This window comes from Ranitomeya imitator, chromosome 6, assembly GCF_032444005.1.
Source record: "Ranitomeya imitator isolate aRanImi1 chromosome 6, aRanImi1.pri, whole genome shotgun sequence".
Classification (NCBI taxonomy): domain Eukaryota; kingdom Metazoa; phylum Chordata; class Amphibia; order Anura; family Dendrobatidae; genus Ranitomeya; species Ranitomeya imitator.
In genome coordinates this window covers 240,818,383-240,962,561 of record NC_091287.1, presented here as the reverse complement: position 1 = coordinate 240,962,561, position 144,179 = coordinate 240,818,383, and the positions used below count along the sequence as shown (strand labels likewise).

General features: G+C 44.0%; 1 protein-coding gene across 2 annotated transcripts; it reads left to right on the top strand.

Moving 5' to 3' along the window:
• The first annotated feature begins 27,962 nt into the window (after positions 1–27,962).
• Positions 27,963–137,141, top strand: GALNT4 (polypeptide N-acetylgalactosaminyltransferase 4). 2 transcript variants are annotated; one of them, XM_069730518.1, is made up of 11 exons: positions 27,963–28,123; positions 38,865–39,296; positions 57,209–57,378; positions 60,172–60,361; positions 62,478–62,663; positions 102,516–102,633; positions 105,889–106,065; positions 113,614–113,745; positions 125,228–125,338; positions 129,826–129,978; positions 133,319–137,141. In XM_069730518.1, exons 2-11 carry the CDS (start codon positions 38,917–38,919, stop codon positions 133,448–133,450), a joined length of 1,749 nt encoding a protein of 582 aa, XP_069586619.1. In that variant the 5' UTR covers positions 27,963–28,123; positions 38,865–38,916; the 3' UTR covers positions 133,451–137,141. The 2 variants fall into 2 exon arrangements, with proteins under 2 accessions (XP_069586619.1, XP_069586620.1); XM_069730519.1 differs by having other exon boundaries at positions 28,008–28,151.
• The last annotated feature ends 7,038 nt before the right edge of the window (positions 137,142–144,179 follow it).

Here is a 144,179-nt window from a genome sequence, read left to right as displayed (position 1 = left end):
TAAAAATGGGTTCAGCCCGTGTAAGTGATTTAAGGGCTTCCTGCAGGTTTAAGGCAAAGTCTCTCACGCCCTCATTAACTTTTTGTTTGCAATTAAAGAATCGTACTTTAGCTTTGCTGCTGGCAGTGGTTTCAAATGTAGCTTTTAATCCAGCAAATATGCGTTCAACAGTGCCTTTTAGATCAGCTGCCCATGCTGTGACTTCTCGCTTAGCATGGCCACTTAACTGCATCATCAGGAGACTAACACGCTGAACTTCACCCACAGGGAACATGTCAAAATGGGCCAGCATCTTTTCTCTGAAATCGTCAAGGGTAATAATAATAATAATAATAATTTTATTTATATAGCGCCAACATATTCCGCAGCGCTTTACAAATTATAGAGGGGACTTGTACAGACAATAAACATTACAGCATAACAGAAATACAGTTCAAAACAGATACCAGGAGGAGTGAGGGCCCTGCTCGCAAGCTTACAAACTATGGGGAAAAGGGGAGACACGAGAGGTGGATGGTAACAATTGCTTTAGTTATTCGGACCAGCTATAGTGTAAGGCTCAGGTGTTCATGTAAAGCTGCATGAACCAGTTACCTGCCTAAGTATGTAGCAGTACAGACACAGAGGGCTAATACTGCATAAAGTGTATGAGAACATGATGCGAGGAACCTTTTTTTTTTTTTTTTTTTTTTATTATAAATAGGCCACACAGGGATCGTTAGGTTAATGCATTGAGGCGGTAGGCCAGTCTGAACAAATGAGTTTTTAGGGCACGCTTAAAACTGTGGGGATTGGGGATTAATCGTATTAACCTAGGTAGTGCATTCCAAAGAATCGGCGCAGCACGTGTAAAGTCTTGGAGACGGGAGTGGGAGGTTCTGACACCACCTTCATACATTGGAAGCCATGGGCCACCCGGGGTATATGGCATCAGCACCGGCATGATGGGCGCCACTCCTTGCACCGCTGCGCTACCAGACTCTCTATCGACACTCTGTCTTTCAGCTGCATTAGCGTCGCCGGGTGCTGCGGCGTCTCCGTGCTGCGACATACTGTGCCCCCTTAGTTAATCCGGACCCTTCCGGTCCTCCGCTTCCGTCGGGATAGTGTAGATTCGTTCCGCTGTGCAGCAGGATCGATTTTCCCCTTGCTCTGATGTCAGAGCGCTCAGCTTGGTGCCGCCCACAATGACACGCCCCCTGCTGCTCCCACCCACCGCGCTCTGTAATGGCGGATTCTGAAGTTTTTCAGTTAGACTGGGGCTCAGGTGATGGCGTAGCTCAATTAACAGTCTCGTGCCTAACGGTTATGAAGTGATTACCTCAGGGGATGGCGGCCATCTTTACTCCATTATAACCAATGGGGAAAAGTCACTTTCAATAGTTTTCAATGGGGAATGGATTTTTCTTTAATAAAGTCAATTTTCAAGATTTTTCATCCAAGTTTTCACAGTTTTGGGCTCCAATCACGGCACACAATACCCGGTATACGGGCTGGCTAGATCCTGTTCGTGACGCCAATTGTGACGCCCAAGAGACCGGGATACCCAGCACCGGACCAATGGGGTCTGTCTCTTGAGGGGGATGTCATGGGTGACTTGACCCGGTGCTGTGGCCTCAGGCAATGCACAGTGTAAGGGGTATTGTGAGGGGACAGGCACTTACTTGATCAGCAGCAGGTTCTCCCAGCGGCGATGATCCCGATCCTGGATAGATGGCTATTGTCCAAATGAAAGACTGAGGCACTGAAACGTTTAACCAGTTTACTTTAACATAAAAGGATTTACAACCAGTCCTGTCACCGGAGTCTGTATGGGAACTCTGAGTTACTTTGACCCTGCCGGGGTCTTCGCCTCTTATTGTGCGCAATTTCTGTGTGGCTCTGCTGCTGTATGTGAACTGGCTGCCGGCCCAATCTGCCCCCTCCGGGTCCTGGTTCGACGGGCAACCCGAGTCCTTTTATCGGCTTACCCCCTCCGGGAGTACCGCTGAACTCTGTGTCTGTTGCTGCGTCCGGCCCTAGTGAAGCTGATATCACCTCACGTTTTTCCGGTTGCTGTATTATATATAATGAATACAGCCACGGATCCGGTATCCGTTTTTGCGCCTGTTCTGGGTAGTGATTAATGCTACCCGGTTCTCACAATGTCCCTTTTCTCTGTCCCTCTTCTCCTCAGGCCGGTGATTTGGGCCTGGAAACCATCATAGGGCTGTTAGAAATTCAGCTGTATGACCTCTCACTATCAGCTCCTTAGCCCAACTGCCATTTTTTCTCTCAGACCAGAATGGATTAAGGGGAGTCTCTGGAGCTCCCCCTTCTGGCCGGAGGTGGTAGTGCAGTTTTGCTATTTTAGTATTTGTGTCTAGTGTCAGTAACTATTTTTGTGGCAAATACCCCTAGGGGTGCCACATTAGCATGGTCCCCACATCCCCATCCTGGAATGCATGGTCCCCTCATTCCCATCCTGGTGTGCATGGTCCCTCATCCCTATCCTGGTGTGCATGGTCCCCTCATCCCCATCCTGGTGTGCTTGGTCCCCTCATCCCCATCCTGGTATGAATGGTCCCCTAATTCCCATCCTGGTATGCATGATTTCTTCACCCCCATCCAGGAATGCATGGTCCCCTCATTCCCATTCTGGTATGCATGGTCCCCTCATCCCCATTCTGGTATGCATGGTCCTTTCATCCCCATCCTGGTATGCATGGCCCCCTCATCCCCATCCTGGTATGCATGATCCCCTCATCCCTATCCGGGTATGCATTGTCCCCTCATCCCTGTCCTGGCCCGCATGGTCCCCTCATCTCTATTCTGGTATGCATGGCCGCATCAGAAAAACATAAGATATTCTACTTACTTTCCTGTGCTCTCTCACAGCGTTCTGTGTTGTGAGTTCTGTTTTTGGGCTCCCTCTGGTGGTTACTGATGGTACTGGGTGACTTGTGTTCTCTGCGGTCTCTGGTGTCCACCTGTTCCATCAGGTTATGGGAGTTTCCTATTTAACCTGGCTTTTTTGTCATTTCCTCGCCGGCTATCAATGTAATCAGCGTGTCTTTTTACCTCTGCTCCCTGCGTCTGTTATCTTCAGGACAAGCTAAGTTTTGATTTTCCTGTTCCACGTTTTGCTTAATTTTTGTCTTAGTCCAGCTTGCAGATATGTGATTCCTTGCTGCTGGTTGCTCTAGTGGGCTGAAATTACTCCTCATGTTCCATGAGTTGGCACATGAGTTCAAGTAATTTCAGGATGGTTTTTTGAAGGGTTTTTCGCTGACCGCGCAGTTCACTTTTGTATCCTCTGCTATCTAGCTTTAGCGGGCCTCATTTTTGCTGATTCTTTTTTCATAACTACGTATGTGCTTTCCTCTCATTTCACCGTTATTACATGTGGGGGGCTGCTATTTCTGTGGGGTGTTTCTCTGGAGGCAAGTGAGGTCTGTGTTTCTTCTTATAGGGGAAGTTAATCCTTCGGCTGGCGCGAGACGTCTAGGAATCATCATAGGCACGTTCCCCGGCTACTGCTAGTTGTGTGTTTAGGTTCAGGATCGCGGTCAGCTCAGGTTCCATCACCCTAGAGCTTGTTTTGTTTTTGTACTTGTCCTTTTGTGATCCCCTGCCATTGGGATCATGACAGTATAGCCGGCCCGAAAAAATTGGTCTTCGTTTTGGCTGAAGTAGGAGGAAAAGTAGTCTGAGGAAGTTTTTTTTTTTTTTTTCCCCTCCTCAGTGTTTGCTGCCTAGCCTTAATTGCAGCTTGACTGCTTCTTTCCTCCTCTTAATCCTTGAATGGCTCTGACCTCAGCTGTTTATCATGGACGTCCAGAGTTTGGCTTCCAGCCTGAATAATCTTGCTGCTAAGGTTCAAAATATACAAGATTTTGTTGTACATACGCCTATGTCTGAACCTAGAATTCCTGTCCCAGAATTTTTTTCTGGAGATAGATCTAGTTTTCTGAATTTTAGGAACAATTGCAAGTTGTTTCTTTCCTTGAAATCTCGCTCCTCTGGAGACCCTGCTCAGCAGGTCAAGATTGTTATATCTTTCCTGCGGGGTGACCCTCAGAATTGGGCATTTGCATTGGCACCAGGGGATCCTGCGTTGCTCAATGTGGATGCGTTTTTTCTGGCATTGGGTTTGCTCTATGAGGAACCTAACCTAGAGATTCAGGCTGAAAAAGCTTTATTGGCTCTCTCTCAGGGGCAAGATGAAGCAGAAATATATTGTCAGAAATTTCGGAAATGGTCGGTGCTTACTCAGTGGAATGAGTGCGCTCTGGCTGCAAAATTCAGAGATAGCCTTTCTGAGGCCATTAAAGATGTTATGGTGGGGTTCCCGGCGCCTACAGGTCTGAATGAGTCCATGACTATAGCTATTCAGATTGATCGGCGTTTACGGGAGCGCAAACCTGTGCACCATTTGGCGGTGTCTTCTGAACAGGCACCTGAGATAATGCAATGTGATAGAATTCAGTCCAGAAGTGAACGGCAAAATTATAGGCGGAAAAATGGATTGTGTTTTTATTGTGGTGATTCAACTCATGTTATATCAGCATGCTCTAAACGCACAAAAAAGGTTGATAAGTCTGTTGCCATTGGTACTTTACAGTCTAAGTTCATTCTGTCTGTGACGCTGATTTGTTCATTATCATCCATTTCCGTCGATGCCTATGTGGATTCAGGCGCTGCCCTGAGTCTTATGGATTGGTCATTTGCCAATCGCTGTGGGTTTAGTCTGGAACCTCTGGAAGTTCCTATTCCTTTGAAGGGAATTGACTCCACACCTTTGGCTATGAATAAACCTCAGTACTGGACACAAGTGACCATGCGTATGACTCCCGTTCATCAGGAGGTGATTCGCTTCCTGGTACTGTATAATTTACATGATGTCTTAGTGCTTGGTCTGCCATGGTTACAAACTCATAACCCAGTCCTGGACTGGAAAACAATGTCTGTGTTAAGCTGGGGATGTCAGGGGGTTCATGATGATGCATCTCCGATTTCTATCGCTTCATCTACTCCTTCTGAGGTTCCGGTATTTTTGTCTGATTATCGGGAGGTTTTTGAGGAGCCTAAGCTCAGTTCGCTTCCTCCTCACAGGGATTGCGATTGTGCTATAGATTTGATTCCTGGCAGTAAATTCCCTAAAGGTCGTTTGTTCAATCTGTCAGTGCCAGAGCATACTGCTATGCGGAATTATGTTAAGGAGTCCTTGGAAAAGGGACATATCCGTCCATCTTCGTCCCCTTTGGGAGCAGGTTTTTTTTTTGTGGCCAAAAAAGATGGTTCCTTGAGGCCTTGCATAGATTATCGTCTTTTGAATAAGATTACAGTCAAATATCAGTATCCTTTGCCATTGTTGACTGATTTGTTCGCTCGCATTAAGGGGGCTAAATGGTTCACTAAGATTGATCTTCGGGGTGCGTATAATCTTGTGCGGATAAGGCAGGGTGATGAGTGGAAAACCGCATTTAATACGCCTGAAGGCCATTTCGAGTATTTGGTGATGCCTTTTGGACTTTCTAATGCTCCTTCTGTCTTCCAGTCTTTTATGCACGATATTTTCCGTGAATATCTGGATAAATTTATTATCGTGTATTTGGATGATGTTTTGGTTTTTTCTGATGACTGGGAGTCTCATGTTCAGCAGGTCAGGAAGGTGTTTCAGGTCCTGCGGGCCAATTCTTTGTTTGTAAAGGGTTCTAAATGTCTGTTTGGAGTCCAGAAGATATCTTTTTTGGGGTATATTTTTTCCCCTTCTACTATTGAGATGGATTCCGTCAAGGTTCAGGCTATTTGTGACTGGACGCAGCCTACATCTCTTAAGAGTCTACAGAAGTTCTTGGGCTTTGCTAATTTTTATCGTCGCTTCATAACTAATTTTTCTAGTGTTGTTAAGCCTTTGACGGATTTGACTAAAAAGGGTGCTGATGTTACTGATTGGTCTCCTGCGGCTGTGGAGGCCTTTCAGGAACTTAAGCGCCGGTTTTCTTCTGCTCCTGTGTTGCGTCAGCCAGATACGTCGCTTCCTTTTCAGGTTGAGGTTGATGCTTCCGAGATCGGAGCGGTGGCGGTTTTGTCACAGAGAAGCTCCGATGGCTCAGTGATGAAGCCATGTGCGTTCTTTTCTAGAAAATTTTCGCCCGCTGAACGGAATGATGATGTTGGTAATCGGGAGCTTTTGGCCATGAAGTGGGCATTTGAGGAGTGGCGTCATTGGCTTGAGGGTGCTAGACATCGTGTGGTGGTCTTGACTGATCCCAAAAATCTGATGTACCTTGAGTCTGCCAAGCGTCTGAATCCTAGACAGGCTCGTTGGTCACTGTTTTTCTCCCGTTTCAATTTTGTGGTTTCATACCTGCCAGGTTCAAAGAATGTGAAGGCGGATGCTCTTTCTAGGAGTTTTGTGCCTGACTCCCCTGGAAATTCTGAGCCCACTGGTATCCTTAGGGATGGGGTGATTTTGTCGGCTGTCTCCCCAGACTTGCGACGTGCTTTGCAGGAGTTTCAGGCGGATAAACCTGATCGTTGTCCGCCGGAAAGACTGTTTGTTCCGGATAATTGGACCAGTAGAGTCATCTCCGAGGTCCATTCTTCTGTGTTGGCAGGTCATCCTGGAATATTTGGTACTAGAGACTTGGTGGCCAGGTCTTTTTGGTGGCCTTCCTTGTCGAGGGATGTGCGTTCTTTCGTGCAGTCTTGTGGAGTTTGCGCTCGGACTGAGCCTTGCTGTTCTCGGGCCAGTGGATTGTTGTTACCTTTGCCTATCCCGAAGAGGCCTTGGACGCACATTTCCATGGACTTTATTTCGGATCTCCCTGTCTCTCAAAAAATGTCCGTCATATGGGTTGTGTGTGACCGCTTTTCTAAGATGGTTCATCTGGTACCCTTGCCTAAGTTACCTTCCTCCTCTGAGTTGGTTCCTCTGTTTTTTCAAAACGTGGTCCGTTTGCATGGCATTCCGGAGAACATCGTTTCTGACAGGGGATCCCAGTTTGTGTCTAGATTTTGGCGGACGTTCTGTGCTAAGATGGGCATTGATTTGTCCTTTTCGTCTGCATTCCATCCCCAGACGAATGGCCAGACGGAACGAACTAATCAGACTTTAGAAACTTATTGAAGGTGTTTTGTTTCTGCTGATCAAGATGACTGGGTTTCCTTTTTGCCGCTTGCCGAGTTTGCCCTTAATAATCGGGCTAGTTCTGCTACCTTGGTTTCTCCTTTCTTTTGTAATTCGGGGTTTCATCCTCGTTTTTCCTCTGGTCAGGTGGAGCCTTCTGATTGTCCTGGAGTGGACATGGTGGTGGATAGGTTGCATCGGATTTGGAGTCATGTGGTGGACAATTTGAAGTTGTCCCAGGAGGGCTCAGCAGTTTGCTAATCGCCGTCGCCGCGTGGGTCCTCGACTTCTTGTTGGGGACTTGGTGTGGTTGTCTTCTCGTTTTGTTCCTATGAAGGTCTCTTCTCCTAAGTTCAAGCCTCGGTTCATCGGTCCCTATAGGATCTTGGAAATTCTTAACCCTGTGTCGTTTCGTTTGGATCTCCCGGCATCGTTTGCTATTCATAATGTGTTCCATCGGTCGTTGTTGCGGAAGTATGAGGTACCTGTCGTTCCTTCGCTTGAGCCTCCTGCTCCGGTGCTGGTGGAGGGTGAATTGGAGTATGTTGTGGAGAAGATCTTGGATTCTCGTGTTTCCAGACGGAAACTCCAGTATTTGGTCAAGTGGAAGGGTTATGGTCAGGAGGATAATTCTTGGGTGATTGCCTCTGATGTTCATGCTGCCGATTTGGTCCGTGCTTTTCATAGGGCTCATCCTGGTCGCCCTGGTGGTTCTCGTGAGGGTTCGGTGACCCTTCCTCAAGGGGGGGGGGTACTGTTGTGAGTTCTGTTTTTGGGCTCCCTCTGGTGGTTACTGATGGTACTGGGTGACTTGTGTTCTCTGCGGTCTCTGGTGTCCACCTGTTCCATCAGGTTATGGGAGTTTCCTATTTAACCTGGCTTTTTTGTCATTTCCTTGCCGGCTATCAATGTAATCAGCGTGTCTTTTTACCTCTGCTCCCTGCGTCTGTTATCTTCAGGACAAGCTAAGTTTTGATTTTCCTGTTCCACGTTTTGCTTAATTTTTGTCTTAGTCCAGCTTGCAGATATGTGATTCCTTGCTGCTGGTTGCTCTAGTGGGCTGAAATTACTCCTCATGTTCCATGAGTTGGCACATGAGTTCAAGTAATTTCAGGATGGTTTTTTGAAGGGTTTTTCGCTGACCGCGCAGTTCACTTTTGTATCCTCTGCTATCTAGCTTTAGCGGGCCTCATTTTTGCTGATTCTTTTTTCATAACTACGTATGTGCTTTCCTCTCATTTCACCGTTGTTACATGTGGGGGGCTGCTATTTCTGTGGGGTGTTTCTCTGGAGGCAAGTGAGGTCTGTGTTTCTTCTTATAGGGGAAGTTAATCCTTCGGCTGGCGCGAGACGTCTAGGAATCATCGTAGGCACGTTCCCTGGCTACTGCTAGTTGTGTGTTTAGGTTCAGGATCGCGGTCAGCTCAGGTTCCATCACCCTAGAGCTTGTTTTGTTTTTGTGCTTGTCCTTTTGTGATCCCCTGCCATTGGGATCATGACAGTTCTGTTCTGATGACAGCAGCTGATTTCTGCTTGTAAGCACCACATGGCAGTGACGTCATGCGCTGATTATAGGCATAGGACAGGTGCTGGAATACTCACTGCTCCCCATGCACGGGACTATGGGCGTGTGTAGCAGTGAATATTCATCTTCTTTAATAGCAGGCACACTGTTAGCCGCAGCCGCTGAGCGAACACATGTGCCTGCTACTAAAGAGAATAAATATTCACTGATCTCCACTCCCATGGGTGTGGGGAGCAGTGAATATTGATTTTCTTTAAAGCAGGCACAGTGATAGCCCAGCCGCTGTACGGAAAACGGGAAAAAAATTCCAAGTGCGCTGAAATTGCAAAAAAAGTGCAATTCCACAGTTGTTGTTTTTTACCATGTTCACTAAATGCTAAAACTGAGCTGCCATTATGATTTTCCAGGTCATTACGAGTTCATAGACACCAAACATGTCTAGGTTCTTTTTTATTTAAGTGGTGAAAAAAATTCCAAGCTTTGGTAAAAAAAAAAAAAAATGCGCCATTTTCCGAGACCTGTAGCTCCTCCATTTTTCATGATCTGGAACTGGGTGAAAGCACATTTTTTGCGAGCAGAGCTGACATTTTTATTGATACCATTTTGGTGTAGATACAATCTTTTGATCACCCGTTATTGTATTTTATTGCAATGTGGTGGTGACCCAAAAAAAGTAATTCTGACGTTTTGAATTTTTTTCTCATTACGCCGTTTACCATCGGGCTAATTATTATTTTTTTATACTGATAGATTGGGCGATTCTGAAAGCGGCGATACCAAATATGTGTACCGTATGTTGGATTTTTTTATTGTTTTACATTGAATGGGGCAAAAGGGGGTGATTTGAACTATGCATTTTTTTAAAATTTTTAAATATTTTTTAAAACTTATTTTTTTACTTTTTTGTATGCTTCAATAGTCTTTATGGGAGACTAGAAGCTGCACTTGTCCGATCGGTTCTGCTACATACAGGCGACGATCAGATCGCTTGTGTGTAGCAGGACTGCTCACTTGCTATGAGCACCGACCACCGGATGGCACTCAGAGAAATCCAGCTATGACAACCAGAGAGGTGTGCTGTAGACCTCTGGTTGTCATGCCAACCCATCGGTGACCCGCAATCACGTCACGCGGGCAACGATGGGCGGGATTTCCAGCAAGCTTCCGGTAAGCACGAGTTAAATGCCACTGTCAGAGATTGACAGTGACATTTAACTGGTTAACAGCTGCGTGTGGATCGCAATTCCACCTGTGGCTGTTAGAGGCACATGTCAGCTATTCAAAACAGCTGACATGTGCTGGGAAAGATGTGGGCTCACTGCCTGTATTATTATGCCCAATATCGGAAAGGGGATAACCCTGCTGTTCTGTTCGGGTCAACTATACTTGTACTGTTACGGTCATTTTTAACCGGACCTATTAAAGTTGTTTTTAGCTACTTTATGTGTATTATTTGAATACCTGTAGCATTATTAAACTGTAATGTGAACATGGTTGGTCATTGTCAAATAAAAAACTTAATTTTTTTTATTTTGTTTTGAGTAAGGTTGCACCGCCTTATTGCATTCTGCACTGAAATTACAAACTTGTGCTTTGATAACTATAACAACATATGCAGTCCATAAAAAAACAAGAAAAAAGCTGAATGGCACTAAGAAACAGGTGAGTACTCACTGTTTGAGCAGTCTTAGCAGAGTTCAGTAGGATGAGCTGAGTCGACAACCCCACCAAACGCTTGAAAAAACATGAGTGGAAATCCAAACAGGAAGAAAATAGCAGCACCACAAAAGTCTTCCAGTAAAAAAAACCATTGTCCTTTATTTTAACAATGTGCTGTGGACATGGTTAGGCTACGTTCACATTTGCGTTGTGCGATGTTGCGTCGGAGACACAACGCACAACGCAAACAAAAATGCACCAAAACGCATGCTAAAACGAATAGTTTTGCGACGCATGCATCCTTTTTGCCGAATTTTGGACTAAAAAAAATGCAACTTGCTGCGTCCTCTGCGCCCTAATGCTTGCGGCAAAAAAAACGCATGCGTCACAAAACGCAGCACAACGCATGTCCATGCGCCCCCATGTTAAATATAGGGGCGCATGACGCATGCGTCGCCGCGGTTGCGCCCGACGCAACGCAAATGTGAACGTAGCCTTACAGAGGGCAGGATAATTGCAAGACGAACTGGTTAAGTTAATGGTTTGTCCATTAACCTAACCAGTTCGTCTTGCAATTATCCTGCCCTCTGTAACCATGTCCACAGCACGTTGTTAAAATAAAGGACAAAGGTTTTTTTTTACTGGAAGACTTGTGTGGTGCTGCTATTTTCTTCCTGTTTGGATAACTATAACAACTACAACTATAACTACAACAACTATAACAAATATAGCTAACTATAACTACGTATAACTAACCATAACTATAATATGAAATTCAACTGTACGCCCTGCGTTTTACCTGTGGATTCACCGCGGATTTTGTGCGGATTTCGTCTGCGTTTTTACACCTGCGGATTACAATTATGGAACAGGTGTGAAACACTGCGGAATCCGCACAAAGAATTGACATGCTGCGGAAAATAACATGGTACTGTACAACGCATGGAAAACTGCTGCGGATCCGCAGGGCCAAATCCATTGTGGATCCGCAGCCAAATCCGCAACTTGTGCACATACCCTAAAGGTTCACACTATTCTATTCATTCAGCTCAACAATAATGCACATGTCTTTTACATACATATTTTGCACAACTGAAACAATATTCAACTAATCCCACACCAATACACATGGGAAGAACGAAGAGATCCCAAGAATTAAAAACCAAATATTTATTGATACAATAATTAAAAACATACAATAAAAAAGCAAAATAACCGTAGGGGACCCCACAGAACAAGGTACAGAATCAAAACACCATACTCAGAAGTATAAAGATATAGGCGGTAACTGTAGGATAACCAATAAACATAAGGGCATGTATACTGAGTGTGTCAGATATATATTGGTTACGAGAAATCCCAATAATTACTAAGATGGCATAATGCTGATAACTGGCACAGTGGCCACATATAAACTAACTAGCCATAGTAATATTTGTGAATATTTAACCATATAAAAGTATCGCTAAATAGTGATGGTGGATACCAATAAGAATCCGGATCCTTAACCTCAAACTCCCACTCAGCGCCCACCAACAGACCGCAGCTAGAAATAAGAAATAATAAAGGGATGGTGTTTACCTTTCATACAGTGGCGTCCCCTCACCCCGACGCGCGTTTCGCCTCCTGCTTCTTCCGGGGGTGTCCCCGGAAGAAGCAGGAGGCGAAATGCGCGTATGGGTGAGGGGACGCCACTGCATGAAAGGTAAACACCATCCTTTTATTATTTCTTATTTCTAGCTGCGGTCTGTTGGTGGGCGCTGAGTGGGCGTTTGAGGTTAAGGATCCGGATTCTTATTCCCCGGAAGAAGCAGGAGGCGAAACGCGCGTCGGGGTGAGGGGACGCCACTGTATGAAAGGTAAACACCATCCCTTTATTATTTATTTCTAGCTGCGGTCTGTTGGTGGGCGCTGAGTGGGCGTTTGAGGTTAAGGATCCGGATTCTTATTGGTATCCACCATCACTATTTAGCGATACTTTTATATGGTTAAATATTCACAAATATTACTATGGCTAGTTAGTTTATATGTGGCCACTGTGCCAGTTATCAGCATTATGCCATCTTAGTAATTATTGGGATTTCTCGTAACCAATATATATCTGACACACTCAGTATACATGCCCTTATGTTTATTGGTTATCCTACAGTTACCGCCTATATCTTTATACTTCTGAGTATGGTGTTTTGATTCTGTACCTTGTTCTGTGGGGTCCCCTACGGTTATTTTGCTTTTTTATTGTATGTTTTTAATTATTGTATCAATAAATATTTGGTTTTTAATTCTTGGGATCTCTTCGTTCTTCCCATGTGTATTGGTGTGGGATTAGTTGAATATAGTATCTTGAAGTGCCCTACTAGATGGTATCTCAGACATTAGTTGTACTAACAACTGAAACAAGTCATATTTGATTTATGGTCACTTGATGGAGGACAAAAACAGCATCTTTTTCTTTCTAGGCTGGCATCAGTACTGGTGGAGGCTGTGGTTTCGCTTGCTTGAGCACGCTGCAGGATACTTTCAACAATGGCTGCTGCTCCTTCACTTCTGGGATTAAATTTTCTCCCTTTAATATATGGCCTAATAAGGGATTTTCCTAATTAATCCAGAAACAATCTTCTTTTATGTAGTTTATTTCTGTTCCAATTTGGGTCTATTTCACACCATAAGGCATCTTTTACCGTTGCCGTGATTTTTGACGCCCATTTTTGTGGGCCGTATTGCCATAATTTTCATGGTCTGCCGCAAAAACTCAGTTTTTCTGGTTTCAAATACTAGGGAAAAAGTATTGAAAAAAAAAGGCGTTCCGTAAATACGGTTTTCACGGTGCACCGCAAAAACAAGCTTCCATTGTTTTTGCGGCCCCATTGATTTTCAATGGGGGCCATGTCCGTAAGCCGTGAAAAATATTGAGCAGGCTCGATATTTTTTCATGTCCGTAAATACAGCCCTCACGGCCATACAACATACGGCGCTCTGAGTTTTTGTGGCCAGTTTTTGCAGCCCCATAGAAATGTATTGGGGCCGCAAAAACACGGCAAGAGTAAAAGAAGCCTAAGACAAATGCAGGTGTGTAGCTACCACAGTCGCAGCGGTCGCCAGTGCGACCGGCCCGTCAGGTCAAGGGCCCGGCAAGTCAAATGCACGTCGGCACCAGAAAAAGTTCAAATCTGGTGCCGTGCAGGAAATTCCTCCCGCACGGCAACAGACAGACCTGACCTCCAGCACATGAAGAGTCCAGGCTTACAGTGACTTCTCTTATAAGGTTTCTGTTCCTGTCCAGTGAACATAACAAACACATGGAGCAGGAAGAGCAGGCACCTGGCCAGGAGTGAGTGATGGCCTCTCCTCTCCCTGCCCCGGACACCTTGAGGAAAGTTTCACAAGTTGCCCCCACAGCTGTCGTTACAGCAGAGCAAGGGGGGTCAGGGCTGAGCTGATGACAAAGCTGCGGCACCAGGAAGTAAAGTGAGAGGGTGCCATCTACTGCTCACACAGTGCAGCCCCTGGGTCAAGTGCCTAGTGCCCTCATGCCATGTTTATGAAGCCCCAGTGTGCCACACTCTGGTGGTCCTGGAGCATGCTGTCCCTATTGCTCTATGTCTTGTGGTAGGTGATGAGTTCTAGGTTCCCTTTTCCACCATCACTACCTTTCTCACTTGGGCTGGGGATGACTTATTGTAACTCATTCTCTTTTGGATGTTTCAATAAGGTGGGCCCATGGTAACCTGTATTTCCCCTCCACACAGTGACAAATGCGGGATTGCAAGGTTCCCCCTGCTCTGAACTAGGGGTCCTCATACATAAGGTAGCCCATAGAGAAGAGTGATTGGTTATCTCCTTCAGTCTCAAAGACATTGGTATAGTGGTAGCACCCGAGAGACCACCGCTCCATTCAATAACCGACGCTCCATTCCAATCAACATCGGACTGGTCATCTGGAAATACTCGCAAATGCCAGGTAGGTGGTATGGTGGTGGGCCGCATCGGCCCACAACACTCATAATATTATATGGAGGACTGTGGGGGTGCATTATACTTATATGGATCCCCATTACTTCTATGTAAGCCCCTGATGAGTATAATGGTTTATTTTCTTTTATACATTACAGAGTAACAGCAGACAAAGATATATCAGGATGGGGCACCGGATAGTTACGCCATCGTTTCGGACATAGGTTTCCAGTTTGTCTCGAGGTTTTGGCGATCCTTTTGTGCTAGGATGGGCATTGATTTGTCTTTTTCCTCGGCTTTCCATCCTCAGACAAATGGCCAAACCGAACGAACTAATCAGACTTTGGAAACATATCTGAGATGCTTTGTTTCTGCTGATCAGGATGATTGGGTGTCCTTCTTGCCATTGGCTGAGTTCGCCCTTAATAATCGGGCCAGCTCGGCTACTTTGGTTTAGCCGTTTTTCTGCAATTCTGGTTTCCATCCTCGTTTCTCTGCAGGGCAGGTTGAGTCTTTGGACTGTCCTGGTGTAGATACTGTGGTGGATAGGTTGCAGCAGATTTGGACTCATGTGGTGGACAATTTGACATTGTCCCAGGAGAAGGCTCAACGTTTCGCTAACCGCCGGCACTGTGTGGGTCCCCGACTTCGTGTTGGGGATTTGGTTTGGTTGTCGTCTCGTTATGTTCCTATGAAGGTTTCCTCTCCTAAGTTTAAGCCTCGTTTCATTGGTCCGTATAAGATTTCTGAGGTTCTCAATCCTGTGTCATTTCGTTTGATCCTTCCAGCTTCTTTTGCCATCCATAATGTGTTCCATAGGTCGTTGTTGCGGAGATACGTGGCGCCTGTGGTTCCATCCGTTGATCCTCCTGCCCCGGTGTTGGTTGAGGGGGAGTTGGAGTATGTGGTGAAGATTTTGGATTCTCGTATTTCGAGACGGAAACTCCAGTACCTGGTCAAGTGGAAGGGTTATGGTCAGGAAGATAATTCCTGGGTCTTTGCCTCTGATGTTCATGCTGCCGATCTGGTTCGTGCCTTTCATTTGGCTTGTCCTGGGGGCTCTGGTGAGGGTTCGGTGACCCCTCCTCAAGGGGGGGTACTGTTGTGAATTCTGTTGTCAAGCTCCCTCCTGTGGTCATGAATGGTACTTCGGCTGGTTCTGTCCATGGGCTTCCTCTGGTGGTTGTGAGTGGGGCTGCGGCTTCTGAGTTTCCTTCCACAGGTGACGAGGTTAATTCGTTAGCTGGCTGCTCTATTTAACTCCACTTAGGTCATTGCTCCATGCCACCTGTCAATGTTCTAGTATTGGTCTAGTTCGCTCCTGGATCGTTCTGGTGACCTGTTTTCTCCAGCAGAAGCTAAGTTTCCTGCTTGTTTTTTTCTTGTTTGCTATTTTTCTGTCCAGCTTGCCATTTTGATATTTTGTCTTGCCTGCTGGAAGCTCTGGGAGGCAGAGGGGGCGCCTCCGCACCGTGAGTCGGTGCGGAGGGTCTTTGCGCACTCTGCGTGGTTTTTTGTAGTTTTTGTGCTGACCGCAAAGTTACCTTTCCTATCCTCTGTCTGTTCAGTAAGTCGGGCCTCTCTTTGCTATAATCTATTTCATCTCTGTGTTTGTGATTTTCATCTTAACTCACAGTCATTATATGTGTGGGGCTGCCTTTTCCTTTGGGGAATTTCTCTGAGGCAAGGTAGGCTTTATATTTCTATCTTTAGGGCTAGCTAGTTCTTAGGCTGTGACGAGTTGCATAGGGAGCGTTAGGAGCAATCCACGGCTATTTCTAGTGTGTGTGATAGGATTAGGGATTGCGGTCAGCAGAGTTCCCACGTCCCAGAGCTTGTCCTGTATTATGGTAACTATCAGGTCTTTCCGTGTGCTCTTAACCACCAGGTCCATTATTGTCCTAACCACCAGGTCATAACACCTGTGCCCGTCTGAGTGATATGTCCGGAAACCGGAAATGACGTAGGCGGAAACAGTATGGCCGTGCGTGTCACCTAGTACCGGGATGTTTGCGGACCACAGCGTTATGGAGATTGCAAGTCATGTGATCGCATAGTTAATGGTAGGGGAGATCCTAACATATTGGTGGACGTTTGGAAGATGGGAGGGTAAGTGGACGGAAAATATAGCAGATACGGTGATCGGGTCCAGTGGTGTGGTTCCAATGTGAAGTGCCCATGATCTGTCAGAGAGACACTGATGCATCAATATAAACGACTCTGAAAAAAAGAGAGAGACGTATTAGGGTATGTGTCCACGTTCAGGATTGCGACAGGATTTGGTCAGGATTTTATGCAGGTAAAATCCTGACCAAATCTGCACCTGAGGTCACTGGCAGGTCACCTGCGGTGTTCTTGTGTGTTTTGCTCATTGAAAGGACATGCTGCGTTCTTAAAAGACGCGCCGCATGTCCATTTTTGCGGGTATGTCAAAAACGCAGCGTTTCCTGAACATGGAAACATATCCTTAGAATCAAGCAGGTACAATATGGAATGGATGCACATTGCAGGGACACAGTTTAAATTTATAATATCAGGTAGAGACTAGTACAAATACATATGCAGTACCGAGTAACCAATCGAGAGTGCCGGAACATAATGCTGAAACATGAAAAATATGGAAAATAAGGCAATAGGCCTTTTCGATGGAGGGTTTCCAACTTGTAGATCCAAAAAGCTTCACGACATTTAAGAAGTGTTATCCTGTCGCCCCCATGTCTCAGGGGAGGCACATTTTCAATGACCTGAAATTTTAGGTGGGTGATGTTGTGACACCTAGTGACAAAGTGAAATGGAATGGGTACTTATTCTGTGATTGTCCTGTGACTCCACACATAAGACCTCAGTTCTTATAAGACCAAGTATTTAGTCAGTCAGCAATAGTGCAAGTTCCACCACTTAAAAAAATGAGAGGCGTCTGTAATTTACATCATAGGTAGACCTCAACTATGGGAGACAAACTGAGAAAAAAAAATCCAGAAAATCACATTGTCTGTTTTTTTTAACAATTTATTTGCATATTATGGTGGAAAATAAGTATTTGGTCAGAAACAAACAATCAAGATTTCTGGCTCTCACAGACCTGTTAAGTTTCCTCTTTCCTCCACTCATTACCTGTAGTAATGGCACCTGTTTAAACTTGTTATCAGTATAAAAAGACACCTGTGCACACCCTCAAACAGTCTGACTCCAAACTCCACTATGGTGAAGACCAAAGAGCTGTCAAAGGACACCAGAAACAAAATTGTAGCCCTGCACCAGGCTGGGAAGACTGAATCTGCAATAGCCAACCAGCTTGGAGTGAAAAAATCAACAGTGGGAGCAATAATTAGAAAATGGAAGACATACAAGACCACTGATAATCTCCTTCGATCTGGGGCTCCACGCAAAATCCCACCCCGTGGGGTCAGAATGATCACAAGAACGGTGAGCAAAAATCCCAGAACCACGCGGGGGGACCTAGTGAATGAACTGCAGAGAGCTGGGACCAATGTAACAAGGCCTACCATAAGTAACACACTACGCCACCATGGACTCAGATCCTGCAGTGCCAGACGTGTCCCACTGCTTAAGCCAGTACATGTCCGGGCCCGTCTGAAGTTTGCTAGAGAGCATTTGGATGATCCAGAGGAGTTTTGGGAGAATGTCCTATGGTCTGATGAAACCAAACTGGATCTGTTTGGTAGAAACACAACTTGTCGTGTTTGGAGGAAAAAGAATACTGAGTTGCATCCATCAAACACCATACCTACTGTAAAGCATGGTGGTGGAAACATCATGCTTTGGGGCTGTTTCTCTGCAAAGGGGCCAGGACGACTGATCCTGGTACATGAAAGAATGAATGGGGCCATGTATCGTGAGATTTTGAGTGCAAACCTCCTTCCATCAGCAAGGGCATTGAAGATGAAACGTGGCTGGGTCTTTCAACATGACAATGATCCAAAGCACACCGCCAGGGCAACGAAGGAGTGGCTTCGTAAGAAGCATTTCAAGGTCCTGGAGTGGCCTAGCCAGTCTCCAGATCTCAACCCTATAGAAAACCTTTGGAGGGAGTTGAAAGTCCGTGTTGCCAAGCGAAAAGCCAAAAACATCACTGCTCTAGAGGAGATCTGCATGGAGGAATGGACCAACATACCAACAACAGTGTGCGGCAACCTTGTGAAGACTTACAGAAAACGTTTGACCTCTGTCATTGCCAACAAAGGATATATTACAAAGTATTGAGATGAAATTTTGTTTCTGACCAAATACTTATTTTCCACCATAATATGCAAATAAAATGTTAAAAAAAAGACAATGTGATTTTCTGGATTTTTTTTTCTCAGTTTGTCTCCCATAGTTGAGGTCTACCTATGATGTAAATTACAGACGCCTCTCATCTTTTTAAGTGGTTGAACTTGCACTATTGCTGACCGACTAAATACTTTTTTGCCCCACTGTATGTAACATCCTCCAAAACTTTGAGGACTGCACCAAGATGGTGAGTGGCGATGATGCCATAATTAGCGTCTCCATCCCACTTATTAGTGTTAAATATGCTTATTTTGCACATTTATTTAATCAGGACTATTCACCAGGTGCTTACTCTTAAAGAAAAATGTCATGATATTCTCATAAAAAGTAGTGGTTTATTGAATTGTCGACAGAAAAACCACATTGCAGCAAAAAAAAAAAAAGTAGATGAAATAGTTACGAAGATTGTCTATTTGTACTGTATATATCAGCGCTTGTTACTCATCTTTCCCAAAGTCCTGAATGGTAAAACCGTCTGTCTGGGTGAACTCTGAAGTACTTATGGCTACCGGCTATTCCTTCCTTGTGTCTTGTCTGATGTCCTTGGAGAATGATGGTGAAGGCAGGAGGTGGCAGCCCCCACGTGACAAAAAGCCCCCCACCCTCCTAAGAGACGTTATTTATATGTCCCAAAGACCACGTGTTACTCTTTATATAGTGTTGAGCTACACACACAGAAATAGCTTTTTGTAATGTCAGCAAGAAGCAATGGGCTCAGTACAGAATAAGAATAATTCAATTAATAATTAATATTTAACAATTAGCATTCTGAAAACCTCTCTGCTCACAATTAAAAAGGATGCATTGCCGGCAGAGCACGAGGACATGGAACAAGGAAACATACAGGGGGATTACACTCCGCCCAGCCTCATGTCTTCTCAACGTGGATTGGTAGGCAATGAGGATGAAGAACAGGAGCTACTTTCATTCGCTATAGGCGGTAGTACAAACACATCTGTATTAGCGTCTGTTCATCGGGGATGGCATGAGGACAGGGAGGAGGAAGAGGATGAGGAGAACAGCTTGGTCAGTCGTCCTGTTGGTGAGGACACAGAAGTCTTGCCTGTTAGCAATCTGGAACGCATGGCTGACTTTATGTTGCGCTGCATTTCCTGTGACCCTCGCATTATCAAAATTTTGGGTGACACTCATTACTGGTTGGTGACACTTCTCGACCCACTCTACAAGGAGAACTTTCAATCTCTTCTGCCTGAGGCAGAGAGGTGTACTAAAATATTGCAGTACCAGAGGGCCCTTGTAGCGGAACTACTAAGAAAATTCCCATGTGAGAACGCTGGCAGCAGACGTCAGTTTGTTGTACAGCCAAGGAGTCCAAGCAAGAGAGACAGAAGTGCAATCCAGCTCAGGCAGCGGAACTATGGCCAAGTTCTGGGACAGTTTTCTCAGACCTTCCAATCGTGGCGGCCCAGAGGCAAGGAGTGCTGTCACAAGAAGTGCAATGTTTATGAAGATGGTGAGGGAGTACCTTGCAGATCGTACAAATGTCCTCCGTGATTCCTCTGTGCCTTTTAATTATTGGGTATCCAAGCTGGACACGTGGCATGAACTGGTTCTCTACGCCTTGGAGGTCCTGGCCTGCCCTGCTGCTAGCGTTCTGTCAGAGAGGGTTTTTAGTGCCGCTGGTGGAATTATAACAGATAAGCGAATCCGCCTGTCAACTGAAAATGCGGACAGGCTGACTATTATAAAAATGAACAAGGGCTGGATTGGGAAAGACTTCTGTACACCACCAAATGAAAACAGAGAAACATAACCTCAAATACATTCTCTCTTTTGGGAGGTGTATTCTCATGCACCTCTTCACAACCACACATGGGTATGCGCTTCCAGATTTGGTCTGTTTGTTTTTATCCTCCTCCCTATCCTCATCATCCAGAACCACTATATCACCAGGGTGAACGTGGTCTGTACGGTGCATGTTGGCCAAGGGGGTTGTGATGGCACTCTTATTTTTTTAAAAAAAGGACAACACCTTGGGGAATTGGGCATGACATTACATTGGGGCTACTTCTTAACTCGGTCTCCTGCAATCTGTCCTGTACCTGCCAGTAGATCACCAGGGTGAACGTGCTCTGTACGGTGCATTTTAGCCAAGGGGGCTGTGATGGCATTCTTATTTTTTTTAAAGAAAGGATACCACATTGGGAAATTGGGCATGACATTACTTTGGGCCTACTTCTTAACTCAGTCTCCTGCAATCTGTCCTGTACCTGCCAGTAGATCACCAGGGTGAACGTGCTTTGTACTGTTATAGTGAAGTTTGGCCAAGGGGCCTGCGATGGCATTAGTCTATTTTTAAAAAAGGTACCCCCATTGGGGAATTGTTTGGCAGATCATGCACTGCATTACAAGTCTCAGAGACACACAACACTACACTGGGCCTAATTCTTAAGTCTGTCTCCTGCAATGTCTCTTGAATAACTGCCACTAGATCACCAAGGTGAACGTGCTTTGTACTGTTATAGGCTGGTGAAGTTTGAGCAAGGGAGGCTGTGATGGCACTAGAATATTTTTAAAAAAGGTACCCCACATTGGTGAAACCACATCCTTGTTGGCAAACACTTCATAACATTTGTGTACCTTAAAGAGCTCACTTGAAAAGCTCCTTTTTGTGCCTGGTTCCACAATACACTTCATATAAATTTGATAAAGCAATGCTGATTGTTTGGCTCAGTAGTTCATTAAAATTAATTCTTTGTCCTCTATATTAGTTTCTCTCCTTGAGAGCCTTAACTTTGGCTGCCTCAAATGTACAAATGGCGAATATACAAATGGCGATTTGTAACCAAGATTAAAATACTGTGTACCCAATGCACTCAGATAATCACATAGCTGCATTTCTTCCAAAACACTTACAGATGTGACAGACAATGCTCATAGTGACACAATCTTGATAAATGTTTGTTAATTCACTTCACAGACAGTTCTAAGCCTCTATATATTTGCTGTTTGTCATTGTAAAACATTAAGGTTTACTGAAACTATGCCGGTCGTGGTTTGTTCTAAATCCTTGTGGCTTTTATTTTCTAGGGGTTCTCTGTCTTGGTGTTACATCTCTACTATTCCAGATGGATGATGTTTAAAAGCCTCTTGGTGATGATCTACGTATACTGTATGTAGTTAATCTTCATATATATATGTAATCACTATATTTATTTAATCCATATATGTACTTATTAACCTGTGTATGTTAACACATACAAAAGTGTACGCACTCACACTATTCAATCATACTATTCCTTGAATTTTGTAGTTTGCAATAAAATTGCCTTGTGTTGCAAGTATTAGCATTTTTTAAAGCCGTGTCTGAACCTTAGTGTTAAAAACATGTCAAATAAAATTGCCAAATTCTCCTGTAAATAATTGTGCAAAGAGGGAACCATCATACCATTAAAACATACGAGTGAATTTTCATGGGCCCATCCAGTATGTGGGTTCAAAGGCCTAATGGGATGCATATGACTGACTATGCAGAAGGGCACGCCTTCCTGCCAATGTGTAACACAAAGGAGTTCGTGAGTACAAAATGCATATTGTGAAGTGGATTTTCATGGGCCCTTCCAGTATGTGGGTTCTAAGGCTTATTTGGGTGCATATGAATTGGTAGCAGGGCAGGCCTTGAATTCAATGCAACACTTTTTCAGGAGTCCCTTCTGGACATCTTATGAAAGGGGTATTATGGTGCGTCGTAAGTCTTGGCAGCAAATCCACTCACAGCATAGGCTACAACAGCTTAGGAGACCCACTGTTTCATAATGGCCCTTTAAGAAAATTAATGCCGCCTTATGCAGCAGTAAATGGTTTCATAAATGAAACAAGATGGGTCTGCTTATGTATCACATGCCACATGGCCAGCTAGGGGTGTTAAATGTTACAATAACATTTCCCAGTGAATGCATTTGTAGTGGTTGAAAGCAATGTTAAAGTTGAAAAACGCTTAAAAAATACTGCGTCTGAACTAAGCCTAAGTGACGGAGGAAATTTTCGGTCTGGGGTTAAATATTTGGCATTACAGGCAAGTCATTAACCTGCAAAGGATGTACCTTGACATATTTCCCAGCAAAATCTGTTTTGGTTTCGTTTTAATGTGTTTTTTGTGGCATCGGGAAAAATGGCATGAATCTCAGAAAAAATTGATTAAAGCTGTGAACTAGGAGTCAGGAATGCTTCCAGGGGTGATCCCCATGAGGTCCCTGTGTCATTTGAGCAGTGTTTCCATCATGTTAAGATGTTTTTAGACCTTTAAAGGACCCCTGGGGGGATCGCGGTAAAAATACTCGGGTCTACCATAGACTTACATTGGGCTCGTTGTTCTGGCTGAGTAGCCGAGTATTCCAATCTGCTCGACCCGAGCAACGAGCACCCGAGCATTTTAGTGCTCGCTCATGACTAAGGACAACCCATCGGCGCCATGCCAACAAGTCATGGGCACGCCAATCAGCAATGGAAATAACATGCCCCCCTGCTGGTGCATGGTAAATGCTGGTGTTGGAGATTGACAGCGGCATTAACCAGGTTAAAAGCCATGGAAAAAAAAAAGCTTCATGTGACGCTCCCACAAGCTTTCCCGTCCTTTGCGGCCGCATCGGGGCACACACCAACTACTGGCATTACGGCCATGGTTATTTCTACACCGTAAACTGTCCTAAACAGATTTGGCTTGAAAAAGGCATTATGCTGCCGAAACGTAGCAGCTGAAGTAAATCTGTGCATACCAACACTCTGTCTTTGGTTTCCTTTGTATTTGGTGGATGTTTTTGCCTCTTTTTTCATTTTGAACACTGAACAATAAATTGTTCTTATTGAGTGCCGAAGGCTCTTGCTTTTTATATTTATGTTATTTTTCCTTCAGAGCACCATTTTGCATTTGTACAGTGAGCACCTCTTATATATTACATACTCCTGACTGTATACTTGTATATTTGCTCTTGTATATACAGTACATACCTGTATCTTTCTAGTGCGCCTTTCGGTGATTAAATAAAAAATTAATCTTGGGCTGCTCTTTTATCTCGATTCACGAATCCCCAGGTCCGCATGCTTGGTTGGTCATATTATACACTACCCCGGTGTTGGTTTCTGACCAGATATAAACCTATTGTCAGACGTGGCTTATATCTAGCAAGGAACTGGTGGCAGCATATCATACTGTGTTAGGGAGGAACTCTGACAGTGAAGGCCGTGAGGTTTACATATATTCATCCTCAGCCTGGACTGGTGATACATATCCCCCCTCACTGGGAGCTCCTCAATAACTCGTACCTATAAGGGTATGTTTCCACATTCAGGAAACGCTGCGTTGAGTCGCAGCGTCAAACACGCAGCGTCCAGATGTTACAGCATAGTGGAGGGGATTTTATGAAATCCCGTCTCCACTATGTGTGGTAACACGCAACCGGTGGCCCTGCGACTCCACACATGCGGCGCGTCTTTTTAGATCGCAGCATGTCCGTTTACCTTGCGGTGACGCTGCACCGCCGCAAGGTAAAACACAGGGCCCTATGTGTGGGGTGCAATGAACACATCCGGCATCATCGCGTCTACGAAGGGGGCGGAGTGAGTTTTCCGCTATGTCCAAAGCGTCGGCCATCCTGAACGTGGACACGTACCCTAAGGGAAGCCTCTCAGGCATCTATTTTCCCTCAGTGCTGTACCCTGACTGACCTGGGGTAAGTGGTAGCGCCAGAGAGCCGATCCCTGCTGGGTCATTGTCTCCCCTCCCCAGAGGTGAGTGAAGTCGACACACCCCTTCCCCTGTACAATCAGTTACAAATGACATACCCTATCCTATCAATATGTCATCACTTCAGAAGATGGGAATAACCCTATAAACCTGTCCTGTGTATGTATCAGTGAGGACTTCAGGTTCACTGAACTCAATGCTTACTTGTAACTAAGGTCTGTAATGTCAAGAACAAATGTATCCTATAGTTCAGTGACCAGTAGTTTATGTGAGAGGGGTGATGGTCTTCACCAGGGGTGTCAAACTGCATTCCTTGAGGGCTGCAAACAGGTCATGTTTTCAGGATTACTGTACTGGAAGGCTGTGCAGTGATCAGTGTCAACCCCTGGAGTTCAGCAGTGATCATCAGCGGAAGATGTGTTCAGACTTTATACTGCATATGTATACTGAGATTTCCCAGACTTCTTAGCCTAAAAGTACCGTCACACATAACGATATCGTTAACGATATTGTTGCTTTTTGTGACGTAGCAACGATATTGTTAAGGAAATCGTTATGTGTGACAGCGACCAACGATCAGGCCCCTGCTGGGAGATCGTTGGTCGCTGAGGAAAGTCCAGGACTTTATTTCGTCGCTGGATCTCCCGCTGACATTGCTGGATCGGCGTGTGTGACGCCGATCCAGCGATGTCTTCACTGGTAACCAGGGTAAACATCGGGTTACTAAGCGCAGGGCCGCGCTTAGTAACCCGATGTTTACCCTGGTTACCAGCGTAAACGTTAAAAAAACAAACACTACATACTTACCTTCCGCTGTCTGTCCCCGGCGCTGTGCTTCTCTGCACTCCTCCTGCATCCTGTGACGTCACCGCTCTGCTTTCCGGCTGACCGGCGCTGACAGTGCAGAGGAAAGCAGAGCGCTGGAGGACAGACAGGTGAAGGTAAGTATGTAGTGTTTGTTTTTTTAACGTTTACGCTGGTAACCATGGTAAACATCGGGTTACTAAGCGCGGCCCTGCGCTTAGTAACCGGATGTTTACCCTGGTTACCGGGGACCTCGGGATCGTTGGTCGCTGGAGAGCTGTCTGTGTGACAGCTCTCCAGCGACCAAACAGCGACGCTGCAGCGATTGACAACGTTGTCGGTATCGCTGCAGCGTCACTCAGTGTGAAGGTACCTTTAGTTACTGTAACACTGCAGATTCAATTTATAATGAAAAGTCCTGATGCTCTGTCAGATCCATCGTACTACAAGCACCCAATGTACCCCAAAAGACCTACAATGGGTTCCATCAAGTTTGGTTTCTGTCTCTTTGACGTGGAGAATAGCTCTGCTTAATCGTATATTCATAGGCTGCTAATTATGATCAATAATATCTTACCGCATATATAAACACTGGTTTGTCATAACAAATGCTGAGAATGATAGAAAATATGGTCCCATAGGCAGATGCAAATTATATGTCTAAAGCCACGTTCAATATTTGGAAGTCAAAACCAGGAGTGGGTGAGAAATACAAAAGTGGTGACGTGTTTCTATTATACTGTTCCTCTGATTAAGCCAAAACCAGGAGTGGAACAATGAGAGGAAAAGTATAATAGAAACATGTCACCACTTCTGTATTTATCACCCACTCCTAGTTTTTGCTTACAAATATTTAGTGGCCTAAATACCATTAGAATAAAGTGCCAAGTACAGGTGAAACAAATAGGCTATAAATACATAGTGTCTCATTACGGGAGGTGACGTCGCACCAATGGAGATGTCTTTTGGGTGCACTTGAATGACACAATGGTGTCAAAGATATCAGCGATGCGCTACGGCGCTCGGCCACTTGAATATTGATGACACCTGAAGGCGCAAGGTTGCGAAGGTAGTGATAAGGCCTCTTTCACACTTCTGTCTTTCAGCTCCCGTCACAATCCATCGATTTTTGAGAATGCAGGATCCTGCATTTTCCCACAGACTTGTATTAGCGACAGATTGTGACGGATGGCCATCCGTTTCATCCGTCGTGCACTGGATCCGTCGTAAAATAACGGTCTGTCGTGCGGAGGTACGTTTTTTCTGCACCTCGGAAAATCGGTCAGCGACGCATCCTGCGCTGCCCATCGTCGGCTATAATGGAAGCCTATGGACGTTTTCCCCTCTGAGCATGCCCGGACGGATTTTCAAATCTGGGAAAAAGTCTCTCTCTCTCTCCCAGACAATTGATTTCCTGAAATTTCTCCATTGAAATTGTGACAACACAAACGACGCATCCGTCATTACACCGGATGCGTCACACACGTTTTTCACTATTTTCATATCGTCCGTCGACACGTCATTTTACTGCACAACGACGCACAGCAGAAGACGGAAGTGTGAAAGAAGCCTAAAATGTCAGCTTACTGTGCACTATGTGCAATACAAGTGGAAGGCTCTCCGCACTGCCTGCCGAGGCTGAAATGGTATGATAAACGGAGACCATTGTTGCTGACCAGTATCGAGCCCTCAAAGGTCCCTGATGAACCCCTCCGAAAAGATTTAGAAGAAAGAAAGGCGTGACCCAAATTACTATTAATACACATGATAGTTCTCTTTTGGAGATTTTGCATTAGAGACCATGAGCTCTGAGTTCCCCTCTGGTCTTTGCTGCCAATGCCAATGGTGGCAAGGTGCGTACTGTCTATTTCTTCAAGTCAGAGTGGTTGGAGTGAACAAAGGCCCAGAGTCCCTCTCTCTGGTGATCGGAGGGGTCTCTTGGCTTTCAACACAATTATAAATTGTGGTATGCCCCCCTAAAGGGAACTTGTCCTGTCATAAATCGCTATGGTCTATTTCTGTGGCCACTGCCCAGAGGAAATTAACTGTATTTCTCTCTGCAGCCTCCGGGTATGGGCAGACGATCAGTAAATGCTGCTGTTGGACGCTGCAGACTTGTGCAATGAAGGTGCGCTGTGTCCAAAGCGCTGCCAGATCGTGTGCGGCCGGCCTCAGGCTTTCAGTCATAGGCTTCAGTCACGGCTCAGTACACAGTAAGCGGCGCCGGTAACCGTGCCGGCGCTGCCTAGCCACGGGCGGTGCTTGCACAGATTGAACTAATGGTGGGCGCCAGTAAAATGGTGTCGGTGGCACGGAGCAGCCTACGCATCAGCAGCCGGCGCCATTTTCCTGAAGACTTCTACGAGCAGCTGGGACAGCGCCGACACGACATTTTACATGAAGATAATACATCTAGATACAGCGCAGGGGACGGAACAAAGCTGAAGACCCCACAAAAGGCCCACCCAATGCACCCAGATATGAATACAAGGAAACTTCACATAACGATTATAGACGATGTACACAATGGATTTCTTCACCTGAGGTGTCATTATTATCAGTATAACAGCGCTAACATGGCCATGGCTGTACTTTCCGTGGTAAAATCCCGCAGACAGGTTCTCTTTAAGTATTGACGGCATAGTAATAAAGTGAGAAACGACGTGTATGTGGGCTCTGGGAGCACAGCACTGGCCTACCGCATCATACACACGCCATTATGGAGCCCATACATGACCCGACACAGGACGGGAGGCTGGGGCTCTGTCCTCCCGCCATGTCTTGTGAGGGAGAGCAGAGAGCGGGGGTTCCCCGGGCTCACAGCACCGCCTGCTACCAGTCCGGAGATGTGCGCTCGCAATGACCGCCCTGTCCTCATTCTGTGGAGGGGTCAGCCAGACACATGATCCGGAGGAGGCGGAAGGCTGGAGAGGAGGGGCGGCCATAGACACGTCAGGAGGCTCCGAGAAAGTGAAAGGAGGCGACGGCGCAGGGACAAGCAGTGCACTTCCCTGAAGCGGCCGGAGAGCCTCGTACGGCGGGGATGAGTCCCTGGTGCGCAGCCTACACTGTGAGTACGAGTGACGGGAGCCTACACTGTGAGTACGAGTGGCGGGAGCCTACACTGAGTACGAGTGGCGGGTGCCTACACTGTGAGTACGAGTGACGGGAGCCTACACTGTATGAGTGGCGGGTGCCTACACTGTGAGTATGAGTGGCGGGTGCCTACACTGTGAGTATGAGTGGCGGGAGCCTACACTGTGAGTATGAGTGGCGGGAGCCTACACTGTGAGTATGAGTGGCGGGAGCCTACACTGTGAGTATGAGTGGCGGGAGCCTACACTGTGAGTATGAGTGGCGGGTGCCTGCCTACACTGTATGAGTGACAGGAGCCTACACTGAGTACGAGTGACGGGAGCCTACACTGTGAGTACGAGTGGCGGGTGCCTGCCTACACTGTATGAGTGACAGGAGCCTACACTGAGTACGAGTGACGGGAGCCTACACTGTGAGTACGAGTGGCGGGTGCCTACACTGTGAGTACGAGTGACGGGAGCCTACACTGAGTACGAGTGACGGGAGCCTACACTGTGAGTACGAGTGGCGGGTGCCTACACTGTGAGTATGAGTGGCGGGTGCCTGCCTACACTGTATGAGTGACAGGAGCCTACACTGTGAGTATGAGTGGCGGGAGCCTACACTGTATGAGTGGCGGGTGCCTACACTGTGAGTATGAGTGACGGGAGCTTACACTGTGAGTATGAGTGACGGGAGCTTACACTGTGAGTATGAGTGGCGGGAGCCTACACTGTGAGTATGAGTGGCGGGAGCCTACACTGTGAGTATGAGTGGCGGGAGCCTACACTGTGAGTATGAGTGGCGGGAGCCTACACTGTGAGTATGAGTGGCGGGAGCCTACACTGTGAGTATGAGTGGCGGGAGCCTACACTGTGAGTATGAGTGGCGGGAGCCTACACTGAGTATGAGTGGCGGGTGCCTGCCTACACTGTGAATATGAGTGGCGGGTGCCTACACTGTGAGTATGAGTGGTGGGAGCCTACACTATGAGTGGCGGGTGCCTACACTGTGAGTATGAGTGACGGGAGCCTACACTGTGAGTATAAGTGGCGGGTGCCTACACTGTGAGTATGAGTGGTGGGAGCCTACACTGTGAGTATGAGTGGCGGGTGCCTACACTGTATGAGTGTTGGGTGCCTACACTGTGAGTATGAGTGGCGGGTGCCTACACTGTGAGTATGAGTGGCGGGTGCCTACACTGTATGAGTGGCGGGTGCCTACACTGAGTATGAGTGGCGGGTGCCTGCCTACACTGAATATGAGTGGCGGGAGCCTACACTGTATGAGTGGCGGGTGCCTACACTGTGAGTATGAGTGGCGGGAGCCTACACTGTATGAGTGGCGGGTGCCTGCACTGTGAGTATGAGTGGTCGGGAGCCTACACTGTGAGTATGAGTGACGAGAGCCTACACTGTGAGTATGAGTGGCGGGTGCCTGCACTGTGAGTATGAGTGGTCGGGAGCCTACACTGTGAGTATGAGTGACGAGAGCCTACACTGTGAGTATGAGTGGCGGGTGCCTACACTGTGAGTATGAGTGGCGGGTGCCTACACTGTATTAGTGGCAGGTGCCTACACTGTATGAGTGTTGGGTGCCTACACTGTGAGTATGAGTGGCGGGTGCCTACACTGTGAGTATGAGTGGCGGGTGCCTACACTGTGCCAAAATCGGGGGCTAAAAAATAATTTTTGTGGAAAAAAAAAAAGATTTTTTATTTTCACGGCTCTGTTATAAACTGTAGTGAAACACTTGGGGGTTCAAAGTTCTCAAGTTCTGTGAGTATGAGTGACGGGAGCCTACACTGTGAGTATGAGTGGCGGGTGCCTACACTGTGAGTATGAGTGGCGGGAGCCTACACTGAGTATGAGTGGCGGGTGCCTGCCTACACTGTGAATATGAGTGGCGGGTGCCTACACTGTGAGTATGAGTGGCGGGAGCCTACACTGTGAGTATGAGTGGCGGGTGCCTACACTGTGCCAAAATCGGAGGCTAAAAGATAATTTTTGTGGAAAAAAAAAAAAAAAGATTTTTTATTTTCACGGCTCTGTGTTATAAACTGTAGTGGAACACTTGGGGGTTCAAAGTTCTCACAACACATCTAGATAAGTCCCTTCGGGGGTCTAGTTTCCAATATGGGGTCACTTGTGGGGGGTTTCTACTGTTTAGGTACATCTGGGGCTCTGCAAATGCAACCTGACGCCTGCAGACCATTCCATCTAAGTCTGCATTCCAAACGGCGCTCCTTCCATTCCAAGCTCTGCCATGCGCCCAAACAGTGGTTTACCCCCACATATGGGGTATCAGCGTACTCCGGACCAATTGGACAACAACTTTTGGGGTCCAATTTCTCCTGTTACCCTTGGGAAAATAAAAAATTGCAGGCTAAAAGGTCATTTTGGGGAAAAAAAAAATCATTTTTTAATTTTCACGGCTCTACATTCTAAACTTTAGTGAAACAATTGGGGGTTCAAGGTGCTCAACACACATCTAGATAAGTTCCTTAGGGGGTCTTCTTTCCAAAATGGGGTCACTTGTGGGGGGGGGGGTTCCACTGTTAGGCACATCAGGGGCTCTCCAAACGTGACATGGCATCCTATCTCAATTCCAGCAAATTTTGCATTGAAATGTCAAATGGCGCTCCTTCCCGTCCGAGCTCTGCCATGTGCCCAAACAGTGGTTTATCCCCACATATGGGGTATTGACGTGCTCAGAACAAATTGTACAACGACTTTTGTGGTTCAGTTTCTCCTGTTACCCTTGGTAAAATAAAACAAATTGGATCTGAAGTAAAAATTTTGTGAAAAAAAGTTAAATGTTCAATTTTTTTTAAACATACCAAAAATTCCTGTGAAGCACCTGAAGGGTTAATAAACGTTTTGAATGTGGTTTTGAGTACCATGAGGGCTGCAGTTTTTGGAATGGTGTCAGTTTTGGGCATTTTCTGTCATATAGACCGAAATTTTACCACTATCATAAAGTACAATATGTCACGAGAAGACAGTCTCAGAATCACGAGGATTCGTTGAAGCGTTTCAGAGTTATGACCTCATAAAGTGACAGTGGTCAGAATTGAAAAAAATGGCCTGGTCAGGAAGTTGAAAACAGGCTTCGGGGTGAAGGGGTTAATGTTTATGATTATGGCTTACAGCCAATGAAAACCCAAAAGTCATTATCTCAGTAAATTTTTCAGTTTCAGTATCCAAGAAATATCGTATCTCCTTGCGGAGAGTGACATGTTAAGCATGTCGAGGTGAGGAGACTTAAAGCTGCAATGCTCCTCTGGGAAATAGCAAATTGTTTCTTCAGAGAGGAAGAGGACTAGAACTCTAGTGCCACCTATTGGAAGTAGCAATCCTAACAGTCAATGTCGACTCTTTAACGAGCCTTGTCACGTGACTTAGGATAAAAGACGCCTCTCAATCAGCCAAACCAGATCTCTACTTTGCACTGAAGAGTGGCAGTACCCTGAAACATTGTGTCTGCAAATTGAGATTCTGGTTTGGCTATTATCCTAAGTCATGTGACAAGGCTCGTTAAAGAGTCGAAATTGAGTGTTAGGATTGCTACTTCCAATAGTTGGCACTAGAGTTCTAATGAGGTTCAGTAGGCTCCACTATCATGGGGAAGACTGCTGACTAGACAGATGTCCAGAAGGCGGTCATATACACCCAGAATTGAGCATTGAATATACGGTAATTTGTTTTGTGCCCAAGATTAGCACTTCATCAGGTTTAAAAGAATATAGATTAATTTATTTTTAGACCTGCATTTTTTTTACATTGCTTAAGTATACCAATGAATAATATTTAAAGACCCATCACTTAGTCAAAAGTGGCAACGTTTTTCTTATTCCTGCGGCACCTGAGTATGACGTGTGTGTGCATTTTTTGTTTTGTATTATAAATCCGCCATACAGTTCCAGAGATATAGGCCTTTTTATCCAGCATTAATTATTTAGGGCTTTACCAAGGGAGCGTTGCTCACAGGATTCTCTGGTGACGTGTCTTTAGACTGCTCTGCATTAATATCCTGGATGTAACGCCCTCTTGGTAAAGACCATACAATTTAGCCCTAAATAAGAAGGCCTGTACCTCTGGAACCATATGGTGGAATTAAAAAAGAAAAAGGCATACTCCGGTATCAGTGGTAACTGTCCGCTTTTGAGCTGGTGACAGGCCCTCTGTAAGGGGTGCCTGAAGTCACTCCGTTGTATTTTACACTATGGCGGCAAGACTAACCATATTACTACTTTATGCCACCTCATAGTTTCTTAATCTTGAGAAGTTAAAAGAAGTAGAAAGATGCTGAATGTGTGCACAGCAACGTCACTTTCACTTTGCTGTGCATTATGTTCATTCTTTGCAGCAGTTTCGCAGCGCTACTGTGTGTGTACATATCCTAAGGCCAGTCTCACACGTCAGTGTCTCCGGTACATGAGGTGACAGTTTCCTCACGTACCAGAGACACTGACACACGTAGACACATAAAAATCAATGCATCTTTTCAGATGTCATTGATTTTTTGCGGACCGTGTATCCGTGTGCCAAACACGGAGACATGTCAATGTTCGTGGGAGCGCACGGATCACACGGACCCATTAAAGTCAATGGGTCCGTGTAAAACACGTACCGCACACGTACATTGTCCGTGTGCAGTCCGTGTGCCATGCAGGAGACAGCGCTACATTAAGCGCTGTCCCCCCCACTGGTGCTGAAGCCGCGATTCATATGTTCCTTGCAGCAGCGTTTGCTGCAGGGAACATATGAATATTAGTGTTTAAAATGCAGATCCAGGTGCCATCCCCCTCCCACCCCCTGTGCGCCCCCCCCCCCCCCTTCTTCCCCGCTGTGATTAAAATACTCACCTAGCTTCCGGATCCCTCGCTGTAGCGTCCTCTCCTGGCCGCAGCGTCTCCTGTATGCAGTCACGTGGGGCCGCCGATTACAATCATGAATATGCGGCTCCGCCTCCCAAAGGGGCAGAGCCGCATAGTCAGTACTGTAATCGGCGGCCCCACGTGACCGCATACAGGAGAAGCTGCGGCCAGGAGAGGACGCTACAGCGAGGGATCCGGAAGCTAGGTGAGTATTTTAATCACACTAAGAGTGTGTTCATTTTAAGGTTTCTATTGTCACTGAGTGTTTGGAGCAGAAACTCTCCAAAAACCACAAGGAGTTCAAAAAATGTGACTCTTGGTTGAGGTGTTTCTACTTCAAACGTCATGAACACACCCTAAGGTTAGGTGTAGACAACCGGTTTCTCTCCGAGAAAATTAGTCCAGTTGCGCTAATCAAAGTGGGATACAATTTTCTCGGGGGTGGAGAGAGAAAATTTTTTTTCCTCAACCTTTTCCATTATGTAAGTCCGTGAAAACTGGATCGCAGTTAGATGTTGACCAAGTGTGGTTGATTCCATTTCACAGACGTCAATGGGCAAGTGCCTTCGGATTCTCAGAGGCAAACACCGTGCATGCTGTGAATCCCCCCCCCCCCCCCATTCCATCCTCTGACCACGCCGTGTCCATCCCCATAGAATAACATGGGTAGCAGTGCTATCTGTTAAAATCATGGCTAGCACTCATCCAATTTACACGGTCGTCATGACGAGCCCTAACTCTGTTTCCATGAGTATCTGGTGCGTTTTTGATGTTGCAGCATTTCTGCACCAATTAAGTTACTTTTCAGGCGTTTTATTGTGTGTCTTCACCTGTGTATTTTTGGAATGTCATTTTTTTAAAATAAAACTTTGTGCTGTCAACAAGTGTCATCAAGGTTTTTCACGAATGGATAAATAAATTACAAAGCTTCTCCCATCCTGTGAAATGGTGAACACAGACAGCACAGAGATGCCATCCTTGTGTTTGTACTTGTTTTTCACAAACCCATAGACTCGTTTTGGACCTTTTCATCTCTGCTGCCGGGAAAAAAATGGACATGTCTGTGTGTTTTACACGGACTTATGAGCAGCAGCATAGATTCTAATGGGTACGTGTAGTATCCGTGTAAAAAAGTGGGTACAACACGGACGGCTGAATGAGGCCCCAGTGACGAGACTGAGAGTTGTCAGTGTGGTCAAGTGAGACCCATCACGTCTGTCTCACCAGATCACAGTAAAAATGCTTGGTCTAACCATCTCTTTGGGCATCTGCTTTCCCCCCCCCCTATAACTGCCTTCTTATGATTGGGCAGCATCATAAATAAGAAAAAGTTAACACCCCCAGAGAAGAATCTTGGTGAAGTGGAATCTTGCAAATTAGATACTCTAAATGTCTAAAGCCTATAATCTCCGAACTCCAGTGTAGAAAAAACATTGCAACCAGGTCCTTGAGCCATTTTTCGTAATATACAATTTAATGTTAAAGAAAACCTTACACAATACATTTTTTAACTATAATAACTTGTTTTGAGAGGTAATGCAACTAAAAATGCCAGTGTTTTCTGCATTCCTTTTTTATGCTGTTTGCCAAACCCCACCAGTAATCAGTCCCCAATTATTGTACCGGTTATGGGTCACTCCATTTCAAGTGATCTGAATATATATATTTTTTTTACCTGACCTCTTAGTATATTTTCTTTGTTTTTTTGAGTGCTACTTTAGTGAATTAAGTTTTGAAAGCCTCAATTTGACTTTATATTGTTTATCGTATCTCGGAGTAAAATTAAGATCGAGATGTGGGGAAGGCACCATTTTGATCAGAGTTCATTTGATATGACTCAAGTATGTTTCTTGATATTTTGTTTTTGAGAAGTTAAATTCTAAATTTTGATGGTCGATTTTTGGAAAAACTATATGTTTATAAATTTTTCAAAAAATGCATAAAATAATCAAGCAATAAAATATGAACCACTCCACATCTTTCTTGTGACGGCAGACATTTATAAAGTTTTTCCTGTTTACCGTACATCCTGTGCAGAAGAGCCATCCAAGAAGTAGTAGACCTTGCCCAAACTTCGTAGGAAGTCAGTTTTTATCACTGAAATATATATTTCTTAAATTAATGAACATCTATCGAATAATGAAGCAGGCACTCCGATATCATGGCCACACTTTTTTTTTGTATTTTATTTCTGACTGTGCTTCATCCTGAACGACAAAGTCTAAGCTTGTTACTGCCTTACTTTGATGTGTTCTTTTAGGAGATTACTGTAGTAGTCTCATTGTTGGTGTGCTATAAATAAGTGTTTGTTTTTTTTTTATTAAAGGGTTAGGGTAAGTTCACACTGGGTGTTTTTGCTGCTTTTTTTTCTTGATTTCTTTGCAGGAAACAAGCTGCTGCAAAAATGCAGGTTTTGGTACTGTTTTTGGGCTAACTTGTGTCTTTTTGTGCATAGTGCTCCCATGACTTTTCTGCAGCAAAAGCGCTGCAAATAATGATACCTGAATGTTTGCAGCGTTTTTTCAACACCCATTCAAGCCAATGGGTGAAAAACGCTGCAAAAACGCCGAAAGAAGTGACCTGCTCTATGTCCAAAAAAAAAAAGCAGCAAAGCGCAAAATCCTGAGTGATGACACAAAAAACCAATGTGTGTGCATGAGATTTCTGAAATCTCATAGACTTTGGTACTGTAAAAAGCAGCTGAAAATTAGCATTAAAAAAAGCAAAAAAAAGTAGATATTTAGGTAACAGTTTAAACTCTTCTGGTTATGGCATACAGATACTGATCAAAAATACTGTCATGTGAATGAGGCCTAAGGTTAAAGGGACACTGTCACCTGAATTTGGAGGGAACAATCTTCAGCCATGGAGGCGGGGTTTTGGGGTTTTTGATTCACCCTTTCCTTACCCGCTGGCTGCATGCTGGCTGCAATATTGGATTGAAGCTTATTCTCTGTCTTCCGTAGTACATACCTGCACAAGACAATCTTGCCTTGTGCAGGCGTGTACTATGGAGGACAGAGAATGAACTTCAATCCAATATTGCAGCCAGCATGCAGCCAGCGGGTAAGGAAAGGGTGAATCAAAAACCCCAAAATCCCGCCTCCATGGCTGAAGATTGTTCCCTCCAAATTCAGGTGACAGTGTCCCTTTAAGTTCCTACAATGGCTGTTTTTTTTTTTATTTTTTTTTTATGATGTGTAAATGGAGTTGGGTTGCATGTGTTTCAAATCTGCAATATGTCAATTTCTTTTGTGGGTAAACTGAGTGTTATATGCAGATTTTCCCCATAGAATTGCATTAGATGTGATAAATCCGAAGGTTACAAAACTCAGGTAATCCGCACATAACTGTATCAATAAAGTTTTTTTTTATTAAAGCCAAATACCGGGAAGGATCAAAAATTAACAAGGTTCATGAGTAAAAACACAAATAACCGAATTTACTTAAGAGGTGTAGAATGCTGCAGAAAATCTGCAACATCAAAAACTTAAGAGAGGCTACATTCCCACAATGAGCATAAGGTTATGTTCACAAGACGGAATCTGCCTGAAAAAGCTCCACAAAAAGCGAACATAATGCACAATCTAATAATAATAACTATAATGCGCAATCTAAAAGACATTGCTGTGCACACGTTCAGTCTGTCACATCTTTTAATCTCCGTGTTATGGAAACTGTGACGCCGTTAAAGAAGTAGCCTATTCATTATTTGCTAGTTAGAATAAATAATAGCAAAAAACACCAGCCGCTGAGCTGCCATAAAAAAGCTATGGCATAACCGCCAGCTAAACCGCTTACAGGACCAGATTGCCAGCTTCCCCAAGGAAAACCTTGGTGGTTGTGCCAGTGTCTTAAAGAGCACACACTAGGGTATAACACGGCCATGTGCTATGTGATGTTTTATAGGCTAGCCCTCGGACCATACTAGGGCAGCATGCTGTGAGTGCATCCGATATTCGTCAAGTCTACAGGTGCTTGTGAAACATCGCCTGCAATCGGATGTCATCAGTCTGATGTCCGCTCATAGAGACAATGGAGAAGATGTAGAAATTAAGTTCTCCTTCTTCAAACCTGAGTTGCGATAATAAAATCGGATCACAGTAAGATGACACTCGGATCTAACTCTGACAAAGTTGGAGCCGAGTGTCATTTACATAACCTGCCCAACGCTATCGCATGAGCGAATATACCGCAGTGTGGGCGAACTCTAAATGTGAGATAATTATTGTGAAACACTGGCAGTACAATTTAGAGAAAAAATAGACCAAACTCAATTAACAATTATATGAATTTTACTCAACGCCCAACTGCTGAAAACAAGATCAGTCCATTTTGGGGGGGTCTGAAGTGATGAAATTAACGATCCATCTTTGCACATACATAACCTTACATACTTTGGGAGATTGTCCCCAACATAGCCATGTATCCGTAATACTGGATATACTGAGTGGCTGATTTCAAGGAAGGACGGATGCTTTAGAAGTTCCCTCAGAAGTACGGATCCAGTACTGATCACATACTAATGCCCACTAAAGCCTATCTGAGGTGTGTAACATTTAAAAATAAAATCAACGACTTTCTATTTAAAACAAAGGACCATGCACCCCTGTTTTCAGAATGTGCGCAAACCGCTACCAGATAAAAACTTATGGCAGTTCTAGATGATGAGCCATTAAGATGTGTAGTGAGAAAAAAACGTTGTAGACAAAAAATAGGCGCTCTGTTCTTGGTGCAAAGCTTTCTCGTATAGTTACATAAATTAAGCAGATGGTGACAGGCGGCACACAGTGCTGATACGGTGTAAGAAAGCTAACGGATGGGACATTTGATCAAAGTGTTTGAAGCATCCGATTTGTCAAATCTCTCTGACCTTGCTTTATAACCTTCTATTTGTTTCTCTTGTGAGTCACCGTGACCTTACATTTGTATCAACCTGACCTATGGGCCGAGCTTTCTCTGATCATGGAGCATTAAAACGCTCTTACATGGGGCAATGATGGGTCAGACACTTGTTCCTTGGTGTAAGCAAGTTATTTTCTGAGGAAGGACAATAGATTGTCCATAATAGACTTGCTGCAATCCACTTGTTGCAGTCAGGTTGCCACAAAGTGTGAACTCAGTCTAAGACCAGTTATTAAGATTAGTTTCACAAGAAGTTATAGTAAATCTCCATGTATCTCACCAACCCTCTATGACGAGCTGCTACGGAATATGTGATTTTTAAGGGAGATTTCCCTTTGGTAATAATAGGTTAATTAAATGTTAAAAGTACTAAAATGATCATTTAGGACCCTGATATGTAATCTTGGGGGCCACTACTATATGTGTAGACCTTTAGTGCAGCAGGATCATGTTTATCATTACATTTTCTCATGGCTCTGCACTACTTGAGACGAAGGTCCTGGACACCTAAGGCATCATGTAAAGGTCCTGCTATCTGCTCTTAGGAACAAGTTGCGATGTGGTTTACCACAATTGCTGGGGAAAAAAAAGCACAACGTAGCAATGTGTAGATTTTTAGACTTTTCATGACCTAGATATGGCGGCAGGTTCTGGATTATTGCTTTTTACGCTGCTGACCAAAGTCATGTAAGAACCTGCTGCCTTGACATGAATCCACAGACGTGTTTATTTATATTTATTTCTAGTTCCTTTAATATGTTATTCCAAGGTAAACATTGCTGCACTAATTAGAATCGGTTCTAAGATAAATATTGACTTGTGTAGCTTGCTTTATGCCACGTATGGATGTTTCCTATGAGATGCTGCAATATATTAAGCACTATGACCAGCTCTCTGCCAATAACATTTTGCCCAAATTTCCCGATGTGATCTAATGTCTGTCTTCTTTCAGACTTGCAGTGTCAGTTGAGCTGGTACTTGGGCCAGATCACAAGTCTCATGCCATGAGGATCCGCCTGAGGAGATGCTCACTCATTGTGAAGACTGTTGTATTGGTCGGACTGTTTATGGTCACCTATATGGTAGTAGAACTTTCTGTTTCTTCTTTCTCTTCCTTGGAAAAAGAGGACCATGCTACAAATAAAAGATTGGACAGAGATTTACCTGCCACTGAAGAGAAAGAGGAGGACTTAGCCCGTCCTGTGTATAATAAACCTTCCCCAAATCCAAATGCACTCGGAGAGTGGGGAAAAGCGGCTCACCTGCAGCTTAATTCTGCCGAAAAGAAGATGCAGGAGGAAAGCATTGAAAAGTATGCAATTAATATCTATCTGAGTGACCAGCTTTCATTGCATCGTCACATCCAGGATAACAGGATGTATGAGTAAGTAATCAAGATGTAATGGTACGAAGTGTTATAACCATTTTACTATGCCTAAATTTCTCCATAACCAGGATAGTCACTTGTTCCACTGAATAAGAAATGAACGAATGTACATATGTGTCCCTGGGTGCTGTGTTGGATGTCATCTAATTAGGCCAATTGGTTTTTGATAATTTTTGCCAGAGCTGTATATAAGAGGCCACTGCAAAATGTTCAGTTTGTCTGATTTTTCTCTTTCTAGGTATATTTTTGAATAAAATGTAAATTGTTCTTTTAGTCTATAAACTTCTGACAACATGTCTCCGAATTTCCAAGCAATAATTGTTTTTTTCGGACAAAGAAAAATGGTCAAAATTAAGAAAAAAAAAACCCAGTGCTTTCAAACCTCAAATAATGCAAATAAACAAGTTCATATTCATTTAGAAACAACAGTACTAATGTTTTAACTCAGGAAGAGTTCAGAAATCAATATTTTGTGGAATAACCATGATTTTTAACCACAGCTTTCATACGTCTTGGCATGCTTTCCACCAGTCTTTCACAATGCTCCTGGTGCAAAAATGTAAGCAGTCCTTCTTTGTTTGATGGCTTGTGACTATCCATCATCCTCTTGATTACATTCCAGAGGTTTTCAATGTGGTTCAGGGCTGGAGATTGGGCTCTCATGGCAGGGTGTTCATGTGGTGGTCTCTTAATTTTTGCCAGAGCTGTATATAATCACAAGTTGGAGGATGGTCACACATTTAGGATTTCACACGGATGTTTTCTGAATGACGTGTCGATCAAATTGGTCTGTGAATGTCTTTTTGCCCAGTGACAATTGACGACAGCCTTGACGATCTTCTTGGGGAAGGGAAGAATTGGGCATGTTGGATTTCCGCATGTCCTATATGTTGTTCTCACTGGAGTTAAGCTTAGTCAGAGCTGTCTAGCTTCACGTTATTCCCCTTTCCCTATTGAGAACACATACATGCACTGCCTTGCCGTTGGTACATAATTATATAGTTGTCAAGGGTCCGGAGGAACGGTTTTTGGACAAACTTATTTGGCTATTGTTATCTACCATAAGACTAGTAAGCTCTTCAATCCTGTAAACTACCAGGGATGATACTAGTAAGCCCTTCACTACTGTAAACCATCAGGGACGATACTAGTAAGCCTTTAAATACTGTAAACCACCAGGGATGATGCTTGTAAGCCCTTGACTACTGTAAACCAAAAGGGATAATACAAGTAAGCCCTTGACTACTGTAAACCACCAGGGACGATACTAGTAAGCCCTTGACTACTGTAAACTACCAGGGATGATACTAGTAAGCCCTTCACTACTGTAAACCACCAGGGACGATACTAGTAAGCCCTTCACTACTGTAAACTACCAGGGATGATACTAGTAAGCCCTTCACTACTGTAAACCACCAGGGACGATACTAGTAAGCCCTTCACTACTGTAAACTACCAGGGATGATACTAGTAAGCCCTTCACTACTGTAAACCACCAGGGACGATACTAGTAAGCCCTTCACTACTGTAAACTACCAGGGATGATACTAGTAAGCCCTTGACTACTGTAAACCAAAAGGGATAATACAAGTAAGCCCTTGACTACTGTAAACCACCAGGGACGATACTAGTAAGCCCTTCACTACTGTAAAGCACCAGGGACGATACTAGTAAGCCCTTGACTACTGTAAACCACCAGGAATGATACTAGTAAGCCCTTCACTACTGTAAAGCACCAGGGACGATACTAGTAAGCCCTTCACTACTGTTAACCACCAGGGACGATACTAGTAAGCCCTTCACTACTGTAAACCACCAGGGACGATACTAGTAAGCCCTTCACTACTGTAAACCACCAGGGACGATACTAGTAAGCCCTTCACTACTGTAAACTACCAGGGATGATACTAGTAAGCCCTTGACTACTGTAAACCAAAAGGGATAATACAAGTAAGCCCTTGACTACTGTAAACCACCAGGGACGATACTAGTAAGCCCTTCACTACTGTAAACTACCAGGGATGATACTAGTAAGCCCTTCACTACTGTAAAGCACCAGGGACGATACTAGTAAGCCCTTGACTACTGTAAACCACCAGGAATGATACTAGTAAGCCCTTCACTACTGTAAAGCACCAGGGACGATACTAGTAAGCCCTTCACTACTGTTAACCACCAGGGACGATACTAGTAAGCCCTTCACTACTGTAAACCACCAGGGACGATACTAGTAAGCCCTTCACTACTGTAAACCACCAGGGACGATACTAGTAAGCCCTTCACTACTGTAAACCAGGGGTCCCCAACTCCAGTCCTCAAGGCCCACCAACAGGTCATGTTTTCAGGATTTCCTTTGCATTGCACAGGTGATGCAATTATTACCTGGGCAAGACTAAGGAAATCCTGAAAACATGACATGTTGGTGGGCCTTGAGGACTGGAGTTGGGGACCCCTGCTGTAAACCACCAGGGATGATACTAGTAAGCCCTTGACTACTGTAAACCACCAGGGACGATACTAGTAAGCCCTTCACTACTGACAACCACCAGGGACGATACTAGTAAGCCCTTCACTACTGTAAACCACCAGGGACGATACTAGTAAGCCCTTCACTACTGTAAACCACCAGAGACGATACTAGTAAGCCCTTCACTACTGTAAAGCACCAGGGACGATACTAGTAAGCCCTTGACTACTGTAAACCACCAGGAATGATACTAGTAAGCCCTTCACTACTGTAAAGCACCAGGGACGATACTAGTAAGCCCTTGACTACTGTAAACCACCAGGAATGATACTAGTAAGCCCTTCACTACTGTAAAGCACCAGGGACGATACTAGTAAGCCCTTCACTACTGACAACCACCAGGGACGATACTAGTAAGCCCTTCACTACTGTTAACCACCAGGGACGATACTAGTAAGCCCTTCACTACTGTAAACCACCAGGGACGATACTAGTAAGCCCTTCACTACTGTAGTGTAAACCACCAGGGATGATACTAGTAAGCCCTTGTCTACTAAAAAGCACCAGGGATGATACTAGTAAGCCCTTCACTACTGTAAACCACCAGGGACGATACTAGTAAGCCCTTCACTACTGTAAACCACCAGGGATAATACTAGTAAGCCCTTGTCTACTAAAAAGCACCAGGGATGATACTAGTAAGCCCTTGTCTACTAAAAAGCACCAGGGATGATACTAGTAAGCCCTTTCATATGCTAAACCATCAGGGATATCACTTTTACGCATTGACTACTCTAAACTGTCAACCACCAGTGAAAATATTGATCTGCGCTTCCCTACTATACAACTGTAACCAGGTTGTTGCAATTTAATCTGAGACCAGCATGATCTAGAGGCTGAGACCCTGATTCCAGCAATGTGTCTGACACATGAGACTGCAGTAGTGGCCAGAAACCTAGGCAATCAGCAGTAGACAAAAAATAAGAAAAAAAAAAAAAATGCAAGGTCTTGAGATATGCTTCATTGTAAGAATGGTTAAAGGGAATCTGTCACCTGGATTTTGCTATATGATTTGAGAGCATATTTATGTAGGGGCTGAGACCCTGATTCCAGCATTGTCACTTTCTGGTTTGCATGCTGTCATTTTGAAACAATCCCTGTTTTATCTGCTGCTGCAGATTGGTACTGTGTACACTGTACATTAACAAAAAGCTGCGGCGGCGCATGGTTGCACAGAGCAATTGACTAGAGGGCACAATGATAATCTCATGCTGATAAAGTATTGATTGTTTTGAAAAAAGCAAAACCTAGCTTAAGGTACCTTCACACTCAGCGACGCTGCAGCGATACCGACAACGATTTCGATCGCTGCAGCGTCGCTGTTTGGTCGCTGGAGAGCTGTCACACAGACAGCTCTCCAGCGACCAACGATGCCGGTAACCAGGGTAAACATCGGGTTACTAAGCGCAGGGCCGCGCTTAGTAACCCGATGTTTACCCTGGTTACCAGCGTAAAAGTAAAAAAAAAAAACTACATACTTACCTTCCGCTGTCTGTCCCCGGCGCTCTGCTTCCTGCACTGACTGTGAGCACAGCGGCCTGAAAGCAGAGCGGTGACATCATCGCTGTGCTTTCCGGCTGGCCGGCGCTCACAGCCAGTGCAGAGAAGCACAGCGCCGAGGACAGACAGCGGAAGGTAAGTATGTAGTGTTTTTTTTTTTTTACTTTTACGCTGGTAACCAGGGTAAACATCGGGTTACTAAGCGCGGCCCTACGCTTAGTAACCCGATGTTTACCCTGGTTACCAGTGAAGACATCACTGAATCGGCGTCACACACGCCGATTCAGCGATGTCTGCAGGGAGTCCAGCGACGAAATAAAGTGCTGGACTTTCTGCAGCGACCAACGACATCACAGCAGGATCCTGGTCGCTGCTGCGTGTCAAACTGAACGATATCGCTAGCCAGGACGCTGCAACGTCACGGATCGCTAGCGATATCGTTCAGTGTGAAGGTACCTTTAGTAAGGGACATATCACTGTAATCAGCCTCTACAAAATGCTGCTCTCAGATTGCATAGCAAATACCTTAGGATCATATGGGGGTTGTCTTATTTTGTATACTGCTAATTGCCTAGTTTCCTTTCCATTGCTGCAGTGTGGCAGTGATGGCCAAACATGCACAGTTCTTGTTAGCTCTCTTCTATAAGGGCTCGCTCCCATTTGCGATGTAGTCGGACGAGTGTCATCCGACAATCAAATTGCCCTCGGCCAAATGTTAACCTATGTGGCAGCTCACATCCGTGATTATTTTCTCATGCCCATTCGGAATGCGAGAACAGTTGCAGCATGCTGCGATGGCATCCATGAATCAGACCGCACTTGCCCATATAAGTCTATGGGTGCGTGGGTAACATCACATCGGAAATCACCCGAGGGCAGTGCAGTTCCCGCAGTCACCGGTAATGGAGGAGATGGAGAAATTACTTTCTCCGTCTCCTCTGCAGCTGTGCTCCGATTATATGATGCAAGAGGCTCGGAGCACTGACACTCTTCTACCGCTCACAGCAGATGGTCACTGCTCTAAAGGGGTCCTGATCGCTGGAGTATAGGTGTAACCCCCAAATCGGCCAGCTTTAGTACCACTGTGCTCCTCCAATGCTGAGGCAAAGCTTCAGAGCGTGTACAGTTCGGTGTTCCCCTGGGGAGAAAAGGATGTTTCTGACATAATCTTTTGATTTTGCAGGGGAAGAGTTGTTGCCTTGTAAAATCACATGATTGTGTGATAAGCAGGTGTAATAGCTTTTTGCTAAATTAAGGGAGCCTGGAAAAGATCACAGTAGCACAGGGCTGCCATCAAAATTAATTGGTGGGAAAGCCTTGTTTCACATTTACTCCATGTAAGCACAATGTTTGTCGACATGATTCAGTGCAATCGTTAATTAGTTAGTATTTGGTTAAACCTGGAAAGTTACCTTTGTTTGTTCTATGCGGCTTTCTTTACATGCTGCACCCACATGTGCGGTGTGTAAATGAGCCCTAGGGAATTCATCACAAAACCAGGAGTGACGATAGTAAAAGAATGTTTTTAGATTGTTCTAATTCATTTCTCCACTGTAGTGTGGGGAGTTGAGGATTTGGTCAAATGCGACAGGGAAAGTAAGACTGTAACATGCAATTACTGGTACAGTTGTGGCCAAAAGTATTGACACCCCTGCAATTCTGTCAGATAATACTCCTTTTCTTCCTGAAAATGATTGCAAAACACAAATTCTTTGTTATTATTATCTTCATTTAATTTGTCTTAAATGAAAAAACACAAAAAGAATTGTCCTAAAGCCAAACTGGATATAATTCCACACCAAACCTAAAAAAGGGGATGGACAAAAGTATTGACACTGTTCGAAAAATCATGTGATGCTTCTCTAATTTGTGTAATTAACAGCACCTTTAACTTACATGTGGCACCAAACAGGTGTTGGCAATAACTAAATCACACTTGCAGCCAGTTGACATGGATTAAAGTTGACTCAACCTCTGTCCTGTGTCCTTGTGTGTACCACATTGATCATGGAGAAAAGAAAGAAGACCAAAGAACTGTCTGAGGACTTGAGAAACCAAATTGTGAGGAAGCACGAGCAATCTCAAGGCTACAAGTTCATCTCCAAAGACCTGAATGTTCCTGTGTCTACCGTGCGCAGTGTCATCAAGAAGTTTAAAGCCCATGGTGCTGTGGCTAACCTCCCTAGATGTGGACGGAAAAGAAAAATTGACAAGAGATTTCAACGCAAGATTGTTCGGATGTTGGATAAAGAACCTCGACTAACATCCAAACAAGTTCAAGCTGCCCTGCAGGCCGAGGGTACAACAGTGTCAACCCGTACTATCCGTCGGCGTCTGAATGAAAAGGGACTGTATGGTAGGAGACCCAGGAAGACCCCACTTCTTACCCGAGACATAAAAAAGCCAGGCTGGAGTTTGCCAAAACTTACCTGAAAAAGCCTAAAACGTTTTGGAAGAATGTTCTCTGGTCAGATGAGACAAAAGTAGAGCTTGTTGGGCGAAGGCTTCAACATAGAGTTTACAGGAGAAAAAAAAGAGGCATTCAAGAAAAGAACACGGTCCCTACAGTCAAACATGGCAGAGGTTCCCTGATGTTTTGGGGTTGCTTTGCTGCCTCTGGCACTGGACTACTTGACCGTGTACATGGCATTATGAAGTCTGAAGACTACCAACAAATTTTGCAAAACAAAAAAGGAAAGGAAACAGGCAGCCATATGGTTCCATAAAAGATAACTCTGAACTCTTATTGAAATACATTAAAAACACCACCAGGAGCCTGATGAAGGAGCTGTTCGCTCCGAAACGCACGTCGGGGTCTGGCCTGCTTGTCTGTTCCCTGGATCCGTGGTGCCTGCTGTGGGTATGTTGATTTATTGATACTATATGCTATACTTCCCATGCGAGGGCACTTGCCCTGTATTGATCTGATTATTTATTATGTGGTATGGGGAAGTGTCTTGTAACATTACGCCACTATTGCAGCACGGTCTGTGGATTGGCTCTCAGACCTGCTTTTCATTGCCATTAGGAGCGTACTTCCATCCCCTCTTGTACCCCTGTTTTTTGTCTGGTGTTTTTAATGTATTTCAATAAAGAGTTATCTTTTATGGGACTATATGGCTGTCTGTTTCCTTTTCTTTTTTGTTTAGCACATGTTTTTTGGTAGCTGGTCCCCATTTATCCATACAGCATATTCCATTTCCCTGAGGTCCACCCTACTCTATTTAAATTATTTGTTTAATATGCTGGCTTCAATATTGTTTTGTTTCAAAAAAATTTTCAGCATAATGTAGTGCCCAGTGTGAGAAAGCTGGGTCTCCCTCAGAGGTCATGGGTCTTCCAGCAGGACAATGACCCAAAACACACTTCAAAAAGCACTAGAAAATGGTTTGAGAGAAAGCACTGGAGACTTCTAAGGTGGCCAGCAATGAGTCCAGACCTGAATCCCATAGAACATCTGTGGAGAGATCTAAAAATGGCAGTTTGGAGAAGGCACCCTTCAAATATCAGGGACCTGGAGCAGTTTGCCAAAGAAGAATGGTCTAAAATTCCAGCAGAGCATTGTAAGGAACTCATTGATGGTTACTGGAAGTGGTCGGTCGCAGTTATTTTGGCTAAAGGTTGTACAACCAAGTATTAGGCTGAGGGTGCCAATACTTTTGTCTGGCCCATTTTTGGAGTTTTGTGTGAAATGATCAATGTTTTGCTTTTTGCTTCATTCTCTTTTGTGTTTTTTCATTTAAGACAAATTAAATGAAGATAATAATACCAAATAATTTGTGTTTGCAATCATTTTCAGGAAGAAACTGAGTATTATCTGACAGAATTGCAGGGGTGTCAATACTTTTGGCCACAACTGTAGTTCCTTTGTAGTGCATACAGGGTTCTGTATCGGTTTGGAAGGGTTTTTTTTTTGTGAAGTACTAAAGGTACCGACACACTAAGCGACGCTGCAGCGATACCGACAACGATCCGGATCGCTGCAGCGTCGCTGTTTGGTCGCTGGAGAGCTGTCACACAGACAGCTCTCCAGCGACCAACGATCCCGAGGTCCCCGGTAACCAGGGTAAACATCGGGTTACTAAGCGCAGGGCCGCGCTTAGTAACCCGATGTTTACCCTGGTTACCATCCTAAAAAGTAAAAAAACAAACTCTACATACTTACCTACCGCTGTCTGTCCTCGGCGCTCTGCTTCTCTGGTCTGGCTGTGAGCGCCGGGCAGCCGGAAAGCAGAGCGGTGACGTCACCGCTCTGCTTTCCGGCTGACCGACGCTCACAGCCAGAGCAGGAGGAGTGCAGAGCGCCGGGGACAGACAGCGGTAGGTAAGTATGTAGTGTTTGTTTTTTTACTTTTAGGATGGTAACCAGGGTAAACATCGGGTTACTAAGCGCGGCCCTGCGCTTAGTTACCCGATGTTTACCCTGGTTACCAGCGAAGACATCGCTGAATCGGTGTCACACACGCCGATTCAGCGATGTCTACGGGGAGTCCAGTGACCAAATAAAGTTCTGGACTTTCTTCCCCGACCAGCGACAGCACAGCAGGGGCCTGATCGCTGCTGCCTGTCACACTGGATGATATCGCTAGCGAGGACGCTGCAACGTCACGGATCGCTAGCGATATCGTCTAGTGTGACAGTACCTTAAGACTACACCTTTTCTCAAGGGGAAAACTGGTGGAAGTTAACAGGATTATGTTCAAGGTGGGAGAGGTTTCTAACAACCTTTCTAAATTATAACACAAATAATTGTTTTTGCTATCTGAGATTATGGTTATGTGCACACGTTGCGGATTTACTGCGAATCTGCAGCGTTTTTTTCCGTGCAGAAACGCTGTAGATCCACAAGTGATTTACAGTACAATGTAAATCAATGGAAAAAAAAAATTGCTGTGCTAATGCTGCGGAAAAGTCCGCATGGAAAACGCTGCGGATGAAAAGAAGGAGCATGTCATTTATTTGTGCGGATCTGAAGCATTTTTGTACCCATTCCATTATAGAAATCCGCAGGGGTAAAAACGCATAAAATCCAAAGTAAATCCTCACAAAAAACGCATCAAATCCGCACCTGCGTTTTCTGCCAAGAGATGCAGAATCTGCACAAAAAATTCCATTTTCGGCACGTGCTAGCGATGTGCCGGTGTTTTGTGGCGCGCCGCGGACGCTGCTTGCAAAATTGAGTATATTTAGGGATCTTGCTTGCATGACCCAAATTGTTGCAGATTTACAATTATACAAAAATTTAGGCTAGTACATGTAGCAACAATTTATTCACAAAGTGTGACTTTAAACTAGCAGGTTTCTATAACTAGTGACTCTGGCCTCGTTGTTTTATTGTATAGTTCACCGGTTATTACATAGTGATCACAGGTATCTTGTGTAAAATCTTACTTGTCCTTATGTAAAAAAAAAACAAACAAACTGATCCGTGTCCTATTCACAGCTCAGCATTGCCTACATGAGTCTATTGGTCTGTAAAAAGTCACTCACAGCACACACAGTCATCCATCTGCTGTCAGTTTTTAATACTCTTGAGCAGGGGTGGGGAAAGGGCCATTTAGGAATTTATACCATTGTTCGGGGACCATACAAAGTACGACCTGGCACTGGTGTTAGGACATAATCTTTCATTGCACGCACCTCTGTGTTATGATTAGGTAATTCAGTACCACAATGGACATAGTAGTCAGAGCACATACAGTGATCTGACAATAACCCAGAAAACATAGAACGAGCTCTGAGACGTGGGAACTCTGCTGACCGCAATCCCTAATCCTCTCCAACCACACTAGAGGCAGCCGTGGATTGCGCCTAACGCTCCCTATGCAACTCGGCACAGCCTGAGAAACTAGCTAGCCTGAAGATAGAAAAACAGCCTACCTTGCCTCAGAGAAATACCCCAAAGGAAAAGGCAGCCCCCCACATATAATGACTGTGAGTAAGATGAAGAGACAAACGTAGAGATGAAATAGATTTAGCAAAGTGAGGCCCGACTTTCTGAACAGAGCGAGGATAGGAAAGGTAACTTTGCGGTCAACACAAAACCCTACAAACAACCACGCAAAGGGGGCAAAAAGACCCTCCGTACCGTCTAACGGCACGGAGGTACACCCTCTGCGTCCCAGAGCTACCAGCAAGCAAGAAAAACCAAATGCAAGCTGGACAGAAAAAACAGCAAACAAAATAACAAAAGCGGAACTTAGCTATGCAGAGCAGCAGGCCACAGGAACGATCCAGGAGGAAACAAGTCCAATACTAGAACATTGACTGGAAGCCAGGATCAGAGCACCAGGTAGAGTTAAATAGAGCAGCACCTAACGACTTCACCACATCACCTGAGGAAGGAAACTCAGAAGCCGCAGTACCACTCTCCTCCACCAACGGAAGCTCACAGACAGAATCAGCCGAAGTACCACTTGTGACCACAGGAGGGAGCTCTGCCACAGAATTCACAACAGTTCTGTATTGAACACTGTGTGGAGCAGAAAGAAATTAAAGGGACACTGTCACCTGAATTTGGAGGGAACAATCTTCAGCCATGGAGGCGGGGTTTTTGGGTGTTTGATTCACCCTATCCTTACCCGCTGGCTGCAATATTGAAGTTCATTCTCTGTCCTCCGTAGTACATGCCTGCACAAGGCAATCTTGCCTTGCACAGGCGTGTCCTATGGAGGACAGAGAATGAACTTCAATCCAATATTGCAGCCAGCATGCAGCCAGCGGGTAAGGAAAGGGTGAATCAAACACCCAAAAACCCCCACCTCCATGGCTGAAGATTGTTCCCTCCAAATTCAGGTGACAGTGTCCCTTTAAAGGGCTGCTGGCCCTAGCACAGCAGTGCCCGGGAAAGCTGCTTGGGGGCCGGATGAAAGGTCATCAAGGGTTGTAAATGGCCCACGGGCCTGAGGTTCTCCACCCCTGCTGTAGAGGATACGAGAAGCTTTGTAGTTAGGTTTTTTTTTTCATGCAAGAAAAGTCACTGATGATAAAAACTGAAAATTTGTTTGTTTGCTTTTTTTTTTTTTTGCGTACTAGGAAATTCACCGATGTCTGAATGAGGCCTAAATACCAAGGTTCAGACAGAAGTCTAAGGGTATGTTTCCACGTTCAGGAAATGCTGCGTGTTTGACGCTGCGTGGGGCCGCAGCGTCAAACACGCAGCGTCCAGATGTTCCAGCATTGTGGAGGGGATTTTATGAAATCCCATCTCCACTATGTGTGGTAACACGCATCCGGCGGTCCTGCAACTCCAGACATGTGGCGCATCTTTTAAGATTGCAGCATGTCCGTGTACCTTGCAGCGACGCTGCGTCGCCGCAAGGTATAACACAGGGCCCTATGTGTGGGGTGCGATGATCCCGGATGTGTGCTATGAACACATCCGGCATCATCGCGTCTTCAGAAGGGGGCGGAGCTTAGCACGGATCGGGTTTCCGTCCAAACCGCCGGCCATCCTGAAGGTGGACACATACCCTAAAACAAGCCTCTCTCAATCTTGTGTGATTTGATGCAGCTAATGATTGTGTATGTGTGTGTGTACGTTGGTGGGGGATGTCTCTACAGACCATCAATATCAGTCAACTGATTAAAGGGGCAGCACGGTGGCTCAGGGGTTAGTGCTGAGGTCCTGGGTTCAAATCTCGCCAAAGGACAACATCTGCAAGGAGCCTGTATGCTCTCCCCATGTTTGCTTGGGTTTCCTCCCACACTCCAAAGACATACTGACAGATTATATATAAATTTTCCGCTAAACAGCTGTTCCGAGCCGCAGCTGCATGTGGTGTGACAGTCACACAGCCGTGACACATGCAGCTGCGGCTCAGAACAGCTGATTAGCGGGAGCGCTCCTTGTATCCAGGTTACCGATGCAGCTCTTCGGTAAGTGCTATAGCTATTAGAATTGCTTCAGATAAGAGCTTATCCGATCAACCCTAATAATGATTAAAGGGACGTTGGCGCTCTGTCCAGCAATGCTGATTAGTCGCATTCACTTCCATGACACTGAGCTACAAAAAGCTACATTACCAGGCATGGTCAATACTAAAAGTAGATGGATGTGCCCGGAGGACTTCGCACTTCTCAGAACTTCGCCATATCTGCATGTAGCTGATCAGTCAGGGGTGTCAGTATAGGCCATCAATATAAAAGTCCTGAAAAAATTATCTAAGCAGCCCTATGCCTCACCTTCATGACCTACCCTCAAGAAATCAAATGCCTTTGCTATCCCCTCAACTAACAGTTATTAACTTTCATGTTCCAGTTTCTTTGGGAGACAGTAGAAGGGGTTCTCTCTAATTAAACACCAGCAGGACCACATTATTTGTTAGTAAAGTTATTGGTGATTTATATCAGGGTGAGCCTTTCTTCCAAGGAGCATCGTGGGGACAGCAGTGGTCTCTTACAACGGCGTTGCGTTAGCCGGTCAAATTAACATTATAGATTGTGCTACAAGTAGCAATGATTTCATGGGATTAATAAAGATAAAAATATAGTTTTAACGTCTTATCTAACATTGTCTAAGCCTTTAAAATATCATATCTGGCCATCTTTGCCTAAAGCCGGTGAAACAGGGATCGTTTTTGTCCCATTCCAATCACAGTGCTTGGAGAAAATGACAGGGAATACAATGTCTCATGAAGACAACCCCTGATAGGGCATATGGATGTGGCTGAGATCATCTCTGCTCTGGCGGACTCCAACCTTTGTATTAAATGAACGTCATGTAATACTACATTTCCTCTACAACAGCTGTTAAAACATCTGCCCTAGGCCTGGATCTAAGCAGCAGAGCTGTTTTCTTACTGTTCTTGCAGGGTTAGTTGTGATATTTCTATGGATGTGAAAAAATGCCCAAATAGTTAGAAGTTTTTATATAACCACAGACAATACAGATCTGGATTACATTATTCTTTAATGTGGAGCTGGAACTGTACATGATCCCTCAGGGATCAGGAGGTCTTCTGCAATCGCCTAAGCTTTCAACTGCTACATTTCAGCGTGACTGGCGCACACAGAGACCTCATTATCCAAGCACTCGGTGCTCAGCGAGGTCTCATATGTTCCATTGAAGATGGCATGCACATCTACGCTGTGTCATAGAAAAACATGGCCTGAAGCTTTATGCTGAAGGTGGCATATTTCCAGTACTAAGTGCAAGTGCTTGAAGGAATGTCATATTTGTCCCATGCTCTGCCTTCTGTCTTTTGTTTGCTTTTAGCTTTCCATATCCAAGGGTTGTTTTACCATTTTCCATTTACTAGTAGGTTTGCATTTCATTTTCCAACAGCACAATTCTTCTTTACAAAGTTTTTGTTCTCTACTATTTCAGATTTGGCAGCATGATTGCTTTTAGTGCTCTGCATTTCTTGTTTCTAATAGACAGTAGGGAAAAAAAGGAGAAAAAAGATGTATTTGGTAAATTCCATTGCTATGCAATTGTCACGACCCAACTGTCGGGTGACCCGAGACCAGGGTCTCCTTCCTGTACCTAACACTAGGGGGCACCCTAGCTTTCCCTATTCCGCCTTGATACTTCTGAAGGTGAAGATGCCAGGGCTGCCACCCTTTCCTTATCTCCTGAATCAGCCCCCTCTGTCTGTTCTTTTCCCCCACCTAGGGAAGAGGGGTGCTACTGTGCACTGCAGTACATCAACCCTTACGAGCAAGGCAACACAAACAAGGGTAAACTGAAAATACCAGGCATACAAATATTCATTCACATATAGCAGAGAAATGCACCAGGGAGTGTAGGACGGGGGAATAAGCAAAGTTACAGGAGGGAAGGGAGTTATCACACTTACAAACCACGCAACTGTCACAGATAACGCCTCCAAAATTCCTTCTCATTAGTGATGAGCGAGTGTACTCGTTGCTCGGGTTTTCCAGAGCACGCTCGGGTGGTCTCCGAGTATTTGTTAGTGTTGGGAGATTAAGTTTTCATCGCCTCAGCAGCATGATTTGCGGCTACTAGACAGCTTGATTACATGTGGGGATTCCCTAGCAAGTAGGCAACCCCTACATGTACTCAGGCTGGGTAGTAGTGCACTAAGGCGCTAAGGGGATCCGGTGGTCAGCACATAGTGGAGCTCCAGCGCTGGTGGCGTTCTGTGTCGCCGGGGGAAGCGCGCTGTGGTGCACTACTTACCTCAGGTCTACACACTGCATTTAGTGTTGGTGATAGCTCAAACATTATCAGAGTGACTCCCCCACTGGTTATACATATTATCCTCACATTCCAGATAAATTGAACTGTTCTGAAGAAGGTCCATCTGGGACCAAAAACATTCAACAACAAACTGGTTCTGTGTCTGGATAAGAATAAGCTGTATTTTCTGTTTTTCACAAACCTTTTGAGTGCCGGGTTATTCTTAGACATTTGCTATTGGGGCCTACAAGAGAAAAAAGTAAACGAAAACCCTGATGTAACTAAGTAAACATCTCCCTGTTTCTGAGCTAGAGACTATATTAAGGTACCGTCACACTTAGCGACGCTGCAGCGATACCCACAACGATCCGGATCGCTGCAGCGTCGCTGTTTGGTCGCTGGAGAGCTGTCACACAGACAGCTCTCCAGCGACCAACGATCCCGAGGTCCCCGGTAACCAGGGTAAACATCGGGTAACTAAGCGCAGGGCCGCGCTTAGTAACCCGATGTTTACCCTGGTTACCAGCGTAAAAAAACAAACAGTACATACTTACATTCAGCTGTCTGTCCCTTGCCGTCTGGTTCCTGCACTGACTGCTGGCCGTAAAGTGAAAGTGAAAGCACAGCACAGCGGTGAGTCACACAGCGGTGACTCACCGCTGTGGCTGTTCTCTGCTTTCACTTTACGGCCAGCAGTCAGTGCAGGAACCAGACGGCAAGGGACAGACAGCTGAATGTAAGTATGTACTGTTTGTTTTTTTACGCTGGTAACCAGGGTAAACATCGGGTTACTAAGCGCGGCCCTGCGCTTAGTTACCCGATGTTTACCCTGGTTACCAGTGAAGACATCGCTGAATCGGTGTCACACACGCCGATTCAGCGATGTCTACGGGGAGTCCAGCGACGAAATAAAGTTCTGGACTTTCTTCCCCGACCAGCGATCTCCCAGCAGGGGCCTGATCGCTGCTGCCTGTCACACTGGACGATATCGCTAGTGAGGACGCTGCAACGTCACGGATCGCTAGCGATATCGTCTAGTGTGACAGTACCTTAAGGCTTCCCCAGTCTAGTGTTTCACTGGTTGGGCCCAGTCTTTTTGTCTGCCCTTATTCACACTGAGGTCAACATTGACACAATGTAAGGTTTTAATATTAGACATTGTAGGACTGTCCCGATCAGAGTTACCGTGACGAGGTGGGATGGCTTTTGTGCTATTTTTTGATCAAAAAACAGTATTACTAAAAACTCTGTGTTTTTCAAAAGCACTTTTGCTTTTTTTTACTAAGGCTAGGTTCACATTGCGTTAGTGGGTGTCCACTAACGGAATCCGTTACATGGCAAAATTGGCACAATTAACGCTATGTAACGGATCCGTTAGCGCACCAATTGACCGCAATGTGCTAACGGATCGCTAACGCATCGCTAACGTATGCCATTTTTGGCATGGTTCAGCGATGTCCCGTTATTTTCGGATGGACCTCGACCGCTGCTTGCAGCGTTCAAGGTCCGTTCTTTGCTAGCGCAGATCGGGCATCTGCGCTAGCGGGATCGCCAAACGCGATCCCTTTTTGGACATTGCGTTAGTGCAATCCGTTCAGCGCATACGCTAACGCAATGTGAACCTAGCCTTAGTTACATCAGGGTTTTCGTTTACTTTTTTCTTTTGTAGGTTTCAATGTTTTGTGGCCAATGTGAACATGCGTTTAACTTCTGCATGTGCACCAACTCAATTTAAGCTCAATTTTGTTTTTTTTTATTTGCTATTGGGGTTGGATACCCTACTCGAGCACCAAAACTCATATCCCACAGAGTGCCGCGTTTATTTACTACACTATTCGAGCATGGCGTCTTAACTCCATTGGAACTTAGCGATTGGTCATCCTGTACACTGTGTGCAGAATTATTATGCAAGTTGTATTTTGATCACATGATACTTATTATACATGTTGTCCTACTCCAAGCTGTTCAGGCTTGAGAGCCAACTACCAGTTAAGTAAATCAGGTGATGTGCATCTCTGTAATGAGGAGGGGTGTTGTCTAATGACATCAAAACCCTATATAAGGTAAGCTTAATATTAGGCAACTTCCTTTCCTTTGGCAAAATGGGTCAGAAAACAGATTTGACGGGCTCTGAAAAGTCCAAAATTGTGAGATGTCTTGCAGAGGGATGCAGCAGTGTTGAAATTGCCAAACTCTTGAAGCGTGATCACCGAACAATCAAGCGTTTCATGGCAAATAGCCAACAGGGTCGCAAGAAGCGTGTTGGGCAAAAAAGGCGCAAAATAACTGCCCATGAATTGAGGAAAATCAAGCGTGAAGCTGCTATTTGCCATCAGTTTTGCCATATTTCAGAGCTGCAACTTTACTGGAGTAACAAAAAGCACAAGTTGTGCAATACTCAGGGACATGGCCAAGGAAAGGAAGGCTGAAAAACGACTACCTTTGAATAAGAAACATAAGATAAAAAGTCAAGACTGGGCCAAGAAATATCTTAAGACTGACTTTTCAAAGGTTTTATGGACTGATGAAATGAGTGTCTCTTGATGGGCCAGAGGCTTGATCAGTAAAGGGCAGAGAGCTCCACTCCGACGCCAGCAAGGTGGAGGTGGGGTACTGGTATGGGCTGGTATCATCTAAGATGAACTTGTGGGACCTTTTCGGGTTGAGGATGGAGTGAAGCTCAACTCCCAGACCTACTGCCAGTTTCTGGAAGACAACTTCTTCAAGCAGTGGTACAGGAAGAAGTCGGTATCGTTCAAGAAAAACATGATTTTCATGCAGGACAATGCTCCATCACATGCCTCCAACTACTCCACAGCGTGGCTGGCCAGTAAAGGTCTCAAAGAAGAAAAAATAATGACATGGCCCCCTTGTTCACCTGATCTGTAACCCCATAGAGAACCTGTGGTCCCTCATAAAATGTGAAATCTACAGGAAGGGAAAACAGTCCACCTCTCAGAACAGTGTCTGGGAGGCTGTGGTGGCTGCTGCACGCAATGTTGATCGTAAACAGATCAAGCAACTGACAGAATATATGGATGGAGGCTGCTGAGTGTCATCATAAAGAAAGGTGGCTATATTGGTCACTAATTTTTTGGGGTTTGGTTTTTGCATGTCAGAAATGTTTATTTCTAAATTTTGTGCAGTTATATTGGTTTACCTGGTGAAAATAAACAAGTGAGATGGGAATACATTTGGTTTTTATTAAGTTGCCTAATAATTCTGCACAGTAATAGTTATCCGCACAAACAGATATCCTCCTAAGATAGCCAAATCTAAAAAAAACCCCACTCCAACTTCCAAAAATATTAAGCTTTGATATTTATGAGTCTTTTGGGTTGTTTGAGAACGTAGTTGATCAATAATAAAAATAATCCTCTAAAATACAACTTGCCTAATAATTCTGCACACAGTGTATATCTCCTCATACACCTTAGCCGTCAGCCAGTACCACTGACATTAATGCTTTTGCACCGATGAGCAGCACGGTGGCTCAGTGGTTAGCATTTGCTTTGCAGCACTAGAGACTTAGGTTTGATTCTGACCAAGGACAACTGCATGGAGTTTGTATGTTCTCCCCGCGTTTGCATCTGTTTTCCCTGGGTACTTTGTTTAGTTTCTGCATTCCAGTAAGGGATAGGGAAATAAAGAGCTTACTAAATGTCCAGTCACATTTTTCATTTAGTTGTGTCAAACTATTAGTCAGTGTATATATATTTTTTTTATTTTATTTTTTAGGTGTAAGTCCAAAGGGTACAACTACAGGAAACTTCCAACCACATCTGTTATAATTGCGTTTTACAATGAGGCAATGTCCACTTTACTCCGCACGATTCACAGTGTCTTAGAAATGTCCCCGGCAGTACTATTAAGAGAAATCATACTAGTTGATGACTTCAGTGATAAAGGTAATCAAGACATTGTAAAGTGTGTTGTTCTAGTGTGTAACAATTACCATTTCATCATCCTTGTACATAATATAATTGCCTCTTTCTACATGCGCGGAAGAGTCATTTGGATAATAAACTTTGCAAGCTACAGATAAAGGTTGTACAGGCTAATTCATAGGTTATATTAATGACACATGTATTCCATATCTGTAATGGAGGCATATGGAACTAACCATAACCCCCTTCTTACAGCTGCAATGTGCCGTAATAAGCTGTAAGGTAAAATATGTAACTATCACTCATACATGGGGCAGTTTTCTGGGAAGGTGAGGGACAACGTACCTCCGAATGTTAGAATTGCACAAATTATGGTGCAAAGATGATCCATAAAATACCGTATATACTCGAGTATAAGCCGACCCGAGTATAAGCCGACCCCCCCCTAATTTTGCAACAAAAAACTGGGGAAACTTATTGACTCGAGTATAAGCCTAGGGTGGAATATGCAGCAGCTACGGGTAAATGTTAAAAATTAAAATAGATACCAATAAAAGTAAAATTAATTGAGACATCACTAGGTTAAGTGTTTTTGAATATCCATATTGAATCAAGAGCCCCATATAATGCTCCATACAGTTCATTATTGCCCCATAAGATGCTCCATACAAAATAGGCCCCATATAATGCTCCATGCAGTTCTTTATGGCCCCATAGATGCCCCATATAATGTTTCATGTAGTTATTTATGGCCCCATAGATGCCCCATATAATGCTCCATGCAGTTCTTTATGGCCCCATAGATGCCCCATATAATGCTCCATGCAGTTCTTTATGGCCCCATATAATGCTCCATGCAGTTCTCTATGGCCCCATAGATGCCCCATATAATGTTTCATGCAGTTAGTTATGGCCCCATAGATGCCCCATATAATGCTCCATGCAGTTCTTTATGGCCCCATAGATGCCCCATATAATGCTCCATGCAGTTCTTTATGGCCCCATATAATGCTCCATGCAGTTCTCTATGGCCCCATAGATGCCCCATATAATGTTTCATGCAGTTAGTTATGGCCCCATACATGCCCCATATAATGTTCCATGCAGTTCTTTATGACCCCATAGATGCCCCATATAATGCTCCATGCAGTTCTTTATGGCCCCATAGATGCCCCATATAATGCTCCATGCAGTTCTTTATGGCCCCATAGATGCTCCATATAATGCTCCATGCAGTTCCTTATGGCCCCATAGATGCCCCATATAATGCTCCATGCAGTTCTTTATGGCCCCATAGATGCCCCATATAATGCTCCATGCAGTTCTTTATGGCCCCATAGATGCTCCATATAATGCTCCATGCAGTTCCTTATGGCCCCATAGATGCCCCATATAATGCTCCATGCGGTTCTTTATGGCCCCATAAGATGCTCCATATACAAATATGCCCTATATAATGCTCCATGCAGTTCTTTATGGCCCCATAGATGCCCCATATAATGCTCTATGCAGTTCTTTATGGCCCTATAGATGCCCCATATAATGCTCTATTCAGTTCTTTATGGCCCCATAGATGCCCCATATAATGCTCTATGCAGTTCTTTATGGCCCCATAGATGCCCCATATAATGCTCTATGCAGTTCTTTATGGCCCCATAGATGCCCCATATAATGCTCCATGCAGTTATGGCCCCATAGATGCCCCATATAATGCTCCATGCAGTTCTTTATGCATTGTGCCACATATAATGTTGCTGCTGCACTAAAAAAGTTGTAGTAAACAGCACAGAGAAAAAATAATAAAATATAACTTTTAATAATATATTTCTTAAAACTACCCCAACAAACAAAAATAATGTGATATAGTGCACATTAAAATTACACTCAATCAATTACAACGTCCATCCGGACAGACATATCATAGGGATGTAATAACTCTCATAAACCAGAGTCCCTAAAAATACATATGACAAACCAATTCTGATTAGATAGAATGCCCAATCAAAAAAAAAAGGTTAGTAGGTAGACCGTGTGCTCATAAATCCCGGCATCATACCCGATGCTCTTGTTAAAGGGATATCAACACAGTCTATATGTGGATTCCTTAGCCTGGTTGCATATGTGCTGTTGTGCTGTTTACTGTTTAAGGAGAGAGAAATTGGGCTTTGACTCAACTTTGCTGGTATTGCTGCACTAAAAAAAAAAAATGACATACTCCCCTCTCGTCGCTGCTCCTCAGCGTCCCTTCTCTCCGCACTGACTGTTCAGGCAGATGGCGGCGCGCACACTAATACGTCATCGCGCCCTCTCACCTGAACAGTCACAGCAAGAAGACGGGGCAGCAATGGAACGCGGAAAAGGTGAATATGATATACTCACCTGCTCCCAGTGCTCCTGACGCGGTCCCTGCATGTCCCACGGTCTTCGGGAGCGGCAGCTTCATCATGTAGTGAGCGCTCATGTGGTACCGCTCATTACAGTAATGAATATGCGGCTCCACCCCTATGGGAGTGGAATCCATATTCATAACTTTAATGAGCGGTACCAGTGACCGCTGAACAGGGGAAGAAGCTGCCGTGCTCGAAGACTGTGGGACATGCAGGGACTGCGTCAGGAGCGCCGGGAGCAGGTGAGTATTTGACAGGCGTCGCTCCCCCTCACCCGACGACCCCCACCCCGCCTTCCATGACTCGAGTATAAGCAGAGAGGGGCAGTTTCAGCCCATTTTTTTGGGCCGAAAATCTTGGCTTATACTCGAGTATATACGGTATATGTATTGTTAACATTGAATTTCACTGACTTTTTTTTTTGTAGTTTTTTTAAAGTCCCAGCTTGAAAACTACATCAGCTCACTGGAGAGGGTGCGCTTAATCAGGACAACAAAACGCGAAGGACTTGTACGAGCGAGGCTAATTGGTGCAACCTACGCAATTGGTGATGTGCTGACATTCCTGGATTGCCATTGTGAATGCGTCCCTGGCTGGCTGGAGCCAGTGCTTGAGAGGTGTGTGAGTATAAGGCCTCATTTACTCGAGCGTTTCCTGAGATGTTTAGCAGTACATATTCTGAATCTACCATCTGATCCCTCTCATTCTGGAGGGATGGATGGTATTGTGACTTGGGTTCATTAGAACGTATATAGTATTTCAGCTGCCATTTTTAGATTGTTCATCATTGTTCATATATTTGTCTGAAGGAAGCCTTAGAGTCAGTTTACACAGGCGGAGCGGTGACACTACATAACTGCCTATTGGTAACCTTTAGGGTATCTTCACACGGTGCCTTTTTTTCCACAGTCAAAACCTGCTCTCTTGGCAGTAAGAAACTTGCTTCAAAAAAGTTTAAAGTTTAGTGCATAAAAAATCTGATTCTTCTTCATCAGATTTTGGCACAAAAACACAGCAAAACCTGATACCTGCATTTTTGCAGCATTTTTTGGCACCAGCCATTCCTTTCAATAGGTGAAAAACGCTGAAAACCAAGATATTGCACAAAATACCGTGGATAAAAAAACCAAGCTGTGGTCATGAGATTTCTGGAATCTCAGACTTTGCTGGTACTCTGAACCACAGCTGAAAATGTTCATTAAAAAAACGCCGACAAACGCAACTTGTGAACATGGCCTTACCGATCGGCAGCCGTTTAGTAACCTGTTTACACAGCCAGATGGAAGTAAATGATGTGCTAGAAGTGATCTATAATAGACCACTCTGTGCTCATTGACTGCCATGGTTCTATTTATACATGACAATGAGTTGTCAAGAACATTGGTCTCTTGCTCTGCGCAAAAGATAATTTCACCCAATAAACGAGTGTTTGCTTAGGTCATCAGCAGCCTATTTTGAGTGAAAGATTATCGTAAAATGAGCCTTCCTAGGAATTCTCGTTCTCCATAATCTATGTGTAAATGCAGTTTAAAGGGAACCTGTCACCCCGGTTTTTCAGTACGAGATAAAAATACTGTTAAATAGGGCCTGAGCTGTGCGTTACTATAGTGTATTTTGTGTACCCTGATTCCACCCCTAAGCTGCCGAAATAACTTACCAAAGTCGCCGTTTTCGCCTGTCAATCAGGCTGGTCAGGTCAGATGGGCGCGGCGACATCGCTGTATCTTCCCCCAGATCTTGCATATATTTCCGTTGGTGGCGTAGTGGTTCGCGCATGCCCATCTTCTGAATCCACTGGGCAGGAGAAGAAAAAACGCGCGATCGGCGCTATTTCCCTGGTGATCTGTGCGGGCGGCCATCTTCCTGAGGCCGCGCGTGCGCATATGTAGTCCTCTGCTGCCCGGGGCTTCAGGAAAATGGCCGCGGGATGCCGCGCTTGCGCAGATGGAGATCGCGGCGGCCATTTTCCTGAAGTTGAGATGTGAACTCGGCCTCAGGAAAATGGCCGCCGCGATCTCCATCTGCGCACGCGCGGCATCCCGCGGCCATTTTCCTGAAGCTCCGGGCAGCAGAGGACTCCATATGCGCATGCGCGGCCTCAGGAAGATGGCCGCCCGCACAGATCACCAGGGAAATAGCGCCGATCGCGCGTTTTTTCTTCTCCTGCCCAGTGGATTCAGAAGATGGGCATGCGCAAACCACTACGCCACCAACGGAAATATATGCAAGATCTGGGGGAAGATACAGCGATGTCGCCACGCCCATCTGACCTGACCAGGCGAAAACGGCGACTTTGGTAAGTTATTTCGGCAGCTTAGGGGTAGAATCAGGGTACACAAAATACACTATAGTAACGCACAGCTCAGGCCCTATTTAACAGTATTTTTATCTCGTACTGAAAAACCGGGGTGACAGGTTCCCTTTAATATTTCTGGTACAAGTAGCAGCAATCTTCTTTGCTGTAGTGTAGCTTGGTGTGGAATTACACTATTATAAATAACTGATTATGATTTTTTTCCTACCGTATATCATTAATGAAAGGAGCCATCTTTTCCATTCATGTAACCACATATTGACATGGTTGGATTTGTAGGATAAGTCTTTTACTGTAGATTTGCGTTTCTTAGATTGACTTCATTATCTACAGCCGAGTAATCGCTGATAACTATGAAATCCTGTGCTGCATAATCCATCAGTGGATGTTTCACTGCTATTTCTGATATTTTCTTGCAGGATTGGAGAAAATGAAACTGCCGTAGTCTGTCCGGTTATTGACACAATTGACTGGAACACTTTCGAGTTTTATATGCAGACTGGTGAACCTATGATTGGTGGATTTGACTGGCGCTTGACTTTTCAATGGCATGCGGTACCAGAAAAGGAACGTCAAAGAAGAAAGTCTAGGATAGATCCTATAAGGTAATCTGTGTGTTGCCTGATGGTTAAAGGGGTTGTGTCTCATATCTAAAAAGAGTAAATGTAAAAACAAGTAACTTTGCAAATCATCTCATATTAGAAATTATCTCCATTCTCAAGAACAGAGAGATTTTTAGTTCTGTAGTTTACTGTTGGTTGCCTAGATTACCACTTACCTGTGCAGTCAGTGGTAGCCAGCTTCTAAGACCTGCAGGGCAGCACTCACAAGCTCTTTGCTACTGAGCTTGGAAGCGCTGCACTGTAGCTCGATGGAGTGCTAGCTTCAGTGCCCCCACACTCCTGATGCTGCAAAGACAAATCTGCTGCTTCTAGCAGCATGGGAGGATGCACATCGGGAGGCAGGGGAGTGAGCGCTCCTGAAGAAGCAGCATGGGAGGATGCACATCCAGAAGCAGAGGAGGGTGCGCTCCTGAAGCAGCATGGGAGGATGCACATCCGGAAGCAGAGGAGTGAGCGCTCCTGAAGAAGCCGCATGGGAGGATGCACATCAGGAGGCAGGGGAGTGAGCACTCCTGAAGAAGCAGCATGGGAGGATGCACATCGGGAGGCAGGGGAGTGAACGCTGCTGAAGAAGCAGCATGGGAGGATGCACATCGGGAGGCAGGGGAGTGAGCGCTCCTGAAGAAGCAGCATGGGAGGATGCACATCGGGAGGCAGGGGAGTGAGCGCTCCTGAAGAAGCAGCATGGGAGGATGCGCAGTGGAGTGAGCGCTCCTGAAGAAGCAGCATGGGAGGATGCACATCGGGAGGCAGGGGAGTGAGCGCACCTGAAGAAGCAGCATGGGAGGATGCACATCAGGAGGCAGGGGAGTGAGCCCTCCTGAAGAAGCAGCATGAGACAACCCTTTTAATACTGCAATAATGTGTGACTGATCTAATTAAATGGCTTCTTGGAGATTACTGAATTGCTAATGTACAGGGTGGGCCATTTATATGGATACACCTACATAAAATTTGAATGGCTAGTGATATCAACTTCCTGTTTGTGGCACATTAGTATATGGGAGGGGGAAAACTTTTCAAGATGGGTGGTGACCATTTCGGCCATTTTGAAGTCGGACATTTTGGACCCAATTTTATTTTTTCCAATGGGAAGAGGGTCATGTGACACATCAAACTTATTGAGAATTTCTCAAAAAAAACCAATGATGTGCTTGGTTTTAACGTAACTTTAGTCTTTCATGATTTTTTTTACAAGTTTATGACCACTTATAAAATGTGTTCAAAGCGCTGCCCATTGTGTTGTATTGTCAATGCACCACCACATTATGGGTGTCAGGTCGGAGCATTCCTACATGAACAGTTTCCTGGAAAGTGGATTGGTCATTGTGGGCCAGTTGAATGGTATACTACATTTCTAATTGGAGGTCTTATTATTCCTACTACATATTGGGATAGGATCTTGGAGATAGGATTAACCTGTTAAGAAGGATGAAAGATGTTTGGCCATAAGCTCCTCCATCAGCAGTTATCTTGTGGACGGGAATAGAGTTGGTGCAGATCGATTTGCAGGAGTTGGTCTATTTCCCAGGTTTGCAACCTGTGGCTGCAGATGAGAGACGTGGAGATTGCCTATTATTTGACTGCATCCATGCCTGTACCAATGTCACGTGCATCAGGCTGCAACAATGACATTGCGCCAGGCGGGCAAATCAAATAAAAGCCATGGATGGCGTCAGGTAGCAGGTGGTTTTCGGGGCTCCCACCCAGCAGCCACTAATTTCAGACGTGACCGATGGACCAGGTCTTGTGAATCCATCCCATGATATGCAGATGGATCTGATGATTCACAATTAAAGGAAGAGTTCTTGGCGCAATCACAGAGAGCCTCCATCAATTCCTCAAGACTGAAACGCCTATTCACTTTGCTGGAGAGTTTCTGTCCTCTGGAATATATACATTTCAGATATTGGCCAGCTCACCCTACATCCTAAGTCAGAGGTCCCCAACCTTTCTGACCTTGAGAGCCACATCCAGCTATGAAAGAGGGTCGCAAGCCACATTCAGCTCTGAGAGAGGGTCGCGAGCCACAACCAGCTCCTTCCCCACTCACAGTAGTGATACCGAGAGCCTCCATTACCGGTATAATGATAACCAAAACTTTTCCACTGAAATCACACAAAGGCAGTATGCCAAGCTCCACGGTTTCCTATCTCACCCCCATTCAGATCTGTTCTTCCATACAGGGCTACACAAAAAATTCACCATTTAGACATCTGCTCTTAGTAGTTCTTTACACCTGGTGCTATTGGACGAAGCTGGCAGGCAGCCGCGAGCCACACATCATGGGCCCGCGAGCCACATGTGGCTCCCGAGCTACAGGTTGGGGACCCCTGTCCTAAGTGATGAGCCATGCTTACAATCCCGCATTAAGGAATCCATTACTGATTACTATTTTTAAGGCGAGGGAAAATAGAGTTTCCTTTTAAATATATTCAGAACATTCAAAACTGTAGTTTGCAGAGCAGAAGCACAGAATCACGTACATTAATCTAGTCTAAAAAAAAGGAAGTGTCTGATTTGATATTATACTCCTGGAATGACAAGTGTCTGCTTGTCCTCTTTGGTTTCTGATTCAGCCTGATATTACCTTCTGGTATCGGAAAGCTAACCACCAGATGGAATGACTAGTCAGTACCCTGCTGTCTGTGTTGTCTCCATAGACTATGAATGGAGCAGTGCATGCTTGATGATTAGCCATATTAATGGGGGACTTCACAGACAGAGCTCTTTTGATCCGTGGGGATCTGCACTGCTGAACTCCACATACACAAACTCTAATGATCTGCCAGATAAGTGGTAATTTGTTTTAATACTCTGGCTTAAGGGCATAAAAATTTAATGTTGGAAAATTGCAGAAAGTTTGTCATTTTTTATATTTTCATAAATAAATGCAAATCCTATTGACCTAAATACTACTAATATGGAGTACAATGTGTCACTAAAAAAAAAACAATCTCAGAATCACTGGGATCCGTTGAAGCGTTCCAGAGTTATTACCACATAGTGACACTGGTCATGAAGGTGCAAACAGCCTTGGGGATGAAGGGTTAAAGGGCTTCCGCTACTGCCTGTCCTAGCAGGAGCTTTCCATAATGCCGTGTACAGTGCTTTTATCTGACTTCGGTATCCCCTAATAAAGCGACATTCTCCCAGCTCACTGTCGGATGCTTCAGAACGTTTTGTTTTTGATAACGGGGTTTGTCTGTCAGTACTGAGTGCCGGTTGGTAGACGGTGCCCGAGGACGTGCACAGGAAAGCCTCTGGGGGGGAAATAAGATAGTGTTTAATTGTCTTGTGTTTGAAAGCCCAGAGTTGGATTGCATTTCTTCCTTACACTGATGTATTTCATCCTTGTATGTCTTTTTTCAAAGAGGTTGGGTGAGCCCTTTTTTTTCTTTTTTCTGGTGAAGATTATGCCATTCTGACCATTTTGCTACTTATAGATCTTGACACACAGGCATGTACCTTGGGGTACGTGGACACAATAAAGGGACACTGTCACCTGAATTTGGAGGGAACAATCTTCAGCCATGGAGGCGGGGTTTTTGGGTGTTTGATTCACCCTATCCTTACCCGCTGGCTGCATGCTGGCTGCAATATTGGATTGAAGTTCATTCTCTGTCCGCCGTAGTACATGCCTGCACAAGGCAATCTTGCCTTGCGCAGGCATGTACTATGGGGGACAGAGAATGAACTTCAATCCAATATTGCAGCCAGCATGCAGCCAGCGGGTAAGGAAAGGGTGAATCAAAAACCCCAAAACTCCGCCTCCATGGCTGAAGATTGTTCCCTCCAAATTCAGGTGACAGTGTCCCTTTAAGTATTTGGTGCAGACATTCCCGCACCATTTCTGTATCTCGGCAGTAAAAACACAGCAGAAAAAACAGATTTTATTTTTTTGCTTGAGTTTTTGGTGCATATTTTTCCTGACTCATTAGTATGAGTGAAAGCAGTATTTGAAATGACATACTCCAGATCTAACCCTTTAGTGACTGTGACAATTTTGACCTTAATGACCGGGCCAATTTTTACAATTCTCACCACTGTCACTTTATGAGGTTATAGCTCTGGAACCTTTTTGAAATATCTTGTATTAAAATATGTTGAAATATAAATGAATGTACAGATTTATGTCTATACTTACAGTACATAAATATCATACAGCAACTATGAATGAAAAAATATACAATTTTAACCCCTTCACCCGAAGCCTGTTTTCACCTTCTTGACCAGGCCAATTTTTTAATTCTGACCACTGTCATTTTATGAAGTCATAACTCTGGAACACTTCAATGGATCCCACTGATTCTGAGAATGTTTACCGTATTCGTGACATATTGTACTTCATGTTAGTGGTAAAATTTCTTCGATATGACTTGCGTTTATTTATGAAAAAAATACACATTTGGCAAAAAATGCAATTTGCAAGTTTCAAAATTAAAATTTTTGTGCCCTTTATATCAGAGAGTCATATTGCACAAAATAGTTAATACATAACATTTCCCACACGTCTACTTTACATCAGCACGATTTTGGAAACATAATTTTTTTTTTTTTGTTAGGAAGTTATAAAGATAAAAGGTTGACCAGCAATTTCTAATTTTTCAAACAAAATTTACAAAACCATTTTTTTAGGGACCACAACCACATTTGAAGGTGACGGAGGGGTCAATATCACAGAAAGTACCCAAAAGTGACACCATTCTAAAAACTGCACCCCTCAAGGTGCTCAAAACCATATTCAAGAAGTTTATCAACACTTCAGGTGCTTCACGAGAACTAAAGCAATGTGGAAGAAAAAAATGTAACTTTTTTCACAAAAAATTTACTTTAGCCTCAAACTTTTTTATTTTTACAAGGGTATCAGGAGATAATGGACCACAAAATTTGTTGTGCAGTTTCTCCTGAGTACACAGATACCCCATATATGGGGAAAATCCACTGTTGGGGCTCATGGCAGGGCTCAGAGGGGAGGGAGCACCATTTGACTTTTTGAACGCAAAATTGTCTGGAATCGATGGCGTGCACCATGTCAAGTGCTCGCTACTCCAGTTTGCATCGGCGAGCACTTGCGCGCAACAATAGCCGTCATCGTCATTTTTTTTTTTTTTTATAACTTTTGAAAAGTCCCCCAAATCTAACTAACACAGCCCTAACGACAACCCTAACCCCAAAACAACCCCAACCTCAACCCTAACCGAAGTCCTAACCCCACCCTAACCCTAACTGCAAAGAATGGGGGGAAAAAAAATCAATTTTTTTAATTTTATCTGAGGAATGCAAAGGGAGGGGGGGGGGGTTTGATTGACTATTTATTTTTATTTTGCTCACTGTGATACACTCAATCACGGTGATCAAAATGAACCAATAGGAAAAATCCCCTGTTGTTGCTGGGTACCGGCTGGGAGATCTTGGCAGGTGCACAGCATATGCGCCTGCTGTTTTCTTCCAGGAAGATGATGGGGAGGGCTGGGGGATGGAGTAGGAGGGCCCAGGGATGGTGGAGGTATGGAGGGGCCTGGGGGACCCCATTTCTCTCTTCTGATATGCTAGATCATATCAGAGGAGAGGGAAATGAATTTAAAAATCTGCCTTTTTTGGTGAATTACTCCGATCATGTGATGGGGGACCGTAAAAACTGGCATTTATCATGTTCTCCAGGGTATCAGCTAGCTGTAAATCATTCAGCTGCCGCGATGAAAACTAAATCTCCGAGCAGTGACAAATACTTGGAGGTCACCTGAGCGTGCTCGGGAAAACCCGAGCAGCGAGTACACTCGCTCATCACTAAAAAAACCCAAAGAGGAACCAGAAAGAAATGGCTGGCTGAGGCACAATGGCTGTTGCCATATGTATACATGTTCTCCATGTTTAATCCAAAGGGGGAATGTGAAAACCACACACAAAATGCGATCCAATGTGTCCATATTAAAAAATAATACTTTTATTAAAGTTTTAAATAACTAACAAGTAAATGACAGGAACAGAGAACATACAATGCAGCCATTAAAACACCCATAGCTGTTGAAATTGATGCCTCAGCCCAAGAAGTAGGCAGGCAGATAAATAGAGATATTATATCAAGCATAAATATACTTCATTACAATCACCCATATTTCATCAGAGTGCAAGTAACAATATACATGTGCAAAATTTGTGTTAAACAGATTCTGAAAGGATCACTAATGTGGGGTTTAGAGCAAGAAAACTATTGTATTATGCATACCCAATAATAAGTGCCAAAGTATCCATACTTACCTCAAATGAGTGACACAAATGAGCATGCAGGACTGACGCGTCACCCCGATGCGCGTTTCGGATGTCCTTCATCAGGGGGCATGACAAAATACGCAGAACCAGAGGTATAAATATCCGCCGGACCGGAAGTGACGGAGCCGCGGACCGGAAGTGACGCATTCACTGCCATGGCAACCCGGGACTCACGGCAGCGTCAGCGTCATGCCTGGGAGGAGCACAGTGGAAACACCATGGCAACCTCTCACACATACAGAGGCCGAGAGCAGCCAAGAGTCACGGGGCAGGACATGAATTCGTACGGGTCCGCCACACTGTCACCAGAGGTAATTCATAAAGAGGTGTAGACTATCATCATACAATAGTAAGCGCACATATTCGGTGGCTATAAATATTATTTAAGCTCACTCCAGGCCATATGATATACAGTACTTTGGATACTGACATATATGGAAATCATGACAGCATACAATATTAGATACGCTGCCAGTCATACAGATCTATCAGTAATCGTACAGACCATATATTTCGTATTGACATGCCTGTAACATTATCTACCATGTCCAATTAACCATGACCTTAGTTGGAATACATATGTTGTTCAATCCAACGATAATCAACCATATATTATCAAGTCAGAAAAAATAGTTCACACATGTTCACTTATACATGATTCAAAATTGGGGAGGTCAGGAAAATAATGGCTTCTCATATAAGAGAAACCATACCAAATAAATACAACTAAGTACAATAATTCCATATATGGTAATAATAATCACCCCTCAAGTCCCCGATGTAACATTGTGACCCATCCTTTCCCATGCAAAGATATGTGACTACATAAATCAACATTCTAATGCATTTACTATATTCCAAAAAATATATGGAGGATCTTCTTTCAGGAGTGAAGCCTCCACACCCATTAGTCTCGACAACCCGGTCCGAAAGAACATGAGAAAAATCTGAAGGGTAGAAGACGTAAATACAAAACACCTAAAATATAGAGGAAATGGAAAGAAAAAATAATTAAAACCGGTTAAAAACAATACAGCAAGGGGCGTGGCCTGGATCTTGCCCATGTAGGACATAGATCCGTGAGCTCCTGAGGGAAATCCTCTAATCCGACTCAAAACCTACCCATCTTGTGCCATCCAAGCTAAAAACTCTCTGTATCCTGTTAGGCTACATTTGGGGCACCACCTGAGCCTTTTATTTTGCATTTTGGACCACTTTTGGATCGTTTTTGGCTCCAGGGAAATCAGGCCCCTTTTAGGCCTATTGCAAGGCCTCCTCAGGCCTACTCAGGCCACTGCAAGAAACCCTGAGGAATCTGGACTGGGATTCCAGCCAAGAACTAATCCTGACCCGGGGGAGCGGTGGAGGATCTGTGCTGAGATCCCTGTGGACCACCGAGCTCGCCAGAGGAAAAAAACCGGGCCGCTGGAGTAAGACGCCAAGGAACTACTTTCTTCACCGGCGCCGCTTTTCCTAAAACTCTAACCCTGCAGGTGAGACAAAGAATCTTTATTGTAACTAATCCGGAGTAAGCCTGCAGCTATCCGACCCCCCAGAAGTGCACTGAGCCCACCAGCGAAGAGACAAAGCCTGGGTGGCCCTGCGTGCTGACACCGTTGCGGCCGGCAGACACTGCGGAGCCGCGGCTTTCAAGAGGTCAGTTTCGCTCCCCATCACTCTCAAGGGAGGCGACGAGAGCCCCACACTGACGCGCTCTCAGCGACACCACAGCTTCCCGGGAAACCCCCCGGTCGGGAACCCGCCGGGAAGACAAGGCGGCGGTGAGAGGGCTTCGTGCGGCGAGCCGAAGATCGATGCGCGCCAGCACGCCGGTCCTTCATACCGCGACGCTGCAGCCCGGCTCTCCATAGGGAGAGTGAAGATCTCACACAGCGCACCTAAGGTCCCACCGGAACGGACCCTCAGACACCAGCCAGTCGGCAGAGCCGACAAACACAAGCAAGCAGCCGTGAGTAATAGCCACTCAGCGGCCATATAAATAGACAAAAAAGCGCCAGCACCATTTGTGCGCCGCTGCGGAGCCACAGCAGCGCCGCTGCATCATCACATCAGCTCCTCCTCCCATTCTCCCTGTAAACAACAGTAGGGGAATCCTGCCGGTCACAGTCTCAAGCATCTTTGCAGAGCCATAACAGCGCCGCGGCAATAACGCTGTAACCCCCTTCTTCTCCTCACTTTCTCTCTTAACCGCAAGAGGGGAATTCTACCGGTTGCATAATAATCTGAAACCGGGGAGGCACAGTCTGCAGGAGACCCTGCTGTGATAAGCTCCACATTGGGGCCAAGTACTCTATTGCTTATTATTTGTTGTTTGTACTCACGGGTCACGCTCCCGGCAGCTTGATTTAAGGTGTCCCTCTTAATCTCCCTCTCTGTTCATTCAGATAAACTGGCACAATTCTTACTGCAGGGAGTTGGGGATATAAATAAAGCACCCCCTTGTTGAGAGGTAGAAGCTGCATCAAATCATATACCATCGGGGAATTGTAACCAACGCTCCTCAAAGGTTAACACAAGTATTAATGTAAATGTTATTTACTGTCTGGGATCTCTAAAGCTTCGCAGTATTGTAACTATCATACATTCTCCTACTTCTATATCTCTCTAGACCCATCTCCAACTGGAGATCGGGGACCAAAGCACGTATTTGGGTGATTATGCATTCTAGTTCCCGTATAGGGGATCTGGGACCATCTAGGTGGTTAATTCTCATAGACCACAGTCTTTTAAGAATTGTGGTACCCTCTGACAACTATTATATGCTCTCTTAAAGCTTTATTTCTCTAAGCCCATCTCCAGCCGGGGATCGGGGACCAAAGCATTTGGGTAAATCTGCATTCCAGCTCCCTATATTAGGGCTCTGGGATCACCTAGGTGGTTAATTTTCCTTACACAGAGTCTTTCAAAAATTGTGGTACTCTCTGACAACTATCAAGTATTCTCTTACATTCATATTTCTCTAAGCCCATCTCCAGTCGGGGATCGGGGACCAAATATTTGGGTAATTTTGCATTCTAATTCCCTATACCGAGGCTCTGGGTCCATCTAGACGGTTAATTCTCATAACTCACAGAGTCTCTCAAGCACTGTGGTACTCTCTGACTCGCCTGCATATATACCTGTATACCAATTCTCATTACTCAGAGTCTTTCAAAATTGTGGTACTCTCTGACAACTATCAAAAATTCTCTCACATTCATATTTCTCTAAGCCCATCTCCATCTGGGGATCGGGGACCAAAGCACATATTTGGGTTAATCTGCATTCCAGCCCCCTGTTTAGGGGCTCTAGTTACATCTAGGTGATTAATTCTCATACTCCATAAAGCCTTTCAAATACTGTGAAAATCTCTGAATCGCTTCCATATATAGTGATATAATAATTCTTCCTCCTAAAATGACTTCCCAGAGGAAGAAAAGTAATACCCTTCAATCATCTTTACCCCAAAGGTCTGACAGACCTAAAACTACCAAAATTGACCCTGAGAGGGATGAGGTTAATAAACTAAGTCCATTGGGCCTGGGTCTGAGATCACCCCGAGATAGAGATAGAAAAGATAATCCCCCCAAATCTGTCTTAGCTAATCTTCCCAAGAAAATCCTGGAGTTTGAGGACCTCCCTGATACATCCCGGCTCTCTGATGAAATGGATCTATCCATTTCAAATAAAAGAAAAGGCCCAGGTACATGGGGGAACAAATGCTTTACTTCCCCAGACACGTCAGACGTAGAGTATGATGATGCTTTAAATAATTTAGGCCCATCCAAATCCCGGCCCAAAACTGATATCCCCTCTCCTCTACCTGACAAAAGTAGGCCCACAGATCCATTCGATCAAATGCAAAAAAATATGGAATCTTTCCTACTAAATCTGTCGTCCACGCTAAAAGACGAAATAAAAGAAACTATAACCATCAACTTTGAAAAACACACAACAGTATTTCAAAACGCCATAGACAAGATTAACAACAAAATAGAAAAACAAGAGGTCAGAGTGACTAAAGTCGAAAAATGCGCCAAAAACCTATCTGCAGAAAACTACGATATTAGCCAAGAACTAAAAAGGCTTAAACTCAAAATGGCGGATATAGAAGACCGCAATAGGAGGAATAACCTCAAGATTAGAGGCATTCCCGAAAGTGTTACAAATAACAAACTGATGGGTTACACTAAAGCACTCTTCAAAAAAGTGATCCCCTCTCTTAGTGACCTAGACCTCATGATCGATAGAATACATCGACTACCTAAGCCCCCAAACATCCCCCAAGATTCCCCAAGGGATACTATTTTACGTATTCACTTTTTCCATGTGAAAGAATTAATTCTAAACTACATGAGAGAAAACAAAAAATTCCCAGACCCCTATTCAAATCTCAAATTGTTTGCAGATTTATCTAAAGAAACCATTGAGGGAAGGAAGGACTTTAAATTGATCACCTCCGCCCTCAGAGATCGTGAAATCCAATACAAATGGGGTTTCCCTCTGAAGCTTCTGGTCCATTATAGAGATAAAACTATCCCTATTTTCACCAAAGAAGAGGGTCAAGATTTCTTGTCCTCATTGCGTGACCCCCCCCGCCAGGGGCGTTCCCCCCCACTATCTAGCCAGGGGAAGACCTGATCAATAATGTTTCTATGTAGGTCTTAGTCTAACTGTTTAGGCCTCATGCCTTAATATATTAATAACGCTGCATTATTGTTTACACTAACTGTTACATATATTTGAATCTTTCTCCAAGTTTAAGCCTTTCAGGAATTTCTTCAATCTACTAAAGGATTTCAAGTCCGGAGCTCTCCACACGAACTTTCCCCCCCTCAGGAAAAAGGAGAGTGCCTTTCTACAAGGCCACTACCGACGACTAGAGTTGAGCGACCTTGACCTTTTTAGAGTCGAGCCGGGTTTCGCGAAACCCGACTATCTCAAAAGTCGGGTCGAGTGAAATCGGCCGATTATGACGTAAAGTCGGGATCGACCGAAACACGAAACCCAATGCAAGTCAATGGGGCAGCATAGTCGGCAGTGAGTGGGGGCCAGGAAAACACCTAGAGTGCCCATTTTAATGTCAAAACCATCCATTCTTCTTAATGAAGCTTGTCAAGCGTAATTTACCTTATAATAATTGGAAGGCATTTGAAATTGGGGGTCATTTGGCTAAAGTTGTGTGGGGTAGGGCTGGTTCAAGTAATTAGTGGGCCCAGGAAATCTGGACCACGTCACGGCAGTGGAGCAGGGAGAGGTAAGTATTTCAACTTTGCAAGTGCTGTGATCCTGAGCAAGCAGGGGGGGCACACTTGTTGGCATTGGCACTGGCACAGGGCCCCTCAAAGTACAGCGGTGTGTTTGCACGGCGGGGGCGCCTCCCACCGGCAGCAACACTTTTGCGTACTATGAGAGGCCCTGTGCCAGTGACGTCGCCAACTAGTATTCCTCCCCCCACCTGATGAAGGAACCTGCACTTTCATCTGCACCTTCCTCTTTGTCCCCGTGTAAGGTGGTAACGTATGCGGGAAGAGCAACCTGACTTTCAGCAGGGTCACAATGTTGTTGTGTAGCATGCACGGGGAATGTTGCGTTATGGGTCAATGTACCAGCAGACTCATCTATCACTGGCTGGGCAATGGGCACGATGAAGTGGAAACACAGATATAGGCCCAAAGAATAAAGTGGGCTAAATGCACTTCAAAATTGGTAACACAGGAATAACCAGGGGGCATTGCAGTGGAGGACAACTGGAATGAGAGGCTGACACAGAGAGTAGGGCCAAATCAGTAAGTAGTCGAAATGCAGTTCAAAATTGGCAACCGTAGTAAACAGGCGGCACAGCTTTGTTCAGTGGAGGAGAACAGCAAGGAGTGGCAGACACCGATAGTAGGCCCCAACCCAACTAGTAGGCCAAATGCAGTCTAACATTAACAACTACTTAACGAGAGCCTGAAAATGGAATTTCAGGACAGGAAACCAGGAGAACAGCAAGGAGTGGCAGACACCGATAGTAGGCCCCAAACCAACTAGTACGCCAAATGCAGTTGTTCCATTTAACCACAATTTAATGAGAGCCTGAAGATAGAAGCTCAGGAAAGGCAACCTGGGGAACACCTTGGAGTGTAACACACCCTCTCTCTACACCCCATACCCAATTTGAAGGCCTAATGCAGCGTAGTTTCCAACAACTACTAAACGAGAGCCGGAAGATCGAAGCTCAGGAAAGGCAACCTGGGGAACACCTTGGAGTGTAACACACCCTCTCTCTACACCTCATACCCAATTTGAAGGCCTAATGCAGCGTAGTTTCCAACAACTACTAAACGAGAGCCGGAAGATCGAAGCTCAGGAAAGGCAACCTGGGGAACACCTTGGAGTGTAACACACCCTCTCTCTACACCCCATACCCAATTTGAAGGCCTAATGCAGCGTAGTTTCCAACAACTACTAAACGAGAGCCGGAAGATCGAAGCTCAGGAAAGGCAACCTGGGGAACACCTTGGAGTGTAACACACCCTCTCTCTACACCCCATACCCAATTTGAAGGCCTAATGCAGTGTAGTTTCCAAGAACTACTAAACGAGAGCCGGAAGATCGAAGCTCAGGAAAGGCAACCTGGGGAACACCTTGGAGTGGAACACACCCTCTCTCTACACCCCATACCCAATTTGAAGGCCTAATGCAGCGTAGTTTCCAACAACTACTAAACGAGAGCCGGAAGATCGAAGCTCAGGAAAGGCAACCTGGGGAACACCTTGGAGTGTAACACACCCTCTCTCTACACCCCATACCCAATTTGAAGGCCTAATGCAGCGTAGTTTCCAAGAACTACTAAACGAGAGCCGGAAGATCGAAGCTCAGGAAAGGCAACCTGGGGAACACCTTGGAGTGGAACACACCCTCTCTCTACACCCCATACCCAATTTGAAGGCCTAATGCAGCGTAGTTTCCAAGAACTACTAAACGAGAGCTGGAAGATCGAAGCTCAGGAAAGGCAACCTGGGGAACACCTTGGAGTGGAACACACCATCTCTCTACACCCCATACCCAATTTGAAGGCCTAATGCAGCGTAGTTTCCAACAACTACTAAACGAGAGCCGGAAGATCGAAGCTCAGGAAAGGCAACCTGGGGAACACCTTGGAGTGTAACACAACGTCTCTCTACACCACGGAAGGGCTGATTCTTAGGAAGGAAGGCTGTTGGAAATAAGCATTGCGCATCCGAGGGTGATTATATTCTTATTAGGTATATACTCACCCTCGGACGCGCCCTGCTTCTTTATTTGGAATGAATGTTTATTTGCAATGTGGTGTTGACTTTCTCTATTATTTTGGTAATTAATGATTTTATTATTTTCATTGTTTTGCATCTTCTCGGCAATAATATAAAGAAGACGCGACAGGACAACACTCGGTGGATGCCATATCTGTGTTTTCAATTTAAAAAACCTTTCAGTTAACTACTTGCAGGAGAAAGTAATTGTAGCTGGTGGCCATTTTTAGTACTGTACCAGATTTTAGTTGTGTGTTTGTTTTTAATGTTAAAATGTCTGCATTTGATATCTCACCAGTATTTTCTTTTTTATAAGCAAAATACTTTTTTTTTTATTTTCTGATGTTGGTTCCAGGGGTACACGGGCAGCAGTGGTGTGGTCAGTGGAGGCCTAGTGGAAGGAGTGACCGCAGACAGGCATCGAAGGCCTAAAATAATAACACATGGCTGTAGGCAATTTTAAATTGGTTCCAGGGGTACACGGGCAGCAGTGGTGTGGTCAGTGGAGGCCTAGTGGAAGGAGTGACCGCAGACAGGCATCGAAGGCCTAAAATAATAACACATGGCTGTAGGCAATTTTAAATTGGTTACAGGGGTACACGGGCAGCAGTGGTGTGGTCAGTGGAGGCCTAGTGGAAGGAGTGACCGCAGACAGGCATCGAAGGCCTAAAATAATAACACATGGCTGTAGGCAATTTTAAATTGATTCCAGGGGTACACGGGCAGCAGTGCCCTGGTCAGTGTAGTAGTAGTTGAAAGAATGGACCGCAGACAGGCATCGAAGGCCTAAAATAAAAAAATTGGGCTGGCTGTAGGCAATTTTAAATTGGTTCCAGGGGTACACGGGCAGCAGTGGTGTGGTCAGTGGAGGCCTAGTGGAAGGAGTGACCGCAGACAGGCATCGAAGGCCTAAAATAATAACACATGGCTGTAGGCAATTTTAAATTGGTTACAGGGGTACACGAGCAGCAGTGGTGTGGTCAGTGGAGGCCTAGTGGAAGGAGTGACCGCAGACAGGCATCGAAGGCCTAAAATAATAACACATGGCTGTAGGCAATTTTAAATTGGTTCCAGGGGTACACGGGCAGCAGTGCCCTGGTCAGTGTAGTAGTAGTTGAAAGAATGGACCGCAGACAGGCATCGAAGGCCTAAAATTAAAAAATTGGGCTGGCTGTAGGCAATTTTAAATTGGTTCCAGGGGTACACGGGCAGCAGTGGTGTGGTCAGTGGAGGCCTAGTGGAAGGAGTGACCGCAGACAGGCATCGAAGGCCTAAAATAATAACACATGGCTGTAGGCAATTTTAAATTGGTTCCAGGGGTACACGGGCAGCAGTGGTGTGGTCAGTGGAGGCCTAGTGGAAGGAGTGACCGCAGAGAGGCATCGAAGGCCTAAAATAATAACACATGGCTGTAGGCAATTTTAAATTGGTTACAGGGGTACACGGGCAGCAGTGGTGTGGTCAGTGGAGGCCTAGTGGAAGGAGTGACCACAGACAGGCATCGAAGGCCTAACATAACAAAAATGTCAATACAATGGTATTGTCAGTGGCAGGCATTGAAGGATGTCAGCGCATAGACTAAACATTGGTGGAGCTGTGAGATAATTTTGCAAGTGGTAGTGCACTGTTTGAGCTGGGGTGGGGGGAAACTCTTGTGGCCGGCGGTACAGGCCCAGGGCCCCTCATATTACAACAATGTGTCTGACGTTGGGTGCGCACCACCACCGCCAGAGACACTTTATTGTACTAGGAGGGACCCAGTGGCAGTGCCGTCGACCAAAAGCGGGCTCACCCACCTCTTCAGACAAACTGCACTCTCACGGGTGCTGTCGCCAAGTGTCGATACCACGGCCCCGTGTGGGGAGTTTGGCCATTTAGTGAGGTGTAAACATGTCGTATGCTGGACAATCAGGTGCAGAAAATTACGAGATTGGAAAAGGCATTCAGAATAGTCCACAGGCAAGACCTTTTCATAGGAAAGCTAGGTGTCAGCCGGGCAAGGTGGGGCAAAAGATTTCGAAATCCAGTTGTGGTTCATTTTAATGAAGGTTAGATCATCTACATTTTGGGTAGCCAGACGAGTCCTTTTTTCTGTTAGTATTGAACCTGCAGCACTGAATACTCTTTCTGATAGGACACTAGCTGCCGGGCAAGCAAGCTCCTGCAATGCATATTCTGCCAATTCTGGCCAGGTGTCTAATTTGGATGCCCAGTAATCAAATGGGAATGACGGTTGAGGGAGAACATCGATAAGGGATGAAAAATAGTTTGTAACCATACTGGACAAATGTTGTCTCCTGTCACTTTGAATTGATGCTGCAGTACCTGTCCTGTCTGCGGTCATAGCAAAATCACTCCACAACCTGGTCAGAAAACCCCTCTGGCCAACGCCACTTCTGATTTCTGCCCCTCTAACTCCTCTGGTCTGCTGGCCCCTGCAGCTCGTGTGAGAACGATCACGGGCGCTGTGTGCAGGGAATGCCAGAAGCAAACGGTCAACAAGAGTTGATTGTTTGGTTGCTAATATTAGTTCCAAGTTCTCATGTGGCATTATATTTTGCAATTTGCCTTTATAGCGAGGATCAAGGAGGCAGGCCAACCAGTAATCGTCATCATTCATCATTTTAGTTATGCGTGTGTCCCTTTTGAGGATACGTAAGGCATAATCCGCCATGTGGGCCAAAGTTCCAGTTCTCAAATCTGCGGTTGTGCTTGGTTGAGGGGCAGTTTCAGGCAAATCAATGTCACTTGTGTCCCTCAAAAAACCAGAACCCGGCCTTGCCGCGCCACCAATTTCCAGTGGCCCCGGAAAAGCTTCCTCATTAAAAATATAATCATCCTCCTCGTCCTCCTCCTCCTCTTCGCCCGCTACCTCGTCCTGTACACTGCCCTGGCCAGACAATGGCTGACTGTCATCAAGGCTTTCCTCTTCCTCAGCTGCAGACGCCTGATCCTTTATGTGCGTCAAACTTTGCATCAGCAGACGCATTAGGGGGATGCTCATGCTTATTATGGCGTTGTCTGCACTAACCAGCCGTGTGCATTCCTCAAAACACTGAAGGACTTGACACATGTCTTGAATCTTCGACCACTGCACACCTGACAACTCCATGTCTGCCATCCTACTGCCTGCCCGTGTATGTGTATCCTCCCACAAAAACATAACAGCCCGCCTCTGTTCACACAGTCTCTGAAGCATGTGCAGTGTTGAGTTCCACCTTGTTGCAACGTCTATGATTAGGCGATGCTGGGGAAGGTTCAAAGAACGCTGATAGGTCTGCATACGGCTGGAGTGTACGGGCGAACGGCGGATATGTGAGCAAAGTCCACGCACTTTGAGGAGCAGGTCGGATAACCCCGGATAACTTTTCAGGAAGCACTGCACCACCAGGTTTAAGGTGTGAGCCAGGCAAGGAATGTGTTTCAGTTGGGAAAGGGAGATGGCAGCCATGAAATTCCTTCCGTTATCACTCACTACCTTGCCTGCCTCAAGATCTACAGTGCCCAGCCACGACTGCGTTTCTTTCTGCAAGAACTCGGACAGAACTTCCGCGGTGTGTCTGTTGTCGCCCAAACACTTCATAGCCAATACAGCCTGCTGACGTTTGCCAGTAGCTGCCCCATAATGGGAGACCTGGTGTGCAACAGTGGCAGCTGCGGATGGAGTGGTTGTGCGACTGCGGTCTGTGGACGAGCTCTCGCTTCTGCAGGAGGACGAAGAGGAGGAGGAGGGGGTGCGAACGGCTACAGCCAATTGTTTCCTAGACCGTGGGCTAGGCAGAACTGTCCCAAACTTGCTGTCCCCTGTGGACCCTGCATCCACCACATTTACCCAGTGTGCCGTGATGGACACGTAACGTCCCTGGCCATGCCTACTGGTCCATGCATCTGTTGTCAGGTGCACCTTTGTGCTCACAGATTGCCTGAGTGCATGGACGATGCGCTCTTTAACATGCTGGTGGAGGGCTGGGATGGCTTTTCTGGAAAAAAGTGTCGACTGGGTAGCTCGTAGCGTGGTACAGCGTAGTCCATCAGGGCTTTGAAAGCTTTCGCTTTCAACTAACCGGTAGGGCATCATCTCTAACGAGATTAGTCTAGCTATGTGTGCGTTCAAACCCTGTGTACGCGGATGCGAGGCTAAGTACTTCCTTTTTCTAACCATAGTCTCATGTAGGGTGAGCTGGACTGGAGAGCTGGAGATCGTGGAACTAGCGGGGGTGCCGGTGGACATGGCAGACTGAGAGACGGTGGGAGATGGTATTGTTGCCACCGGTGCCCTAGATGCAGTGTTTCCTACTACGAAACTGGTGATTCCCTGACCCTGACGGCTTTGGCCTGGCAAAGAAACCTGCACAGATACTGCAGGTGGTGCGGAAAATGGTGGCCCTACACTGCCGGAAGGGATGTTGCGTTGCTGACTAGCTTCATTGGCCGAGGGTGCTACAACCTTAAGGGACGTTTGGTAGTTAGTCCAGGCTTGCAAATGCATGGTGGTTAAATGTCTATGCATGCAACTTGTATTGAGACTTTTCAGATTCTGTCCTCTGCTTAAGGTAGTTGAACATTTTTGACAGATGACTTTGCGCTGATCAATTGGATGTTGTTTAAAAAAATGCCAGACTGCACTCTTTCTAGCATCGGATACCTTTTCAGGCATTGCAGACTGAGCTTTAACCGGATGGCCACAGCTGTCCTCCAACAGGTTTTAGCTTTGCCACGCGTTTTGGGCAAGATACGGGCCCGGCAGATGGAACCTGTTGCGATGTTGATGCCTGCTGCGGCCCCTCCTCCTCCGCTTCAGAACTGCTGCCGCCTGCACCCTGTTCCCCCAATGGCTGCCAATCGGGGTCAAGAACTGGGTCATCTATTACCTCTTCTTGTAGCTCGTGTGCAACTTCGTCTGTGTCACCGTGTCGGTCGGTGGTATAGCGTTCGTGATGGGGCAACATAGTCTCATCAGGGTCTGATTCTTGATCAGCACCCTGCGAGGGCAATGTTGTGGTCTGAGTCAAAGGACCAGCATAGTAGTCTGGCTGTGGCTGTGCATCAGTGCACTCCATGTCAGATTCAACTTGGAATGGGCATGGACTGTTAACTGCTTCACTTTCTAAGCCAGGGACGGTATGTGTAAAGAGCTCCATGGAGTAACCCGTTGTGTCGCCTGCTGCATTCTTCTCTGTTGTTGTTTTTGCTGAAGAGGACAAGGAAGCGACTTGTCCCTGACCGTGAACATCCACTAACGACGCGCTGCTTTGACATTTACCAGTTTCACGAGAGGAGGCAAAAGAGCTAGAGGCTGAGTCAGCAAGATAAGCCAAAACTTGCTCTTGCTGCTCCGGCTTTAAAAGCGGTTTTCCTACTCCCAGAAAAGGGAGCGTTCGAGGCCTTGTGTAGCCAGACGACGAACCTGGCTCCACAGCTCCAGACTTAAGTGCAATATTTTTTTTCCCAGGACCAGCTGATGCTCCACCACTACCACTACCCTCATTACCAGCTGACAATGAACGCCCCCGGCCACGACCTCTTCCACCAGACTTCCTCATTGTTTTAAAAACGTTACCAAACGAACGGTATTTGTTGCTGTCACACAACTTACACGGTGAGCTATAACTTCAGTATGATTTAGCTACCCCTTTACAGGTGGGTGAGACCACAACGAAAATCAGCCACAATGTTACACACTCTGTTGTTGTTGGCAACAAATGAGATGGCACACACGCAGGACTGTCACTGAAGCGCAAATGTAAATATTTATCTCCCACTGATTTGTGTTTGTTTTTTTTAAAAGGGAGACTTCAGAAAAAAAAAAAAATAACAAAAAATTATTTTTTACAGAAGAATTTATAAAACAAATAAAATGAAATGATTGTTTCAGGGAGAATTTAGGAAAAAAAAAAAAAAAAGGCTTTGTAGGGCCCACTGAGTGAGAGAGGACGCACACAGGAGTCAGGAGTGGCACACAAGCCCAGAGGCCAATATTAATCTCCCACCGATTGATTTAGTGATTTTTTTTGGTAGATTTTGGAACCTAAATCAAGCAAAAAAATTAATAGGCTTTCTATGGCCCACAATTGGGGAGAGAGAGAGAGATGGCACACCCAGGAGTCAAGACTGGCACACAAGCAGAAGGGGCAATATGAATCTCCCACAGATTTTTTTTTTTTTTTTTTTTTTTTAGGGAGACTTGAGAGAAAAAAAAATACAAAAAAAATGATTTTTTTCAGGAATTATTTAGAAACCAAAGAAAATAAAATGATTGTTTCAGGGAGAATTTAGCAAACAAATAAAACAAAAAATAGGCTTTCTAGGGCCCACTGAGTGACAGATGACGCACACAGGAGTCAGGAGTGGCACACAAGCCCAGAGGCCAATATTAATCTCCCACTGATTGATTTAGTGATTTTTTTTGGTAGGTTTTGGAACCCAAATCAAGCAAAAAAATTAATAGGCTTTCTATGGCCCACAATTGGGGAGAGAGAGAGAGATGGCACACCCAGGAGTCAAGACTGGCACACAAGCAGAAGGGGCAATATGAATCTCCCACAGATTTTTTTTTTTTTTTTTTTTTAGGGAGACTTGAGAGAAAAAAAAATACAAAAAAAAATGATTTTTTTCAGGAATTATTTAGAAACCAAAGAAAATAAAATGATTGTTTCAGGGAGAATTTAGCAAACAAATAAAACAAAAAATAGGCTTTCTAGGGCCCACTGAGTGACAGATGACGCACACAGGAGTCAGGAGTGGCACACAAGCCCAGAGGCCAATATTAATCTCCCACTGATTGATTTAGTGATTTTTTTTTGGTAGATTTTGGAACCCAAATCAAGCAAAAAAATTAATAGGCTTTCTATGGCCCACAATTGGGGAGAGAGAGAGAGATGGCACACCCAGGAGTCAAGACTGGCACACAAGCAGAAGGGGCAATATGAATCTCCCACAGATTTTTTTTTTTTTTTTTTTTTCAGGGAGACTTGAGAGAAAAAAAAATACAAGAAAAATGATTTTTTTCAGGAATAATTTAGAAACCAAAGAAAATAAAATGATTGTTTCAGGGAGAATTTAGCAAACAAATAAAACAAAAAATAGGCTTTCTAGGGCCCACTGAGTGACAGATGACGCACACAGGAGTCAGGAGTGGCACACAAGCCCAGAGGCCAATATTAATCTCCCACTGATTGATTTAGTGATTTTTTTTTGGTAGATTTTGGAACCCAAATCAAGCAAAAAAATTAATAGGCTTTCTATGGCCCACAATTGGGGAGAGAGAGAGAGATGGCACACCCAGGAGTCAAGACTGGCACACAAGCAGAAGGGGCAATATGAATCTCCCACAGATTTTTTTTTTTTTTTTTTTTTCAGGGAGACTTGAGAGAAAAAAAAATACAAGAAAAATGATTTTTTTCAGGAATAATTTAGAAACCAAAGAAAATAAAATGATTGTTTCAGGGAGAATTTAGCAAACAAATAAAACAAAAAATAGGCTTTCTAGGGCCCACTGAGTGACAGATGACGCACACAGGAGTCAGGAGTGGCACACAAGCCCAGAGGCCAATATTAATCTCCCACTGATTGATTTAGTGATTTTTTTTGGTACATTTTGGAACCCAAATCAAGCAAAAAAATTAATAGGCTTTCTATGGCCCACTATTTGTGAGAGAGATGGCACGCTCAGGACTGGCACACAAGCCCAGAGGCCAATATTAATCTCCCACTTTTTTTTTTTTCCAGGGAAAATTTATAAACCCAATAAAATAATAAAAAAATAGGCTTTCTAGGGCCCACTGAGTGACAGATGACGCACACAGGAGTCAGGAGTGGCACACAAGCCCAGAGGCCAATATTAATCTCCCACTGATTGATTTAGTGATTTTTTTTGGTACATTTTGGAACCCAAATCAAGCAAAAAAATTAATAGGCTTTCTATGGCCCACTATTTGTGAGAGAGATGGCACGCTCAGGACTGGCACACAAGCCCAGAGGCCAATATTAATCTCCCACTTTTTTTTTTTTCCAGGGAAAATTTATAAACCCAATAAAATAATAAAAAAATAGGCTTTCTAGGGCCCACTGAGTGACAGATGACGCACACAGGAGTCAGGAGTGGCACACAAGCCCAGAGGCCAATATTAATCTCCCACTGATTGATTTAGTGATTTTTTTTGGTACATTTTGGAACCCAAATCAAGCAAAAAAATTAATAGGCTTTCTATGGCCCACTATTTGTGAGAGAGATGGCACGCTCAGGACTGGCACACAAGCCCAGAGGCCAATATTAATCTCCCACTTTTTTTTTTTTCCAGGGAAAATTTATAAACCCAATAAAATAATAAAAAAATAGGCTTTCTATGGCCCACTATCTGAGAGAGAGAGAGATGGCACGCTTAGGACTGGCACACAAGCCCAAAGGCCAATATTAATCTCCCACTGATTGATTTATTGATTTTTTCAGGTAGAATTTAGTACCCAAATCAAGCAAAAAAATAAATAGGCTTTCTATGGCCCACTGAGTGAGAGATGGCACACACAGGAGTAAGGAGTGGCACACAAGCCCTGAGGCCAATATTTTTCTCCCACTGATTGATGTTGTGATTTTTTTCTGGTAGATTTTGGAACCCAAATCAAGCAAAAAAATAAATAGGCTTTCTATGGCCCACTGAGTGAGAGATGACACAGACAGAGATGGCACTCTAGCAGAAATGTCAATCTTAATCTCCCACAAAAAAAAAAAAAAAAAAAAAAAAGGAACTGTCCTTCAATTACTATCTCCCTGCAGTAATCTCAGCCAGGTATGGCAGGCAGCAATAAGGAGTGGACTGATGCACAAATTAAATAAAAAGTGTGGACAAACAAACAAGATAGCTGTGCAGAAAGGAAGGAACAAGAGGATTTGTGCTTTGAAAAAAGCAGTTGGTTTGCACAGCGGCGTACACACAGCAATGCAGCTATCAGGGAGCCTTCTAGGGCAGCCCAATGAGCTACAGCGCTGAGGGGAAAAAAAAAAAAAAATGTAGCTTCCACTGTCCCTGCACACCGAAGGTGGTGTTGGGCAGTGGAAATCGCTACAGCACAAGCGGTTTTGTGGTTAATGGACCCTGCCTAACGCTATCCCTGCTTCTGACGAAGCGGCAGCAACCTCTCCCTAAGCTCAGATCAGCAGCAGTAACATGGCGGTCGGCGGGAACTCCCCTTTATAGCCCCTGTGACGCCGCAGACAGCAAGCCAATCACTGCAATGCCCTTCTCTAAGATGGTGGGGACCAGGACCTATGTCATCACGCTGCCCACACTCTGCGTTTACCTTCATTGGCTGAGAAATGGCGCTTTTCGCGTCATTGAAACGCGACTTTGGCGCGAAAGTCGCGTACCGCATGGCCGACCACGCACAGGGGTCGGATCGGGTTTCATGAAACTCGACTTCGCCAAAAGTCGGCGACTTTTGAAAATGTTCGACTCGTTTCGCTCAACCCTACCGACGACTTTATAATTGGTAGTATTTACTGTTCGGCTATAAACTTTTCTTTTTGTGTTACATTGTTACACTGAATCTTTGTGTTCGGTCAATTGTCTCTCTTCTCATATAAGTAGTACCTTTACCAAAACAAAAGGGAAAACTAGTTTCTTCCCTCATCATTCCCAGCTACCCCAACCCACACCAAACATTTAATTTAGATCCGTGACATTTTCTGCTGTTTCCTCCTCAGGCTGACCATAAATATGAGTATTAAATGTGTGACCTACAACGTTAGAGGACTTGATAGTCCTCAAAAAAGGTTCACCATAAAAAAAAGAGCTTAAAAAACTTCATCCGGAGGTGATATGCCTTCAAGAGACAAAGTTCAAAAAAAATGATCACCCTTGTTTTGCTATGAACAACTTTCCTCATGTTTTTGAGTCATCTAACATAAGGAAAAAGGCAGGAGTCCTGACCATGATTGGAAGTGGGGTCTCATTTGAATTACTTCAAGAAACCAAAGACCCAGAGGGACATTACCATATTCTATCTTGCAAGATAAACAACCAGGTTTTTACCATAGTAAATGTGTATGTTCCAAACAAAAACCATTTAAGATTCTTGAGCAGATTAGTAAAAAAAATTGATTTGATTAAAAAAGGGGTCCTGCTCATTCTGGGCGATTTCAATATTGTCCCAGATGGGCACTTAGATTCCTCTGCCAAAAACAGACACAAAGCCCCCACACTTAACAAATGGCTGTCTGACAATGAGGTTTTTGATGTCTTCAGGTGCCTTAATTCGTCCTCAGTTGAATACACTCATTTCTCTTCTGTCCACCAGTCGGCCTGCCTCGAGAATTGACCTAATCCTATCTGATGTCTTCTCTATTTCCAGATTCAGCAATGCGGCCATTCTCCCCAGGACGGTTTCGGACCACTCCCCAGTCACATGTGAGATTGTTTCTATTGCAGGGACCAGGAGCCAGTTTCTATGGAAATGTAAATCTTCAATTTTGTCCAACCCAATCCACCAAAACAAAATTAAATCTGACATTAAAAATTTCTTTACTGACAACAACATTGACAACATCAATCCCTTCTCTCTGTGGAATGCCCATAAGGCAGTCCTTAGAGGGACCCTTATGCAAATTTACTCCAGATACAAAAAAATAAACGAAGCCAAAATCAAAGAAATCCAGAACCTAATAAAAATGAAAGAGGATTTTCAACTAAAAAAATCTCCCCCATCCACCAAAATTCAGTCAGAACTGATAGAATTAAGACAGGCACTTAAAGTAGAGATTTTTTCCCATTATGACAATGTCATCAAATCTGATAGATTCAAAAATTACGCCTTTCTCAACAAACCATTGAGCTTTATGATGAATAAACTTAAAAGAAAGAGAGTCAGCAATAGAATAGACAAAATTCTATCCTCAAAAAATAAATTCCTTTCACTCCCACAAAAAATAGTGGAAGAATTAGGCAAATTTTATTCCTCCCTATACAATATTAAAAAAAATGAAACTTCGTCAGCACCGACTAGAATAGATCCTGAGGCCTTCTTCACCTCTCTTAATCTCCCTAAACTATCACAAGAGGACCTTTTATCCCTTATGGCACCATTCTCACAAGAAGAGATCCTAAACACTATCACAAATTTGAAACCAAATAAAGCCCCTGGCCCCGACGGTTTTACAAACGACTATTTCAAAACCTTTGGCGAAATACTAACCCCCCACCTCTCTAGCATATTTAATAAGGCATTTATAGAGGGTTCATTCCCCAAGGAAATGTTGGAGGCAACGATTGTTGTTATCCCCAAGCTAAAAGGAGACCTAAGTAATATAGCAAACTATAGGCCAATCTCCTTAATTAATACCAATATCAAGATTTACTCCAAAATTCTTGCAAATAGACTTAACAACATCCTTCCGAGAGTAATTAATAGGGACCAAATAGGGTTTGTCAGGTCCAGACAGGCCACCGATGGCACAAGAAAACTCATCAGTATAATTAAAAAAATAAATTCAGGGAGAGTCCCATCGGTAATAATATCACTCGACGCAGAAAAGGCTTTTGATCGCCTCAACTGGGAATACCTCAAGCTGGTTTTGGAGAAATTCGGTTTCAACCCCCAGTGTCTGTCAGGAATTCTAGCTCTATACTCAAACCCATCCGCAAAGATTTACGCCAACAATCACCTGTCCCCTTCATTCACTATCTCAAATGGCACGAGACAAGGGTGCCGCCTATCTCCCCTCTTATTTGCTCTGGCCATCGAGCCACTGGCTCAAATGATTAGGGACGATGTAAAAATATCAGGCATTGAATTTTCAAACGTTACCTGCAAAATAGGTCTATTCGCAGATGATATCATCCTCTCTCTTTCAAACCCAGTAAAATCCATCTCCAGATTAAATGAAATCCTCGATTCATTTTCAAAAATTTCTTATTTTAAGATCAACGTGAAAAAATCCCATATTATGCCATTTAACCTAAACAGATTCGAAATCAATGAAATAAAAAAACTATCTTCTTGGGAATGGGCGGAAAAGAGCTTTTCATATCTGGGAATAATCATCACTAGGAGGCTGGACTCACTGGTTCCTGTCAATCTGGAGGCAATCATCAACAAATTATCAATGGAATTCAACTTCCACGGTTGAAAGGAACTGTCCTGGTGGGGAAGGGTCCTTGTTGTTAAAACATTTATACTCCCCAAAATAGCCTTCATATTAAGGTCACTTCCTATCTTAGTCCCTCAAAACCATCTCAATTCAATACAACAAAGTTTCTATCGTTTTATCTGGGGGGATAAAAAAGCAAGAGTTGCTAGCAAAACTCTTCTTAAAAATAAATCTAGAGGAGGCCTTAGCATCCCTAACATTACGGCATACTATAATGCTACTCTTATAAGGCAATCGATCCACTGGTGGTCAGAGGGGGAGGTACCTATTTGGGTGGACCTGGAGACATCGTTAAACTCAGACAGATCACCAAAAGATATCATCCTCGATTAAAATCATGAACATTAAAAGATTTCAATTCGTAACACACCCAGTTCTCTCTGCAACATGTTCGGCCTGGGATAGATTTTCAAAACCAAAAAGAGGCCCTCAAAGAATCCTCGCCTTAGCCAATATGCCAATTAAACTTATAGCATTATTTTTCAACCAATCAATTAGCCCCATTTGGTTTGACTCAGGAATTAAATTCCTCAAAGATATTCACGACGGGGAGAACTTTGTTTCCTTTTCCTCATTAAAAACCAAATTTAAAGTCCCTCCAACTTCCTTCACAGAATTCCAAATTATCAAGGAGTTTACACATTCATTTCTGGAGAAGAAGCCATACTTTTTCACTGCAGCAATAAATTTGCTCTCCAACATAGGGCATCCTATTTTCTGGAGCCACAAATATATTTATGATTGCTTCAACAAAGACACTGACATGGAAAAAAAACCCTCTATGATTAGATGGGAGAAAGATCTCCACATAAATTTTCAAGTAGAGGAGTGGGAAGAAGCAATCTCCAACGCATATGAAGCAACAATCTCCATGCCTCTAAAAGAATCGTTCTTCAAAACCATGACCAGATGGTACTTCACACCAGATAGAGTCCACCACATTGACGCAAAACAATCTCCAAATTGCTGGAGGAGTTGCGGTCAGGTGGGTCATTTGCTTCATGTGTTCTGGAGTTGCCCAAAAATCACTCCCCTATGGAAAAAGGTTGGAGACTTGGTTTCTAAGATTATTGGAAAAGATCTCGTACTCTCTCCCCAACTGACTCTTCTTTCATTAGAGATCTCTAAGATCCAATTTAGTCTCAGGCCGTTAGTCATCCACCTTTTCCTTGTCACTAAAAATCTGTTGGCCTCTAAATGGAAATCAGAAGAAGTTCCAACTCTACAAAATATCATAGATACCCTTATGCTCCATAGGTCCTACGAGGACAAGTTTGCTAGAGTCACTGGCAACCTGAGGAGGTTCGACAGGAAATGGGCACGTTGGAATGAAATATTCCCTTAAACCCCGCACATATTTCATAATTTAGTACTTTATCGAATAGCTTGTTTAGGTACTACTATTTACAGTGGGGCAAAAAAGTATTTAGTCAGTCAGCAATAGTGCAGGTTCCACCACTTCAAAAGATGAGAGGCGTCTGTAATTTACATCATGGGTAGACCTCAACTATGGGAGACAAACTGAGAAAAAAAAATCCAGAAAATCACATTGTCTGTTTTTTTTAACATTTTATTTGCATATTATGGTGGAAAATAAGTATTTGGTCAGAAACAAAATTCCATCTCGATACTTTGTAATATATCCTTTGTTGGCAATGACAGAGGTCAAACGTTTTCTGTAAGTCTTCACAAGGTTGCCACACACTGTTGTTGGTATGTTGGCCCATTCCTCCATGCAGATCTCCTCTAGAGCAGTGATGTTTTTGGCTTTTCGCTTGGCAACACGGACTTTCAACTCCCTCCAAAGGTTTTCTATAGGGTTGAGATCTGGAGACTGGCTAGGCCACTCCAGGACCTTGAAATGCTTCTTACGAAGCCACTCCTTCGTTGCCCTGGCGGTGTGCTTTGGATCATTGTCATGTTGAAAGACCCAGCCACGTTTCATCTTCAACGCCCTTGCTGATGGAAGGAGGTTTGCACTCAAAATCTCACGATACATGGCCCCATTCATTCTTTCATGTACCCGGATCAGTCGTCATGGCCCCTTTGCAGAGAAACAGCCCCAAAGCATGATGTTTCCACCACCATGCTTTACAGTAGGTATGGTGTTTGATGGATGCAACTCAGTATTCTTTTTCCTCCAAACACGACAAGTTGTGTTTCTACCAAACAGTTCCAGTTTGGTTTCATCAGACCATAGGACATTCTCCCAAAACTCCTCTGGATCATCCAAATGCTCTCTAGCAAACTTCAGACGGGCCCGGACATGTACTGGCTTAAGCAGTGGGACACGTCTGGCACTGCAGGATCTGAGTCCATGGTGGCGTAGTGTGTTACTTATGGTAGGCCTTGTTACATTGGTCCCAGCTCTCTGCAGTTCATTAACTAGGTCCCCCCGCGTGGTTCTGGGATTTTTGCTCACCGTTCTTGTGATCATTCTGACCCCACGGGGTGGGATTTTGCGTGGAGCCCCAGATCGAGGGAGACTATCAGTGGTCTTGTATGTCTTCCATTTTCTAATTATTGCTCCCACTGTTGATTTCTTCACTCCAAGCTGGTTGGCTATTGCAGATTCAGTCTTCCCAGCCTGGTGCAGGGCTACAATTTTGTTTCTGGTGTCCTTTGACAGCTCTTTGGTCTTCACCATAGTGGAATTTGGAGTCAGACTGTTTGAGGGTGTGCACAGGTGTCTTTTTATACTGATAACAAGTTTAAACAGGTGCCATTACTACAGGTAATGAGTGGAGGAAAGAGGAGACTCTTAAAGAAGAAGTTACAGGTCTGTGAGAGCCAGAAATCTTGATTGTTTGTTTCTGACCAAATACTTATTTTCCACCATAATATGCAAATAAATTGTTAAAAAAACAGACAATGTGATTTTCTGGATTTTTTTTCTCAGTTTGTCTCCCATAGTTGAGGTCTACCTATGATGTAAATTACAGACGCCTCTCATCTTTTTAAGTGGTGGAACTTGCACTATTGCTGACTGACTAAATACTTTTTTGCCCCACTGTATATCCTTTTCATGTTCCGAATTATCTATTTGTTGTTACGGGTCATACTAATGTACCCACACAGAGCAGGTGCTATTTTCTCACTGAGCGCCAGATTACTACATTTTGTTTATTAATATAAGTATATTGCCTAAAATGTTACCGCAAATATGTGAATTTATACATGTATGTAAACCTGCTCTTTTCCCCTACCGTTAGGGGTTTATTTTCTTTCCTCATTTTATCCCCTCCCCTTCCTCCCCTTCCTTTCCTGTTTTCTTTACCTTCCCAGTTAAAGGTAAAAGTCTAATAAAAATTATTGGAACAAAAAAAAAAAACAATACAGCATAGGTGCCAACGGGTGCATAGACACACAGCAGACAGCAATCACAGAAATGAGGAAAAATTCAAATTTTCATTTAGACCATGTGGATGGACTGTGTTGAGGGCCCAAATCCAGCGTGCTTCCAGTTGGGCTAGACATTGGGTGGTCTTACCACCGCGTATGCCTATTTCCAATACATCTATACCTTTGACCCTAAAGCCTCAACTGTCACTTTGATGGTGTACTTTAAAATGTTTGGGTATGGTCTTTAAGGTTGTGATATCATCCTCATTTTCTGCGGCCTAAATGCCCAACACGTGCTCCCTGATCCGGATTTTTAGTTGGCGCGTAGTAAGTCCCACATAGATCAGGGAGCACGGGCAGGTGCATAGTATATCACGTTTCTCGTTGTGCAGTTAATGGATTTCCGTATTGTGTAGTTATTCAAACCACGGGAATCCGTGAACAAATCACTTCGATCGATGTTAACGCATGCCACACAGCGTCCGCAGGTGGAACAACCTCCCTTAACTTTATTTTTATTCAGGAACGTTATCGGGGGATCACTGACATAGTGGCTCCGCGTCAGATATTCACAAAGGTTTCTGGAATGGCGGTATGTCATCAGTGGCTGATCCGGTAGCAATTGTGCAATGATGGGATCAGTTTTCAGAATTGAACAAGATTGACAGAGGGCCTTTGTTACACCCTCTACCTGGGAGTGAAAATCAGTAATCTGATTTCACTGGGTTTCTTAGTTTTTACATTTGACTTGTATAGTAACTCATTCCTAGAGCTATGCTTACCCCGATTATATGCCCTTTTGATAGACCGATGACTTTACCCCCGTTCCCGAAACGTTCTTTTAAGGTCACCAGCCTGCTCCTCATAATCCCTGTCTGTCGAACATATCCGATGCAGACGAAGGAACTGCCCTATTGGTATTGAGTGCACCATATGTGAGGGATGGGAGGAGGAGGCATGCAGCAACATGTTCGAAGAGGTGGGTTTTCCGTAAATCCCTGTCTGGATCATCCCCATTGAGTCCCTTTTTAACATAACGTCCAGAAATTCAATTTTGTTCTGGTCATATGTGAAAGTCAATTGTATGTTCTGGTCATTACTGTTCAACATTTGCATGGAATTCTGAAGGGAATCAGGGGTTTCATGCCAGATCATGAGGATGTCGTCTATGTACCGCGTCCAAAGTAGGACGCGGTCCATAGACCCCCGCTGATCTCAGGAAGAGGTCTCTCTCCCACGGACCCAGGAACAGATTAGCATAGGAGGGCACAAAGGCCGCCCCCATGGCTTTTCCCTGGATCTGTAGGAAGAAGGACCCCTTAAAAACAAAAAATTATGGGTCGAAGTCAAATCCAATAATTCCAATATAAGGGCTCTCATCCCCACATAAATGTTAGATGTTGTCAGGAAGAATTTGACGGCCCGAAGGCCATCACCATGTTTTATATTGGTGTATAGCGACTCTACATCAGCCGTCACAAACAAGGTATCAGCATCAAGAGATAGACCATCAACTTTCTGAAGTAGTTGGTTAGTGTCTTTGAGGAAAGAAGGCAATTCCTCAGCCAGGTTGTGGCATAGAATCTATCCACCGGTTGACGCCCTCCAAGTAATTTCCCCGACCCGATATGATCAGGCGACCTGGTGGAATATCCTTATTTTTGTGGATCTCAGGGAGGAGATAGAACGTGGGTATTGTGGGTTCCACTACAGTCAGAGCAGTAACCAGCTCCTTAGTAATGGTCTAAAATTTTGACATGTCGTTGCTGCTATCTTTTTTGAGTATTTGTTACATGTTCTCCATGTTGTAGTTTGCACCAGTCTTTAATTACCTGTAATAAAGAATTTTGCATAATATTGACCGGAGTGCCGCAAAATGTCTACCTTTTTGAAGAAGGTCTATAATGAGCAATACATTGGAAAAATGATACTTTTTTTTTATTTGCAACACATTTCATAATCTTATCATGTGAAAAAAACAAATACTTGTTTTTTTTGCCACTTAGACACCTATAAAAACCCTTTTTATAATCATCCTTGTTGAAGAATTGATTTACTTCAGCAGCGCAGCCCTCCTAACTTGCTTCATCCAACTGGTGAAATGTAGATTTTGGTGATAGTACAGTTATTTTCATGTCTTGTTGTTCTGAATGTCTAATCAGCTCCTGACCACGTCCCACTGCCGCATTGTGCCTTGGAGCAATCCGTCTTTACTAGTGATGAGCGAATAAAAAGAAGGTATACCCGCATGTGTTGTGGCTATCTAACATCTGCAAAACGTGCAGCCGCGAGGAATCGAACATATTATCCGAGCACGATACTCAGATAACCAAGTGCTATTGTAGTGGCTATTGTTGTAGCCAAACAAGCATGATCCAGAATACAAATAATCCATATAGGTAGCAATTCTACCTAACTTTATTACGGTATATTTATTCTACTTCACATCACTGCTGTAAAAATAAAAAAACTATACATTCTTTTGTGAGTAAATGCTGAGACCAAGGTCCAGCCATTCAAGCTAATGATTGTAAGAGCGGCATTTCTTCCTTCCACTCATGGTATTGGGTTACAAATACTGATAAATAATAAATAAATACATACCGTAGATAGATATCAATAAGGCCTAAAGGTACCGTCACACTAAGCGACGCTGCAGCGATACCGACAACGATGTCGATCGCTGCAGCGTCGCTGGAGAGCTGTCACACAGACAGCTCTCCAGCGACCAACGATCCCGAAGTCCCCGGGTAACCAGGGTAAACATCGGGTTACTAAGCGCAGGGCAGCGCTTAGGCTTAGTAACCCGATGTTTACCCTGGTTACCGTTGTAAATGTAAAAAAACAAACACTACATACTTACATTCCCGGTGTCTGGTCATGTCCCTCGCCTTCAGCTTCCTGCACTGACTGAGCGCTGACCGTAAAGTACAGCGGTGACGTCACCGCTGCACAGCGTGCTTTACGGCCGGCCGGCGCTCACCAGTCTGTGCGGGAAGCTGACGGCGGGGGACATGACGAGACACCGGGAATGTAAGTATGTAGTGTTTGTTTTTTTACATTTACAACGGTAACCAGGGTAAACATCGGGTTACTAAGCGCGGCCCTGCGCTTAGTAACCCATATTTACCCTGGTTACCAGTGAAGACATCGCTGAATCGGCGTCACACACGCCGATTCAGCGATGTCAGCGGGAGATCCAGCGACAAAATAAAGTTCTGGACTTTCCCCAGCGACCAACGATCTCCCAGCAGGGGCCTGATCGTTGGTCGCTGTCACACATAACGATTTCGTTAACGATATCGTTGCTATGTCACAAAAATCAACGATATCGTTAACGATATCGTTATGTGTGACGGTACCTTAACTCTGAAACCACTTTCTTAGTAGAGAATGGTTAGGCTATGTTCACACGTTGCTTTTCTGCTGTTTTTTTTTTTTTTTCTGCAGCCAGAATCTGATCTCTTGGCAGAAAAAAAGCTGCAGTCAAAATATTTTTTGCTTCGTGTTTTTCAGGATTCCAAAGTTCAGCTTAGCTTCCACCCTAAGGTTAGCAAAGGGAAGTAGAATTGGTAGGACATTGTTTACTTTCACACATCACTAACTTAATTAAATTATACTTATGTGAGGTTACAAAGACATGGTTTAAACTTGGGAAAATCACAAAAATAAATGAGTTTCATATCCTGCTGTACCTTCTTGTTTTCGTTAAAAAATAAATAAAACGCTGCAAAATTTCATAGCCGTGTTTTTGCTGCGTTTTTGCACTTCCTCTGCTTTCTATGGGTGAAAAAACACATTGACATGCTACAGTTTTCAAAAACGCAAGTGTTTTCCAGTTCAGTCTGTAATTGGTGGAGAAAGGATGAACTTGATGGACCTAGGTCTTTTTTTTCAAAGTCAGGAAAAATAAAGTGTGTGTATGAGATTTCTGAAATCTAACAGTTTTTGCTCGTACTGTAAAAAGCAGCTTTTAACTTGTATAAAAATGCAGCAAAAAAATTGCAATGTGTAAACATAGCTTTAAATCGGGCTCTATTCACATGTTCATGTTTGTGCCAAAATTGTGAATGGAATCAGAAAATCTGTAGTTAAAAGATTTGTACATGGTTTGAAACCACTCCTAGTTTTGGTTTACAAATGATGATAAAATGCAGAAATGTAAAGAAGGCCTAAGTGTATTTTCTTTAAAGGGAACCTGTCTGCAGGGTTGTGCATAATAACCTACAGACAGTGTTAGGTCGGCGCCGTTATACTGAATTAAATGACACCTTGGTTGATGAAATCCGTCTTGTGGTTGTTCTTAAATCTTTATTTTCAGTTTTGTGTTAATAATATGATCGTGCCCTAAGGCGGGGTTGGTGTATGTGGTGCTCTGACTATATATTCATAATGCAGACTGCTGACATGTCACTGATCCCTCACTGACCTGCCCCCTAGTTTACATAATGAATATCTGTACATACTGAATAAAAAATAAAAAAAAGAAACAACCACCCTTCTGCAGGCAGGTGCCGGCCTTGGCAGCATAGCCACATGTACTGTGCACTTAATAATCCCTTTTGCATATTTACTTGACTGAGGAAAAAAAATATTTTGAAAATGGCGCCCGAGGCACCTGCTCAGTAGCAGCTCTCTGTTTGTATAGAGAACTGATAGCTGCTGTTGCGCAGGCACCGGTGGCGCCATCATGCTGGAGAAGAAAAAAAATGTCCTCATCCAAGATGGCACCGTCCGCGCGTGCGCAGTAGCAGCTCTCGGAGATCGCCAACAGCTTCTCCTCCTGAACACGCCTCCTGAAGTAGTCAAAACGAAACATGCGTTGGGGCGGTGGGGACAGCGTGTTGCCAGTACATTGCCACGTCTAAATTAGTAAGTCTACCCTCTTACTTTTCGCTTGCTTGAATAGGCTTGTTTCAAGCCATTCTGTATATATGGGTGCTAACCCATGTCTTTGCTGGCTAGCACATTGCACTTTATCTCCAAGCTTCTAGGGGTATGTACACAAGTTGCAGATTTGCCTATGGAATTTTATGCTCAGATTCTGCATCTCTTGGCAGACAACGCAGGTAAATATTGCGCTGATTTGATGCATTTTTTAATGCGGATTTTCATGCGTTTTAAATAAATATCTATTATTTAACAAAAAAAAAAAAAGAATTCTGATGTTGTTTCTTGTCCAACCTCTTCATTTACATGCTCCATTGAAGAATAATGTTTACACACACAGATAATAAATAGATACATCGATAAATGATAGATCTGTAGATAGATAGATGATAGATCTATCGATAGATCTATAGATCTATATATATATATATATATATATTGATATATATCTATCAATATATCTATAGATCTATCATTATACACTGTTCCAAATTATTATGCAAATTGGATTTGTGTCATAAAGATTTAATTGTTTTGTTTTTTAAATAAACTTGTGGATAGTATTGTGTCTCAGGACTCAATAGATAACTGAAATCAATCTTAAACACATGTGATAATTAGTTTTCCAGGTGATTCTAATTAAAGGAAAACTACTTAAAAATGATGTTCCACATTATTAAGCAGGCCAAAGGTTTCAAGCCATATGAGAAATAAAAAGGATCTCTCTGCTGCTGAAAAGCGTTAAAAAGTGCAATGCCTTGGACAAGGTATGAAAAAATTAGATACTTCACAAAAACTTTGTGATCATCATACTGTGAAGAGATTTGTGACTGAAACAGAGCACAGACAGAGTTCATGCAGATAAAGGCATAATGAGGAAGGTTTCTGCCAGACAAATTTGTTGGATTAAAGGTACCGTCACATTAAGCGACGCTGCAGCGATATAGACAACGATGCCGATCGCTGCAGCGTCGCTGTTTAGTCGTTGTCTGGTCGCTGGAGAGCTGTCACACAGACAGCTCTCCAGCGACCAACGATGCCGAAGTCCCCGGGTAACCAGGGTAAACATCAGGTTACTAAGCGCAGGGCTGCGATTAGTAACCCGATGTTTACCCTGGTTACCATTGTAAATGTAAAAAAAAAAAAACACAACATACTTACATTCCGGTGTCTGTTGCTTCCCCCGGCGTCAGCTTCCCTGCACTGTGTAAGCGCCGGCCGTAAAGCAGAGCGGTGATGTCACCGCTGTGCTCTGCTTTATGGCCGGCACTGACACAGTGCAGGGAAGCTGACGCCGGGGGACGCGACAGACACTGGAATGTAAGTATGTAATGATTTTTTTTTTTTTTTTTCACATTTACAATGGTAACCAGGGTAAATATCGGGTTACTAAGCTCGGCCCTGCGCTTAGTAACCCGATGTTTACCCTGGTTACAAGTGAACACATCGCTGGCCTTCTAGCTCCGACCAGCGATGTCACAGCAGGATCCTGATCGCTGCTGCGTGTCAAACACAACAATATCGCTATCCAGGACGCTGCAACGTCACGGATCGTTATCGTTCTAAAGTTGCTCAGTGTGAAGGTACCTTAAGAGAGCAGCTGCCAAAATACCATTACAAAGCAGCAAACAGTTATTTGAAGCTGCTGGTGCCTCTGGAGTCCCTCGAACCTCCAAAGGCTTGCTGTGGTGCATACACCTACTATTCGGCCACCCCTAAAAGCAGTGTTCATGAGCAGAAACGGTTGCAGTGGGCCCAGACATACATAAAGAATAATTTTCAAACAGTCTTGTTTACTGATGAGTGTGGAGCAACCCTGGATGGTCCAGATGGATGGAGTAGTGGATGGTTGGTGGATGGCCACCATGTCGCAACAAGGCTACGACGTCAACAAGGAGGTGGAGAAATCATGTTTTGGGCCAGAATCATGGGGAAACAGCTGTTAGAGCCCTTTAAGGTTCCTGAAGATGTGTAAATGACCTCTGTAAAGTAAATAGCGTTTCTGACTGACAACTTTCTTCCATGGTCTAAAAGAAACGTGCCTTCAGGAGCAAAAACATCTTCATGCATGACAATGCCCCATCTCATTCTGCAAATAATATCTCTGAGTCATTGGCTGCTATGGGCATAAAAGGAGATAAACTCGTGGTGTGGCCACCATCTTCCCCTGACTTCAACCCTATAGAAAACCTTTGGAGTATCATCCAGCACAAGATCTATGAGGGTGGTTGGCAGTTCACATCAAAACAGCAGCTCTGGGAAGCTATTCTGACTTCATGCAAAGACGTACAAGCAGAAACTCTCCAAAAACTCACAAGTTCAATGGATGCAAGAATTGTGAAGGTGATTTCAAAGAAGGGGTCCTATGTTAACATGTAACTTGGCCTGTTAGGATGTTTTGGAGTTAAATAGCTTTTTTTGTTCAGTGAATGTGACCTCCTAAAGCTGCAAATTCCACAAATGAGCATTTTCAGTTCTTTTAAACATATCAAATGTTTAGAAATTCTACTGTGCCTAATAATTTGGAACAGTGCATTTTGAGTTTTTATTCATTTTGGAGATTATACTGTTATCATTGGGAGGTTTCTTCAATAAAATTCGATGTATACTCTAACGGGTGATGACTTTTATTAGACTGGACTGTCATTTGCACCGACCATTTAGGAAAAGCCGAGAAAAATGTCATCTGCATAATAATTTGGAACATAGTGTATATATATATTGATATATCTATCTTTATATCTATCTATAGATGTATCTAACTACCTATAGATAGATAGCTATATCTATAGATAGATGGATAGATATATCTATAGCTAGATGGATAATACCAAGCCTGATGTTTAGTAATAAACATAATAAAATGGTACATAGAGAGTTAAATAAAGACACAGACACACAAAATCTGCGTTAGGCCGGGGATCACACTTGCGAGAAACTCGCACAAGTCTCACACCTCAGTACCCGGCACTGCTGCCGACACTCCTACCAGAGCGTTCAGCTACATAGAAATACATGCAGCCGCACACGCCGGTCCCGAGTACCGGTGGCAGTGCTGGGTATTGAGGTGCGAGTTTCTCGCAAGTGTGACTCCGGCCTTAAACGCAATATCTGTTCAATTTAAAAGAAAACAAAAAATAGTGTGGGCTCCTGCTCAATTTTCTGTGCCAGAGTGGGAAAGCCAGCAACTGGGGGCCGATGTTTATAGCCTAGGAAGGGGTTAATACCCATGGATCTTCCCAGGCTATGAATATCAGCCCGCAGCTGTATATTTAGCCTTTACTGTCTCTTAAAAGAGGGGGACACCCCACAATAAAATGACGTGGTGTCCCCCTATAATTAATAGCCAGAAAAGGCTATGCAGACAGCTGCGGACTGATATTCATAGCCTATAAAGGGACCATGGTTATTGCTTCCCCCCGCTACAAACACCAACTCCCAGCCACCCCAGAAATGACGCATCTCTAATATGCACCAATTCTGGCACTTAGCCTCTTTCTTCCCACTGCCCTGTAGTGGTGGCATATGGGGTAATATTTGTGGGGTTGATGTCACCTTTGTATTGTAAGGTGACATCAAGCCGGCTTAGTAATGGAGAGGTGTCAATAAGATACCCATCCATTACTAATCCTATAGTTGTGAAAGGGTTAAATTAACACAGCAAGAATAAAGTATTTTAATGAAATAAAACACTACACAGGTTTCCCATATTTATCTTTCTGCCTATCCATGCGACGCCCTCGATCTCTGACTGCAAAATGCAAATAAATGTATATAATTTATACAATGTGATTTTCTGGATTTTATTTTTGATATTCTATATCTCAATGTTAAAATTAACCTATCCTTAAAATTATAGACTGTTCATGTCTTTGTCAGTGGGCAAACTTACGTAATCAGCAAGGTATCAAATACTTATTTCTCCCACTGTATATAAGATATCACGCATGTATAAACTGTATGCTAAAACAGGTTTCTGTAAAGTCAGAAAGGAAGCTATTTTTACATACAGGAGGGTGGCAAGTGTAACCAATATGAAAAACATACTGACTGAGTGACTTTCTGTGGAGAGTGGGAGGAAACCCTTTGCTAGTACCTATAGCAAATGCACACAACTTTGACTACAACCTGCAAACTGGCGAGGACCGTTTTGGATCTTAACACACCTATGTTTTCCATGACGATCTCTAATTTTTGGGATGGTTTTAATCCATTCTAGTATTTCTTTTTACGTATTTTTATATCTTCACCTTTTTGTAAAGAATATTACGTGCATCCAAGTCCTGTAGTCATACATTTATGCTGTACGAGCAGGTGACTACAGCTGGTAGAAGTTTCTCCCTTGGTTTGCTGCCTTCTTCTCTGAGATCAACAAGCTGCCTTTCCGGTTTTACTTGTTAAGCTGACACTAGCACTAACTAAAGATATCCAAGATGTTTAACGACAGATTTGTTACTCGCTTGTATCCAGGCGCAACAAAGCTCTTTGCTTTGTTTTATCTCTGAGATGAGTATTAGATGTGGTATTCGCTTAATTATGTTGTCAGTACAGAATCTCTTTCATTACTTAACTGTAATTATACCTGTTATGTTTCCCGAAATAGACTTATTAGGTCTAAATTTGTAATTAGCACAGTACTTAAAGTTGTGCAACTGTTTTAATGTTACTTGCTGGCAGTATTATACAATTGGCGTGCAGCATTTATATCTTGTAAAATGCTCTTGTGTAATATACATTGTATTTCTCCTCTACATAAGTTGATGGTATCCACTGATTATGCCAGAAAATACAGAATATATATATATATATATATATATATATATATATATATATATATATATATATATATACACATATATATATATATATATATATATATATATATATATATATATATATATATATATATATAATTTTTTTTTTTTTTTTTTTTTTTTTTCTGGAGTGATGGTTTTCTTCCCAAGCCAATAAAAAGACCCCTGGAAGGTGATGTTTTTATTCAAACTTTTTACTAAACACATCTGCAAGACACGGAAACGGATTAGAAGCATTTGGATCCCCGTTGATCTTTATGACTGAGTCTGATCTGAGAATGCTGTGAATCTTATGGATCTCATTTTTGGATCCATTGATTTTTCACGTAATTTTGTCTGCATTTTTGATTCATGTTTTTTTCCCCTGTTCATTTGAATGGGTGAAAAACCCTGCAAAACACAAAGAATGAACCAGCTGCATATTAGAAACTGCTTCAAATCTGTGAGGAGAAAATCGGCAGCATGTGCACGAGAGTTCTGAAAATTAACTCACTTTGCTTGTTCATGAAAAAGCTGTGTTTTTTTTTTTTGTCGGCGGAGAGGAGAAATTTTGTCAAAAATGCAGCTTGTGGACATATCCTTAATCTTTTTTTCTATTTGAAAGGAAGGTTTACTTGTACACATCATATAACGTCCAGACACAGATCATATAGCCCCATTGAAGTGAATGGAAAATGCTAATGATTTAAAGTGAGAACATTAAAGGTCACAGGCCTTGGAGTACAGTGCCCTCCACACCCTTGCATCTATAGTATGTCGCTTGGCAGAAAGTTAAAGAAAATTCTTATTGCAAGACCATGATGTCAGATAACAGCTTCAGTGTCAGAAGCCTGTCCTGTTTGTAGCCATTTCACACTGTGCAGATGCTGACTGTAGAGCAAATGGGTTTAGCATTTCTTACAGTATTACATAGTTCCACTTTTCAAGGGAATTGTTATAGCTTGACAATTTAGTTTTTAGAAAAAGTAATCACAATATTGAAGCCATATTTCCAAAGCCAACACACCAGATGCCATTTATTTATGTGCCTAGTTTGGAGTATGTTAATTTTCTATGTTTTTAATTTCATGTAAATCTTTTGTTTTCATTCTTTTAGGTCTCCAACTATGGCTGGTGGACTGTTTGCTGTAAGCAAGAAATATTTTGAATACCTTGGCACTTATGACATGGGCATGGAAGTCTGGGGTGGGGAAAACTTGGAGCTTTCATTCAGAGTATGTATTAGTGTAAACCTATTAGTCTTGAGCAAAATTTCATGTATTTAGTCCTCATCGCGTTCTCACCAGAAAACAAGCGCTTTAAACTTGTGGAATGTAGTGTCCTGTAGTATTCTGCGACTTTTGTAATTGAGCACAGGCTACATGGAAGATGGGGGGGACATGAAGGTTTGATTTAAGAGAAACCTGTCACATGATTCATTCCGTATGAATCAGAAAGTACCTCATGCATTACAAACCTATGTGTTTTAACCCATTCACAACATGCACCGTACATGTATTGCACATGTTGTGTCTCTCCCTTTGATGTGGTCTCTGGCACTGAACCCACATCTTTCCTGGCAAATGTCAGCTGATCTCATTAGCTGACGTGCCCCTAACACCTGCGATCCATCCGCATCTTTTAATCTGTTAAATTCTGCTGTCAATCTCTGATTGTGCTGGATATATGTCACTAATCCCGCCCGTCGGCGCCTGTGTCACATGACTGCTGGTTGCTGATGGGTTGGCATGACAACAGGGATCTGTAGCAGACCCCTGTGGTTATCATCGTCAGATTGCCCAGCGGCCGGCGTTCATAGCAAGTGAGCATTTCTGCTCTATGTAGCACAAGCGATCGGATGATCACAGCTTCTAGTCTTCCATAGAGACTATTGAAGCATGAGTAAAGTTTAAAAAAAAAGTTTTTAAAAATTTAAAATATAAAAGTTCAAATCATCCCCCATTCAAAATAAAACAGTAACAAAAAAATTAAAAATACACATGTTTGGTATCGCCGCTTTCAGAATTGCCAGGTCTATGAAGATATAAAAAGAATTAATCCAATCGGTAAACGGTGTAGTGAAAAAAGTAAAAACTCCAGAATTAAGGTACTGTCACATTAAGCGACGCTGCAGTGATAGAGACAACGATGCCGATCGCTGCAGCGTCGCTGTTTGGTCGCTGGAGAGCTGTCACACAAGTACCGTATGTCTCGTGATCTGAACCCAACCGAATACCTATAGGGAATTCTAAAGAGACAAGTTGAACATCACGCTACATCCAGTATTCAGACTCTGAGAGGTTGTATGGAAAAAGATAATCTTGCAAAATGTCACCAACGTATTCATTATGTGCCTAAAAATCTTGGTGCTGTCCTTAAAAATCATCGAGGTCATACAAAGATCTACATGTACTTTGTTTTGATATTGGGTGTACTTATTTTTGCATCAAACTAATTTGAGTAAAACTAAATGAAATGAAAGTTATGTTAACTTTACTTTCATGTTATGGGTTTAAAAAAAATGTTCTATTTGTCATTTCAAAATTTCGGAAAGTGTTCTTGTGTTCAGTGATATATTGATTAAAATTACTTTTCAAAGGGAGGTGTACTCATTTATGCTGAGGTGTGTGTGTGTGTCTATGGATCGATAGAGGTGTGTGTATATAGATACACTGCAGAAAAAAAGGTATATTCAGCTCACCCTTTAGATTAATTTCCGTATGAGTCCAGGAAATCTGGAGCACGGATTCGCATCTCTGCCAGACGCCTAGAGATGCACATGTGGAAAAAAGGCAATCCAGCTCCAAGAGATAAAATCACTTACCTTTAATAGTATTCGTTTAAAATAGAAATAGGCTATAGGACATATAAAAACCGGATATTCCGGAAGGAGAGTGCCTGTGTAAACTGTACGCGTTTCGAAGTGCTCTTAGTCTCTCTGTGTTCGAAACGCGTACAGTTTACACAGGCACTCTCCTTCCGGTATATCCAGTTTTTGTATGTCTTATAGCCTATTTTTATTTTAAATGAATACTATTAAAGGTAAGTGATTTTATCTCTTGGTGCTGGATTCCCTTTTTTCCCCACATGTGCATATAGATACACTGCTGATTTTGAAAGTGTTCCCACCTACAAAGAGTGGAGAGACAGTATCTTAAAAAAAAATATTACATTTGCATTGTATTGCACTAAGTAAGTATTTGATCACCTACCGACCAACAAGAATTCTGGCTCTCACAGACCTGTTCATTGTTCTTTAAGTGGCCCTCCTACTCTGCACTCATTACCTGTTTGAAGTCATTACCTGTAAAAGACACCTGTCCACACAATCACACTCCACCATGACCAAGACCAAAGAGCTGTAATAGGGCACCAGGGACAAAATTGTAGACTTGCACAAGGCTGGGATGTTCTACAGGACAATCGGCAAGTTAGCTTGGTGAGAAGGCAACACCTGTTGGTAAACTTATTAGAAGAAGCACAAGATGACTGTTAATCTTCCTCGCTCTGATGCTCCATGCAAGATCTCACCTCGTGGGGTAAGGATGATTCTGAAAAAGGTCAGGAATCAGCCCAGAACTACATGGGAGGACCTTGTCACTGACCTGAAGGAAGCTGGGACCACAGTCTCAAACGTTACCGTTAGTATCATACTATTACCATCATAGATTGAAATCCTGCAGGGCATGCACGGTCCCCCTGCTCAAGGCTAGCACATGTCCAGGCCCGTGTGAAGTTCGCCAGTGACCATCTAGATGATCCAGAGGAGGCATAGGAGAAGGTCACGCGGTCAGATGAGGCCAAAATAGAACTTTTTGGTATCAACTCCACTCGCCGTGCTTCGAGGAAGATGAAGGATGAGTATAACCCCAAGAACTCCGGGATGAGTATGACCCCATGAAGCATGGTGGGGGAAACATCATACTTTGGGATTGTTTTTCTGCAAAGGGTACAGGACGACTGCACTGTATTGAAGGGAGGATGAATGTGCTCAAGTTTCAAGAGATTTTGGCCAGCAACCTCCTTCCCTCAGTACGACTATTGAAGATAGGTCGTGGCTGGGTCTTCCAGCATGACAATGACCCGAAACACACAGCCAGGGCAACTAAGGAGTGACACCGTAAAAGCATTTCAAGCTCCTGGAGTGGCCTAACCAGTCTCCAGATCTGAACCCAATAAAAAAAATCTTTGAAGGGTGGTGAGACTGGAAGGATAAAATCTACAGACCTTTCCATTCTTTGTAGGTGGGAAAACTTGCAAAATTGGCAGTGATCGAATATTTATTTTCCCCAGTGTGTTATGTGTATGTAGCTCCATATTCGTTTTATTGTATATGATATATTGTTACATATTTGGGCTTTGTGTCGAACATATTTTGGGACATTGCCTTTGGGCCTTATGTTTGATGCATACTTAAGGGAAATGTAGGCAAAGCCTTAATGTGACTTGACCACCTGATATTTCTTTCATATACCTTTTGCCCATTTTAGGTTTGGCAGTGTGGTGGGACTCTTGAGATCCACCCATGTTCCCATGTTGGACATGTTTTTCCCAAAAAAGCCCCTTATGCACGACCAAATTTTCTACAGAATACTGCTCGTGCTGCCGAAGTGTGGATGGATGGCTATAAGGAGCATTTCTACAACAGAAACCCTCCAGCTAGAAAGGTATGGGTAAATTATTACATAGTTCTCAAATATGCACCGCTTCTCACATGTATAAAGACAAAGCTTTATCTTAAAACTAGATGGTGGCCCGATTCTAACGCATCGGGTATTCTAGAATATGTATGTAGTTTATTTATGAATTTTTCAGAATAATTCAATTTATACACAGGATTCGGCCGGCCGCGCCTGTCACTGATTGGTCACGCCCGGCCGCGAACAATTAGTGAAGCCAGGGCCGGCTCCTGGTTTTTGAGGGCCCCGGGCGAAAGAGTCTCAGTGGGCCCCCCTCTTTAAAGGGAACCTGTCACCCCGTTTTTGAAAGATGAGATATAAATAGTGTGAAATAGGGGCAGAGCTGGGCTTTACATTAGTGTCCTTTTGGTGCCTTTATTCCCCCGGGATGCTGCTGAAATACCTTTGTGAAGTGTCCGTTTTGTCCTGTCAGTCAAGTTGGTCAGGTCGAATGGGCGTTGTAAAATAGCGGTTCCTCCCCCTGATTCTCGGCTTGTCTTTCGTAAACGCGATCTGTGAATAGCACAGATCGCGCTTTTTCTTAGCGCCTGCGCAGTGAATTTGCCTCCGGCGCCTGCGCATTATGTTTTGCCCATCTGTGGGCAAAGCATAATTGACATCATTGCGCATGCGCGGGCCTTCACTTTAGCCGGGGTGCCCCGGAAGTTGTCATATCGGCAAAGTGTTATTCTGGATGCCGTATCTCATCCCACACTGCGAGCGTAAGGCAGGCGAGCGATCTTGGCACAAAACTTACGCTCGCAGTGTGGGATGAGATACGGCATCCAGAATAACACTTTGCCGATATGACAACTTCCGGGGCACCCCGGCTAAAGTGAAGGCCCGCGCATGCGCAATGATGTCAATTATGCTTTGCCCACAGATTGCCGGAGGCAAATTCACTGCGCAAGCGCTAAACATAACGCCAACGGCGGAACTAAACTTCGCAGGGAATTGCATGAGGTGGGGGAGGAACCGCTATTTTACAACGCCCATTCGACCAGACCAACTTGACTGACAGGACAAAACGGACACTTCACAAAGGTATTTCAGCAGCATCCCGGGGGAATAAAGGCACCAAAAGGACACTAATGTAAAGCCCAGCTCTGCCCCTATTTCACACTATTTATATCTCATCTTTCAAAAACGGGGTGACAGGTTCCCTTTAACACATACCACGATTCATGATGCACAGATATAGCAGAGAAATGTTAAAAAAAAAGAATTAAAATAAAAAATAGTTATATACTCCCCTTCCGGCGGATCCAGGCGAGGCGTTTAGCGATGCTCCTTGCAACGTTCCGGTCCCAAGAATGCATTGCGGTCTCACGAGACCGCTACGTCATCATCCTGCGAGACCGCAATGCATGGCCCGGAGCGTCGCGAGGAGCGGGAAAGGCGCCGGAAGGTGAGTATATAATGATTTTTTATTTTTTTATTATTTTTAACATTAGATCTTTTTACTATTGATGCTGCATAGGCAGCATCAATAGTAAAAATTTGGTCACACAGGGTTAATAGCAGCGTTAACGGACTGCATTACACCACGGCATAACGCGGTGTAACGCAGCCATTAACCCTGTGTGAGCACTGACTGGAGGGGGGTATGCCGGATGCGACCAATCAGCAACCCGGGATTTCCGTGACAGACAGACAAACAGACGGAAGTGCCCCTTAGACCAGGGGTGTCAAACTGCATTCCTCAAGGGCTGCAAACAGGTCATGTTTTCAGGATTTCCTTGTACTGCACAGGTGATAATTTAATCACCTAAACACATGATGATTACAGCACCTTGTGCAAAGCTAAGGAAATCTTGAAAACACGCATGGTTTGCGGCCCTCGAGGAATGCAGTTTGACACCCCTGCCTTAGACGATTATATATATATATATTTATATATAGATATAGATAGATATATATATATATATATATATATATATATATATATATATATATATATATATATATATATATATATTACTTTATTTAAAGTAGTTACATTTGTTAGAGGTTGTTCCCGGTCACAATATAACCTATGTTTTGTGGATTGTAATATTACTTTTTTTTAAATGTAAGTATCTAACTCGCCCATCATAGGGAGAGTTACATGTTTCAGCAACACTGGAAACTATTTGACCAAGTTCACAAACTGCAGATGCGGTCCATGTGTTTTTTTGTTTTTGTTTTTTTCCCAGTTAAACTGCACATTGTTTTTTTTTTTTTTAACACTATTGTTGAAAATCATAGCCAAACTGTTCAGCGAAAACATACAACACAAAAAAGCCCACACAAATCACTAAAAGCAGTTTTTTTTCACATAAGTGAGCGTTTTGTGATTAAAATAAAAATAAAAAAGTACACATAATTGATATCTCCATGTCCAGAACAACCCGATCTATGGAGCTGCACGTTACTTATTCTGTATGGCGAACGCCGTAAAAAGTAAATATGCCAAACCTAAGCAGTAAAACCTAAAACAAAAAAATATATATAAATCTGGTATATCTGTAATCATACTGACTCAAAGAATAAATCCGCCTCATCACTTATACCGCATGGTGAACCGCGCAAAAATAAAAATAAGAACTATTCTTGTACCATTGTCTATTTTATTCATTCTACCTTCCAAAAATCAGAACAAGGCTCTTCTCACATTTACCCTGCACTCTCTGCTGAGCACTAATGTCGGGGTGTCCGTGTAAATTTCCCAAAACTGTGATTCAGACAAAACCCCCAATGGACCCACTCACTTATAAGGCAGACGGAGTCACTTTGTACTGGTCTGCGTTCTGGCAGTGTCCCATCATTTTAGGTGTCTCTCTTTTTTTGCACTATCATGGTCGGCCACAGATCTGTGCATGCCTAAAAAGATGGATGCCACCGGAGCAGATGCCAAACTGAGTCCAAAGTGTCTCCATCTGCCTCATGGTGGGTGGGTTTGTTGGGGGTTTTTTTTTCACATTTTTATGGGATTTACATGGAGACCCCAATGTAAGTACTCAGTGTAGGACACTAGAATGTGGACCAGCCTTATTCTAGAAGCAATCAAAAAATATTATATACTCCAAAATGTTACCAACAAAACCCCTAATTTATCCCTCAAAAACCTGCCCCCACTCAGGACCCACATCTGTCACTGGAACTATAGGGGGTTTACAGGTTACTGCTAGAACAAAGACTCTGGAAAACCACGGCTCCCGCCCACTCAAATAAAATCCAGTGACTGATGCACTCTGAAATCTAAATGTCCCCTTCCTTCTGAGCATCACTGTGCTTAAACCACTGTAAGTGGGCCATATTTTGCATTATTGCATTGGGGAGACCGCACTTCATTTACGGAGTGCTACAAAATAGTCACTGCAGCCATAGACTAGTGTATTGATAGGTGCAATTTCTACAATGGGGTCAGTTTTGGGGGGTTTCTGCTGTTCTGGCACCTTTGGGGCGGCACAAATGATGCTCGTAAACTATTCTACCAAATTCTGCTCCAAAAGCCAAATGGCGTTCCTTCCTTCTCAGCCCTGACTTATGACCAAACAGTCATTTCTGACGATAGGTGGGACAGCACCACATTTGAGAGAAATTGTGCAATAAATTGTGGGATCCAGTTTCACCTATTAACACTTGTGTACCTGACAAGTTTGCAGCAAATGCAAAAATTACAGTTTTATCACTAAAATGTCCTATTTCTTCTTCTCAACATTTTAAAATTCTGTGAGGTACATACAGTGGGGCAAAAAAGTATTTAGTCAGTCAGCAATAGTGCAAGTTCCACCACTTAAAAAGATGAGAGGCGTCTGTAATTTACATCATAGGTAGACCTCAACTATGGGAGACAAACTGAGAAAAAAAAATCCAGAAAATCACATTGTCTGTTTTTTTAACATTTTATTTGCATATTATGGTGGAAAATAAGTATTTGGTCAGAAACAAAATTTCATCTCAATACTTTGTAATATATCCTTTGTTGGCAATGACAGAGGTCAAACGTTTTCTGTAAGTCTTCACAAGGTTGCCACACACTGTTGTTGGTATGTTGGCCCATTCCTCCATGCAGATCTCCTCTAGAGCAGTGATGTTTTTGGCTTTTCGCTTGGCAACACGGACTTTCAACTCCCTCCAAAGGTTTTCTATAGGGTTGAGATCTGGAGACTGGCTAGGCCACTCCAGGAACTTGAAATTCTTCTTACGAAGCCACTCCTTCGTTGCCCTGGCGGTGTGCTTTGGATCATTGTCATGTTGAAAGACCCAGCCACGTTTCATCTTCAATGCCCTTGCTGATGGAAGGAGGTTTGCACTCAAAATCTCACGATACATGGCCCCATTCATTCTTTCATGTACCCGGATCAGTCGTCCTGGCCCCTTTGCAGAGAAACAGCCCCAAAGCATGATGTTTCCACCACCATGCTTTACAGTAGGTATGGTGTTTGATGGATGCAACTCAGTATTCTTTTTCCTCCAAACACGACAAGTTGTGTTTCTACCAAACAGTTCCAGTTTGGTTTCATCAGACCATAGGACATTCTCCCAAAACTCCTCTGGATCATCCAAATGCTCTCTAGCAAACTTCAGACGGGCCCGAACATGTACTGGCTTAAGCAGTGGAACACGTCTGGCACTGCAGGATCTGAGTCCATGGTGGCGTAGTGTGTTACTTATGGTAGGCCTTGTTACATTGGTCCCAGCTCTCTGCAGTTCATTCACTAGGTCCCCCCGCGTGGTTCTGGGATTTTTGCTCACCGTTCTTGTGATCATTCTGACCCCACGGGGTGGCATTTTGCGTGGAGCCCCAGATCGAGGGAGATTATCAGTGGTCTTGTATGTCTTCCATTTTCTAATTATTGCTCCCACTGTTGATTTCTTTACTCCAAGCTGGTTGGCTATTGCAGATTCAGTCTTCCCAGCCTGGTGCAGGGCTACAATTTTGTTTCTGGTGTCCTTTGACAGCTCTTTGGTCTTCACCATAGTGGAGTTTGGAGTCAGACTGTTTGAGGGTGTGCACAGGTGTCTTTTTATACTGATAACAAGTTTAAACAGGTGCCATTACTACAGGTAATGAGTGGAGGAAAGAGGAGACTCTTAAAGAAGAAGTTACAGGTCTGTGAGAGCCAGAAATCTTGATTGTTTGTTTCTGACCAAATACTTATTTTCCACCATATTATGCAAATAAAATGTTAGAAAAACAGACAATGTGATTTTCTGGATTTTTTTTTCTCAGTTTGTCTCCCATAGTTGAGGTCTACCTATGATGTAAATTACAGACGCCTCTCATCTTTTTAAGTGGTGGAACTTGCACTATTGCTGAGTGACTAAATACTTTTTTGCCCCACTGTATGTGTTCAAAATACTCACTACACCCCTAAATGAATTCCTTAGGCAGTGAAGTTTCCAATACCTCACCTCTGGAGAGTTTCTGCTGTTCTGTCACCTCAGTGGCCCAGCTAATGGGGCCCACAATCTAGTCAAACAAAATGTGCATCCTAAAAGCCAAGTAGCGCTCATTCCTATCCGATCCCTGACTTCTGTCAAACATTCTACAACCAAATGTTGGCTGCTGCCACGTTCTGGAGAAATTCCATAACAAATCCTGGGTTCCAATTTCTCCTATTATCCCTCGTGCAAAGTATAAATTTGGTGCCACAGTATTTTAGTGAAAAAAATAATTTTTTTGTTCTCACATCTGCCGTAAATGTTATAAAATTTTGTGAATCAGCTGTAGTTAAAAATGCTCAGTACACCAATAGATTAATTCCTTGAAGGGCCTAGCTTCTAAAATGGGGAAATTTGAGGGGGGTTTCTGCTGTTTTCGCATGTTAGAGGCTCTCCAAATGCGACATGGCATTCACAGTCTATTCTAGACAAATGTCGCTCTTTCCTCTCCTAGCACTGCCATGAGTCCAAACAGAAATTTTGACCACATATGGGGTATAATCGTGTTCGGAAAAAATTGCGTAACTAATTATGGGGTCTGTTTTCTCCAATTATGTATTGTGAAAATTACAAATTTGGGGCTAAAACAACATTTTCTTGAAAAGAAAAGAAAATTTCCAATAGAACGACATAATATTATCAAATGCTGTGTAGCAATTGTGAGTTGAAAATGTTCATTATATGCCCCTGGATAAAATTCTTGAGGGGTCTAGTTTTCAAAATTGGGTAGGTTGTTGGTGATTTCCTCTGTTTAGGCACATCGGGGTCTCTCTAAACGTGACATGACGTTCACAGACCATTCCATCAAAGTCTGTGTTTCAGAACGTGATGCCTTCCTTTCCGAGCCCTGCTGTGCGCCCAACAGTAGTTTTCCTCTACATATGGGGTAACTGCGTACTCGGGAGATATTTTGGTGTCCATTCTCTCCTGTTGCGCTTCTGTGGGAAAAAAAAATTTGAGGCTAAAGTAAAATTTTTGTGGGGGAAATGTTATTTGTTTTCCATTTTATTTTTTCCATGGCTCTGCGTTATAAAATTCTATGAAGCACCTGAGTGTTCAAAGTGTCCACCACACTTTTAGTTACATTCCTTGTGGAGTCTAGTTTCCAAAATAGGGTGACTTGTGGGGGGTTTCCACTGTTTAGGCACATCAGGGGCTCTCCAAACGCGACCTGGCATCAGCTCTCGATTCCAGTCATTTTTGTGTTAAAAAAGTCAAATGGTGCTACTTCCCTTCTGAACCATGCCGTGCAGCCAAACAGTAATAATCCCCCACATATGGGGTATCTTCGTACTCAGGAGAAAATGAGTACCAATATTTGGTGTGCAATTTCTCCTGTTGCCTTTTGTGAAAACAAAATCTGGGGCTAAAGTAAAATTTTTGTGGGGAAAAAGTTTTTTCCTTCCACATTGCTTTAGCTACTGTGAACCACCTGAAGAGTTAATATATTTCTTGAATGTGGTTTTGAGGACTTTGAGGGGTGCAGGGGTGTCACTTTTGGGTATTTTCTGTCATAAAGGCCCCCCAGAGTCACTTCAAATGTGACAAATAATTTTGTAACTTTTGATGGAAAAATTAAATTACGATCAACTTTGAACCCTTTTTTCTTCCTAACAAAATTGTTTAAAAAATTATGCAGATGTAAAGCAGACATGCGGTAAATGTTATTTATTAACTATTTTGTGTGACATAACTCTCTGGCTTAAAGGCATAAGAATGAAATGTTTGAAAATTGCAAACTTTTTACCAAATTTCTGATATTTTCACAAATAAGCGCAAGTCATATTGAACAAATTTTAGTACTATTATGAAGTACAATATGTCATGAAAAAACGTTCTCAGAATCGGTGGGATCCGTTGAGTGTTACAGAGTTATAACACAAAGTGACACTGATCAGATTTATAAAATTTGACACATGCATTGAGGCAAAATTGGCTTTACCACTAAGGGGTTAAATCTCATTCTAACATTGATCCAAAAAACATTTTTTATTTAAAGTGTACCTATAATACACAATGAAAAATAAACTGCACAGGAAATTTACTGTAGCTTGCAGGATTCTTTTTTTTTTTTTACTTTAATTTGTTTACTTTATTTTATATTAGGAAAAATATGGTGATATTTCTGATCGACAATTACTTCGAGAGAGATTGCAGTGTGAGAATTTTGATTGGTACTTGAGAAATGTGTTTCCAGATTTACATGTCCCAGAAGATCGTCCTGGCTGGCATGGGGCTGTAAGTATACTCTTTGATATTATGATGCCCTATTCTGTGCTATTTATATGATTTATATTAACAGTGTTATCAAAACAAAAAAGGCAAATTTTGCAATTTTTTAATCATTGTGTAAATTTTAATGATTAAAAAACTCTGTGGGATATTGTGGTAATATACTGGAAATGTGGCCAGTTAGGTCAAATTCACACATGGATGCAACACAAAAGTTCCCTTCAAGGACCCATTCATTGACTTGTAGGTTCTGGCTGTGGATCTAACAAAACTCTTCACATGTCTCTATCCAAAAGAAAAAGACGTGAAAATGGCTAGCACACTGACATGCCACTGAGTCTGTCTACAGAATATGTGTATATGTTAAGTTCTCCTCTTTAAGTTGATAGTTAAAATACACAGCAGTCCATCAAGGACAACCCATTTGTCATGATCCCAATGGCAGGGGATCACAAAAGGACAAGCACAAAAAACAAAACAAGCTCTAGGGTGATGGAAACTGAGCTGACCGCGATCCTGAACCTAAACACACAACTAGCTGTAGCCGGGGAACGTGCCTACGATGATCCTAGACGTCTCGCTCCAGCCAAAGGACTAACTTCCCCTATTAGAAGAAACACAGACCTCTCTTGCCTCCAGAGAAACACCCCACAGAAATAGCAGCCCCCCACATGTAATGACGGTGAAATGAGAGGAAAGCACATACGTAGTTATGAAAACCGATTCAGCAAAATGAGGCCCGCTAAATCTAGATAGCAGAGGATACAAAAGTGAACTGCGCGGTCAGCGAAAAACCCTACAAAAACCATCCTGAAATTACTTGAACTCATGTGCCAACTCATGGAACATGAGGAGTAATATCAGCCCACTAGAGCAACCAACAAAAAGGAATCACATATCTGCAAGCTGGACTAAGACAAAAATTAAGCAAAACGTGGAACAGGAAAATCAAAAACTTAGCTTGTCCTGAAGATTACAGAAGCGGGAAGCAGAGGTAACAAGACACACTGATTACATTGATAGCCGGCGAGGAAATGACAAGAAAGCCAGGTTAAATAGGAAACTCCCATATCCTGATAGAACAGGTGGACACCAGAGACCGCAGAAAACACAAGTCACCCAGTACCATCTGTAACCACCAGAGGGAGCCCAAAAACAGAATCCACAACAGTACCCCCCCCTTGAGGAGGGGTCACCGAACCCTCACGAGAACCACCAGGGCGACCAGGATGAGCCCTATGAAATGCACGGACCAAATCAGCAGCATGAATATCAGAGGCAACCACCCAAGAATTATCCTCCTGACCATAACCCTTCCACTTGACCAAATATTGGAGTTTCCGTCTGGAAACACGAGAATCCAAGATCTTCTCCACAACATACTCCAATTCTCCCTCCACCAGCACCGGAGCAGGCGGTTCAAGCGAAGGAACAACAGGTACCTCATACTTCCGCAGCAACGACCGATGAAACACATTATGAATAGCAAACGATGCCGGGAGATCCAAACGAAACGACACAGGGTTAAGAATTTCCAAGATCCTATAGTGACCGATGAACCGAGGCTTGAACTTAGGAGAAGAGACCTTCATAGGAACAAAACGAGAAGACAACCACACCAAGTCCCCAACACGAAGTCGAGGACCCACGCGGCGACGGCGATTAGCAAACTGCTGAGCCCTCTCCTGGGACAACTTCAAATTGTCCACCACATGACTCCAAATCTGATGCAACCTATCCACCACCATGTCCACTCCAGGACAATCAGAAGGCTCCACCTGACCAGAGGAAAAACGAGGATGAAACCCCGAATTACAAAAGAAAGAAGAAACCAAGGTAGCAGAACTAGCCCGATTATTAAGCGCAAATTCGGCAAGCGGCAAAAAGGTAACCCAGTCATCTTGATCAGCAGAAACAAAACACCTTAAATAAGTTTCCAAGGTCTGATTAGTTCGTTCCGTCTGGCCATTCGTCTGAGGATGGAATGCAGACGAAAAGGACAAATCAATGCCCATCTTGGCACAGAACGTCCGCCAAAATCTAGACACAAACTGGGATCCCCTGTCAGAAACGATGTTCTCCGGAATCCCATGCAAACGAACCACATTCTGAAAAAACAGAGGGACCAACTCAGAGGAGGAAGGTAACTTAGGCAAGGGTACCAGATGAACCATCTTAGAAAAGCGGTCACACACAACCCAGATGACGGACATTTTTTGAGAGACAGGGAGATCCGAAATAAAGTCCATGGAAATGTGCGTCCAAGGCCTCTTCGGGATAGGCAAAGGTGACAACAATCCACTGGCGCGAGAACAGCAAGGCTTAGCCCGAGCGCAAACTTCACAAGACTGCACAAAAGAACGCACATCCCTCGACAAGGAAGGCCACCAAAAAGACCTGGCCACCAAGTCTCTAGTACCAAATATTCCAGGATGACCTGGCAACGCAGAAGAATGGACCTCGGAGATGACTCTACTGGTCCAATTATCCGGAACAAACAGTCTTTCAGGCGGACAACGATCAGGTTTATCTGCCTGAAACTCCTGCAAAGCACGTCGCAAGTCTGGGGAGACAGCCGACAAAATCACCCCATCCCTAAGGATACCAGTGGGCTCAGAATTTCCAGGGGAGTCAGGCACAAAACTCCTAGAAAGAGCATCCGCCTTCACATTCTTTGAACCTGGCAGGTATGAAACCACAAAATCGAAACGGGAGAAAAACAGTGACCAACGAGCCTGTCTAGGATTCAGACGCTTGGCAGACTCAAGGTAAATCAGATTTTTGTGATCAGTCAAGACCACCACACGATGTCTAGCACCCTCAAGCCAATGACGCCACTCCTCAAATGCCCACTTCATGGCCAAAAGCTCCCGATTACCAACATCATAATTCCGCTCAGTGGGCGAAAACTTTCTAGAAAAGAACGCACATGGCTTCATCACTGAGCAATCAAAGCTTCTCTGCGACAAAACCGCCCCCGCTCCAATCTCGGAAGCATCAACCTCAACCTGAAAAGGAAGCGAAACATCTGGCTGACGCAACACAGGAGCAGAAGAAAACCGGCGCTTAAGTTCCTGAAAGGCCTCCACAGCCGCAGGAGACCAATCAGCAACATCAGCACCCTTCTTAGTCAAATCCGTCAAAGGCTTAACAACACTAGAAAAATTAGTTATGAAACGACAATAAAAATTAGCAAAGCCCAAGAACTTCTGTAGACTCTTATGAGATGTAGGCTGCGTCCAGTCACAAATAGCCTGAAGCTTGACGGGATCCATCTCAATAGTAGAAGGGGTAAAAATATACCCCAAAAAAGAAATCTTCTGGACTCCAAAGAGACACTTTGAACCTTTTACAAACAAAGAATTGGCCCGCATGACCTGAAACACCTTCCTGACCTGCTGAACATGGGACTCCCAGTCATCAGAAAAAACCAAAACATCATCCAAATACACAATCATAAATTTATCCAGATATTCACGGAAAATATCGTGCATAAAGGACTGGAAGACGGAAGGAGCATTAGAAAGTCCAAAAGGCATCACCAAATACTCAAAATGGCCCTCAGGCGTATTAAATGCGGTTTTCCACTCATCACCCTGCTTTATCCGCACAAGATTATACGCACCCCGAAGATCAATCTTAGTGAACCATTTAGCCCCCTTAATGCGAGCGAACAAATCAGTCAACAATGGCAAAGGATACTGATATTTGACTGTAATCTTATTCAAAAGACGGTAATCTATACAAGGCCTCAAGGAACCATCTTTTTTGGCCACGAAAAAAAAACCTGCTCCCAAAGGGGACGAAGATGGACGGATATGTCCCTTTTCCAAGGATTCCTTAACATAATCCCGCATAGCAGTATGCTCTGGCACTGACAGATTGAACAAACGTCCTTTAGGAAATTTACTGCCAGGAATCAAATCTATAGCACAATCGCAATCCCTGTGAGGAGGAAGCGAATTGAGCTTAGGCTCCTCAAAAACATCCCGATAATCAGACAAAAATACAGGAACCTCAGAAGGAGTAGATGAAGCGATAGAAATCGGAGGTGCATCATCATGAACCCCCTGACATCCCCAGCTTAACACAGACATCGTTTTCCAGTCCAAGACTGGGTTATGAGTTTGTAACCATGGCAGACCAAGCACTAAGACATCATGTAAATTATACAGTACCAGGAAGCGAATCACCTCCTGATGAACGGGAGTCATACGCATGGTCACTTGTGTCCAGTACTGAGGTTTGTTCATAGCCAAAGGTGTAGAGTCAATTCCTTTCAAAGGAATAGAGACTTCCAGAGGCTCCAGACTAAACCCACAGCGGTTGGCAAATGACCAATCCATAAGACTCAGGGCAGCGCCTGAATCCACATAGGCATCGACGGAAATGGCTGATAATGAACAAATCAGAGTCACAGACAGAATGAACTTAGACTGTAAAGTACTAATGGCAACACTTATCAACCTTTTTTGTGCGTTTAGAGCATGCTGATATAACATGAGCTGAATCACCACAATAAAAACACAATCCATTTTTCCGCCTATAGTTTTGCCGTTCACTTCTGGACTGAATTCTATCACATTGCATTGTCTCAGGTGCCTGTTCAGAAGACACCGCCAAATGGTGCACAGGTTTGCGCTCCCGTAAACGCCGATCAATCTGAATAGCCATAGTCATGGACTCATTCAGACCTGTAGGCGCAGGGAACCCCACCATAACATCTTTAATGGCCTCAGAAAGGCCATCTCTGAATCTTGCAGCCAGGGCGCACTCATTCCACTGAGTAAGCACCGACCATTTCCGAAATTTCTGACAATATATTTCTGCTTCATCTTGCCCCTGAGAGAGAGCCAATAAAGCTTTTTCAGCCTGAATCTCTAGGTTAGGTTCCTCATAGAGCAAACCCAATGCCAGAAAAAACGCATCCACATTGAGCAACGCAGGATCCCCTGGTGCCAATGCAAATGCCCAATTCTGAGGGTCACCCCGCAGGAAAGATATAACAATTTTGACTTGCTGAGCAGGGTCTCCAGAGGAGCGAGATTTCAAAGAAAGAAACAACTTGCAATTGTTCCTAAAATTCAGAAAACTAGATCTATCTCCAGAAAAAAACTCTGGGATAGGAATTCTAGGTTCAGACACAGGAGCATGTACAACAAAATCTTGTATATTTTGAACCTTAGCAGCAAGATTATTCAGGCTGGAAGCCAAACTCTGGACGTCCATGATAAACAGCTGAGGTCAGAGCCATTCAAGGATTAAGAGGAGGTAAGACGCAGCCAGGCTGCAATTAAGGCTAGGCAGCAAACTCTGAGGGGAGAAAAAAAAAAAAAAACTTCCTCAGACTACTTTCCTCCTACTTCAGCCAATACGATTACCACTTTTGGCCGGCTATACTGTCATGATCCCAATGGCAGGGGATCACAAAAGGACAAGCACAAAACACAAAACAAGCTCTAGGGTGATGGAAACTGAGCTGACCGCGATCCTGAACCTAAACACACAACTAGCTGTAGCCGGGGAACGTGCCTACGATGATCCTAGACGTCTCGCTCCAGCCGAAGGACTAACTTCCCCTATTAGAAGAAACACAGACCTCTCTTGCCTCCAGAGAAACACCCCACAGAAATAGCAGCCCTCCACATGTAATGACGGTGAAATGAGAGGAAAGCACATACGTAGTTATGAAAACCGATTCAGCAAAATGAGGCCCGCTAAATCTAGATAGCAGAGGATACAAAAGTGAACTGCGCGGTCAGCGAAAAACCCTACAAAAACCATCCTGAAATTACTTGAACTCATGTGCCAACTCATGGAACATGAGGAGTAATATCAGCCCACTAGAGCAACCAACAAAAAGGAATCACATATCTGCAAGCTGGACTAAGACAAAAATTAAGCAAAACGTGGAACAGGAAAATCAAAAACTTAGCTTGTCCTGAAGATTACAGAAGCGGGAAGCAGAGGTAACAAGACACACTGATTACATTGATAGCCGGCGAGGAAATGACAAGAAAGCCAGGTTAAATAGGAAACTCCCATATCCTGATAGAACAGGTGGACACCAGAGACCGCAGAAAACACAAGTCACCCAGTACCATCTGTAACCACCAGAGGGAGCCCAAAAACAGAATCCACAACACCCATTGTCCTACAGGGTTGATCAAGAAGAACACAAAAATCCCTATGAGGCAGTTGTTAATTGCCTTTTATTAGATGGAAAAAGTCATTCATCCTTTTATGGTGATCACCGTAAATTCTAACACAAGTAACCTGTTTCTTACTGTTAAGTAACGTTAATTACTGTAACAGCTCTGCGGGCATCACTGCATGGCATCCCATCCATCACTCACCATCTTACACCTCACACTGCTCCAGGTCATGTTGTGGTCTCTGTCTGCTGCCGGCTCCATGCTCTGTGCCTCTTGCTTTCTGCCTGCTCTGCTTGCTTCCTGGCTGTGTGTTTAGGGGAGCGGTGCCAGAACTCTCTGGTTCTTATGGAATCAGGGCGCACCTGTCTAATGTGTCCCTGACCAATTACCAAGTGGCCTCTAGTATGGGCAGCACGGTGGCTCAGTGAATAGCATTGCAGCGCTGGAGACATGGGTTCTAATCCCACCTTGGACAACATCTGCAAGGAGTTTGTATGTTCTCCCCGTGTTTGCGTGGGTTTTCTCCGGGTAGTCAGGTTTCCTCCCACATTCCAAAGACATACTGTACTGATAGGGAATTTAGATTGTGAACCCCATCGGGAACAGCGATGATAATGTGTGCAAAACTGTAAAGCGCTGTGGAATATGTTAGTGCTATATAAAAATAAAGATTATTATTATTATTATAGTATTTAGGGCAGCTCCACCTTATCGAACTGGCCTGTGCAATGTCTAAACTCAGTTAGTGTTTTGCTACTGCGCTGCCAGGTCTTGCTCTGTGTTTTTCCTTCTCTCGAGGCTTTTCTCCTTGCCTTGCATTGATCTTGTTTGTCTGCCCTCCAGGAAGCTGTATATCCTGGTCTCAGTGTCTTTGTTCTAATTCTAGCCTTGCTTTGTAATTGTCTGTCTGCCCTCCAGGTGGCAGAATATCCTGGTCCCTGTGTTTTTGTTCTTGTACCTTGTCTCGTTCTATTACCTTGTCTGAACTTTGTCCTACCTCTGTCTCCTTGTCTGTGGCTTCTTTCCCGGCTGTGTCTTTCCTTGTGTCCTCTGTTTGCTTATGCTCCGCACTCTTGCGTCACTGCCTGCTCTGTACCCTTGTGACTTTGTCTGTGCTCCACTCTCTGGCAGCTTTACCTCTGCTCCGCATTCCTGCGGTTCTGCTCCATTCTATTCTGCTCCACTCCTGCTGCAGAAATCTCTTGCTGCAGCTCCTCTCCGCAGTCCTTGCGATTCCGCTCTGCTTAGCTTCTGTTGCTGCACTATCTCTTGCTGCTCTACCGCTCTTATCCACAGCCTTGCGGTTCTCCTCCTGTGTGAACAGGTCCCAACCTGTTCCTTCATACTTCATTCCTTGCTGCTTGTATCCGTACCTGCATCTCCTGTGTGAACAAGTCCCAATCTGTTCCTTCATACTTCATTCCCTCCTGCTTGTTTACGTACCTGCATCTCCTGTGTGAACAGGTCCCAACCTGTTCCTTCATACTTATTTCCTGCCTGCTTGTATTCCTTCCTGCTTGCACCTCCTGTGTGAACAGGTCCCAATCTGTTCCTTCATACTTCATTACCTCCTGCTTGTTTCCGTACCTGCATCTCCTGTGTGAACAGGTCCCAACCTGTTCCTTCATACTTCTTTCCTTCCTGCTTGTATTCGTACCTGCACCTCCTCTGTGAACAGGTCCCAACCTGTTCCTTCATACTTCATTCCCTCCTGCTTGTTTCCATACCTGCATCTCATGTGTGAAAAGGTCCCAACCTGTCCCTTCATACTCCACTCGCTCCTGTCTGTTCCAGTACTAGCATCCGCTGTGTGAACAGATCTCTACCTTCATACACCACACCAGCCTGCCCTGTCTCAGCTCTGCCTGCTTGCCCTGTGTCTCAGCTGTGCCTGCTTGCCTACTCATCAGAGTTTCAGCCGTGCTCATCTGCCAGTCCTGCCTGTCACCCGCACCTGTCCTAGTGTTCCTGTTTCCCAAGTGGGATCAGCAGCCACAGCCAGACACTACCCTGGAGTAGCACCTGGCAGCTGCCTGCCGCAAAGCCTGACCTCCCCATCAGAGGCTCCAGCGAAAACCAAGGCAGCTGTCCTAGTCAAGCCCTTTCCTGGGTAGTCTGGTTTGTGGCACAGTGGGTCCACAAACCCCCTGGCTCACGCCCACCAGTCAGGGCGTGAGCGTGACAATTACAACTTTCTTGAAAGACCTCTAGGGCCCTGTTGACTTTTTAAAAATATAATCCATACAACAGTATGTGTCATAGAGCTCAATAGTCTCACTGCTCTTAGGGTATGTGTCCACGTTCAGGATTGCATCAGGATTTGGTCAGGATTTTATGTCAGTATTTGTAAGCCAAAACCAGGAGTGGGTGATAAATGCAGAAGTGGAGCATATGTTTCTATTATACTTTTCCTCTAATTGTTCCACTCCTGGTTTTGGCTTACAAATACTGATATAAAATCCTGACCAAATCCTGATGCAATCCTGAACGTGGACACATACCCTTACAGTAAAAAATCCCCATGTATAAGACTGTAGAATAATCTTTCCTCAAGATGTACAGCATGCTCAATTGTTATTATCCCATGCCTATGTACACTGCTCAAAAAAATAAAGGGAACATTTAAACAACAGAATATAACTCAAAGTAAATCAAACTTCCATGGAATCAAATTGTCCACTTAGGAAGCAACACTGTTTGGCCATCAATTTCACAAGCCACACAAGTGGCTCAGGTAGTGCAGCTCATCCAGGATAGCACATCAATGCGAGCTGTGGCAAGAAGGTTTGTTGTGTCTGTCAGCGTAGTGTCCAGAGGCTGGAGGCGCTACCAGGAGACAGGCCAGTACACCAGGAGAAGTGGAGGGGGTCGTAGGAGGGCAACAACCCAGCAGCAGGACCGCTACCTCAGCCTTTGTGCAATGAGGAACAGGAGGAGCACTGCCAAATCTCTGCAAAATGACCTCCAGCAGGCCACAAACGTGCATGTGTCTGCACAAACGGTTAGAAACAGACTCCATGAGGATGGTCTGAGTGCCTGACGTCCACAGATGGGGGTTGTGCTCACAGCCCAACACCGTGCAGGACGCTTGGCATTTGCCATAGAACATCAGGATTGGCAAATTAGCCACTGGTGCCCCGTGCTGTTCACAGATGAAAGCAGGCTCACACTGAGCACATGTGATAGACGTGACAGAGTCTGGAGCGATCTACTGCCTGCAACATCCTTCAGCATGACCGGTTTGTCAGTGGGTCAGTAATGGTGTGGGGTGGCATTTCTTTGGAGGGCCGAACAGCCCTCCATGTGCTCGCCAGAGGTAGCCTGACTGCCATTAGATCCTCAGACACCTTGTGAGAGCATATGCTGGTGCGGTTGGCCCTGGGTTCCTCCTAATGCAGGACAATGCCAGACCTCATGTGGCTGGAGTGTGCCAGCAGGTCCTGCAAGATGAAGGCATTGAAGCTATGGACTGGCCCGCCCGTTCCCCAGACATGAATCCGATTGAACACATCTGGTACATCATGTCTCGCACCATCCACCAACGTCGCATTGCACCACAGACTGTCCAGGAGTTGGTGGATGCTTTAGTCCAAGTCTGGGAGGAGATCCCTCAGGAAACCATCCGCCGCCTCATCAGGAGCATGCCAAGGCGTTGTAGGAAGGTCATAAAGGCATTTGGAGGCCGCACACACTACTGAGCATCATTTCCTTGTCTTGAGGCATTTCCACTAACGTTGGATCAGCCTGTAAATTCATTTTCCACTTTGATTTTGAGCATCATTCCAACTCCAGAACTCCGCGGGATATTAGTTATGATTTACGTTGATTATTTTTAGGTTTTATTGTTCTCAAAACAGTCTACTGTGTAATGAATAAAGATTTACAACTGAAACATTTAATTCAGTGATATCTAGGATGTGGGATTTTAGTGTTCCCTTTATTTTTTTGAGCAGTGTATAAAAAAAAATCATAATACAGATGTCCTGACTCTGGACGGGGATGATCCAGCCTCCGTCCTGGTCAGGTCAGGGTTAACGTGAGTTGCCTCTCTTGTTCTGGGGGGGCTATTTAATAATAGTTGTTCCTGGGTCAGGTGTCAGTAATACTTCCACGTACTTGGTTTGTGGTTCCTGACCCAGGTTACTCATCTGTAATCGTAGTGCCTCTGTGCGTGTGAGCTTTGTTGTGTATGACCCGGTTTTGTCCCCTAAACTTCTGCCTCTGTTTTCTGCTCGGTACTTATCTGTCCTTCCTGGTTCTCTGACCCCTTGGCTCATCTCAGTTTATTCTTCTGTCTTGTCCCTGGTACCTCGCTCTCGTCCGGCTTTGACGATCGGCTCCCCACTGACTTCGTTATTGGTCTCTTCCATGTGCTCTGCGCTCTCGGCTGATTCCCCGTCCTCTCTCGTTGTGTCTCTGCCACTCTGCGGTCACGTGACTGTCTAGTGTCAGGTCCTGTACATACTGTGTGCCTTAGTCTAAGGTCCTGTGCGCATTGTGTGCCCTGCTCCTTACCCTCCCGGCTCTCGGTCCTGTGCCCTCTGCTTGTGCCATCTAGGCTTTCCACAGTGACACTATCAGTGTCATTACAACAGATCTGTCTCATGTCACTCTGATATAGTAATGAGGTAACTTCTATGCCACCTTCCCCCTTCCCAAACTAAGCAACCCCATGTGTGATAACCTGTCTTGGAATACTGTGTGCAATTAGAAACAGGTATTTGATAACTTACCGAACCAGTTGTGACTTGTATAGAGGCCTCACTATTGTCTTGTCATGTGCTTCTTTGAAGGGGTTATCCAGGACTATTTTATTTTTTTTTTCTTATGGGCCTAGGAACTTGCAGGTAGTTGCTAACTCTCTGCCTGGCACAGATCAAAGCTGTCTCAGAGCAGTCACGGACCGCTGCTGCTGGCCATTCTGCGGCTTCCAATTACATCACAACGACCGAGTAGCTGCTTCTCTTTACTCTGCTTTGTTGACGGGGCGTCACTGCCGATATCATGCTGATTGGCATCCAACTTCCTGCTGCATATCTGGGGGAGCCAGCTGTCAGTCAACATGATGTCTGTAGTCATGCCTGTCTACAAAGCAGCTCATAAGAGCCCATGAGAAAAGAAATAATCCCAGACAACCCCTTTACATTCTTTGCATAGTTTTATAGGGCATGATAGTGGCTGCACGCCACATGTTGATTGAGCTAAATGTAATGCCCACTAATATCCCTCAGTCTGTTTCTTTGTTGGGTATACCAGGAGTTAATACATATTACATTTCAAGATTTCATTTTAAAGGAGTTAAATGTAAAGATTGCATTTAATGTATCCTTCAGATCCGCAGCATGGGCATACCATCCGAGTGTTTAGATTACAATGCACCAGATCATAACCCCACTGGAGCTCACATCTCACTGTTTGGATGTCATGGACAAGGGGGCAATCAGGTATGTTTCTAGGTACAGGCAATATATGAAATTGATAATATGTAGAGCGTGATGTGGCGGTAATGTCAAAGGAGTAAGGTGTGCGTGTGCGCGTGTGTGGTGCGTTACACATGGAGACATGCAGCTTTGTGTAATAGTGAAAGCTTTAATTATCCATCTACTTTTATTTTTAAGTTTACTTTGCACTTACCAATGGAATCACTCCGATTTATAAAGTTACATCTATAATATAACGCTGGGAGCGTCACTCTGTCCGAAGCCTTTATAGACTGCGCAGGCGCAAGCGCCGGCGCACTCTGGGCCTCACAGAGTGACGCTCCCGGGAGATCGCGGTATGCGTTCACACTGAACGCACACCGCGATCTCCAACAGAGAAGCAGGGACCGCCAGGAGGGTGAGTATCACCTATATTCACCTGTCCTGCGTTCCACCGCTGAGCGCCGCCATCTTCCCGGTCTTCGGCCTGTGACCTTCAGTTCAGAGGGCGCGATGATGCGCTTAATGCGCGCCGGCGCCGCCCTCTGACTGAACAGTCACAGCCAGGAGACCGGGAAGATGGCGGCGCTCAGCGCTGGAACGGGACAGACAGGTGAGTATAGTAAGTGCTGGGGGGCCTGAGCTGGCGGCGATACCGGCACCTGACCCCCACAGCGCGCCGGTGTCCCCGCCTGCTCAGGCCCCCGGATGGGTGCAGCACATGACAGGATGGGGACGCAGGATGGGTGCAGCACATACCAGGATGGGGACACAGGATGGGTGCAGCACATGACAGGATGGGGACGCAGGATTGGTGCAGCACATGACAGGATGGGGACGCAGGATGGGTGCAGCACATGACAGGATGGGGACGCAGGATGGGTGCAGCACATACCAGGATGGGGACGCAGGATGAGTGCAGCACATGACAGGTTGGGGACGCAGGATGGGGACGCAGGATGGGTGCAGCACATACCAGGATGGGGACGCAGGATGGGTGCAGCACATGACAGGATGGGGACGCAGGATGGGGACGCAGGATGGGTGCAGCACATACCAGGATGGGGACGCAGGATGGGTGCAGCACACGACAGGATGGGGACGCAGGATGGGTGCAGCACATACCAGGATGGGGACGCAGGATGGGTGCAGCACATGACAGGATGGGGACGCAGGATGGGGACGCAGGATGGGTGCAGCACATGACAGGATGGGGACGCAGGATGGGTGCAGCACATGACAGGATGGGGACGCAGGATGGGTGCAGCACATGACAGGATGGGGACGCAGGATGGGTGCAGCACATGACAGGATGGGGGCGCAGGATGGGTGCAGCACATGACAGGATGGGGACGCAGGATGGGTGCAGCACATGACAGGATGGGGACGCAGGATGGGTGCAGCACATGACAGGATGGGGACGCAGGATGGGTGCAGCACATGACAGGATGGGGACGCAGGATGGGTGCAGCACATACCAGGATGGGGACGCAGGATGGGTGCAGCACATGACAGGATGGGGACGCAGGATGGGTGCAGCACATGACAGGATGGGGGCGCAGGATGGGTGCAGCACATGACAGGATGGGGACGCAGGATGGGTGCAGCACATGACAGGATGGGGACGCAGGATGGGTGCAGCACATGACAGGATGGGGACGCAGGATGGGTGCAGCACATACCAGGATGGGGACGCAGGATGGGTGCAGCACATGACAGGATGGGGACGCAGGATGGGTGCAGCACATACCAGGATGGGGACGCAGGATGGGTGCAGCACATGACAGGATGGGGACGCAGGATGGGTGCAGCACATGACAGGATGGGGACGCATGATGGAGCAGCACATACCAGGATGGAGACCATATACCATTATAAATGCTCGCCACCCGGGCGTAGAACGGGTTCAATAGCTAATTGATAATAGCAGCATATAGCATGGCCGCAACACTTTTCAGATAGCAACAAATTGTCTTGTCAGAAAAAGGGGACATGACTTTAAGGCCATGTTCACACGTTCCTGATTTCCATCCTTTTTTTTTCTGCACTAAAAACCGCAGCTCTTGGCAGAAAACGCAGGTCCTTTTTTTTGGTGCGTTTTTGGTGCGTTTTTTGATGCGTTTTTTAGTGTGTTTTTTTATGCAGTTTTCTATGCAGAGTCTGTGTGTTTTCTAGGGAGTTTTTTTAGGGTTAAAATGGCTGAAAATACCCTAACCCTACCCCTACCCCTAACCCCACCCCTAACCCTACCCCTAACCCTACCCCTAACCCTATTCTAACCTTAGTGGAAAAAAAAAACAATTCTTTATTTTTTTATTGTCCCTACCTATGGGGGTGACAAAGGGGCGGGGGGGGGTCATTTACTATTTTTTTTATTTTGATCACTGAGATAGGTTATATCTCAGTGATCAACATGCACTTTGGAACGAATCTGCCGGCCGGCAGATTCGGTGGGAGCACTGCGCATGCGCCCGCCATTTTGGAAGATGGCGGCGCCCAGGGAGAAGACGGACGGACGGACGGACACCGGGAGGCCGGGTAAGTATAAGGGGGGGAGATGAGGGCACGGGGGGGGGGGGGGGGGGCGTCGGAGCACGGGGGGTGGCATCGGAGCATGGGGGGGTGGGATTGGGGCACGGGGGGCAGCCACACTGCAGCGGTTCTGCACCACAAACCGCAGTAAAACCCGCAGATATATTTTTCATCTGCGGGTTTTACTGCGGGTTTGACCTCACAATGGAGGTCAATGGGTGCAGAACCGCTGCAGTTTTGCAAAAAGAAGTGACATGGTACTTTTTTTACCGCAGCTATTCAGCTCGGCTTTTTTTCCCGATTCCCGCATCATGTGCACAGTGGTTCCTGTTTTTCATAGGGTACAGTGTACTGTACCCTGCATGGAAAACAGCTGCGGAGCCGCAACGGCAAAATCGCGGCGGTTCCGCAGTAAAAAACGCACTGTGTGAACATGGCCTAAAGCTACCAAGGCACATTAATTAGTTGTGTGTTAATTTGTGCATTGTCTTCTGTAAATCTCTAAACCTGTTTTCAACATGCACTGTCTTTGGGAACATGGTACATGCTATACTAATTGCCAACTGGTGAACCAAGTATATGCTTGTATTCATGAAGGGACTGAAGCATGTTTGTTGGCTGTCAGAACTGTACAGTACCTTTTTTGTCCTTGTTTACCCCCATAGATACATGTGATCATTCACATTGGTGGTAGATAGAGTTCGAATAACTTGGATACACAAATTTCTATATGGAGTTATATTGGTAACGAGATCAAAACTCAATATATAGTATTATCACAACCAGTCCATAGGTATAAATAAGCCCAGGATATTACTGAGTTGCAGCCCTCAGCTGTCAGTTTTACCTCCAATCACAGCTGGGAACCGCGGCTGTCTGACCGGCGGTGATAATTTTACTACCGATCAGAAGCAGTGTTGGCTGCGCTGTCATGCACATGATAGTGTGGCAAACACTGAATGTTCGGGCCCCCCATTCAAGTAAATGGGGTCCAGGTACAGTTCTGGTACCTGCACCCAAGCTTTTATTTTAATTGTTCCGAACATCCAGGGGTCCACCTATCTCTAATTACTAACCCTACTATCCTTCATAATCCCTGTTTGACCCTGTCCATATAATCATTGCTTGATGCTGCTTGCATACATGCATGTTGGTACTACGCCATTTATGATTTGGAGTAGGTGGGAATAGGCTGGCCATATCACACACTATACATATAAGTGTGTTACAAGGGCTTGGTGCTGCTTGTAGATACTATAATTGTCACTGCTATTGGTATGCCCTATATCCCTGCAGGTATTAGCAGCACTCTGGTTCAATCCTTGTAATCTAATATTTAATAAATAAGATTTTTTGGGCTTAATATACTGGTAATGTTCTGGGCTTATTCCTACCTATGGACTGGTTGTGATAGTTGGGGTAAGTGTAGACTTATGAGTGCCCTTAGTAATCATGCTGTTCCACTCATTGCATTATCGAGGGGTCGCTTTGGCGCGGTGGTGCGGTCTTGTTGGACAGCCATGTTAGAAGCAGCAGCCTTGTTAGAAGGGTTTTACAAGGTTGTGCACCCACAGCTGCTCTTTCACACGCCGTACCACACCTAACACAGCTTGTGTATGAGGGTAGCACAGTTTGGCCCCATATACTTCAATGCAGCTGCACATTAATGTCCAAAACAACCAATGGGCGACACTATTTCAGGAATTTTTACATAATATTTTATAATTTAACATATTGAAATGTGAAAGAATCAGGAATTGGTAAGGGTTTGTTATGGGTCCAACCATAGCTAGCATTGAGTTGCGTTAGTTACTGGTTTCTACATAGTTAGGGTATGGGTCTGGTTCATCTTTATGGCTATGGGAAAAAATCAAGCAGTTTCGCAAAACAATCTTTTTGTGTGGGGATAATTGCATTTTCCATATATCCCTACAGTACAGCTTGTGATGACGTATACACATATCTTTTTTTTTTTTCAGTTTTTTGAATACACGACAAAACGTGAGATTCGTTTCAATTCAGTCACTGAACTATGTGCAGAAGTCCCAGAACACCAGACTTATGTTGGGATGAAACACTGTCCTAAAGATGGTGGCCTGATGCCTCAAAGCATTATTTGGGAGTTTCGCCTTGTAAGTCCTACTAATAATTCTGTTTATATACAAATTTTCTGTATTATCCCTATTAATGATTCATGTTTGCTTAGTCTTATATTTTAATGTAACATTTCATTTTATTTTACACACACTTTTAAGGCTGTGTGCACACGTTCCTGATTTTTTTGTGTTTTTTTCGCTATAAAAACGCGAAAAAAAGCTCACATTAAGCATCCTATTAAAAGAAGGCAATCCACACTTTGTATGCACATGCTGTGTTTTTTTCCTGAGCGGAAACGCATTCTGGAAAAAAAACCAGCATGTTCATTAATTTGCGGAATCGCGGAGATTCCGCACACCTAGGAGTGCATTAGTCCGCTTACTTCCCGCATGGGGCTATGCCCACCATGCGGGAAGTAAGCGGATCATGTGCGGATGGTACCCAGGGTGGAGGAGAGGAGACTCTCCTCCACGGACTTGGAACCATATAATTGTTTAAAAAAAAAAAAAGAATTAAAATAAAAAAATAGTGATACTTCCCTTCTGATGGCCCCCGGAGTCCTCCTGCCTCTCAGCAATGCACGCGGTGGCTTCCGTTCCCAGGGATGCATTGTGCGAAGGACCTGCGATGACGTCGCGGTCACGTGACCATGACATCATCCCTGATCCTTCGCACACTGCATCCAGGGGAACGGAAGCCGCCGCGTGCATCGCTGAGGAGATCGGGACGCTGGAAGGTGAGAATAACCATTTTTTATTTTTTTTTATTATTTTTAACATTCTATCTGTTACTATTGATGCTGCATAGGCAGATCAATAGTAAAAAGTTGGTCACACTTGTCACACACTATGTTTGACAAGTGTGACCAACCTGTCAGTCAGTTTTCCAAGCGATGCTACAGATCGCTTGGAAAACGCTAGTGTTTAGCGGAAATACGCATGCTAATTCTGCATGCGTTATACCCGCGGCAGGAGTTGCGGAATTGCCATGGTAATTTCTGCGGAAATTCTGCAACGTGTGCACTTAGCGTACATCTTTCTTTTGTGTTACATGACATTGTATCTGAGCTATGCCTAAAGGCCCCTTCACATTAAGCGACGCTGCAGCGATACCGACAACGATCCGGATCGCTGCAGCGTCGCTGTTTGGTCGCTGGAGAGCTGTCACACAGACCGCTCTCCAGCGACCAACGATGCCGGTAACCAGGGTAAACATCGGGTAACTAAGCGCAGGGCCGCGCTTAGTAACCCGATGTTTACCCTGGTTACCGTCCTAAAAGTAAAAAAACAAACACTACATACTTACCTAACGCTGTCTGTCCCCGGCGCTCTGCTTCTCTGCACTCCTCCTGCACTGACTGTCAGCACAGCGGCCGGAAAGCAGAGCGGTGACGTCACCGCTCTGCTTTCCGGCTGACCGACGCTCACAGCCAGTACAGGAGGAGTGCAGAGCACAGCGCCGGGGACAGACAGTGGTAGGTAAGTATGTGCTGTTTGTTTTTTTACTTTTAGGATGGTAACCAGGGTAAACATCGTGTTACTAAGCGCGGCCCTGCGCTTAGTTACCCGATGTTTACCCTGGTTACCAGTGAAGACATCGCTGGATCGGTGTCACACGGGAGATCCAGCGACGAAATAAAGTTCTGGACTTTGTTCAGCGACCAACGATGGCACAGCAGGGGCCTGATCGTTGGTCGCTGTCACACATAGCGATTTCCTTAACGATATCGTTGCAACGTCACCAAAAGCAACGATATCGTTAACGATATCGTTATGTGTGAAGGTACCTTTACTGAAGCCGAGCTGCGGCAACGTGCTGGATTATTGTCTGAACTTACTATTGTGTATTTGTTTCTCTGCTGCATTTCGGTAAATTGTCACTTTTTTTTTTTTTTTTTAAGAAAGTACTAAAGAGTACTATGACACAAAAAACTTGGCATAAATGTATTAGGAGCTGTGTACTCTGGTCAAAATGGTCTGCACGCATATTCTTCATATGTCATATGGTAACATGGGGCCAAAAGTCACTATTCTGAACGGTTTACTGTTATGAGCCTGAATTTGAAGATGAAATCATGATTTATAAGATTACAATTTTTTCTCTAAGTACCAAATGTTCAGTTTTTGTGATGTAATGTAACATGGGAGCCACAGTTTCCTGTTTTTAAAGGGAGTCTGTTACCGCCATAACTGAAATGAAACCATTTCTACATTCTTATGGGAACTCAAAGATTTTTCTAGGGGTCTTTTTATGTAAAAACATATGTAAAAGAGGGGTTTTCAGTGCACAACCTGTATTGATTCCTCAGCCTTTCCTACAGTGATATTGCAGGAGCTGAGAGCGCACACAATACCCATGTGCACTGGCACCCTCTGGTTCTGTCTCCAGGGGTCGCCTAGTGCACCATTGCTCCTGCAGTGTCAGTACTTGCAAGGCTGAGGATTCAATACAGGTGGCGCTCTTCATGTGCTGCCAGTCATCACAAGGGGAGGGACTGAGGATGGTAACTGAGAGGCGGAACTGTGCACTTGTCTACTCTAAGGGGGCACAAAAGCCCTTCATTTAGATATGTAATACATCTGTTTTTAGATAAAATAATTATAACCTGTACCAGAAGTATGATTTCAGTTTGGGTGTGACCGACTCCTTTTAACTATGTTTCCTGCTCTCAAAGGGAACCTGTTAGTTGATTTATCCACCCCAAACCCTGGGTAGCAAGATTCCAAGCCTGGCTGCATGATTTTTTCAAGCCAAACACAAGCCTTTTTCAAGCAGTCTCAGTCTCTGTCTTCAGACTTTGACAAAGGCTCATGTTCAAGCCAAAACGCGTTACGTATATTTGTAAGAATATGGAACAAAAGTCTACGAATTCTGCAAATCTACACGTGATTGCCGGTCTTAATCATTTGAAATACGTTGCCATCCCTAGACACAAGCACCATGTACTTTGAGTGCTGATTTGGAATTGGTATTTACTGATTATTTTCTCTGAAATGCATTTACATGCAAGATGTAAGCTCTTCCAAAAAAATGAACTGATTCATAAAAAATAGTAAAAATAGTGTAACCGCAGATGCGAGTTTCTAGTAGTAAAAGTTTCAGGCTGTTTTCACATGTCTGACCTTTGTGACCTGGACTCACAATGTCTAGACAGCTCGCAGGTCCATTTACTCGAACTCAACCGCCTCGTCACATGTATTAGTATTTTGAGTTCTGGTCGGAGACCCACGGCTTGTCCAAACATCGCACTGTGTATTCACACCGTGAATGTCAGACGGGTGAAGTAACATTTTATGAAGAGCATGATGGTAGCCAAGCACAGCATAATAGTAGCTGAATAATGACACTTTCCACACCTTGTGTGTTTCTGTACAGGATGGAACAATATATCATCCTGACTCGGACAAATGTCTTGGCTCATATCGTACACCAGAAGGCCGTGCAGATGTGCAGATGCAGCCGTGTAACGCCTTGGAAAAGAACCAGCTCTGGAAGTTTGAAAGGTAGAAGAAAATGGCTGCAAAAGGGACTGAATAGAAGTTTCTCCAGTTTACACCTGAAGCTCCAAGCACAGAAGATCTAATTTCACAAAGGCAGATTAGCCTGACCGGACTAATGTTTACCTGACTGCATCTCCGCAGGAAACCTCACCAGCATTTAACAATACTCCATATTCTACAGTGCCTTGGTACACAATGGTACATAGCACATTTGTTCATCACATGTTTATTTATTTATGAATTATGCTCCGTTTTAGAAAGGATTTGATATATTAGGGGATGGAGATACACATCTGCACCCAGTGCCACGTATTCGTATCATGTGAGACTGTGCAACATAACCCGATTGTCATTGCCAGGCACTTGAACAATGCAATGCTGCAGCCGAAACAAACAAGGATTTCAGTTCCTTCTAGAAAAGCTGTTGGAAATTGTGAATTAGGACATTGCTACTTGGGAAGAACAAATACTCTAGTTGTTTGTAGATATGAAAAGATATAGCGGTGCCTGCTCTTTCTAGTAGCGTGTCAGACTGGTCTTCCAGATGATCTAAGGTTCTGATATCATTCTGTAGATGAGCCCTAAAACCAATCTAACGGTTCAGTAGAGGACGGCGCATCCTGTGGATCACTTACTACGGGAAGTTACTTTTGGTCGTAATTCCCACCTCCAGCACCCCCATCTGTCTTCAGAATAGGGGTGTCCTGATCACTTGTCCCAACTGGTTCCAAGCAATTGCGATGTGCCATAAATGTCTGGCATGAGACAACCCCTTTATTAACTTCTTGTTCCAACCCGCTTCCCAAATGCAGTATGTGAATCTGGCAAAGCACTCCGAAAATTGCCCTACTTGTCAAAATTTGTTATACATTTGTACAACTCCAATTTTCCTATTTCTTTCCAGGATTTTAAATATTTAGTGTGACAATTGTGATTCAGGCTAGAAAATTGATTTTGTCAACGGTACTTGTAAAACTTTTTTTTAATGTGGAGATGGTTCCACCCAGTTTCTCCTACCCTTCCGTATAGAATACTGTCCATGTAACGGTACCTACTTTCTATGCAACCAAGTATGTATGTGTGTGTGTGTGAATACAGGTATATATTATGCACAGGTTTCTGGAAAATCTGATGATGATTTTACATTTTTAATTATTCTTTGTGTGAATGGTTCTATAGCTTTGGTCGTATGGTGTCTAGGGTTGTGCCTCAGTGCGGCTGAGAACCACAGCAGATAGTAGATGGGCATGGTTTGCAAATGATAGCACTTAAAAGCAATTTAGTTTCGGTCACTCAGTGAACGGGCACTTTACTGCTTAACTACTTGGTCAGAAATGATTAAACTCATAGGTGAAATAATCTGGAAGCCATGATGATCTCCGTATTAACACAGTTGTTGGCCACTTCTGGGGGTGATGCGGCCAGGACGTGTTATCACAGCCTTAAAGGCAATGTATCATTAGTAAATGTAACTATTGTTTAAATCAGGTTGTGTTAAATGTACTTATAAAAAAAAAAAAAAAATTGTCAATTTGTGCTGTAAACTATTCCCTGAAGAACAGAAGTATGAGCTTTTGGAGTTTCCTTTTTTTTTTTAAATTTCTGTACTCTCTGACATTCATTACACCAAATTCATTTTATTGACATACGGGGTTTGTGAATTTTGCACAAAATAAACAATGGAAATCTTTTTAACTTTAGAGAATTTTTTGCAACTTTTTGCTCTAAACTTCTGGTTGTACATAAAAATCACTCCAGGGAGGAGTGGAGTACAGTGCAACTAATTTTGTGAAAAGTTACAAATGGTGCACCAGGCAACAACATATGGAAATCCTAAATCAAGCCCTCGGTGGTGAATTAAAAAAAAAAAAAAAAAGCACAGCACAAGAGAACACATTAAATAGACTTAACGTACAAATGAAAAGACGAATTTGGTGAGAAAACACCAAAAATGCCACAAAACAGGCAAAAATGCAATAATTACAATAAGAGTCTAGAGAAGTCCCATTGACCAGTGTGAAAATGGCAAGATTGCCAATTTTTTTTTTTCTTTTTATAGTGTCGTATGAAAAAAAAAAAAGCCAAACTAGTTTTAAGTACTAATGTAACATAAAAACGTAATTTAAACAATAGGCAATTTTCTGATGATAAGCTCCCTTTATCGGGAACAAGTCTGCTCACCAATGCCTCCTAAACCGCCACCATTACTTTTATATAAGAATATTCCTGGATTATAATACGGTCTTTATGTGCCATACACTTATTATGAAATCTGAAAAATCAAGTTATGAATCTGGTTTGTGGTATCCAGGTCATCCAGGACTAGTCCGGCAGAGAGTTGATTTCCCCAGACTAGTCCTGCCTCAGATCTTGTAATCACCCCTGGGCGTGATTAGCATTCACCACCCAGGTGACGTCACCATCAAGGCTCTCGCGCATCAGTGCAATGTTATGCCTTCCTGGCCATGTGCAATGAAGTCAGGTGTACGCCCTGTGGTGTCACCAGTAGGGTTGAGCGACCTTGACTTTTTTAGGGTCGAGCCGGGTTTCGCGAAACCCGACTATCTCAAAAGTCGAGTCGAGTGAAATCGGCCGATTATGGCGAAAAGTCGAGGATCGACCGAAACACGAAACCCAATGCAAAGCCAATGGGATTTTTTTTTTTTTTCTCTCTCTCTCTCTCTCTCTCTGTCTCTCTCTCTCTCTCACCACGCCCCTTCATTGGCTGAAAAAAATGGCGCCAAGCACGTCATACGAAACGCGACTTTGGAGCGAAAGTCGCGTACCGCATGGCCGACCCCACACAGGGATCGGGTCGGGTTTCATGAAACCCGACTTTGCCAAATGTCGGCGACTTTTGAAAATGAACGATCCGTTTCGCTCAACCCTAGTCACCAGCACTCTGCCCATGCCCAGGTAGGTATTGGTGACGCCAACCCTGCTTCACTGCGGCTGGCTGCAAAGCGGAATGGGCATCACTAATGCCTACCTGGACATGCTCAGTGCTCGGATGAAGCCAGAGAGCGTACACCTGGCATTATGACCGAGCAGGCAGAACATTGTGTACATACGTGAGAGTTGCTGAGCCCCGATGGTGAGGTCACCTGTATAGTGGATATTATGCATCCACGGACATCATTACTGTGGCAGGACTAGTCTGGGGAAATCAACGCTCCAACAGACTAGTCCTGGATGAATTGCATACAATTAATGTGATTTTTCAGACTTTGAAATTAGTGTATGGCACTAAAGGACTTTCTTATAATCCATGAATGGGCCTATATAAAATGGTGGTGGTTTAGGAGAGACTAGGGAGCAGACTGGCTCCTTTTTAATGCTTTTACTTGCAGTATATTGATCTCTACTGAAAAGGGCATCTCCCACTCAACTAATTTATGGATCCAAAGTAGAAGTGATTTGTTCCTTTTGAGGCTTGAATGCGAGCTGATTCAATGTTTACCAGAGGTTGAAATGAACCCTTTTTTCTTGTCTGCTGCATTCGTTGTATGAACAGTACTGCATATTAAAAGCTAGCTATTAGAAGAATTGTACAGAATTAATTTGGTTGCAAACTACTGATTTATAAATGATTGATTCTATGTTATCACTTACATAAAAAGATTAATTTAAATTTCATATTAAATCTGAAAAAAAAATTGTTGGGAAATTAAACAAAAAAAAAACCTGTTTTCTAACAAGTTGAAGTGTGTTCTCATTCTTTTAGTTTTTATTTTTTTTCCATTGCTTCATGCTCTCAGGCCTAAAGATGTTCTCCATAGGATAAGTGTAGAGCTTCTGCTCCGATTCTGCTCCAAAATCTTCTAAAAAAAGAAAAAAAACCCTCGTGAGCATATCCAGGAAGAGTATTTGAGTGTTGCAGATTTTTCTGCAGCATTTCTGCACCAATTGGTAAAATTTGCGTTCTTTTCTGTACATTTTCTTACATGTGTTTATTGTATTTTTTATACTTTTTTTTGCGTCTTTCTGGTATGTCATGCTTTAAGTAATTTTTTTGTTTTTAATATTTACCTGTATTTGGTTTTAGCAAAACTTAGATACATGCACGTGTGGATTTAATGCGTCCAGTACGTTTCCACAGTGGGAATGCACTAAACATGCATGTGCTTTTTTTTTTTTTTACCTGTGGATTTTCTGTATCTAATGCAGCACAGTGGGCATTTCTATAAGTCCCATTCACCTTCTGGAACTGGAAAATGCTGTTTTTTACGCAGAGGAAATAAGCAGTGTCAAATACTCATTGTGGAACCTTAAACTTTGAAATAGTCATGTTACACAAACTGTTAGAGCTCTGCTTTTAATTAAAAAATACTATTTTTTGAGGCATTGATCAAAAAAGCATTCTGTAATCAGGTTGTGAAATTCGTCTGGATCATCCTACTCTTTATGATCCTGTTAAAATGACAACCTTAAAGCCAGGGTCACACGACTGTAGATTCTCACATCCGAGAGAATCTGGTTGATTATGCTAATGACACTCTGATCAGAGCTTGATCCGAGTGTCAGCATCGCATGATCTGATTCTCTCGGGTGCAAGAATCTGAGCACACTATGAGGAGAAGACCGACTAAATGTCTCCATCTTTTCCATTCTGTGAGTCCATGATTTCCATGCAGCTATAGACTTGAATGGGCTACTCCTGTCCAATTTAAGAGTCAAATTGCGGCATGCTGCAATTATTTTTTATTTCATGCCAAATCGATATGAGAAAAAAAGTTGATCAGCACTGCCCCATTACAAATCATTGGTCCGAGTGCTAGCCGATCAAAAACATTGGATAGCACACGTCTGATTAATATGGTGGTGTGAGCGAGCCCGAGGACAGATATTAATATTCTCAAAGCTCCACTCGGTTTGTAGTTTTATGGTCTTTAGAACATGGAAGCAAATGGAGGTTCTGTTACATCAGTTACCGAAGAGTACTCAGACCAGAGCGCTCACCATAGATTGCATTCTTATACCAATGCCAAACCTACACGATCATTTTGCTAATCCTACTTTAATTCACTGGGACAACTACAAGTCCCCTCTATCCCCTACAGCGAGCTCGTTCTAATGGGTCTGCTTGGATTTATAGTTCACTAATCTGAAATATATTTACTAATCTGTGGTACAGACTCTGCTGTACATCTGCAATCACAACCTTTTCCTGATGGATTCTGTACAAATTTATTTGACCTGCTCCATCAGATACCAAATATACAGAGGCATTCTCCATAGGAGCAGTATTTTATAGGGGGAAATATATTTGTACATCTGACGCTTGAGTCATCCGTACTGCAACACATGGCGGAACAGCTCTGTACTAAAATCTCACCGAAATCAAAGCACAAAAGTAGCCAAAGACCCTAAGCTATGGTGGCACAAATCTGTAAATGTCCTCATGCCTTACCGCAGCTGCGCAGAATGTCCTGTACCTGAGCATGTGCACGTTCAGTGACTTTTCTCTATCTGTGAGGAAGAGGATTTGTCCATTACGAGTAGAGAATGCAGTCACCTAATTAGTTCACAAGTCTGTCACTCGCCACTATCTTGCGCCCTATAGCTGTAGAGACAGAGGCTCTGCCTTGCTTACACAACATGTACATGGTCAGCATGGGGTAAGGTATAAGGCAGTATAGAGATGTAGGAAACAACGGTTTAGGGCTTCTTAGAAAAAATAGTTGTAAGTCCAGCATACAGATGTAGACCTGGATCCTAAATATGTCAGGTGCAGAAATCCATGCTCCTATAGCGGGCTTCTGTTTGTCTTTGATTTCACAAAGGGGCGCACATGGGGTATTCTCATTTGTAATTACAGATTTTGGTTATGATCACATTCTGTATTAGGAATGCATTCTCCCCTAGAAACAATGTTACTCGAGAAGAATCTGGTGTGGAGGCCATCATGGAAGTATGGTTTTTGTGTTTCATTGGTTGTCCCAGTGATCCTATGTCCCAGACAATACAGTGCTTTGCGAAAGTATTCGGTCCCCTGGAACTTTTCAACTTTTTCCCACATATCATGCTTCAAACATAAAGATACCAAATGTAAATTTTTGGTGAAGAATCAACAAGTGAAACACAATTGTGAAGTTGATCGAAATTTATCGGTTATTTTAAATTTTTGTGGAAATTCAAAAACTTGAAAAGTGGGACGTGCAATATTATTCAGCACCTTTAACTTAATACTTTGTTGCGCCACCTTTTGCTGTGATTACAGCTGCAAGTTGCTTGGGGTATGTCTATATCAGTTTTGTACATCGAGAGACTGAAATTCTCTCCCATTCTTCCTTGTCAAACAGCTCAAGCTCAGTGAGGTTTGATGGAGATCATTTGTGAACAGCAGTTTTCAGCTCTTTCCACAGATTCTCGATTGGATTGAGGTCTGGATTTTGACTTAGCCATTCTAACACCTGGATACGTTTATTTGTGAACAATTCCATTGTAGATTTTGCTTTATGTTTGGGATCATTGTCTTGTTGGAAGACAAATCTCTGTCCCAGTCTCTGGTCTTTTGCCGACTCCAACAGGTTTTCTTCAAGAATGGTCCTGTATTTGGCTCCATCCATCTTCCCATCAATTTTGAACCATCTTCCTTGTCCCTGCTGAAGAATTGCAGGCCCAAACCATGATGCTGCCACCACCATGTTTGACAGTGAGGATGGTGTGTTCAGGGTGATGAGCTGTGTTGCCTTTACGCCAAACATATCGTTTGGCATTGTTGCCAAAAAGTTTGATTTTTGGTTTCATCTGACCAGAGCACCTTCTTCCACATGTTTGGTGTGTCTCGTTGCAAACTTTAAACAACTCTTTTTATGGATATCTTTGAGAAATGGCTTTCTTCTTGCCACTCTTCCATAAAGGCCAGATTTGTGCAGTGCACGACTGATTGTTGTCCTATGGACAGTCTGTCCCACCTCAGCTGTAGATCTCTGCAGTTCATCCAGAGTTCATCCAGAGTGATCATGGGCCTCTTGGCTGCATCTCTGATCTTCTCCTTGTCTGAGATGAAAGTTTAGAGGGATGGCCAGGTCTTGGTACATTTGCAGTGATCGTGATATGATCGCTTGCACAGTGCTCCTTGGGATGTTTAAAGTTCTGGAAATCATTTTTTATCCAAATCCGACTTTAAACTTCTCCACAACAGTATCACGGACCTGCCTGTTGTGTTCCTTGGTCTTCATGATGCTCTCTGTGCTTCAAAGAGAACCCTGAGACTATCACAGAGCAGGTGCATTTATATAGAGACTTGATAACACACAGGTGGATTATATTTATCATAATTAGGCATTTAGGACATCATTGGATCATTCAGAGATCCACAATGAACTTCTGGAGTGAGTTTGCTGCACTGAAAGTAAAGCGGCCGAATAATATTGCACGCCCCACTTTTCAGTTTTTGAATTTCCACAAAAAATGTAAATAACCAATACATTTCGTTCAACTTCACAATTGTGTTCCACTTGTTGTTGATTCTTCTCCAAAAATTTACATTTGGTATCTATGGTACCTATGTTTGAAGCATGATATGTGAGAAAAGGTCGAAAAAGTTCCAGGGGATCGAATACTTTCGCAAGGCACTGTAAACAATAATTGGGTCAGAAATACTGTCAGATACAGATAAGTCTCCATACAGATACAAGTTGTCAGAAACCAAACTCCCAGTCACATGTATGTGATAAATTAATAAAGGCCCGTTTTCCCTCAGCTTTGTTCTCATCATGTTTTTTTTTACTAAGGCTGCATTCATATGCAGCAGTCTCATCATTTTGAAACCGCAGCTGCCCTGCGCCGCTGTAGACGTTCCACTGTTTTCTTGCAGAATCATTTATTCTTTGAGGGAAAAAGGCTACTTTTTTGTGGGTGAAATAGCTACTTCCCTTTTACAAGTGATTGTGCTGGAAAACAGTGCAAAGACCCCAGCAGTATGATGCCGCTGCGCTATTATGCCGCTGCATGTGAACGCAACATTACAGGTAAGGCTAGGTTCAAACTTCACAAATTTATGTACGGTAATTTATATAATGTGATTTTCTGGATTTTATTTTTGATATTCTATCTCTCGATGTTAAAATTAACCTACCCTTAACCCCTTTACCCCCAAGGGTGGTTTGCACGTTAATGACCGGGCCAATTTTTACAATTCTGACCACTGTCCCTTTATGAGGTTATAACTCTGGAACGCTTCAATGGATCCTAGTGATTCTGACATTGTTTTCTCGTGACACATTGTACTTCATGACAATGGTAAAAATTATTTGATAGTACCTGCGTTTATTTGTGAAAAAAACGGAAATTTGGCGAAAATTATGAAAATTTCGCAATTTTCCAACTTTGAATTTTTATGCAATTAAATCACAGAGATATGTCACACAAAATACTTAATAAGTAACATTTCCCACATGTCTACTTTACATCAGCACAATTTTGGAACCAAAATTTTTTTTTGTTAGGGAGTTATAAGGGTTAAAAGTTGACCAGCAATTTCTCATTTCTACAACACCATTTTATTTTAGGGACCACATCTCATTTGAAGTCATTTTGAGGGGTCTATATGATAGAAAATACCCAAGTGTGACACCATTCTAAAAACTACACCCCTCAAGGTGCTCAAAACCATATTCAAGAAGTTTATTAACCCTTCTGGTGCTTCACAGGAATTTTTTGAATGTTTAAATAAAAATGAACATTTAACTTTTTTTCACAAAAAATTTAATTCAGCTCCAATTTGTTTTATTTTACCAAGGGTAACAGGAGAAAATGGACCCCAAACATTGTTGTACAATTTGTCCTGAGTATGCCAATACCCCACATGTGGGGGTAAACCACTGTTTGGGCGCATGGCAGAGCTCGGAAGCGAAGGAGTGCCATTTGACTTTTCAATGCAAAATTGACTGGAATTGAGATGGGACGCCATGTTTCGTTTGGAGAGCCCCTGATGTGGCTAAACATTGAAACCCCCCACAAGTGACACCATTTTGGAAAGTAGACCCCCTAAGGAACTTATCTAGAGGTGTGGTGAGCACTTTGACCCAACAAGTGCTTCACAGAAGTTTATAATGTAGAACCGTAAAAATAAAAAATCATTTTTCACAAAAATTATCTTTTCGCCCCCAATTTTTTATTTTCCCAAGGGTAAGAGAAGAAATTGGACCCCAAAATTTGTTGTACAATTTGTCCTGAGTACGCTGATAGCCCATATGTGGGGGTAAACCACTGTTTGGGCGGATGGGAGAGCTCGGAAGGGAAGGAGCGCCGTTTGACTTTTCAATGCAAAATTGACAGGAATTGAGATGGGACGTCATGTTGCGTTTGAAGAGCCCCTGATGTGCCTAAACATTGAAACCCCCCACAAGTGACACCATTTTGGAAAGTAGACCCCCTAAGGAACTTATCTAGAGGTGTGGTGAGCACTTTGACCCACCAAGTGCTTCACAGAAGTTTATAATGCAGAGCCGTAAAAATAAAACAAAATTTTTTTCCCACAAAAATTATTTTTTTAGCCCCCAGTTTTGTATTTTCCTGAGGGTAACAGGAGAAATTGGACCCCAAAATTTGTTGTCCAATTTGTCCTGAGTGCGCTGATACCCCATATGTGGGGGGGAACCACTGTTTGGGCGCATGGGAGGGCTCGGAAGGGAAGGAGCTCCATTTGGAATGAGGACTTAGATGGAATGGTCTGCAGGTGTCACATTGCATTTGCAGAGCCCCTAATGTACCTAAACAGTAGAAACCTCCCACAAGTGACACCATTTTGGAAACTAGACCCCCTAAGGAACTCATCTAGATGTGTTGTGATAGCTTTGAACCCCCAAGTGTTTCACTACAGTTTGTAACGCAGAGCCGTGAAAATTAAAAAAAAAAATCTTTCCCCCCAAAATTATTTTTTAGCCCCCAGTTTTGTATTTTCCCGAGGGTAAGAGGAGAAATTCGACCCCAAAAGTTGTTGTCCAATTTGCCCTGAGTACGCTGATACCCCGTATGTTGGGGGAAACCAACGTTTGAGCGCATGGCAGAGCTCGGAAGGGAAGGAGCGCCATTTGGAATGCAGACTTAGATGGAATGGTCTGCAGACGTCACATTGCGTTTGCAGAACCCCTAATGTACCTAAACAGTAGAAACCCCCCACAAGTGACCCCATATTGGAAACTAGACCCCCCAGGGAACTAATCTAGATGTGTTGTGAGAACTTTGAACCCCCAAGTGTTTCACTACAGTTTATAACGCAGAGCCGTGAAAATAAAAAATCTTTTTTTTCCCACAAAAAATGTTTTAGCCCCGAGTTTTGTATTTTCCCAAGGGTAGCAGGAGAAATTGGACCCCGAAAGTTGTTGTCCTATTTGTCCTGAGTACGCTGATACCCCATATGTTGGGGTAAACCCCTGTTTGGGCACACGGGAGAGCTCGGAAGGGAAGAAGCACTGTTTTACTTTTTCAACGCAGAATTGGCTGGAATTGAGATCGGACGCCATGTCGCGTTTGGAGAGCCCCTGATGTGCCTAAACAGTGGAAACCCCCCAATTATAACTGAAACCCTAATCCAAACACATCCGTAACCCTAATCCCAACAGTAACCCTAACCACACCTCTAACCCTGACACACCCCTAACCCTAATCCCAACCCTATTCCCAACCGTAAATGTAATCTAAACCCTAACTGTAACTTTAGCCCCAACCCAAACTGTAGCCCTAGCCCTAACCCTAGCCCTAACCCTAATCCTAGCCCTAACCCTAGC

What these genes read in the sequence shown, in the direction of transcription:
- GALNT4 (XM_069730518.1), top strand. Translation starts at nt 38,917, where the DNA reads ATGAGGATCCGCCTGAGGAGATGCTCACTCATTGTGAAGACTGTTGTA. An exon ending in TGATGACTTCAGTGATAAAG is followed by an intron (nt 57,379 to 60,171) that starts GTAATCAAGACA and finishes TTTTTTTTGTAG; the next exon opens with TTTTTTTAAAGTCCCAGCTT. An exon ending in TTATTTGGGAGTTTCGCCTT is followed by an intron (nt 129,979 to 133,318) that starts GTAAGTCCTACT and finishes GTTTCTGTACAG; the next exon opens with GATGGAACAATATATCATCC.